Raw genomic sequence first — 122978 nt, 5'->3', positions numbered from 1 at the left:
CATCAGTGCCAAATTGCCTCTCTCCACATGAAACAAGAGGTTCTGTCATGATTCTGCCACTAGATCGAGAAAAGCAAGACAAGATGGGGTAGAACCATGACAATATTCTCTTTTTTAATGGTCTTCCTTGAATGGCATGATGCGAAATCAGCACAAAATACACTCTTAAAATAGAAAGACATTACAATAACGATTTGGGGCCCATTGGAACCATTTTCCTTCTCGTGAACCGTTTTCATGAATTCATGAATCATTTTATATTTTTTTATTCTGTAGAAAAGTTTGTGGATGTCAAATGTTCCTTACGGAACCATACAGCACAACAGAGAACCTTTTAGGAACCTTTAATTTAAAGAGTGTATGCTGAGCATACCTGTAACAGAAGAAAATAGTTTTCCTTTTTACCAGATGTTGCCAAATCCCCCTGAATCCTCCTACCCTTCAACCACCTGTCAAGTAAATAATATAAAGTCCTGCCCTACATTTTTTTAAATCATCTCATTCCCCATCCACTCGTTTGTGTGAAGGCTGTGCTTTCATAAAATAAAGCGCCTGGGGAACACAAGAGCATTTTAGCTGGATTATCATATTGAACGTGACACGGCTCGTAATAACAGTGGCGGTGCCGATTGGTAAAATGAGGTTTTATTACACAGATGTTTTGCTTCAGTGCGGAAAGAATAGCAAGCACTTATTGACCAATTTTAGAGTCATTCAGTAAAAACTGCTCCCATGGACATCAAAAGTGTTTTCACATATAAACAAACTGAGTGTGTGCCAGTTCAAGATGAGGACCCTTATCAGCCTGAATGAAGAAGTTAATTATATATCTACGGGTCGTACGTTGAATTATTGAGCTTAAATATACTGCATATCCACGTGTCATGCATTGAATCATTTGTGTAGATTGTTGATGCATGTTTGTTCAAATTGGTTGTCATTTGTATTACTATAGTTTAACTACAAATGCTATGGTTATTGTGGTAACCATTGTTAAAACTATAGTTCATTTTAGTAAGGCTTGAAAACCACCATGAACTTGGCATCTTAGCATCATGGCAGCAACATTTGCATCTAGAAAACAAAATGCTTCTGTTATTTTATCTAACAGACATTATGAAAAGGTTGTAACGTGTTAAAAACAAATGTTTTTTTAATATTAACATACAATTATCTTAATACAATAACCCTTATAACATTCATCCTCCATAAATATTCTGTTATATTTGGAAAATACATTTTGTCAGCCTGTATAAAACTATTAGTTTGCTTATCTGTATTAGGACTTCAGACACTGTTTCCATTTACACTATTAATTATACCTTAAAAAATAAATTGCAGTATTCCTGGCAGCAGTTTGCCAGTTCATTTTCATTTCTGTAAATTACTGGCAACCGTTTGTTCAAAGATAAATGAACACTAAACATCAACAAGCCTTTATCTTTACAGGAAAACAAAAATAACAGCCTCGTGCAAAGCATTCTGGGAACCAAAATTAGGAGAAATCGGTTGTCTCAAAAAGGCTTGTTTTTTCTGTAAAGATGAAGTTAATATTTAATGTTCATTTATCTTTGAACAAACTTTTGGCCAATAAATTTGATAAATACTGTATACATCTACAGTACGTTTCTGCCAACTAGCTGCAGAGTCCAGCATGTCAGCTGACTGTCAGAAAAGAAAGAAGTCTGCTTAAAGATGAAGAAACTATAGTTTGCATGTTAGCTGCTTCAAAGTGTTGAACACAATAGGGATCATTTATTAGTCAACAGAAAAGATTTGTTCTCTCCCAACAGGTAGCCTACACCAACACTAATTGGAAAATCAATGCATGAACGGGGCAAAGAGAATGAGAGTGAGAGGTGTTAAATACCCAGATTGATGGAGTCGTTTCTCAAACAGCTGTTTGCCAAATTAAAAGAGGACTCGAGGGAGCTGGCAAAAAACCATCCAGCACCTGATCACCAATTTAAGACATTTAAATGAGTACATGTGCTACGGTACATTTTTCTTTATTAGCAAGAACCGGAGGTAAACTAAGAAGCATCTTGCAAAACAAACACACAGACGAAAAAGAAACGAATAACTAAAAGCTTACAATATAATCAAAAGTGCATTTCAGTGAGGGGTCTTCCACATTTTCCTTGGGTTATGGAGTATAGTGTATATTATTATATGAAGTGTAAATGATTTGTAGTCTATGCTATACAGTATATATGTAGATGAAATAAAATATTTGCACAGCAAAATAAAATGGCACAAGCTTTATTTATTTTAGAGTTTCAGAAAAAACTTCAACAACTGAATTCAGATTGACCAAGTTAATAGTTAGCTTTCACACAGCAGCAATTTAACTCCCGGAGAGTCGACCGCATTGCTGGCCGAAATTGAACATGTCAACCAGAGATTCTGATGTCACTCACAAGAGGACATGAACAGCTGTAAAATCTCACATTTCTAAATGTCTGCGGTGGATTGTAGACTGTGTGTTTTAACTAGGGCTGTCAAACGATTAATCGTGATTAATCACATCTAGAATAAAAGTTTGTGTTTACCTAAATTATGTCTGTGAATTGTGCATATTTATTTAATATTTATGAACACAATAACATACATGAGCTTTCCTGTAGCTCAGTGGTAAGAGCATTGCGTTAACGACGTGGGTTCGATCCCAGGGGATTGCAATACCTATGTATAAATGTATAGGATAATACAATGTAAGTCGCTTTGGATAAAAGCGTCTGCTAAATGCATAAATGTAAATACATATATGTGTATATATATATTTAGGAAATATTTAAATTATTTATTTATGTTTACTAATAATTGAAATTCTATATCAAATTTATTAATTGTTATATTTTTCTATAAAACATATGCATTAATGTGTTTGTGTTCATAAGTACAAAATAAATATGCACAGGACACCGACATATATTACGTAAACTTTTATTCTGGATGCGATTAATCACGATTAATTGTTTGAGAGCCCTAGTTTTAACAAAATCTAAGATATGCTCAAAGTAAACAAAACAAGCATTAACAGCATCTGTGACATGCTGTCAATCACAACAGAAAATCATTTACCGTCAATCATTCTGCAGAAATTTCCACAGTCATGAGTTTACAGTGCAAGGTGTACAGCAGGTTCTGAACTTTTGAAAATATCGCTTGTATTTGTTGTTAAAAACCTTTTTGTGCTTTCAAACTAAAGCCATGTAGAGTGTGAACGCCGTGAGAATGAATAAATGATGACAGAACTTTTATTTCTGGGTGAGCTGTTCCTTTAAGCTATTGGCAAATCCACATGTTTCCATCACTTAAATACAACATTTCTCATCCGGCATCACAACATTGCCTGTTTTTTTTACTGAAGGGAGCATAACGTTTCTCAGTGGGATGTCTTGCTTGTGTTTGATGGATGCTCTGTGTTTTAGTAAAGCGATCTTCACAGCCTTGGGTGCACACATTAGGAGAGAGAGAGAGAGAGAGAGAGAGAGAGTTGATGAACTGAACATGAATATGCATGCATGGCCAGGATTCTTCTGCAGATAAATAACATTCTCCAGTATGTGACAACAGTTATATCTCTTGATGTCATCTACTCTGTGAGATCAGGTGAGTTAAAACACATTCAGTGTGAAATTATTAACAGGCCTATACAGTAAAAATAATTCAATTTTCAATTCAATTTATTTATATAGCGCTTTTCCACAATGTGGATTGATCCAAAGCAGCTTGCAGGAGAAAATGAGAAAAACAGAAAACTCAGAAAGGTAAAACACAGCACAGTTCATGATGTTTATAGACCAAGCAAGATCTTTCTAATTAATAATATCTAATAAATAAATAAATCTGTCTCCCGGTGAGCAAGCCAACACTGCCCTGCTGTTTAAATACAGTAATACGGCAACATTTGTTTCAGAAACATAGTAGAGTATCAAAGTGTTTCGTCCTGCACATTTTTATTTTAACATTTTTATGTATTCTATTTAATTTTGAAAAGACACTGGGTTAAACATTGAGGTCTTGTGACAACACTGCATGCTTCAGAAAATGTATTGCATAATTCATTATGTGTATATATTCTATTTTTTAATAAAATATACAGGCTTCAAAAGATTCTTCGATGCCATTTGCAGAAAACTGGACAAACAGGTAAAAATAATAAAATATATGAACATATTTTAATGGTTGTGAATGAGGACGTTCGAGCTAACGTTTAAACAATGTTTTACCCATACGATGTCTCATTTCGTGTATTAGCTAACATTATTTAAGTGACAATAAACAATAAGTTTTGACACTTTTCATCACTTATTAACCTGTTTAAATCTTCATATCTCACTTCTTTGTACATTATACAAGATATAAATTACATTTTGAAAATTACAATTAACTGAGCTTTTATTTACTAAAATAAATGCTGAAGTTTCATTATTCACTGTTAGTTCATTATTTATGTTATTCGCTATAATGTTAATAAATACAATCTCATTGTAAAGCGTTACCTTAACATTTCTTTTGCGTTCGAGACTACAGGGTGAAATCTTTTGTATCATGTTATCTTGATAAGAAGTCGTGGGGACAAACAAAGCACACAAATGACTCTTTGAGAATATTAATGGGAATGAATCAGAATGATTGTTCAGTTGTTCTTGGTAAGTGGGATGATTGTCTCAGCTGATTGGCTGATTCTGCTAATTCTGAAAGATGTGACAGGATGTGATGCATGTAATGATGTTGTGTATGTCAGCTCTGGACTGATTGGCTTCCTACTGTCAGCACACATGCTGGACCACTGTTCTCACTGTTCTCAAATTAGTTTCTGCAGGAAGATGAATAATATAAAATGACTTGCGGCTCACAACATTTTGCTTCAAGACACATGTAATCATTCTAACAACCTGTACCAAACCACACAGTTAGCATGGTACGAGTTCTCCAGCCTTCGTTCTTGTGATAACCATTCGTGCACCACAGAAAAAGTAAGCCTGTGTTAACTACTAGAATGAGGTGTTTGTGTCTCAGCTTATTATTTTATTTGTATATTATGATATCTAACGTACTGTATATCTAATGCAATGACATTGACACATGAAGTATCTAAATATTTAAGCGGCCGCTGTATGTAAAGATGTACAGTATAAATGTTTTTAAAATTAGTGTAGCGTTAAATGAACTGAATCCTGATGATCTGTGTGTTTACAGACATTCTTCTTCTCTCTGGAGCACTTTTCCTCTTTAATCTCTAAAGGTTTATGTCTGATGGCATATAAGATGACTTTTAATTTCCATACACGTTGACACGGATCTTTCTCTTAGTGGAAATTCATTTGTAACTGCAGTAGTCTACAGATTCACACAGCCGGGGCTAAAGAGATGGCTGCTGTCAAAGCCTCCACGCATTAGTGAGATTTATTTCCTCATCTTGTATTTTGCTTCTCTTGTGAGTTTTTCAATTATTCCAAAGTACAATAAAAATTCCTTTTGGGGCCTCGGGAACCATCTATTGGTTTTTAAGCAATAAACATGCGTGCACACACATTTTCCTCCTCGCAGCTGAAAAACTATTAAAAACGAGCAGGATGTGTAGTTTGGTCAGATTTGCGTCCTACATCTCTGAAGCATCACTGACTGAGTGTGACAGAGAATGATGGAGACCTTCGGATTTTTATTAACCTGACCTTTGAAACAAAAAAGTGTTAAAGGAAACACTAGAGAGATGCTATACTTAATACTGGCTGTTGTTTTTAAGAACACCATGTAAAAACAGAATAGGCTACAGTATGAAACATTTTTAAATCTGTAGTTTGCTGCTGTGTTTTCGCATGACCTCATTACATCTCATATTTAATTCAAAAGTGCCTAGTTGTCATCTCAGAAATAAATCACACCACAGATTCAGTGTTTACAAATGTTTTTCTTAAGCACATGAAACTGGGATGCGTCCGGGATATCTAGACTGCATTAGACGCAGAATATAGTTTTGCATCTTCACACATATACATTTATTTTTACAGTATGATCAATATGTATGGGATAATGTACAGGCAGCCGGTTGTTATCGCAGAAATAAGCCCGACAGTGTGATCAGGACCCCAAGTGAAGCGGACACTTAAGGGGCTTATTTTGCGATAACAGCCAGATGCTTGTACATTATCCTGCTTAAACACGGCTACTTGCCATATGAGAAAAAACTGGACATGAAATTGTAAGAAACAACGTTCAAATGTCACGAACAGGCGGTTTGGTCTAATCATTTGTATATTATGTCATATATATTATCAAAAGACATATTTATATTTAATTTTTAAAAGAAACTGTCAAAATGATTTGCTGTATCCAGGTTACCATGTATTATTAGCTTTGAGAGGTTGTTATCCTGGAATAATGAACCTCCAAGCATCGGACCAACCAATCAGAATCAAGCATTCCAACGAACCGTGTAATAAAAAAAGTGCAAAGTAAGCCTATCAGAATTGATTGATTAGATTGTATAATGGTTTTCTTCAATAGTTCCATTTGGTTTAAGATATTTAGTTGATTAATGCTAAAAGTTATTCCATAAAGAAAGAAAGAGAGCTTGTACATCAGAGACTAAATCAGTTCTGGAAGAAATAATTAAGCTACTGTAGATAACTCTTATAATCTAATGATACCTCTGCAGAGACGCTTTTTAAAGGTCTCATAACAATGGCTTTTGGAAGAGTGCGTGGTTGAGTTTTTACTCCTCTATTGCAAATAGCATTTGAAACAATTCACATGTCCTCCCCCGGTCTGTTCTTCCTGAAAACTTTATTATGCATGAGAGTTTGCCATGGGTCAGCACTGAGAGGCTTTTTATTATGATAATGCTTGTTGTGTATGTGTCTATACGTACGTGCGTGCGTGTGTGTGCGTGTGTGTGTGTAGGACAGGGTGAAGTAGGGCGACGTTGAATTTAGCGTGTGATTTGAACACGGCAGCGGTCAGCTCGTGACCCCTCATGCATCTCTCAGAGGAAAATGTTTGATACAGAGCAGTTTATTTATGGTGTAGATGTAGTGTTGCCATGCAACTCATCTGAATTCAGATAAAGGGCATTAACTGCTGAGCTGCTGTGACCAAAAAAAATGCAAACTTAAAAAAATTGGTTTATACTTTTAATTTTGCTATTTTATTTTACATTTACATTTAGTCATTTGGCAGACGCTTTTATCCAAAGCGACTTACAGTGCATTTATTTTATAATTGTAAAGGAACTTTACCTTTCGAGGAATGCAAGTTAATTTCAATAAACCCAAATACTGTTTAACAGATATTAATGTACATCTCTGGCACACGAAAATACTGTGGTCATACTACAAAAAAAAAAAATAAGGAAGGAAATGAATAAATAAATAATGGGTTTTGCAGCTACTATAATCATGTTTTTTGCAAAAGTGTAGGTTTACACACCACAGTTCTCATAAAATTTAAACCATGGTATGTTTAGAATGACATATAATATACATACAGTTAGTGTTGGGCAATTTACTCAATTTACTAGTTACTAATTACAGATTGTGATTATATTGCTGTACGAGTTACTCTCTTCAAAAAATATTTTATTACTTATTACTAATTACTTTTGGTCACACTTAAGTTTAGGGACCAATTATCACTGTTAACTAGCTGCTTATTAGATGCCCATTTTTAGCATATTGGCTGTTTATTAGTACTTATAAAGCACATATTCAACATGACCATATTCTACTTCCATAATCCTACCTAATACCAACTACCTTACTAACTATTAATAAGCCACAGATGAGTAGTTTACTGAGGCAAAAGTCATAGTTAATGGTCCATGAATACAGAGAATCGGACCTTAAAATAAAGTCTGAACTTTGATTATTAAAGTGATTTAAGGATAGACATGAAACGACTCTTTTAATTCATTCAAAAAATTATTAAAATCTACATAAAGTAGTATTATTAATGACCGAAGTTTTACAAAAACGAGAATTATACATTAAAGCATGGATTTTAAAGTTAGACTTTGAGTTTTGATGTCAATTCCACTTTTGCACACAGATTTTTTTGCATATTGCATATTTAATACAGTATCCTGCAGTTAACATTTTTATCCAAAGCGACTTACAAGTATAGTAGGAGCATATATACATTTTGTCAACACGCTAAACAGTACTGTTAGTTTACAAGGCCATGCTACTAGGAGGATTCAAGCTGGAGTAAGCAAAGGAGAGACTGAACAACAAGATTTTTCTTTTTTTTAGACAAACAGACAGACAGTTATTGGTTAGTCAAATAAATGTGAAACATGTATGTTTTGAGCTGTTTTTCAAAGTTGTGAAGGATGCTGAAGTTCGGGTGGAGGCTGGCAGTTCATTCCACCAAAGGGGAACCCAATGAGTAAAGGCTTTTGCAAGCGAATTGGTGCCTCGCTGTGATGGAACAACCAGGCGTCGCTCATTTTCAGACCGAAGATGACAGGAGGGGAGACCTGGAGCAGTGAGTAAAGGTAAATGTGACCAAATTTAGGAAGTCAACTGAATATTGTAAATTCTCGACAATTCTTACGCTGTGCACACTACATAAAAGTTCACCACATACTCCGTCTTATTGTAATCGATGTGATATTTTGACTGTGAATGTTGTAGATTTATTTTAATCGTCAAGCCCAGTGCTGAAATCCCAGACAAACATATGTTCAAATGCAAACAGCTTTGCAGACGTACAGGTCAAGTTTTTTTCAACACGTCTCACTGAATTCGGTGAGAGCAGGACGAGCTTCTGAAGACTGAACTTCATGGTGCATCTGTTTCTCCAGCTGCACACCATTGCTCATAGATTTCATTTCTCTAGAGTCCCTCCGTAGAGCCTCACATCTCAGACTCAATGGAGGAAAAATGCTAATGTTAGATACGAGATTGCGCTCAAGGGCTGAAGAGTGTGTGTGTAGGTGTTTAAAGACATTTTGTGTAAATTTGGAGGTTGAGAAGTCACCTGGCTTTCAGTTTCAGTTAACAATTTCACGTCACTCGTTTAGGTCCATCTATTCAACATCATGCAAGGAAATATTCTCTCAGTTATGGTTTCGATTTACTAAAGCAACGGGCTGCTGTGTGTTCCGGTAATTTTAAGTGATTTCTATGTCCACAATGCAAAGCAGATTGAGCTTTTTAGGCTTTTATGAATATGATATGTCCCAAAACATTGTTTTGGAGATAAAAGCATTCTCTCACTTAGCGATCAACGATTTTTATGATATTATTCTGCACTTCAGCTAAAAAAAGGGAAAAGAAAGGTAGAGCATAAACACATCAAACTTGAAGGACTGTATTTATCTGGCGGATTGCTTTTACCAAGACAAGAAAATTCTTCAAAGTCCAAAGGATCCATTAACGCTTACCAAGGAAGCTAAAATAATTTATACGAAACAACTTGCAACTATCTTGTGATTCTTACATCTAAGTCTTGTTTCTTCTTCTCAAAAGAAATTGGGCACCCCGTGCAAAACTCACAACCGCAACGCTATCGCTGTACAGGTGGTTGCCAGGGTATTCTTTTCTGGCACGGTTCTACAGTTTTCTGTGTGTCACCGTGAGGTTTAACCGTAAATCTTTTAGAACAAACTAAACATGAGCTATAACAACAGTGATGGTTACGTCAGCCAGTGGCACTAATGATAAAAAAAGCAGAGCGCTGCTGAGGTTCACCACGGGAACATCCGCCTGACAGAGACACAATCAATCCCATTCAGAGATCTTCTCTTCTGAAGCTGACACTTACTATTGGATGAATATTTCATAGGTACATAGGACAAGGTGATGAAAACAATAAATAACTGTTTTTATTCTGTAATGATACATGCGAATGGAGGTTTGCTATAAGCTAAATAAAGACTAAGGCTGTGTCCCATAAGAGCAACTGTCTCACTGCTCGGTGAGTCAATGGTTTCACAAGCAGTGTTTCGTGTAGGTGCCTTTTAAGCTAACTGAAATCAGACCAGATTTTAGAGGCACCAAAGTGTGGTTTCTTAATTGGCATCATATGAACCAGATTTCACATTGGACTTCTTTCAACCAGTCAACCCAGAACATAAACAATATCAAAGACTGAAATGTGAATTTTCATTGTGTACATGCTTAACCATTAACATGCTTTTAGTACTAACATTCTGCAAAATGAATGACATTTACTGAAAAGGATAATTGGCCATTGTGTAAGTTCAGCAGATATATTTTATTAGTGTGCAAGTCTGACAATTTTCTGTTAAACCTTATGGTTTTGGAAGGACCAGTTACATAACTGTGCTATCTTAAAGAAGCTCAAGAAGGTTTTTTAGAGCAAACAAGTTCACATTATTTAGACAGCAGTGATGAGTGCAAATGACCCGGGGTCACGTTAGCATTGAACTTATTTGACATGACGATTTTTCTTTATTTAAACAGACGAGATTCTAAAAGAAGTTGACGTGTTGATGAAGCACAGTTTGGATTTTAAGCTAAACTATTGCTCATGCGTATGACACATAGGCTGCTGTGCCACTGGAGACGCAGGATTGAGGCTGAAATGTGTCATTCCCATTTCATCTCTCTCTCCCTTCAGGTTCTTGTGTGATAAAAGGAAAAAGTCCATGTGAGAGTCCTTCGGATTTGTTTTAAACATTGTTGGCTTCTAATTTTAATTAATCCTACAATGCATTCTACTATTCCAATGTAATTTTCAATTGCAAACAGTCTCTTTTTATGCTTAATTTATACTTCTGGTGTATTTTGAGAAGGCGGCACATAAGTTAAATTTAATAGAAGATGATGGTGAAGATTCATCTCTGTTTTTATTAGCCATGCTGAATTTATGATGTCATGAATAAAAAGAGGATGTTAATGGGGTTATATGACACGGCTAAAACTAATATTATCATTTATTTTAGATGTAATGCAATGTGAATAAACGATTTAAAGTTCAAATTCATTTTCCACATACCGTGCAAGTTTGTATCTCCTCTTTAACCCGCCTCTCTGAAATGCACAGATTTTTTTAAAAGCTGATGTCTCTGAAAAGCGAGGTGTGCTATGATTGGCCAGTTAACCATTGCTAAGTGATTGGTGGAATACTGCAAGCGTGTGACAGAAATGTAACGCCTCTTACCATATTTGGAACATCAGGTTCCTCTTCCTCTCCGCTTGCTATCATAAAATGAAGATAGAACCTCATAATTCTGAGGCGATTAAATGAAAAGACAATGCAATGAAATTATGGGTAAGGGTCAAAGGTTTGAAGAGGACATTATACCCTGAATGTGTTTTTATATTTTTTGCTATAGATAAAATTCAGCACTGTTGCTGGCAGGAACAGAAGGATCAGACCAAACTGAAGAGAATCTTATGCAATCCTCATGTAAACCTTACTGCAATGTCCAAACGCTTCAATACTTCAAATAAAATGTTCTGTGAAAACTGCTATTGAGAGTTTGACACAAATTGCACTTTCTCCTTATTAGACTCAATTTTTTGTCTACACTTCTTTGCGAAATGAAAACATGACACTTTCCTAAACAGGTACAGGATATAGGATTTCCACATTTGTATTGTTGTTGAGACACAGCAGGCTGAACATGGTGCCATCACCGTGACTGATGGTTTCCCAGCATCCAGGCAGTCGTGAAATTAGAGCAATGAGGGATGGACGCAGACCTGAGACCTGGCAGCAAGCGGCTGCTTTTCATTGATCGCTCATGAAATTAGTGGAGATCTCCACACTGGCTGTTTGTGTTAACATAAGAATTACTTATTTTTCCTAAAGCGGAGAAGAGATTATAGTCACATTTGCATTAATATCACATTGCATGATACTGTAAAAATTATACAAACACATAGCAAGACAAAAAAGTTGATATGAAAAGTTTGAACTATTATCATGTTTAATGCATCAGTGTGAGTTTTAATGAGATGTAATGTTTTTGTGTTCCCATAGACTGAAACTGACACTTGCAGAGAGGGTTGAAGCAAATATTATCAAGTTAATATTAGCGCCCCCTGGAGCTGAGCAAGAGTACAAATTTCATTAAGTTAAGTAGTGATGACCTCTGCAATCCTTACAAATATCCTACTGAAGACTTTATCGACTGTAACAAAATAACAAATGCAATATACTTAATTTATCTATTGAAAGATAAAAAAGCCACTTTGAAAGAGACAGATCTCTGGGATTGTACCTTTGGTGCCTTATACTAGATAGAAAGGTTTATTAGGAACCACATAAAAGTTTAATATATTTGAGTTACACAGGCACAAACTTTGGTAAATGTACACGAAAAAATTTTGTTTTATTTTTACCGTCACTGTTATTATATATTCTAACAAAAATTAAGTCAGCAGATTCTTCAAAAAGACCATGTTTAAATAAATATGATAAATAACATAACATATTACGACGGATTTTTTTAGCAAATTTAACTTTGTGTTCATCATGACTACATACGTTTGTATTCATTCGGGGAAAATATGAAGAAATTACAAAACGTAAGTTTGCTAAATTTGCTTGATTTCACACACATTTGAACTGACTTTTTTCTTTGTAAATATAGCTGAAAAACATCTTTGTGAATATAGATCCTTAAATAAAAAATAAAAAATGAAACCAAACTTCTCCTGAAAAGATTATTCGAACTTTACTTTCGTTCCCTCTGTAGATCATCATTTTCTTGATGAACGCGATTCTAGAACGTGTTGTGTGTTTTGAGCCTCTCGCCGACCCGTAACGCCTCAGTTTTTCTCCACGTCGGCTACATCTGCGCACTGCACTCTCTCTCTCTCTCTCACATACACATCAAGTTTCATACTTTTAAGACATTAAAATCTCCGTGTGAGGTGACATTTACCGTATGGCATCATGTTTAAGAAGCTGAAGCAAAAGGTGATAGATGAGCAGTTGTCGCCGAGGAACATCTCGCAGGTATGTTTGTACTTTATCATGTAGCATAAATGCTAACAAAACAATACTGCAGGTGTATTCTTCATTTCTGCTTCTGACACTCTGTATTAAACTCTTAGAGATTTAACATAAGAATAAAGTTAGCTAAATGGGTTGTGGTGATTTTATATTTGTTTGCAATAGTTGTACTATAACACAGTGCTGGTGTCATTGTAATACAATGATAGTTTTATATCTAAGTTACATTGCACTGTCATAGTATCGTGTCTAGGGGATCGAAATGTTTAAATCTTAACTATTGTGTTAATTAACCATGGTGTGATTTTGCTACAGAAGACTTGTGATTGAACCATAATGCTATTTTGTGAGAAATATGATCATGATGATGTTATTGCTTGCCTCCCTCAGTGACTGGTTTTATTTATTCCTTACAATTGTAAATGGCTTTGTGTAAATGTACACAAATGTAAATATAGACAGAATGTGTAATATGTTTAGGAACTTTAACATCGGCACATACATAATATAACAAACCACAAACCAGCTTGACCAGTTTATCAGACCTTAAACATGTTTCCCTAAACGGGCAGAACAGACACCGAAAGCTCCAAATAATGGGACTACATGTGGTAGTACAACGCATTCGGTTACTTTACTGGAAATAAATATAGAAGTTTATTTTTTCTCAGACTGAGTCAAGCTGAATACGAATTAGGCTCAGTTAAAGGCTTTGATGTATGTATTATTATTATCTGAGATGTGCCTTCTTTGATGTATAATGCAAATATCTGCCTTCGGCAGGGGAGCTCTGCAGAGAGGCGCAGTAACTCGTCATTCATGCATCAAGATGCCCCGTACTCTCCTACCGACAGAGAGGTAAGAAAACATCACAAATGTCAATTTACTAGGTTGTGTTATAGTAATTTACAGAAGAATTCACTCAGGGACTCCTGATGTGTTCTACATGACATCTTTTGGGATTTTGTGTTTATTAAACTGGAACATGTGATTGTTATAGTATACATAATAGCACAGAGGAGGAGGATTTACATGAGTGTTGTTTGAAAGGGACAGTTCATCCAAAATTGAAAAATCTGTCATCATTTACTCATGCTCATGTATAAATTATTTGGTTCCGATGAACACAAAGAAAGATATTTGGAAGGATGTTAATCATTTTCAGTTCCGGGGCATCATTGACTACCATAATAGTAAGAATTAAATGGTAGTCAAAGGTGCTTAAGAACTCTTTGTTTTACTAAATTCTTCAAAATATCTCAATATGTGTTCAACAGAACAAGAAATACAATGTTTTTTTCCTACTATGGTAGTGCATGATGTCCCAGAACTAAAAATTGCTAAAATTCTTCCAAATATCTTTCTCTGTTTCATTTGGAACTAAGTGATTTATACAGGGTTGAAACAACCCGAGAGTGAGTAAATAATAACAGATTTTTCACTTTTGGATGAACTGTCCCTTTAATCTAGACATCTTAGATAGTCAGTGCTGAATTTCCTATATCATTGTGGTCTTGAGCACATACTAAATAAAAAATGCTGCTTATGCTGCGTGTTTGTTTTTGCATGCAACACTTCATAAAAATGTTGTTTATTGTTTTTGTAATATTCAGTTGTCGTGTCATTTTGTTCAATTTGGGCATAAACTGCATTGCCACAACTTGGGTGAAAGGGGTTGTTTCAGAAGTGTCTCAGTTACTTCTGTGGTACATAAATTAGTCTTGATAAATTCCAGCTGGTACATGCTGGTGTAATGTGGGCTAATAATAGTGAAGATGTTACAGTTGAACTATTTCTTGACTGTGACGTTAAAGCCCTTTGAATTGAAGTTTGAACCTTGAACCTGAACAAATAATGAAGTGTGAATTCATGGACGTCTTTTATAAATCTAGTTTTTTTTTATCATTTTGATCTTGTTGGTTTATGTTAGAACTTTAACGTCACACCATTACCAGCCAAAAATGTATTTTGAGACTGTTTGCTTTATCATGATCTTTGAATTCAATTTTATATCATTCCCCACAATTGTGATGAATACATGTTAATAAAAATTGATAAACATCTTGACCTCAGAAGTGCATTATGGTCATTGTCTGTATGAGTTCTATTTGTAATATGTTTTGTAATAAATGAATTGATCCAGGCCCTTTCATTAAAGGAAAATGAGGTTTGTACCTTTGCCTTTCTCACATCCTCAGTTTTTCTTTTTGAAGTTTCCATCTTGAATCAACATCATCTTAGCGTTTTTCTTCTGTGCCAGCTTTACCTCTTTGATGTCTTTACTCAAACCTACTCTAATGGCTTATTATCATTATGTGATGATGTAAATAAACACATTAAAGAGAGAAAGCAGATCAGTATGGTTTGTTAGAGACATCAACGTGTGTAACATCAGTCTCAGTATCTTTCAGGTCTGAATTCTCTTTCTGTCTCATTCACTGCTTCTGTTTCTCTCGTCTCATTCACTGTGTTGTTTTCTCATTGCTCTCCGTCTTCACCTCCTGCTCCCCGTCATTATCACGTTGACTTGTGTGGGGGGGTCGGTCAGCTGCTGGCCGAGATGATAGCAGAACCTGCTTTACTGTCTGAGTATACTATCTTTGCTCTGGACAGCTCAAATCGACCCAGAGCGGCCCAGGTGCCCAGTGTGGTGAGTCTGTCCTCACACGTCGCCTTTTCCTCCTCACCCCTCGAGTAAAACAAACCCGACAAACCTGCCGCCCCATCCTCCCGTCCTGATGCCTTTGTGGGTTATGGGCTAGAAGAGGTCTGCTTGCAGCTTTTGATTCTCACATGTTCACTAGCCGCTCTCTTTCATGCATAACTCAAAGGCATCGAGCTCCTAACCCCTGCATCTAATCTCTTGCGTATCTTGATTGTGGGATGGTAGTTGCTTTTTTCCTCCTCTGCAGTTTTACCCTTGGATGCCCTCTTTCTTATTTGACATCTCCAGGAGTGAATGTCATTAGTTTAGATGAACCCCTTCCCTTTTGTATCCTCATAGATTTCCCTGTTATAAAATGTTGAATGTTCCCTGAGAGTTCTTGTAATTTTCCTTTGAGATTTGTTTGGCAAAAACGTGAAAACCATAATGAGTTTTCTGTTCCTAAATGCCACAATATAGTTGATTAGCTGTCGGCTGTTAATACACACCAATGTTGACAATTATTGAAATTATATACAGATTTAGCACTCGCTGATTAGTGCACATCATAAACTGTAGACTGCCTTGTATTTCATAAGATATTATTTATTAAGAAAAATATCTTAATATAATATGTACTTGTAATATGGTCCATTTACATCCCATGACTTCATCACATGATCCAAATGTTTAATTTGGCCAGTAGCATACATGTATACTATCAGTCAAAAGTTTCTTTATTATTATTTAGAATAATAGAAAATCCATCAAAACTTTAGAGTTGCCCAATTGTAACTCAATCATAAGCATCTAAAAGAAATCAACACTTTTATATAAAGTTGCCACCGATCGTTTTCTTGTTATTTTCTCATTTAGCTTCTTGAGGTCTCACCCTGAGGCACATTTTAAAGAGTATTAAAGGAGTTCCCAATCTATTCAATACTCTTATTGGCTGCTTTTTCTTCATTATTTGTTCTAAAGGGGCAATTTAAATTTTGCGTTTAAAACGGAGCGGAAAACGTCCCTCTAGTCAAATGACCCGCGTTGCGCATGCCACACTGTGAAAAGTCGCGTCGCTCCTTATTTGCGCTCGCCTGCTGTGTGTCTACATTTAAAATAACGGACGTGAGCACGCAAAAGACACAAAATGTGAAGTCATCCATTTCAACAAGATTTTATTTCATTTTCTAATAAAAGAAATTAATTTGTTGGCACAGTATATTTTTGTCTACAAAAGTAATTGTGTCTCCAAGTGTATCTTGGAAATAAACACATCTTAAAGCCCAGAACAAGACGTTTAAAATTGTGGTTTAATTATGAGTTATACATGCTTTATTTGGTGACACTCTTGAATCTGTTATAAGGTTTTAAAGTGATGCATAATATCCAGCCATTTTATTAAATATTCCAAACTGGTTATTCATTAAATTATTTTAATTATGTGTGTTTGTAATGACATGAGAGTGAATGACATAGTTTTAATTTTAGGGCGAACTGTAGCTTTAAAATTGTAGCTCATTCATCACATTGGTAATGAAGGCTCCGGTTAAACACATTGCCTTGAGGGAAACAGTATAACATGTGCTATTCATTTAGACAAATCTAGCAGGTCAGCTGGGTATTCAATGCAAATGTACATAATGTGCACAATGTAGAAGCTTTTTACAGAAATAGTATGATACATTTGTTTATTGTTAGGTATTTCAGGAAAGCTTTAAATTTGTTTTTTTATTATTTTTGTAGAATATTAACCGTTGAGCAATGATGCATCATCAGGTTTTGATTTTGTGTGTTAGGTGTTTCTTTGTCGTCTGTTTGCTTACGAACACAGTTTTACATTAAGGACTGTATGTGTGGACACAGTCGCTTTACTCAGACAGAATAATCGGCATACTATTTATTAAACAAATTAGAAAAATGCTGTTTAATATATATGAATGTCAGCCCACAGGACACTGCTGGGACATCATACGGTATAGGGCTGCACGATTAATCATATTTTATGCTTCCCACGATTTATGCTTCCCGCAATTAACTGAGCATAATCATTGTGATGATAATGTTTTAAATGCAAGCACAACACCCGCTAAGGTCAGAAAATCATTGCAAAGCTTTTAATAAAAATAAATCAAAAACAAAAAAAAGTTTTACTCCATTTCTACTATTTTAATATTTTTTTGCGAAACCCACAGACAAACATGAAGGGTGACCAATAGTTATGATTTATGAAAAATAAAAGGACTTGTAAGGTTTTATTCCAAAGGTCACAAAATGTTTAGATGATTGATTGCGTGCTTTGAAATACGGCGTTGAAGAAGTTCAATGTCAGCAGATTATAACATATTCATCGGCTGTAAAATATAGGCCCTTATACACATGGTGAAGTAAACTTAAAAACGACAGTTCAGAACCGATTTACTAATCGTGATTAAAATTTTGAGCAAAATAATCATAACGATCATTTTACCTATGATCGTGCAGCCCTTACAGTATGTCAACTGTCCTTATGTACTCTATAGTTAACACACAACAAACTTTTTTTATTAAAGTTAATTTAAGTCTTTCTCTGGGACCATGCCATGTTAAGGCTCAAATCAAGTGGGATATTTTTATATAAACCAGGCGTCTTGAACTATACAGTAACAGTATGAGTAAGATTATCATCTACACTTGTTTGTGTGGTTTACAAGTTTATATTTATAGGTTTTTTCCTTCAGTAAACACTAAGTCATAAGTGTGCGGTTATACAGACTATTTTTTACATGTGGTACGGAGCAGGTGTACATTTCCTTCATACCAACTAACATTTTCATGAATCCTAAAATTTATGTTAGAGTGACTTTACGAACGATTTACACAAACATTTGTTCTGCTGGTGTTTCATGAATGAATGAATAACAACACAAAACACCCACACATGTTAAATGTAATGTTCACTTCACTCTTTGACCTGAAATGTCATTTCATGTTTGTAATAAAAAGTAAATTGTATATGATTAATAAGTAAACACTCTAATAGAAAGAGATTACGTGTTAACAGTGGTAATTGCAACTTGTGTTAGTTATGTTTTCTTGTGCCGTGTCAAAAATGTTATTCAGACAATAAATTTGCATCCAAAAACAAAACTGCCATTTGACCATCTTCAGACACGGACTTTTATCCTTTCCACTGTTTCAGGTCTATAAAGTCATGGATCCATTTTTATTGCTGATCCTATCTCGTATTCACTTTTAATTTGTAAAGGTGTAATGAGATTGCTGTCAATGTACAATTTCAAGGCTGTGAATAAAAACTGAATACCCTTGACTTCTTACATTTACCAGCTTACGAATAGCTTTGGATAAAAGCGTTTGCCAAATGCATAAATGTTGAGAATGTCGACCGCACATGCTCTCAACGCCTCAAGTGGGTTTGGACTGTTTGTTTTGTCCACATGTCCAACTGACATAACCGCTAAGCGTATCGCTGCTGTGTTTAACTCCCGTTTGTGAACCGCAGTAGATCAGCTGTCTATGTTGTACTTAACCACTGTGTTTATCTCTGAGTGGCATGAGGATGAGTTTAACCAGAAGCCCCTGCATTTCTCCCAGAATAATCGGGGTGCAGCACAATGGGCTGGAGGATAACTAACCAGGCCGACGGTCGAACCCTAAAGTACTGTTTTAACACTTCTCATTGGTTGTGTTCTCATGCAGAGCATTTCTCGGGCAGCGGGCAGTTCTCCTAGAGGAAGCGTTAATGGGGATGGAATCACATCTCCTCAGGTAACTTAACGCGTCATGGTTCCTAATGTGTAATGGTGTCATTTTCAAATTTGTAACCTGAGGTTGTTACGTAATGAAATTGCAAACAAAAATTTCAAAGCATTTTTTGCACCAAAGCACTCCCAACACACCTGAGATACTTCTGATGCATTGCAACATAAACTAAGTGGAAAACAAAAACAAATTCCAGTTGTTGTTCTCTTAAGATAACTCAAAAGTCTTGAGTTATCTTAATCTGATCATTATTTGATGTGATGTGAAATGATCGTTGTCCTTGTTATTTTCCAGAAAGAAGAAGGTCAATCTCTTGCTCAGAAGCTTCAGCAGAAGGTGTCATCAGTGGAGTCTTTGCTCCGGGGGTCCGGCCGCGGTGATGGCCTCTTCCGCTCCGCCTCGCGGGACAATCTGGTCAGAAGCTCCTCTCGGGAATCCCTGACTCTCATCGGGGAGAATGAAGCCCAGCCCCCGGCTTTCGACCCTCCTTCAGACATCGAGAGCGAAGCCGAAGAGATGCCCGGCAGTGTGGAGACTCTGTCCAAAGAGCAGCTGTTAAACCGTCTGCACAGGGTGGAGAGGAGCCTGGGCAACTATAGAGGAAAATACTCTGAGGTGAGCTTCCCTTGTCCTGTTACACCTGGAATCAACATCTAGTGATCCCTTAGACAGATTCAAAGCCAAACCTAGTTAGGATTGGAAGATGTGGATCAATCGTTGAGCACTAGAGCAATAGAAAGAAAAACGGTGAGACCACATTTAGTGTCTGGCGTTGTGTTTTCCGAACAGTCGTCTTTTATCTTTGCAGTCGTATGATCTATAATGGCAATTACATACTTCAACACTACATCAGTCCATTACTCAACGTCTTGGCACACAAAACTAAAAACAAAAGGCTGAGGTGCTAATTTGACAGATTAGGTACTTGATTACTTAAATTCAGACGCTTTTATCCAAAGTGATTTACATTCCATTATCCTATGCATTTCTAAATATGTGCAATGCCCTGGGATCGAACCCAAGACCTTGGCAATGTTAGCACTTAGTTACCACTAAGCTACAGGAAAGCTAATAGAATGAAGGAGGAGATCATTTGAACAAATCGGTTTTGTAAAAGAAGAGATCTTGCGCCACTTTGGAGAATGAGATTCAATGATTCAATCTGATGTGATCTTTCCAAACACCAAAAAACAAGAAATGATTGCATGACAGTCTTCACAGTTATAGATCTATAACTGGCTTTCTTGTTTTTCTTTCTCAGTTAGTCACAGCATACAGGACAGTACAGCGTGATAAAGAGAAAACTCAGGTAATTTGACTTTCTGTGACTGAGTAAATGACTTCAGTTTCCCTGCATCTCCAAGGCAGTTTTCCAAATGTTAACTTAATGAGTTGCTGTATTTCTGTTACAAGTATGAAAATGATAATAGTGGGTCATGCATCTCTGTCTGTCTTGTTGATTTGCATCTTTCAGGCCATCCTGAGTCAAAGTCAAGATAAAGCTCTGAGAAGAATAGGAGAACTCCGGGAGGTATCGAGTCTTCTTGCACATTCTTGTTAATTCTTAATCATACACTGAACTGAAATGTCTCTATTATAGTTTACTTTACCCAGTGTTGATGACAACATAAAAACAGCATTGGCTATAAGTGTGACTTTGAGTTTAAATGAATATACAGGAGTATTTTCAGCAAACGTGATTATTTAGTGGTTCTTACGAAGGCAAGCATCACTATTATTATTACTGATGTGTAAGGTTATGAATTTCAACTAAAGTATAAAACAAATACATTTTTGTAACAGATTATATAATCCTGTTCACTACATTTTATAGAAGATTATAAGGGGTGTAACAAGATGGTTATGTGACATTGCAATACAAAAAAATCACAATATTTATTGTAGAGCTTATCTTATTAGTTGGGCCGCATCAACATTGTTGGTTTTTTTTTTTTTTTTTATGCTTTTAGAAGTTCTCTCCTAGGGTTTAGCTTTATCAATTCCTTTCTTAATTTAATTTATGTAAAGTTTTATTTCTCGGTGACAGACCCATTCAAGCTTCAAACAGAAGGATCAATTAAACCTTGGGACAGTCCATTTAGTTGCATTTTTTTGTTTTATTTGAATTTCAGTTAAAAAAAACCTTTCGACACACAACGGTGTCGTATTGTGAACCAGGTGTCGTGTATTCTATCAAATTGTGAGCTGAGCGTATCGTTACACCCCTAAAACTTATGAAGCCAAACGATTTTTTTTAAAATAAAAAAAGCACAACGAAATCAAGTGTCTTAAAGTTAAGTTACTGTCATGTCTGATTATGAGTGTGTATCTGATCAGGAGCTTCAGATGGACCAGCAGGCTAAGAAACACCTCCAGGAGGAGTTTGACGCTACTCTAGAGGAGAAAGATCAGATGATCACTGTGCTTCAGACACAAGTATGTGTGCCGTGATTGTTTGTGTGGATTGTGTTTGTCCGTGTTGTCTTGCGGTGATATTTGAGCTTTTCTGTTTTAGGTGTCTCTTCTGAAAAAACGTCTCCAGGCATCTGGAGGTGTGGTCTCAGAGGTTGACACCTCCTCATCCCCTGATGCGGTTGACGCGTCCGCTGACCTTCAGAGCCCCAGGAAAGATGACAGCTCGACACTTAACGACGGTTTGTGCCCTGGTACCCAGTCGAACAGTCAGTCATTCAAAGAGTTTTTATCATATTTATGTGTTTGTTTACACATGTGTTTGCATGTGCTTGTGTGTCCAGCAGAGGGCAGCAGTGAGGTGGATGTTGAGGTTCTTCAGAAGCGAGTGAAGAGACAGGAGAGTCTCCTGCAGAGATGCAAAGAGATGATTCGCTCCAGTAAAGAGCGCACGGCGCAGCTTGGCAGCGAGAACGAAGTTTTACAACGGCAGCTGCAGGAGAGACTGCAGGAACTTGAAAAAATAAAGGTGCACAAACACCGAACACATGACACGAAACCAAAAGATCTGTGTGCCAATGTTTGGATTGGACTGTCATGAATTGAGATATACCCATTTTGGCCATTTGTGGTGATGCTTTGCACATTGGTGTGTGATAAATCACAACACAGATTCTGTGAAATGTGATCAGTCTTGAAACAGCGATTTGTTTATGTGTGTTTTGGTCTGGTGTTTATTATTTGGTCTAGCCTGATAATGGAAAGGATTTAGATTTGATTTGTGAGTCACCTGGGTCAACATATACAGTGTTTTATTTTAGTTTAAGAGATTTAAGAAGTTCTCTTTATCGTTCTTGACTACTTAAATACCTTGAAACCTTGAATGTTGTGTGATCCACAAAAATGTTACAGAAATTGTTTTTGGAAGCAAATCTGTTATTTGAGCCCAGAATCGTTTATTGTATCGAATCATAAGCCAAGTATACCGTTACACCCCTGCTATTTATATCTGGTGGTGTTTCCTTATTTTTATATCCTGAAAGCACACCAACTCATGGGAAGAGTGTCATCCTGGGGACCAAAACTGAGGTCCCCACGGGTAAACAAGCTTATAAAGTCATTATGTGTGTGAGTGCGCGCGTGCGGTACTAAGGATGGAGATGTGTTGGGTTGTGTTGAATGGGTTCAGGGTTGAACGGTGTGACCGTATTTCCTGTGGATATGATGCACGTGTGCTGTGTGTGGGAACGGCTCACAGCAGGGAGAGAAAGAGCAGAGGTTAACAGCTCACCCCTCCCTGTCTCACACGGACATATTACGGCCCTTCCGTAACTACCGTCACACTCACTCGTGCTAAAAAAGACCATCTGAGACTCCTCTGTGATTGACCCTTGTAGTAGTTTTCGTTCTGCAGGACCATTAAATCATTTCAGATTTATGTTCAACTCTCTGCATCAGAGAAAAAAACATCTTTCTCTTCTTTGCGGCCAATAGAAAAAAAGCAACCTTTCCGCTAGCGTGTTGCCAAGGTGTCTGTACGTTACTATTCGGTTGCACGGAATGTTTTGATTTGTTTACCATTTTGCCACATTGTATGTTGGAAATCATGTTGATCATCGTGTAGAAAAGTAAACACACCTCTCCTCATTCATGTCTGCAGCTCAGGGAAAACTTCAGATTCAAGGGTAGGGTTAAAATGGGTTCAACTGTTTGATAGTTATTGCGATGCTTGCCTAAGCAAAACATGAATTTCATACTCTATACTGTTGCAGTTCTATTCAGTTTTTTGCTTGTGGTTTTGAGTGTCAGACTGAGAAACTGGAAGTGGAGTAACCGCTGTACCCTGTGGCATGGACCCGTGTGGCTGATGTCGATGGGCTGTAATTGAGGGATAAATGTTGGTTCTCTTGGTTTTGGTGTGAAGACTCCACTGGCTTCTGTGATGTGGATGTGGCTTGGTTTGTACGTCTGTGTTTATCAGCGACAGAAGTTCTGTGGATATGTTTTGGTTCACACATCCCTGTGGTTTAAAGAAATCGCCTGTTATTGAATTTTTTGTTATATATCGTATACAACCATGTTGTTGATGTGGGAGAACTGTTCAGAATAATGACACTTTAAAGTGCCATTCTATTCAAATGAGTTATTATAGAGCTTTTCACCATATTGTATTTTGCAGTTTTACAGTCAGTACCTGTGTAGTTGACAAATAAACTGTCAATGTGTCTTATTGTGAAATCCAAAAATTTGGAAAAAACTGAATAATAAATTATTTATATTAATAATATTTATATTTTGAATATAACATAGCATAGCATAATTTAAAAAAAAAAGTATTTTAGCTATACTAAGTGTACAACAATTCTGACTTAAAGATTGTCATACTCATTGTCGATTATCAAATTATCTGTTATTCATAGCAATTATAATATTGTAATTATAATATAATAATAATCATAAAAATTATAATATTGCAATATAAATATCGCATACTTCGAAATTATAAAATTGACTTAATATATAGTCAAATAGCGAATAAGGAAATTGGCATATCCATACATACCAAAACAGTTTGAAGAAATGGCCAACCATCATATACTGTATATCTGTCATTTCATTTTAGGGCTTTTGCTATGTAAAATAATGTTTTAGTTAACATTTATTTTAAAAAAGCCATTCTATATAGGAAACGCGTGTAATATTGTTTTGGGATGTAGGTAGAAAGCAATGTTTAGAAAATTAATTAATTTACCACAGTATATGATGGTAATAATATCAAAAAGTTATAATAAAATAATACAAATTAATTGAATGGAATTGTTTTTATAGGCTCTTACAATTGCCAGAGGTTTGTTGCAACGTTAAATAGTATTGAATCAACGTGTCGCAGATCTGTGTTTAAAAGCTTGTTGATTGTAAAAACTTTGTGACTGTCCAATTGGAGGACATAAGGGGGGCTTGGCAGTTCAGTGTTTCATTACTGGTTCATTCAGTCAAATTGGCTGATAAAATGTGTTGTGACAGCCTCAGAAAAAGCTTTTCTCTTGATACTCAGTTTGACCTTTTTTTCCACATTCTGGATGTCATAATTTCAGGTTGGTTTCCAGCTGCTCTGGACATTTCTAAGATGCTGAGATGCTTATAAACAGGTTGTCTAGACCTGTGGGATAGATTGTTGCAAAGTGTTGATCCTGATGTACTAAAACGTTCATCATCTGTATTTAGGAACTTTACACTACAGAGAAGACCAAGCTGATCAGACAGCTGGGAGACGCCAAGAACCTCATCGAGCAGTTGGAGCAGGACAAGGTGAGAGACTGTAACAGGACACATTTGACTCCCCGTAAGGGTTCATCTATGCTGAGCGTCTGCCACCGGTCTTATGTTTATAGGCCAGCATGAATGGAAGAATTCTTATTCCACTGGTGGACGTATTATCCCGGAAAGCTTTTTTAAAATAGAATTGAAGTGTGCATTTCCTTTTGGCCGCTCACTTTGACACGTCTAAACTAAAATGTCAGAAAGCATTGCTTTGTTTTGTTATTATTTGGGGAGGTAATATAGAAGGGTTGGAATTTAGTTTTTCTGGGCCAGAGAATAAGGAGAAAATTGATGTTATTTGATGTAAAATTGAATGTTACATTATACAAACATATTCAGACAACTTGGATAAATATCGATTGATAAATTTTTCATTGTCTCAGTAAAAAATATTTTACAGAAGCAATATATTAAGCCTAAAAGTTAGGCCGACCTGTGATTGAGCCCCACAAATTTCATATTTTCAGTTGTGCTCAGTCAAATGTTTATGTTGGATGAGGTAATTAAGTCATGCTTTTCAGGTCTTTAAGGTCTCATTTAGGAAGGTTTCATGTGAAATATAAAGAGCTTACTCACTGCTAGTGAATTCTGAACAAATCGTGCATTAGCATTTGACATTTATTTTGCTGGATAGAGCTGAACGCCTGTATGGAATGTGAAAGGAGCGCAAACATACATCAGATATGATTTGAGCAGCTTCCTAACATGTGTCCTTACCAACTGATGTGACCCCGCGACGCGCGATAAAAGGTGTCTCTTCCATGTTAACCAAAGGTTTTGTCCAAACCAGCCCCGACAGCGCTGCGTGATGGGCAACGGCCGTTTCTATTTTAGAAACGTTTTTTATTTACGCGACGTCGCGGCTGACAGCTCCGCCCACACAGCGATCTCATTCGATGTAAATTCTGTACCTCATGAATATTAATCGGCAAACATGGATTAGGACTGGCTATAAATTGATGACATGCGTTTTGATTCTAAGATTATAGCAAAGCGTCCGGTGAGGCATCGCTGAAATCATGAGAACAGGACGCATCTCTGTTTGTGCACTCTTTTGTTGCAGCGTGTGAGGCTGCGTGGACAGAGACCAACTTGTTTTGTGATTGATTGTCTCGTCTCGCCCCTTTTTCGCGTTCAGTATGGACAAACAAATTGCTTATTGCAGGAATCTCATCATGTCGCGTTTGGTTAGGTTTAGACTATTGGAGGACAGAAAAAACTTTGGAGAGCTAAGCAACCGGCATATAATAGATGCACAAGCATTAGGTTATTTTAATGTTTATCATCAGTGTTAGTAGAAGATATTGATCCCAATATTTTTTTTGTTGACTTTCAAAATTGTGAAGTCTGTTTAAGGCTCAGAGAGCCAAGTGGGAATGCGCAGAAGCATTTCGGGCAACACTGAGTCTGTGTCCCAATTTAGGGTTAGGGTTAGGCTTGTTTTCCTATCTTTTTCACCCGTCTAATAAAGCTCTAAAGAGCAAAGAAAAAAATGTAAAAAAAATACTGAAGTGGTGAATTTTGAAGGGCATGGTCATCGCTGAAACAAAGCATCAGATGCATGAGACCCTGGAGATGAAGGAAGAGGAAATCGCTCAGCTGCGGTCCAGACTCCAGCAGACTCTCACACAGAAAGACGAACTACAGGAACAGAAGGAGAAATCAGAGAAAGCCGGTGAGTGAGATTCTGTCTCTTGTGATCTCTGTTTACGGGATCCGGATGTGCTAACTGTGCTGTTTGTCCAGCGTTTGAGGAGCTGGAGCGAGCTCTGGGTGTGGCTCATCGGGCCGAGGAGGCCCGTCGTAAACTACAGGTCAGCATGGAAGAGCAGATGAAGCAGGTGGAGAAAACCAGTGAGGAGGAGAGAAAGAATCTTCAGCAGGAGCTCACCCGAGTCAAGCAAGAAGTGGTCACCATCATGAAGGTGTGCTTGCCACTATTTTATCAGAAACTAAAATACACTTTTAAACATTATGTAAACACATATAATTTTGTGAAAATGATTTACAAGTTTTGGTCTTTTTTTATTTAAGGCATTTTTATGCTTGAATATTTGCATGACAAAACTTCAACGAAAAGCTATTAATGCATTCATTTAACCACAACAATGCGTTTTATGGGCCTGAAAATGGCGACTTTTGAAAACGAGGCCATTGTTCTCACCGTGTAAACTATAAATTAAATGTACATTCCACGAACCGAATAATAGTCTAATAATAAACGTCGGTATCTTCGCGTTGATTCGTCTGTTCAAACGTTTTAGGATGGATTGTTTTGTGAATCCGTCACAAGCAGACTTTGCAAAGAGACTGTTATTAAAATCTTGCAGGCAAGCAAAGCTCAATTTCTTATTTCACATGCAATGGGTGTGTGTGTAAGTCATCACGAAAAAGTGTTGTTTACTTCCGAAGGACAGGGAGAGGGTGGAAAATGGTCATGGATAAAAAATTATAATTTTGAAACAAACAGCTTTACTAACATTTTCCTTTCAAATTGTAAGATGTTTTGGAGGACACTTGTTACTGATAAAAACTGACATTTGTCAGCTGTGTTCACAGATGTGCCTTCTCAACGGCTTTGAGGAGATTCAATGATTTAAGACGCTTGGATCAGGAATGGAGTTGTGGAGAGTTTACGCCATTTGTCTTCGCTTTTTGATATGTTGCCTATGCTCGGTCTCCATTTGCTTGGAGTGTTTAGCTTAAAAATGTTGTGCCTGGAAAAGCCATCATCCACTTACAGTGTCACATTCATCCAGAGAAGTGAGCGCATGAGAGTTTGAACCTCTGTGACCTCACAGTTCTCATGAAGGTTGTGTGCTTTTATAGATCGACATACGTATGAGTTCTACCTCTGTGCATTGCTGTATGATACATTAACTGAATTGCAATTGTAAATCAAAATTGACCAAATTGATGCCACATTTATAACCGCATTCGGTCCACATGTGTCTGAGGCAGATATTCGGTAAGACAAAGAAAATTGGTTCTGTTTCCTTCATCAGACCCGTAATGTGTTCCATGAGAAAGATGCTTATGTCTTAGTTTGCATAAGCTAGGTGTTCACAAGCCAGTATTTTATGGAAGAGCAACATTTTGAGTCTGTTGATGTTTTTAACAAGTCAAGCTGCAGTACTGGTCAACTGAGATATTTCAAGTTGCTACTATCAACTTATTATTTTATATGTAGTTGGAATGTGAATCATCAAGTGGCAATTCTTTCTACATGATTTCTTATAAAAATTAATTTTTTCGATTGGTTAAGACATGGAGGTAAACACAAACGTTTCATGTATCAGGCCCTCTTTTGTAAACTGTTAATAAAACAGAAAAAGTTCACTTGGATTTTTGATTAAATTAAAACGTACATATTTACCAAAATTAGACAATAGACAAGAATGAGTCATAAAAATGTATTCAAATGTTAATTTGGCTTTTAGTACACTATACATTTTTTAAACACACAAAATGTTTGAACAACTGGGAAGAGAGTTTTGCATTTCAAATGCTTGACTAGTTATGATCTTTGGGATGTTATGATAAATCAAATGTTATAATGTCTGTTTCAGAAGTCTTCCGAGGATAGGATAGCAGAAATGGAGCGGTTACACTCGGAGGCTCTCGCAAACAAAGAACAGGAACTGAGCACCCAGATCAAACAAGCAGTGGCATGTCCTTCATTTTCTTGGCTAACCAGTGACATCATTTTGAATTCGCCTTGCTAGCTGTGCAAATATGATCTATTTGAATAAATAGGCGTTTATTGCTAATGCTCTTTTTATTTACCGTAGGAGCAGTGTCAAGAAGAGCTGCTGCTCTTGGCACAAGAGAGAGAGCAGCAGGCATCTCTCGCACTGGAGGACGCTGAGCTGCAGAAAGCTGCAATACAGGCCGAGGGCGACAACAAGGTCAAGGTACTACAGCTGGAGCTTGAATCTGCCAAAACGGTGAGTTTATCCGCTGACTTATCTGAGAGTAGATCAACAGGATATCCATACTCTCTTTACAGTGCCAAATTAAGCCGTAGATTTGAAAAACTGCCAGCGCCTTTGCTTTGTAGGATCTATGGCAATACAGTATATCAGCAAATCTCAATTCTTGAAGTAATGGTCATTTTTATGTTTTATACAGAGAATTCAAGAGCTTGAAAGTTGCATGGGTGACTCGGAAAAGGACGTTGCTGAGTCGGTTGATGTCTCAGCACAGGTCGAAGAACTGAGAGAGAAACATGATGCTGAAATAGCAGCTCTAAAGGAAAATCACCAGGAAGAGCTTGTAAAGATAAGGACAGAGCAGATAACAAACCTTGACCAGCAGCATAATGTCGCTATGGAAGAGCTCGTGCAAAAACACAAATCGGGCGTAGAAACGGTTTTGAAAGACAAAGACGAAGAGTTTCATTCTCATGTAGAAGATATGAACCAAAAGATGCTGGATAAGTTAAGTGACAAGCAAACAGAGCTGGACACACTTTCCTCTGAGTTTTCTGATGTACTGAAGAGTAAAAAACAGCTGGAAGAAAGGCTTTCTTCGATGGAAACGGACAGTCAATCCATGCGACAAGAGTTTGAAAAGAAACTCAAGGAAGAACAAGTGAAGTTTCAGGCTGTGTTCGAGGCTACACAACATCAGAATGAAGAAACGTTTGCAGGGGTGGAGAAAACGCTTAAAGAAGAGCTGAATCAGCTGAAGATGCTGTTGGAGGAGAAGGAGAAAGCTCTGAAGGAACATGTGATCAAAGAACAGTCTTTACAGGACAATGTCAAGCAGGCAGTGGAGGATGAAAGTGTCCAGTTAGAGGAGCTCAGACGGAGGTCACAGTCCGACAAAGAAGCGCTCGATGAAGCCACTTCTCAGATTAGTACGCTTGCAGAAGATCTCCAACAAACCAGGAACCAAGTGGAAGGTCTTGAAAAGGCTCTTGAGACTATGCGTAATGATTGTCTAGAGAAACAGGTGTGCCTCGAACAAAAGACGAAGGAACTTCAAGAACTAGATCAAAAGTTTGAGCAGGTCCAAAAGGACCTATTCGAAAGAGAGAACTTGCATGCGGAGACATGTAAATCGATGAAGGAGGAGCAGAACAGGTTGAGGAAACAGCTGGAAGACCAAAAGAATTCCCACGAGAAGAAACTTGAGAACATTAGGAAAGATTTGGATTGCAAGCTTAAATCCCAGGAAAACAAGATGGAAAAATTCAAGCAGAAAGCCATGGAAGCTCAAGAAAAGTTAAAGAAAAAGCTACTCGAACATGAGGAGAATGCCAAGACGGAGTTATCCAAGAAAGATCAAGAGTTGGAACAAAAAGAGCAGCAACTGAAGGAGAAGATCTTTGAGATAGCGCAAGCAAGCACTGAAGGCCTCAGCACCGCCGTCTTGGATTTAGAGGTAAACCACAAAGAACAGCTGGAGAAGCTTCACTTAACCCAAAAGCGAGAGAAAGAAGATCTTGTTCATCATTGGCAAGAGAAACTCAACCAGCATGAGGAGGAAATGCAGGAAAAACACACGCTTTCATTACAAGAGAAAGCTCAGGAGTTGGAGGAGATATCTCGCCAGCTTTCATCCATCAAGGAAGAGAAGGAACAGGTGATTAAAGATGCACAGAATCTCAAAGAAGAGCTTGCCATGAGAGAAACCACTGTGCAGAAACTACAAACAGAGCTCAGGGAGACAGCAAGCAAGCTGGAGAGTGTATCCACAGGAGAGGATTTACTTAAAGGACAAGTGGAAACCATGGAGAAGAATCTGAACCAGGCCTTGAATGAAAGAAACATCTTGCAGGACGAGCTCAGAAAAGCAGAGGATGCCAACAAAGAGAGAATACAGAGCTTATCCGAAGAGTTGAACAACACCCAACAAAAGTTAAGCGTGCTAGACGCTTCCAAATGTAAAGAGGGTAAGGATCTCCAGAAGATGCTTGCAGAGAAAACCGCTGAACTGCAAAATAAAGAAAAAGACTTTCATGAACACCTATGTGCCGTCACAAAGGAGCTGGAGAAGTGTTGTCAAGACGCTCATGTTAAGTTGGATGGTTTCTCCGAAGAGCTGCTTAAGAAAGTTGGGGGAAGGGTTGGAGAGTTACAACATAGAATTATGCATCATCAGAAGAAAGTCGCATATCTTGGTAATGCTTCCTTGACAAAGGACAACAGAATTCATACTTTAGAGAAAGAACTTCAACAGACAGTTGAAGAGAACCAGAATCTAAAGAGCGCTTTTGATGAGTTGACTCTTCAGTTTAATGCGAATTCTGAAAATCTCAAAGCCTTACAAGACGAAAGGGAGACTCTGCAAACTGTTGCGCAAAGTAGCTCTCTTGGACTTTCCGAGAAGGACCTTCGCATCGAGCAGCTTTGTGAAGAAAACAAAAGCATATCAGAAAATCTCAATTCTCACGTTATGCAAATAAGTAACCTAGAATCGGTCATAAATGACCTGAAGACCCAGTTATCAAGTAGCATAACTGCGAAAGAAGAAGCCATATCTCTGCTGAATCAGCAGCACGGTGAGGAAAAGGAAAGGCTTGCACACCAACTGAATGAGACCGTGAAAGGATTGGAAAAAGAGAAGAGCTCTCTTCAAGAGCAGGCAGACTCACTCAGGAACAAACTCTCTGAACTCAAACCCAAGTTCAAACAGAGCCACAGCACTGTTAAATCCCTTCAGGAAAAAATCTCGGACCTAGAGAAGCAGATGTCTGAAAAGGATCTGCACCTTCAGACGCTCACTGCCAGCATTGACAATCACTCCATGAGTAAGTCCGAGATGGACCAGGCACTTAGTGAAAAAGAGCAGAGGGTTCAGTCCCTGACATCAGAGCTTGAAAGCTGCTCGAAGAAAATCTGCGAGCTTGAAGAGCAAATAGATCTTCGAACGAAAGAACTGGAGCAGCTCGCGGCAGATTTGAAGCAACACCAAACTATTCGTGAAAATGAAAAGATGGAGCTGGTGAAACGACTGCAGGAAGCTCAGGACCTTAGCTCTCACAGTGACGCCCTAGTCCAGAAAACCGAGGAAAGTCTGCAGTCCTCGCAGACAGATCTCCAAGCTGCCAGATTGGAACTGGAATCCCAGCGGAAGGAGTTTGAGACTGAGAAGGCGGAGATTCTCAGAGCAAAAGAGGAGGCTGTGAGAGCAGCATCCTCTGAGACTACTGGTAAATTTGCAGAGTTGAAGAAGAAAGCCGAGCAAAAAATTGGTATGATTCGTAAACAGTTGACATCACAAATCGAGGAGAAGGAGCAGGCCATCAGAGATCTGCAAAGACAACTAGAAGAAGTCCAGCAGACTCGGCTTGAAAAGGAGGAACGTGTAAAGACTCTGGAGGAGAATGAGAAGTTGATAGAGGAGACCGTTGCTAAATTAAAAGAAGAACATGAACGATATCTACGAGAAGTGGGTAAGGAAAAAGAGACCTCGCTTCAGAGCCTCAAAGGCATGTATGAAGAGAAACTTTCAGATCTTCGTAAAGAAGTGTCTGCGAAAGAGGAGGATCGTGCTGTTGCTGCCAGAGAAAAAGTTGAGACGCTTTTAAAAGTTGGAGAGCTTGAGACTAAACTCTCAGATTCTGTTGAACAGATTACAAACTATCAATTTGAGATAAGTCGTCTTACAGCGGCCCTGCTCGAGCACACAGCACTTGTCCAAGAGCTTCAGTTCCAGATCGAAGAGAAACAGCATGTGGTAGTTGAGAAAGTTATAGAAGCTCATACTACCAGCAGTGCTTTAGGAATGGAGCCGGACATGGTTAAGGAGCAAGAGGACTGGAGAAGTCAGAAGGACTTGCTGGTGAAGGAGTATGAGGAGAAGCTTCAAGAGTTGCAGCAAAAACTTGAAGAGAAAGAAAACCAACTAAGAGAACAACAGAGTTTACCTAAAGGCAACGGGGAGATGAACAGCGAGTGCCTGATCGAGGATTCCAACACCTCAGAGAAGGATCTTCAGCAAAAGCTGACGGAGGCTGAGAGCGAAAAACAGAAGCTTCACAAAGATTACACCCGGCTTCAGAAAGATCTCCGCTCTCTGAGGAAAGAGCACGAGAAGGAGCTGGATTACCTGAAAAAGGAGATGGCTGAGGAAAATGAGAAGATGCTGAAGTAAGATTTATGTTTTAATCGTAGAAGCAGGTGCGGGTGTCATTCATGTCGCTCCTTGACTTATGGATGCTTTCTTCTGGTGAAACATTTTCTTCCGTGGGTTCATACTAATGGTGATCTTTTTTAACAGGCTCGAACTGGAAGATATGGAGATAAAACAGAATTCTGCTATCAAGCAGTTAATGAGGGAGTTTAACACTCAGATGGCCTTGAAGGAGAAGGAACTAGATGGCTCAATAAAGGAGACCATCGGTGAGAAGCAACACGTTTTATCGCGATAATTGTGTGTTTAATCACGGTAATCGGTGTTTGTCGCGGTTATCGATTTGTACTATATTGAAACTATGGGCAGCATTGTTAACACTTCCGTGAAATCACAGTAGAAACAGTTTTTCTATATCTGCCACTCAAATGCTATGCAACACCACTATACAAAACATACTGTGATAAAAGTCCCGGGCTATTACCGTGGTATGAAAAATGAATGCCTAGTAGGTAGTACCATGGTTGTTTTGGAATATACCTGGAATAAATGTTCTTTAGAATGCTATTGTTTAAATACTAAAAGATTGTAGTAAAATTAACTACCATGGTGTGCATAAATATGAATGTCATATTGTGATACCGCTCCAGTAATTTCTTTAGGAGAGTTTTTACATTTTGTCTTGAATAAAACAAAACATTTGATTGAAAACAATCAAAAATAACCATGGAAGACACATTTTTCCTGTTTCATAGTTGGTCACATTTGCTGATTTACTGGTCTTAGTGAATGTAAGATATGAAATGCATTATTGATATACCATGTGTTTTCAATCCTGCCGTGTAATTCATCCAGGATGGAAGTGATGTAGACCCTATGCTGACCCTCTTGTCTTCTTATTGTATTTTCGTGTCCATGTCCACACAGAGAAAGCTCAGGGTGTTGAAACCGAACTCATAAACAGCAATCGAGAAGAAGTGAACCAGCTTCAAAAAATAATCGCTCAGAAGGACGAGGACCTGAACAGAACGGTTCAGCGCTACGAGCTGGTCCTTCAGGTACAGCAACTTCAGACACAGTCACTTGAAGTAATTTTGTCTATTATAGAATTAATGTCACGTTTGTTGCACTGGTCAACAAATGAATAGCAGATAAAACGGGTCCATTGAAAGACTCTTGTTTTGTTTCATCGCTTGGAAACACCATCTTTTCATTTGTAAAACATTGGCGCAGGAGGAATCTCGTGAAGAGTTTATCGCTAAATTCCAGCATATGAAGTCACAACATTCAGGTTTCAGTTAATAGTTTGTGTATCATCAGGAAACGATTACCTCAGACTACCACCTCACTGGACGTGTAGAGAATGATGGAGACCTTATGTTGCCTAATTTTAGTTTCACTATCCTGACGGTGAAGTGTGTTAAATATTTGTTAAAGGATTATTTTCACAGCTAATAGATGTAATTGTTTGTATTTTAAGACCTCCGTGTATTAGAAGAAAATGAATACAGTCTGGCTCTATTGTCAGAAATGGCTCAAGGGTTTTGTTTTTTTCCTGTAGAACCGTGAGGAGGAGATGGGCGGCCGCGTGTGGGAGGTGCAGAAGGAGTTAGAAGAGTTACAGCAGAGAAGTCTCAGTGGCCCTCAGGTACGACCAGAGTTTATACATCCTTTCCTACATGCAGATTTTTATTTATGTCTTCAGGCAATAACACAATGGGCCCATTTGAGAAAGTTTTGGTCTTATGGAACTCGTTTTATTTGTGAATAATGTTTATTTTGTAAGTTAAAAGGCATATTTCCTTAAAATAAAAACAATCTGCCATTTTCTCACCCTCACGTTGTTCCAAACTAACAGAAACTCTTCGAGGCTAATTCAAATTAATACGAAAGTTCTTTTTAGTACGTTTTAATTAGGGCTGTCAAACGATTAATCGTGATTAAAAGTTTGGGTTAACTTAATGTATGTATGTGTACAGTGCATTTTAATTTTGTAGTTCTAAAAACATACGCATTTATTTAAGAAAAATATATAATTTTAATATTAATAAAACTTTACATATAATTTAATTTATTGGCAAATATAAATAAATACATGTAAACATTTTCTAAATATATACATACACTAAATATATATGCGTAATACTAAATTAATACTAAATTAATATTCACGGTAAACAGACTTGCACTATGCAAAGACAGACTTTTATTCTGGATGCGATTAATCGCGATTAATCGTTTGACAGCCCTAGTTTGAATACAATTTGCTTTTACAACAGTGAGTGCGTAAACATGCACCGTTTCTACATCAACTGCATGATTCAGGAGCGGACTTTTAGACATTATTTGACCGTTGTGAGACTTTTTCTATTGCGCATTATCACAACTGGGAGAAAGTTTTATCGACCTTTCCTCGATAAAATGAAACCATTTTACACGTTAACATGATCTTACTTCTTATCAGCATAATCGCAGTAAGAATGTGAACGTAAACGCATTCAGTGACGTTAGGTTTAGGGGTGGGGTTAAAGGAGGAGCTTCATTATTGCCTTTCTTAACAATTGTACATTTTTGTACAATTCATATTACGCAAATTCAAACGAATTAGCCACCTCGTCGTTACAAATTCTTGTAAGATCAGGTTGTCCGAACCCACTTTTCACAATATTGCATTGTTGCATTTGGTTGATGTCTATATATTTACTGGTATTGACAATAATTGTGTTTTTAACTTTTGTTATTACCTCACATGATAATATTGGAAAAAGTTCAGTGGTGGTTTTCCGCCTATTTTTTCACACAACACAAAGAGTAAAAGATAAAATAAAGAAAATAAGATACATTTTACATAAAGCATTTTTTTTATTTCAGTATATATTGCAATATTATTATTATTATTATGAAAATCTGATGTATAGAAATGAAATTAATTGGAAAAAAACTGGCAACTTAGTAAATATGTATTGGAAATGTACCAGAAGATGTACATGAGCTACATTAACCATTAAAGTAATTGCCCATAGGCTCATTTCAATTCATAGGCACAATTCTAAAATTATGCCTTAAAATCTTGGAATCAAGCATATCCATACATGCCAAGTGTAAAAAAAGCAGGATCCCAGGTCTCATTTCACTCACTTCCTCCCAAAGCAGCCCTAGATTTTATTTGAGCTGCAGTATTTCCTTCTAGTCACTGAAAAGATTTTAAAGAAATGTAATGAGCACATTTTCAGTTGGCGTATAATACTCCAGACTTCAGAATAGTCTGTCAGAATGAATCTCCTGAAAAGTTTGGAATGTCCCCCCTGAGAAAGAGGCAGTCTGACTTTTCTGAATGAGCCCCTCTGAGAGCGTCCCGAGCCGCTGGATTTACCGTGTGCTGTCGTGCGGCTCTCAGGCGAGCACCGCAGGATTGGGACGCAAAAAGTTGAGCGTTGTTCGCAATGAAAGTGTGCCGTTACAAACGTTTCTCTCACAGACGTGAACTTCTGCATCTCGAGCTGCATGTTAACTGCCTGATGTCACACCGAGTTTTTTCCATTGTTAAACTGACACGTTGAGATCGAAACCGACATCAGATGGGAAACGCAACTCATTTTCTACAATCGTCACATTTCTAGTTAAAATTAGATTTCTATTTTTGTCTCTCATGTCGCCTTTAGCTTTTTTCATTTATGATCATGATGCGCCCTTTCAATGTAAACGCCACACTCTAAAATAAATCAAATCTAGTTGTTATAAAGTTTTATGTTTATGCATAATGATGCAGTTGTCTAATTGGTTTAATCTGTTGTTTTTCAGGGAATCGATGAGCTAAATGTGAGTTTTGAACCTTTGATATCAATAAAAAAAATTCTTTAGACTTAAACACTGTGTTAGTCCACGTGTGTTGTGCTCATTGTCTGTTTGTTGGTTTTCTCTTTGACCAATCAGCTTCAGCTTGCAGAAAAGACGACCCTGCTGAGCGAAGCCAGGCTGAAGGAGCAGGAATACCATGACAGGGTAAATGAAGAGGCTCTTCTCATAAGTTTGCATTCATCAGACCAGGCCAATTCTTAAAATAATGTCAGATGAATGACCCAGACACTTGAAAGTAACAGTACCGTGGTACTCTCATATGAAGTGTTTTATCAAGACAACTGAAGTTGTGATTCTCAGAGCTCTTATACCGCTGGAGGTGATCCGTTCATTACACCACACATCTGTTTACTCTTACTTAAACCTCACAAATAGTTACAGGAGCGCTCACGCTGGTTCTCTCACCCCACACGAATGTGAACTCACACGGGGACGTGCACACAGTGGACATGAACCATGTTTTTGTTGTTAAAACTGAGAATCAGCATTCTGGAAATTACTTTTACAGTCATTTATCAATAACCTCTCTCTAAACTCTTAACCAGATTTCTTTTTAATGACAACGCCTGATACAAATCCAAGTCCATATGATTTAATTTCCATTATTAATATCAACTTGAGGATATCAGTGCATTGACCTTAAAATTTTGAGACGTTATATTTCTCAAAATGCAAAAAGAAATGTCATGAAGCTTCTTATTGTTTGTCGTTTTAATTGATTAGAAATAATGTCACAACATCCTAAAGCGTTCTTAAAAAACATATTTTTCCAGATTTGATCAGGTGGTGAAATGCAACGTGTACGTCAAATTCTCCTTCACACAAATGTATATGATTAAATTAATGATGTGATTTTCAGATTCACGCACTGGAGGACAAGATAAGACGTTCCCAGAAACACACAGTGGTGACTCACCTGGGAAGCACTTATAAAGGTAAATAATAAACGTGTTGTGTAATGATTGATTGAGAATCGTATATCATGTGGGGGGGGTGTGGTGTTTGCCCATCTGTTTTCCACATGCCGTTTAGTGTCTTTATTTGCTCAATTGTAATATAAAGTTGGGCACTTCGGAGTCCTAGTGAGTGCAAAATATGTATCAGATACCTCTTTGCCTGTTCTTTACATCTGTAAGTTAAACAAATGATGGGAGGCAAACCTCATCTTTATTCTCTCAGAGCGATCTGTCACGCAGGCTGTTTTATAGAGTGCTCCGGACCCCTCCACAGGTTTCCCTGATGCTGTAATAAAGAGCTCATCCATAAATCTAATGCTTCTCACCGGCTGTGTCTCCTCCTTTCCCACCGATGACACGAGATTCAGAAATCTCAAAGCTGTATTGTACTGTCTGACTGAGCGTTCACATCAGACGCGATGATTTTGTCCTCCATTGGTGTTATGGATTTCTGCCTCTGCTCACTACGTCATAATCACTTTACTGCAAGAGCAAGCTCCTGATTGGTTTATATTGCGTGAATCGCATTATTCGCGCCGCCTCATTCGCGCAAATCGTGCCGCAGGATGTCTATCGCGTCTTTGCATTGACTTAACATGTAAATCTCTCGCGCTTAACGCTTCATTCGCATCTGGTGGGAACGCACCATTAGAATGTAGCTTTATATCTTCTAAAGAAATGCAGTATTTGCTTAACATTACTTATTTACAATACCTCAGAAAAAAGCAAACCCATTCGAAACAATTTCCTGAGCTTGTGCTACCGAACATATGCTAGAGAGTGAAATTAATGTTCCTTGAGCTACAAAAATCCATACTGAACACAACATAAGATAAAGAGTCTAATATCCTAGAAATTTGAATGGGTTTTGATTGGCTTTCAATGTTTTAGTATTCATCAGCTGGGAAAAAGTTGCTCTGAGAGTGACCCCAAAGATATCCCCGTCAACGTCTCGTAAAGGCACAGTTCACCCCAAATTCTGTCATCATTTACTCACCCTCAGATTGTTCTAAACCGATATAAATGTCTTTGTTCTGTTAAACACAGAGGAAGATATTTGGAAGAATGTCAGTAACCAAACAGATCTCATCTCAGTATTTATTTTTCCTACTATGGCAGTATGGGGAATGAGATCTGTTGCTCACATTCTTTCAAATATCTTCCTTTGTGTTCAGCAGAACACAGAAATTTATACCGGTTTGAAACAACCATATGGTGAGTAAATTTTTACAGAATTTTCATTTTTTGGGGTTGGGGGAAAACTGTATAGTTATTATCTTTGTTGTGAACCCACCTTTATGCTTTTTGGTCAGCCAGCGGTCACAAACATGTGCTTTAACATGTTTTACCATGAGTATTCATACACCAGATTTCTGTGTGGATGAAATATAGTTGTTTTGAAGACGAGATCCTTACTGCTCGTCTTACGTCCCCGTTGGACCATTTGGGGTGACCTGGGGTCAGTCCGACAGGTCGGGTTATTTATTAGATCCTCATTTCTCCATGCTTCCTGATCAAAGGCTTGTTTGGGTGTCAGCGGCACCTTCAGTTCTGTCTCTCTCTATCAGGCCGTCTGTTTCTGGACTTTCACACACCCTGATCTCATCAGAAGACGTTAAATAGACTTTCCAGAGGGACACACTCCTGTTAACTGCCATTCATTTACAGCTCTAATGAGACTGAAAGACCACCGTAATACAAACAGATCTCGTTCATCCCTCATGTGCTGTCTGTTCAAGCCAGACAAATATGTCTTGGTCCTAAATCTACCAACACAGCATTTTAAAACATCTTCTGATGCCATAGCCTTTACAAAACGTAGACAAAAACATTATGCTGTGTTTTGCGCAATAGTTTTGTTTTGAATTTCTAAAGATGCATTGCATCAAACGTTATGGGGGAAAAGAATCCCAGAATGCATCAGGATTTATTTAAGGAGAACTGTAGGGAACAGATTTTCTCATGCCATCCAGATGTTATGTGTATGACTTTTTCAGCTGACCGTTTTTATCGGCTTTTATCTTGTCTTGGTTCTTGACAACGAGTCACAAGACACGCAAGAACCAATATGATTTGAAGTTTAGATGAATATAAATGTAAGAGTGATCCAGCAGATTTCAAAATCGTTACTCTGTTGTCTAGGAATTACAAATATATAAATAAAATAGACATTGTATACAATACAATAAAATAAAAAGTAAATCTGATCGAAATAGAATCATTTCCTCCAAATGAATACATAAACAGAAGTTTGTAACTCAAAATGGAATGAGGTGTACAGGCTGAATGTTCTGATGTTCTTCTCACAGGAATTTTACATCATGTTTTCCCTACCCACCCTTCGATGACTTCATGACACGGCGTTTTAAAATAACTCAAGCTAGTTTTTGTTCGTGCAGTCGCAGTGCCTGTGACGTTTCTCCTCACACCCGCTTATCCGTTTAATAAAGGGTGGAGAGCGGAAAAGCACCCACCTAGATTGAGCTAAAGCGTCTTGTATTTGGTCACAATGCCGTCATTATGTCCCGTGTTACTGAGAGCCGGCACCCGTTACTGCTCGACTGGAAGCGTGACTGATTTACGGACTGATTATTGCCACGTGCTGCTTATGGGTGTGTGTTGAAGTGAATGAACGAGTGTTTGAATGTGTTCTTATCTTTTAACTAGTGCACTTATCCCAGCAGTTAAACACGTCTCAAAGCCCACGTCCCACTACAGACATGACATTATTTCCTTATGGATGATAATAAGTATTTAAGAACATGAATAGATTCACATTAAAGACAGGCCCCAGTGTACTATAATATATTTTAAAACGATCTTTTCTGCACAAGAGTTGTTCTTCTTTTTGTTTAATTTTCACAATCTTGTTATGTGCCGTTTTATTTATTTTTTAAAAGCGAACATTTTGTTTTAAATGATTTAATTTATTGTTAGGCCTACATTTTTTACTCGATTTAAATGAACAGAATGTTCTAATTGTTTTGGTTTTAGTAATCTATTATAACCTTGCTGCAATATTGTTCCGTTTTTGTATTACAGATGCTTCGCACAACAGCACCGACCCTTTCTCCGAGCCCACCGAGTTTGAGTACCTCCGGAAGGTTATGTTTGAATATATGATGGGACGAGAGACTAAGGTATATTTTAGGGGGTTTATTGCTACTTTATAACATTGTCTGTTTTAATACTGTTTTCCGATTGGCTGGAAGGTGTGCATTAAAAGCCTTTAAAGCACGGGTAGCTCCAGTCAGTTTTATTACATTTAAAATTAACTGTCAAAATAACCATCATTTTCACCTGTCTGATCTAAATTGACACTGTAAACATTAATAAAAGCTTTAATTTGGCAAACAACCATGGTATTCGCAGGATAATCCATGGCTAGCCGTGTATTAAAGGATTTTAATGCACTTCGCAGAGGTTGTTCTTTGCCTCCATGTTGTGCATTAAAATCCATTAATGCACGGCTAGCCGTGGATTATCCCTTACCTGTACCATGACATCATCAGAAAAAAAATCAAAAAAATAATTGAGTAAATTCATTTTTCAAATCACTACATCTATGTGAACTAGCGCTGTCACAATATACCGGTTGTGACAATAATTGTGATTTTAATCATTGTAAATATTGGTATTGTGTTGATATTACACATTTCATGTTGGGCCGATAGACGATTCCATCCTCCATCATCGATGGCTGACACATGACGATGTCGAGCCAGCATTTTAATTCCAACGAATGTTTTACTTTCGTCACGTGACTCTCGCTGCTCTGTGCTGCGGGCTGCAAGTCACATCGTAAACAAATCTGAACAAAAGTAATAGGCATAAAACCTTGCACTATACAGTTAAGACTGACCTGACTTTATAACTGTGGAGCTCGCGCTGTAGAAAGAGGATACGCAGTTTCCGTGTGGAGCGCGCGTTGTATAAGCAAATGAAGAGTATGGTTCCTAAATGAGAACTCATGATTAATTGTGTAAGTAAGCTGTATTTTTTGAGTTATTATGGTCTAAATCAAAACAAACCAACTGCAGTTTGAATTGCTAAATAAAAAAACATGATATTTTTTATCTTAAAAACGGAGTAATCTCATTTTGCAACCAAACTCTTCAAGTATTGTTATTGTGGATCAATTTTACCACAACAATTTTGAAGAAAAAAAATCTTGCTTTTGTGACTGCAGTCACAGCACTAATGTAAACCATTTGAATAGATGTTATGAATTGCCCACCAGTTTCTTTCCCCGCAACGCTTGTTTGTTTTTCCACAACATAACCGTGACTTTTTTAAGAGGAAGGATGCAGTGTGATGGGGAGTCCGGGTGGAAACGTATAAAAATATTTACTCCCATGCTAACTCCCAACAGGACTGTAATGAACAATTCTGGTCCGTTTAGCAGAGGTTAATTAACAGCCCGCCGGACACCGCCCTAAAACCAGCAGGAATCCCCCTGGTTTCTAATAAACAGTCAGGACCTCATGACATCACAGCAGGCTTCCCTGTGAGAGAGGAAGTCTTAGCGCCTGTCACTTTAAGAGAGCTCCTCGAGGTACGACCCAGCCGAGCTGGTTCTGATTAAGCCCGGGGATTTATATGTGCTCACGAACACTGGAAGATCTATCCAGGCCTGAATACACAGCAGAAGGCCTGTTTTGTCTTGGCGAGTTGGGCGGGTCTATATTCTGTGAAATTATTTTTCACTTTGACATGGCGTACAATACACAATTGGAGCGTAAAAGCATCTCTGTGCACGAATGAGTTTTAGTCCTGTGGTTGCTTGGCTTTGTGGCTGACTTAATTTATTCCCCACCCAACAATATGAGACCCAATTAGTTGCATGAAGACATCATTGGAAAAAATGTGTAACATCCTGAGACTGATGAGAATATCTAATGATTTCATGGTGTCTAGTGTGTTTCTGGAATAAATGAGGTAAATGATGTTCAGCAAAACGAAATGATTTTCGGAAGATTTACTTGAATAGCAAAGATTTGATTAGAAAAATATATATTTTAAAGGATCGGGGCCGCATTCATGAAAATGTTCTTAAAGAGTACATAGCATATGGTTTTCTAAGGCCCTAATATGGTTTATGGAGTGTCTAACAACAAGTTTATGTAACTCCAATGTTTTTAAACACTATAATGTCTTAATAATAGGCAGTTATTCGTACCTTACTTCTTGACTGACTCTCAAATGATTCGTTCCGCGATTCATCCGTCTAGGCTCCGCCTACCCGCTAACCTTGTGTCATGTGATTTGTCAGATAGTGTAGTCTTTTGTTTTTGGTTAAACGCGTTCACCATTTGTCGCAAATGGAACCCCACAACCATCATTACAGGATCATGGTTTACATGTGGTTGGATGTCATGTATATGATATGTGTAGCTAGAGATGGCAGCGATTTTACCGTACCAATTTGAGCCCGAGTCTGACCAGGAAGAAGACGCTAATCCACACAAACTCCACCGCGACTGGATCAGGATGTTTGTCAGTGGCAAGGGACAACTCTTGTCATAAAAACTCCCAGTGTTACAACATGCATGTTGTGCTTTTGCTCATCAATGAAATATTTTTATTTCTTAAAATACTGTTAATACGTTAGTAATACTATTATTTTGTCTTAACTGTTCGTTGTCATGGTACATACAGCATTTCAGAAAGTCGACGTTATGAAAACTATTGTAGTATCACCCAAATATATCTATAGGTGCACGTGCGGCAAATGTGTCAAAATGCAAAGTTTATAGCCAGATAAACAAACTGTAACACCCCAGAAATAACGGTACTTGCTAATGTTAGCGTTATATGCATAAGCTAAACAGACATAGGGTACGAAAATATTTCTTGAAGTTAAGACAAAAATCAAAAGTCACACTTACAGGTTTGGATTCGGTGGAGCTAACAGGTCCAAATAGAGTTTGTATTTCCCCTCTTTCAAGGATCGTCGTTTGACATATCCTGCAGTGAACGCGCCAAAATTAGTAAAGCAATCTTCGGGGAAATGACGCGCGCACAGTTAAACTCTGGGGTTATACTCCTTTGGTATCGTTTGAAAAATGAATTGTAACCATTTTTCCCTCAGACGGTCTTCCTTTGGTAGTTGAAAAAGACGGACTTAATTTCACACTGTAGAACACAGGTTCTAGACATGATACACACGCATCACGAACAAGCGACAGTGTTTGGGGGAGGAGAGATACGTTTTCGATTCAGTCTCAGCAAAACGTAGGCGGGGACTATGTATAGTGACATAGATATGCGGGTGAACTATTCCACGTCTCGTTTGTGTGATTCAGAGTCGACTCCCATTTTTACAAGCAAATAACTTTGGTTATTTCTTCACATTCGGACTTACAACTTGGCAGACAGCTTACTTTCAAACACGGCAACATAACAGACTGCATGAAATGTCATTTTCATGATCTCATGCTACCTACTCTTTAAGACAAAATATAAGAACTTTCGTAAGATAAATGATAGGAAGTTCGCAAGAATGTTCGTAAGTGCAATTCTCAAACATTTCTTAAAACTTTCACAAATATTTTATTAAGAACATATTATTTTATTCTTACGACAAAAATTAAGATGATTTAACTCTATTCCCAGTGTGGTATCTGTACAATAAACTTAATGTGTGCAACAAGCACGTCGCATTCTTATGTAGCCTATATATGTTAGCATGTGTATGTCACTACGACATAAGACTTGTGAGCCTCTCCGTTTCGAGTCACTTTGTATCCGAATAATTTAAAAAGCACTATAACAATGAAAGCTAAAGTGAGCTAGAACTTATTATTATATCAAAATAAACATTCCTTTTCTAGAAACCTTTTCTAAGGCAATCATCTCTCTTGCTTAATCGAACAGTTGAGCTTTGTACTTTCATGTATTAGCTACCAGGCCAAAACCATTTTGCCAAGCGAACCAAATTAAATCCTGCCACCTTCAAAGCTCTGAGAAACCCAAGCATCAGGATAAAGCTACCAGAACACCTTAACAACTGCATCGTGGCAACAGGTTTTGCTTAGTAAGCATGAGTTTGATCAGTTTGATCTTTTTTCCCCACAGACGATGGCGAAAGTTATAACATCCGTGCTGAAGTTTCCCCCTGACCAGGCACAGACGGTTATGGAGCGGGAGGATTCCCGTGCGATGGTGAGCAGGGTTTGATCTCCAGATCGCTTACTCTGGGACTGTTGTAGTTTAGTATGCGATAGCAGTTTGTCTGCAAGCGTTTTCAAGGGTGAATCTTCAAAGACTTGTAATCTCCCTGTGTCAACAAACTGCTTTAAACAGAGTATCCCAGATGTGTTGATGTTCTGTCTCTCATGAATTGAAGTACAGAGACGAGTCAGATTTCAGGAATTTAATTTCAAATATTTGTTTACTTGTTGCTTTAGTCTTCTTGATGTTGGATAGGAAAAAATATATTGCAACACATTATGAATATATTTATTAATGTTGCTCATGATGTAAGGGATTTAAACAAACCCTTAAAGTCCCAGTAAAACGAAAAATGACAATGCCTATTCTTTCATGAAAACGTTTTTTGTAAATAGTTTATGGATGTGGCTCGTTCTTTTTAAAAATAGTATGCCCTCATAATCTTTAGATAAAGTCTGAAAATGCACTTCCGTCCTGTAATGACGTATGTTAGGCGGATTGAGCGGAGCATCTATTAACCCCTCCCCTTTTTATACATCCAATCAAATCGAATAGAAAGACGAAAGCCACGCCCATTAATTTTCTCATTCAGAATTCCATTTAACTCGGAAATGCGTCAAAATACGGAAGTAAGGTGATCGCATCTTCCGGTTCACGGGGACTTTAACTGTAGAGTTAAACTTAAACTCATCCTGGACCATTTGTTTCAAATCACACGACTTGTTCAGGACAGATTTACTGCTAAAATCAGGCAATTAACTACTTAGCAATTCTCTGGCAACCGTCACAATATTTCAACAGAACAGCATACCTCCCATACTCTCCTAAAATGTAGTTTTTCACATTGCGATGTGAAATGTTCTTGCTCCGGGTTGTGTTTGGCTTGGAATTTTAATACATGTGTCCGCAAGAAAGTGAGCTCCTGTTCTCCATCTGTGTTTTATAGCCTTGGCTCCGGTGAGGTGGATGAACCGTGCCCGAACCTGCTTGACAGAAGAACAGATGCATCTGCTGCTGAGAGACCATTGTCATGAAAGCACCCGATCTTCTTATCCGTGTGTGTGTGTGAGAGAGAGAGAGAGAGAGAGAGAGAGAGAGACAGACAAAGAGAGAGTGTGTATGTGTGATTTTACGGTACTGGTACAAGGGAATTAGGTTAAATTAAGAAATGGAGAGAAAAAAATATTCCTGCATTAAATAGCTTGCCAGGAAATAATTTATTATATGGACTTTTTTTGCTTAGATGGTTCTTTTATAAAGCTGTTTTGTATGATTTGTGCAATATGTTTGATTGTTTGATTTCTTTTCGTGAAATATTTTCTCTGTATTTCCTTTTTCTTTGTTTTATGGTAAAATGAAATTACCCTTTAACTGTCTGTCCAGCACACGTACGACAAAGACACAGGCTCTTAGTTCTGTAAGCTGATTGTATACTGATTTATATTCTACGTCTTATTTAATACGGTATTTTCTAGGGAAACTGACAGAATAGAATCATGCTTCATATTGTAAATTGTAAATAATCATATATGCAAAAAAAAACGATATCAATCTCTGTAGGGCACATTGCGGTGGTTATTACGTTTTAAGACAACTAATAAAGTTTTATTTACACTACATACAAAGCTTTTTTGAGTAAATATTTTTGAAGAGAAATGCACTAATGTAATTGTTTTGCACATGATTGTAATGTCATTACTACATGCTGACTTATAATAGATGTAATGTGGACTTATCATGGTAGGATCAGATGGCCATGATTGTTTTGATCCTTAAAATTTCATGGCAAAGAAAACCATGTTAATGGTACTGTACATGTCATCCTAAACTCTTTATTCCATCTGTAAATATGAATATATCTGTCAAATGTTTGTCAGTTTTCATAAATCTTTACAAAAACTTCTGCACATGCGGAAAATGTTCAATTCGAGCAGCCGGCAGTACCGAGCGCCGACGACAGGGGTCGCCAATGGGCGCTGCCGTAACGTGATACGTGATGCTCGCACTCAACGCGCGCTCACGAGTGCGCGGATCGTTTTAATGCCAAAAGAAACTCAACAGACGCAACAGATTCACAAGCAGACGAGAGGAGCGAGCAATGAGACCGCAGCTCTGACGCAAAACTTTCTTTTACAACGATACAGCTCACGTGCATGCGTTTCATTCGCGCTTAAAGAAAACAAAGCTGTTTAAATGACGTTTGTCGCATTTATCTCAAGTTTCTAGAGATTGAATCGCTTTGATAAAGTTCTCATTTGATTGACTGGAGCTCTGAAGATGCGCAGCAGAATGACTTTGGATGCTTTTGTGTGTTTGGCTTTTGTTTCTTTGGCTTATTCTTTTAACATCGACTTGGAACATCCCGTGGTTTTCCGCGGGCCGGAATCGACGTTTTTTGGATATTCGGTTCTGGAGCACGTCCATGACAACACACGCTGGTGAGCATCACATTTGGTTTTTAGTTGACGTTGCATTTATATTTATATAATCTTTAAAATATTATATAGAAGTTAACACTTAGACATCAAATAAAAAAGTATAAAGGACGTCAACGTTGTAAAAAAAATGCTTTTTGTATTTTTGAGACCGGAATTGTTTGCGACTTGTTTCTTGCGCCTCTAGCACAGTCTAAGCTATATTAAACCCCTTAAAACAACAACAACAAACACACTTTTCCATACAAATCTATGCTTTCGTTTTGTCGACACGGATGCTAAAGCTCTCTGGCGGACTTCTGTTGCTATGGTTACCTCCTCACGAGCGCATGTGCGAAAAAACTCGCTGACTGAACTTTTTAAACATGATATGATAACAGTTGTGACATTTTAATTCTCTGTTGGTCGGTTCTCCGCATGTGAGCTTTAGTTTGTTTATTCTGCGTTATTTGTTTACCCGCTTTATTTACTTTGGATGTTGGTGTTCTCGTTACGGGGAAAACACGCTTTCTCGGACAAAATAGGTTAAATGGTCATCGAGATGTTGTTTATGTTACATGATTTAAACATATTTAGAGGTTGAGCATAAACACTGTGAAGTATTTTGCTTGTTTGACTGTGACGGGACTCTTGGCATCACAACAACTTCTTACGAACAATGTGTTTTCATATTTTATCATTGTAATCTAAACCCTGTTTAAAATGTTAAAGGGAAACCTTGGGCGAGTGATTAGTTTAGTGGAAAACAATCCTGCTTAAAAAAACACTATAATAACCATTACAAAATCTAGTTATAATGGGAATTGTATTGGTTTTAATGGAAACAATGCGATCTGTGGGTCTGTACTGGTTATGTGTTGGGTTCTATTGGTGGGATGTTAACTGTTGGATGGACCAACAAAACATCATTCAATTCACTGGAATAAAACCCAGAAACGGAGAACACAAAGAAATTGTGTAATGGTTTTAATGGTGTCCATCCAATGGTTTACAATTGTATTTGTAGAAACCATTAGTATAAGACTATAAAGATGATGATACAACTCACATTGCGAGCTAGACAGTCAATCCATGTCAACATGAGATAAATCAACTCCAGTCCTGACTGAAATCCTTAGCTGGATCCCAAAACCGTTCCGTCTCCGAATCAAAAATTGAACCAGTCCTGAAATCACCCTTCCACCCTATCAGCTGTCCACTTTGAAATGAACCTGAATCACAAGAATTAATACTAACTACCTTGGATTGTTTTGAATTGGATCAAGTTTGTGTGTTTATCTGCGTTGTCATGCATGGTGACCATGTGTTCTGATGCGTGTAGGATTGTGGTTGGGGCACCCATAGCAAACTCATCCTACAGCAGTTCGGTTCGTTCACCCGGTGCCGTGTACAAGTGCAGAATCCGCAACAACCCGGAGCAGCGCTGCACTGAGATGGACCTGGGCCGAGGTCTGTATCATCACACCGCATCCCTCTCTAAGTACTTATGACTAACTCATCTGTTCACACTTGATTCAGCTTGTCGTGATGTTTTTAATACTGTTTCTTTGGATATATGCGTTTGAAAAGAACTAGGTACTTAGGTGCCCGTCAAGGTGAAATCAAACATGGAATTTGGACCTGTCAATATTTAAAACCTGCTTTCTGGTTGAATGTTTTACCAGCTCTGTTTGTCTTGTTTTGGTAATGTTCTTCACTTTAGTTATTATAATTGTAAAAACATGAGCGTTGTTTCCTGTTAATGTGTTATTTTAACATTCGTTTCGGCACTGATAGAGGTTAGATCGACCTGTTTCCTAATCCAAACACGTGATGGGAATCATAGGCGTCAACTCGCAAAATAAGCTTGTTATGATGAACAGCAGAACAGTATCTGAACATAAACAAATTCATCAAGAAAAAAATGCTTCAAGCGTCATATTACACCATCCTTGTGCTAGCCAATTTCGAGTTAGATTTTTAATTGGGAAATTGTATTAAAGGAGTAGTTCACCTTTTACCTTTACTGACACTCTTGTCATTTCAAACCTGTACGACTTCCTTTGCTCCGCAGATAACAAAAGAAGATATTTTGAAGAATGTTGTTAACGTCCCCCCCATGTCGTGCTGTTCCGTTACAAACATTTTTCAAAATATCTTCTTTTTCTGTTCTGCGGGAGAAAGAATTTCTTAAAGGCTTGAAATGAGAAGAGGTCTTGTAATTGATGACAGAATTTTCATTTTGAAGGTGAACTCCTTTAATCGAGTTCATATAAAAGTCGCCAATTCTAGAAATGTTTATCGGATCTGTCTAAATAGCTGTATCATTCTGTAAAAAATCAGTCTGGCTCCTGAAGTATTTTGATAGATATGATGAATGGTTCGGCTAATATTTTCCGAGCAGCTGGGCCAAATATCCGACGTGTAGAAATCTCTTGAAGCTGTATGAGTTTTCACTTGTGGTGAGGAGAAGAGAGCGGTTTATGTGGCTTTAATACAGCACCCCGTCTACTGACAGAACACACATGAGTAAATGAAGCATGTCAGTAGGTCTGGGGCCCGGCTCACAGTTCACATGAATCATGGAGGATAAGAGCCCTCAGGGGCCTCTCTTGAGAAACACTGCTACTGATATCACAGAACCAGTTGCATTATAACGACAGTTCACCCAAAAATGAAAACACTGTTGTTATTGTTGACTGACTTCATTTCTTTCAGTTGTGAAGAATTCAGAGTAGATCATTTGCATGCAACAGATGCAAACGGGGACTGTAAAAACACCACAAACATTCTTCTGAAGTCATACATCAGTGGCTTTAGACTTGGAATATCACACAAACACGAGATCTGCTTTAACGCTGCTGTTTGGATGCTGTTTTGCTCTCTTTGGAGCTCGACAGCCTATGGTCGCCGAGTGCTAATGTTGTATGAAAAAGAGCTGTGTAAACATTCTTGAGAATTTCTTCTTTCGTTTTGAGCGGCTCGTTCGGGGCTGGAACGACACGAGGGATGACAGAATTTTCATTTACGAGTGTTTAGAACTTGTTAAAGGTTCGTTACAAAGGTCTGTTGTCAATTTATGAAGAATGTCTTCTGGCTCAGGGGTATCACAGCACCGTGACAAGACGTTTACTCATCCGCTTGGAGACGCACAACAGTTTACTGGAAACAAAATGGTCTCGCTCATCACAATTGCAAGCATATTGAGAGCAATTCTTTAGTTGTAGACTAATTTTCTTCTTTAAAGTGATAGTTCGCCTGAAAATGAAACTTCTGTCATCGTTTACTCACCCTCTTTTCGTTTCAAACATGACTGACTTCCTTTCCACCGCAGAACACAAAAGAAGATCATTAGAAGTTGGTAACCGGCACCCATTCACTTCTAATGTATGGACACAAAACCAATGGAAGTGAATGGGGGCCAGTTAACAACATTCTTCAAAATATCTTCTTTTGTGTTCTGCAGAGAAAAGAAAGTCATACTGGTTTGAAATGACATGAGGGTGAATAAACGATGAGAGAATCATTTCTTTTTTGAGAAAGCTCTTTCTTCATCGTCTTCAGTGTCTCATCATTAAATCGAGTAATTATGTTATTTCCTTCTAAGTAACACAGAGCTCATTCAGAATTATGATCTTTTTATAGAGTAATTGCTTCATTTGATTGTCTGTGCGATGAGAGTTTATTTCTGCACGGAATGGTTTACGGTATATTGTTCTGGTCTATGAAATAGCTCATTTTTGGATGTGGGATACCATTTGATATCCGGCTTCTAACCAGCGCTTTATAAAATTCTTTATCAAACGAACGGGTCATTTACGTTGCTGTTGCACCTGTTGTTTTAGACTATAGTAATTTATGCGAGTGCATGGTTTCATCCAGGTGTTTTTTCCAGAAACTCTTCTCGACCTGACGAATATGTCACTCAGGAATCACGCAGATTCGAAAAACACACGTTTGTTACAGAGATGTGCGAGGAGACCCGTGTTGTAGATTTGATGAGATGTTTTAGTCTGAGGAACGTTCACCGTGCTCTCATTTGAAGTGGCCGCCAACGTTTTTCAGAGGGGATTCTTCTCGAGGTTTGACCTCTGTGTGCGATGAGTTGTGTGTTTTGGACGGTGCGTCGCTGCTAATAGTTGAAAATAATGTTTTTCCCCTTATCCCAAGAAAATATTTTTTTTTGTCAGTTTGTGTTTTCCCACCTCCTCTAGATCTGACGCTCCTATTTGTATGCTTTGGATGTTTTGCAGCTCTAGGGTTGACTTCAAACAACTCATACAAGACACACGGGAGGACCTTTTCCCACCTTTGACAAGTTACTGGAAGTTACTTTTTAGAGATAAAACGTACCTGCTAAAAAAAACAGCTTAAAGGAACAGGTCACCTGAAAATTAAAATTCTAACATCGTTTATTCACCTTTAAGTTGTTTCAAATCTGCATTAATGTCTTTGTTCTGATGAAAACAGTTTTTGATCACCATAGTAGGAAACATGACAATGATCAAAAATAGTCAAAAGTGCCCCACAACTGTTTGTTTTTCTACATTCTTCAAAATATCTTTTGTTTTGAACAAAACAAAGAAAGGTATAAAGCTTTTTTCTACTTTGGTAGTCAATGATGGCCAAGAAGCGTTTAATTACAGGCATTCTTCAAAAACTTATTTTGTTTTGAACAGAACAAGGAAATTTATAAAGTTTTTTTTCTTCTATGGTAGTCAATAGTGGCCAAGAACTGTTTGGTTTGAAGCATTCTTCAAAATATCTTTCTCTGTGTTCACCAGAACAAAGAAATGTAAACAGATTTGAAACAACTCGAGGATAAGCAAATGATGAAAGAATTTTTTTTGGGGTGTAGTGTTCCTTTAAACCAGAAGGGAAATCTGGTTAGTTGATTTATTGCTTCGCCAGTAAACCAAAACATCCTTTTATTTTTTCAAAACAAATTAAATAGTTACATTTATTGAACAACAGGCTACTTGCTGTATCTAAGTGTGCTTATTTTTATTCTTAGATAATCATGTCCTTAGTTCAGAAACATGCTAACATCAAATGATATTGTGAGTTGACAAGCGCTTCTTGTGTGGCGGTCTTTGTGTAGCGTCCTGTATCAGTTACTCTCTCGGCCCTCTGATGGTTAGACTGTTGGCGGCCCACATGGTTTTGGAAGAAAGCTGTACTATAGTACTTTCTGACTGGTGTGAAGTTTTGTGGTAATGTGTTGTCAGAGTAAATCAGGTGGGAGTTAAACTGACTTCAGTTCAATCGGGAATTTTATAGTCTGACTCGAGTCGTGAGTAAAACGAGGACGAGAAAATAACCAGAGCCAAGGAATACTGCCACTGTCTCGGGATTCATCACTCTCTGTCTCTATGTCTCCTGTGTGCAATCGCAGAGAGAGAGAGACGCCGGAGTTCAATGCTCGAACATAAACATTTAAGATGACCCTTATGCACTGATAAACTCCCTTCTGGGATAGATCACACCTTGCTTATTTATTCTTGCTCTGTAATGGAATTAAAGGTCCCGTGTGTCATTTTTTTCGAGGATCTACAATCAGAAATGCAATGTAATATACATAATTATGTCTTCATAGGTGTATAAAGACCTTATATAATGGAGCGTTTTTTTTTTATTCTCTTAGAATGAACTAGTTTTTCTTTGCATTTATTTAACAATACAGTAACACAATAACGACATTGGTACTGGTATCACACATCAGAAATGCTCACAATCATACATGCATGTTCAGATCCATGCACATGAAATATAAAAAAAAGGAAAATAAAAACAACTCAAGTGGTTTCAATTATTTTGATAGAAAGTGAAAGCATCATGTCCTCTAAGATTTTCCAAATTTTCCCGTCTAGACTTGATTCTCTCAATAGATTCTGTTGTCTACAACTGTTGCAGTCACACAATTTCATGTCAACATTTGCTACACCAGAGTTTTGCATATCAAAGATGTTGTGTTGAACTCACAAACTCATCTGTGTTTTGTCTTCAACAAGTGACGCACACTGGTGTCTTCGTTCGGTTTATATCTCAAATATCAACCTTTTTTATCAGTCAGACAACGTTGGAGGGCTTTCGACTTTTTGTCTGTCCGCTGGCAAAACTAATATTCTGATTCTGTGCTGTAGGGAATAATCAGAGAGAGTCTTGCGGGAAGACGTGTCAAGGCGACAGGAACGACGAGTGGATGGGGGTCAGTCTGGCACGACAGGACAAACCCAACGGCAAGATTCTGGTACGTATTCTGATTGAGTGAGCCGGTTTCCTGAACTGTTGTACAATGCAGAGTGACACTTTCACTTCACTTTTTCACTTCACTTTTTATAGCTTTCTTATTTCTTTCATACAAATAGCCTGTAGAACAGGTTTCTTTTGGAAATGCAGACCGCACAGGAAACATGTTCAAAAAGTTTATGTTCACGTGCAGATGAAAGACTGTTGAGCAGGTAATTACGGTCGACATTGTGCAGATGTTTGTGTAGTGATTCACATTGAGGGAAGGAGAACGAGTATCCCTTTAGAGCAGCGGTTCTCAATCCTGGTCCTCGCGACCCCCTGCTCTGCATATTTTGTATGCTTCTCCTACCGCTTCGGAGGTTTGTTTAATACGCCCATAAGAGCCCTGCGAAGTAAACATCACTAGATATTCTGCCATAAATCCCGTTCGAAATGTGGATAATGTTGCGCAAATCTCAAAATTACGGTTAAATTACCCTTCAATCTTCCGTAGTAAGTTTTGTTCTTCGTGTTCTTAAGTTAACGTCAGCCGATTTCATGTGTGCAGGGAGTAGAGAGCAATGAACACAGTTCAGGGAACACGTCAATCGGAACGCGGTTCATTCATTAAGCTCTCTTCTAATGAGCTAGAGATTTAAATCAGGTGTGTTAAACAAGAGAGATACACAAAATATGCAGAGCGGTGGGTCGCGAGGACCAGGATTGAGAACCGCTGCTTTAGAGAACCATAGACTCATGAAGCACTAAACAATCTCAAGGCTTCCTCATATCAACCCTTAATAGTCCTTGTTCCTCAATTTTTGTTTCCGACAATTGAGATTTTAATCATCCTGCAGTTGTCCTACGCAAACCACATTCACTTGTAAAACATAGAGAGACACCGAAGCCATCATTGTTACAAATATCTTTCAAGACAGCCGCATCGTGAAACTCCAGCTGTTCGTCACATCATGAGAACACAAAGGCGTTCCCACCGGTGCTCAAGCGTGGGTCTCGAGCGTTTGAAGTGGGGCTGTTTTATCTTGATGACAGATCCGAGCTCTGGAGTTAAAGGGCTTCGACTGGACAAACAAGACATTAGCACCGATCACAGATGCAGTCTTTCTTACGTTGGATGAGAGGATGCTGGGGTTTGTTTTGGCGTGTGGTGGTCCAACTCAAGGGCAGACCTCTTGTTATGGGACAATAGGGAGCTGTGGGGAGGGAGCTGTGGGGGTCCGGCAGTAAGGTTGATGCGGGCAAGGACACTTGCTGCAGCCTTTGATGTTTAGAGACAAATACACACAAGTATGATGATGAGAGAGACGAGATGGGTGATTGTGTATTTTCGATAGCATATCATTTTGGCAGCAATGAAGGTTGAATTAGTAGCTTAAGCTGCACAGGGAGTTTCCTGCCGTTGAACCGTTCTGCAGTTTTGTTTCATAAAATTGCAGTTGCATCAAAATGTTTTGTATACATTTTCCATTTATTAATGGATTTCTCAGTTGTGTTTCATTAACGTAACTTAGTTCGTGATGTTTCTCCTAAAATTTCTCGGAGAAATTAAATAGCAACAAATGAGACAATAGTTAAACACGTGTAAACTGAAAAAAAATTACGCTGAACTTAAAAATATAGTGCAGCATTTAAGCAGCATTATTATTTAGTAGGCATTGCTTACATTTTTGAGTAACCCTAACCCTATTCTCAGCGAGGGATTTTGCTTAATTTTTTAGGTTGGTGTGACTTAGAATTTTAAGTTGTTTTTCCTTACACATTTGTGTTATTTCTACCAAAAAAGTCTTAGTTTTAATATGTAAGCTCATTTAGATTAATATTTTATGTTCTTAACACCTAAAATACAGAAACACTGGACAGCTGTGAAATGTTAAAAGCTTTATTTTGCCACTGAATTAATTAAAAGATGAAACATATAGCAATTAAGAAATTAAAATTTCATTGATCAACAAAAACAAATAAACAACAGACGTAATAACTACATTATAGCAACAGTAACCAAAAACATGCATAAGGGTAGAGCCTTTTAATGTTTTTTAATATTTGTGGTGTTTTATGCATGAGTGTATATGTGCGTTTTATTACAGTGAAGAGTTATGTAATATTATATAATGTTTGTGTGTGGTCTTGTAAACTTGCATGTTAAGTGTGGTGTTGAGCTGAATATTGAGATCTGGTGTATCTGGAGATCCCCCTCTGGTGATTTAGATAACTGTGTGCTCTGCAATGTTGATTAACTTCACCATTATTGTCCTGAAACAAAACAACATGATGTTAATTTATTATTTAAATTAAGAATAGTTTAAAATATATAAATATACATACCGATAATTAAAATAATCAATATGTACTGTAATGTTACACACATAGGTCTGCTGCATCATGTGCATTCTGCATAAGTTCTTTCCTAGTTCTGTATAAGTTTGTGACTATGAAGATCAGGTCTCCCAGGATGTTTTAAACATTCATTCCGGAATTGGCTTAACTAAAATATAAAACAAATATATAAAGTCACAAAATGGAACTTTACCAGAACTTCACAACATTGCCATAGTGTTATGTCACACTAACACTAAGTTGACTGTACATAACACTTCTGTGTTTTGTTCATTTACACTGCTCATTATGCAAAATATGTGATTATGATGCACACTTACAATTATATAAGTAAGTAGTACAAAGAAAAATCACTACTCTAACAATTAGACGACACAATTCTCCTCTATCTTATCTGCAAAGTGACAGTGTGGCTTTCTTACCAACACAATGCATTGAGATTTTGAGCCCGCTGTTCTAGCCTCCACCTGCACTTCAAGCTCACTGTAAACGGTCACACCCTGTTCACGCCTCAAGATGTGACATGACAAAAGATAACAGAAACCATTAACAACAAGACGTTTGTAGCGTTACATCTCAACGCTCGCACGCGGTATAAATTAACAGATGAAATGTAGCAGATGAATGGTTAGAAATAAAGCAATGACTGCTTCACGGTCTTTTTAACTCACTTAAAAACATTGTCTGTTAATGTGCCGCATTTTGTCAAATTGAAGCAGCTGGACGGCGAATACAACTCTCAACCTGTTTTCATGCCTTCATAAAAGTAGGCAATCGTGATTGTTTACCATACATCTCATTTAAGAAACGTAAATAAAATGTATTCTCACAAAAGTTGAAGCGCACTGTGCACGCATGTTTCTGTACATTTGATATCTAGGAGCTTATTTAAAACTATACGTGCACCCCTACAATTAAACTTATTTAAAATGAAATCACTAAGAAACGTCTATCTTCACACTATTGTTGGGATTTATTTTATAAAACATTTTAGTATAAAATAAGTAAAATTCACTCACCTAATCGTCTGAGGAGAAAATGAAAGCCAGTCAAGAGCAGTGTCACTTGATCTAACCAAATCTTACAATGTTTAGTCAAATTGACTAATAACCAGATTCATGCGACTTTACTAAAAATTACTTGCTGTGTTTACTCATTATTTTAAGCAAACCGCAGTCTCAATAAACGTTGTAACATTCTTAGCAAGAAATTAATTATTTTTTTAGGGAAAATCAGCCTGTTTATTGAGCCATGAATCATTTTTTACAGTGTAGAGTGTGGAGGTGTAAAATGAATGTAGATTGTAGAGGTAAAATGATCTGGATTTGGGTCAATGTGATGAGAAACGTTTGAGTTCATATTGACATCTTCAATAAAATTAACTTTTAATCGCAGACTTGACAAATCCGAGCTCAGTTTGAGACATTGTTGACGTTTCTTCTGAAACTCTCATGACATTTTGTTCCTCTTTTTCTCAGGAGAATTTTGCTGATTATTTTTTAAGCGAATCCAACACCTTTTATCCATCATAGATAAGTCAAATCAAGCATAAGATTTTATAGGTGACGGTGTATGTGCACGTATATAAAGCACATACAGTAGATGTACAGTACCTCTCGTGTGCCTCACCGCAGCTAATTCGTTCATCTGAATAGAATCACGTTTACATGGAAAGTGCGATGGAGGGCTGTTGGACAGATGTGTGGCCGACGTCTCTCAGCCAATCAGATCTCAGCTCGCACAGGAACATGATTAGGTACCCGGACTCTCCGTTGACTCACATCCTCTGGAGAAAAATGCCTCAAAATTCGTTCCTTATTTAGCCAAGCACTACGTATTTCATAACGTCTGTCCCGTGTGTTTCCCAATGCCTTGCGCCAGAAAACAGGGCGGAGATTCATATGACAGATATTTCTTTGGCTTTTATTAGAAAGGCTTTAGTTTGAGGTTTTATCTACGCTGAGATGGTTATCAAATAGAGATCATTTTGCATTCGTACGATAGCGGAAACTCCACCAAGACAGTAGAGCCGGTTGTTTTAGTCTCCTACAGACAAAAAACAGACAAGCAGTGTGTTGCTCAACGTCATCTGACTTCATCTGAGGCTTTGTCTCCGTAAGGTCTCCAATTCACATTCATCCTGAATGATTTCCAACATGCACTGCAGATACAGAATACACATGAGCAACATCAGGAACATTCATATTTGTGCTCAGAAGTATTTTATTAACATTTAATTTTGTGTTATTATAGAAATACACATGAACTTCTGTGTGTGATGTATGAAAGAGAGCTCAAGTTAGTCTTGGCTCAAAAAAGACGTTCTGTATATGATTTGGGCATGAAATGTGAGTGAGGAATGACCCAGTTTTGGTTCTGAGCTCATTTTCCTGCTGTTTACAAAGACCAACATCTGATGTAAGAGGGAGGGGAGGTTATTGTTGATGATCACAGGACAGTTTTAATCAGAAAAACAGAGGTGATTTGGATCACTGTTGTGAAGTCACCGTTTGATTTTTGCTTGGGTTTAATGCTTTAGTAAAATGAGAAGCGTGTTTCCTTTTGTTACTGTTGCTCATTTTTCAGATTGTTCATACAGAGCTTTATTCTAAAGTATACCATTTTGTTGTGTATTTGTTTCTTTATATGAATATGAACGATCCTCATATCACGTTTAGCTACTTTAAACCAGGGGTTCCCAAAGTAGGGGTCTCCCCGAGGGGTCGCAAGATGATTTCCAGAAATGTTTTTTTATAAGAAATAGCCTATTTAATCAATAAGTGTAACACGATATAAAAATATGAGTCACGTTAAAAATAAAACCATGAAAATAAAAAGTCATAAACCTCCCCTTCGATCGAGACCCCTGAGGTGGTCACACAACATTAGTTTTTTACCGCATTAGGTTAGGTGCAGAAAGCAGAACGTTAAACATTCCTGATGTGTAGATTATTTTCAGGCTTTAAGTTAAGAATATTTTTATTTGTCGAAATAAAACGTATGCACCAAAGAAAACAAAGGGAGGAAGGCGGAGAAGCGCCGCAGTCAGAAAGATATCGTCCTCGGGTACCAAAAGAGGCCGCCGTTTATAAAGAGGAAATCCATCAGCACTCGAATCTGTGTGATGAAATTCTAGTAATAGTTTATTGTCTATGTACAACAATAAGTAAAGTAATGAGTAAATAAATATAAAATAGAATTATGTTAGACTGTGTTATTTTGTGTCGTCATAATGCCCATGTTTGGATAGAGCTTATTAGTGCATCGTTTGTATACTTAAACCACCTCCCAGGATAGTGGGGGTCTAAAGTCACCAACACTGTTATTTTGGGGATCGCGGGCTGAAAAGTTTGGGAACACCTCCTTTAACCATTGTTTTGTGACTGGCTAGAAAAACTCATAGACTTGCATTAAATAAGGTTGTCCACAAACCAACGTGCGAGTCTTGTGACTCTTTTGAATAACCATTTAGAAACCACTCGTTGACCCCCCCGAAACCACCTGACCTCACCACAATACGTCGGAAAGTTCTGACTTCTGAAATGTTTGAATGAGGATGCTCAGCGCTGTATGAGTGCTATCCTCTTCATCACAAACATGACATTCACAACAGTGTTTGACTTGGCTCTGGGTTCTGTTTTCGTCCTGAAGAAAAGACAATAAGGCTCTTTGTTTGTTGTGAGAGATTATTGCAATGTGAGCGTTATACAGTTTCTGTGTGAATAAGCCACGTGACTCTTGCCTTTAATGCTCTTCATGTGTGTCTGTCTGCAGGCCTGCGCTCACCGCTGGAAGAATGTGTACTATGAATCTGAGAATATACTCCCCCACGGCTACTGCTCCGTCATACCGACAACACTTCAGGGAACAGCACAGGCCCTCATACCGTGTTATGACGGTACGAGTTATTCTTTTTGACTTTGTTTGCGTATAATGCACCAGTAGAGTTCATCTAGGTTTTTGAATCCTGACATGTCTATGATATATTGAGCTAACTTGAACTGTGATCACAAAAGGGCTGCTAAGATTTATACTGTTTATTATGGCACACATTCTTAAGCAGCTTCAATTTGAGTTGGGGTGTATAAGCATCTTTCAAAACCTCAGAGTGATGTTGTCTGGCATCACAAGACTGGCACGTCAGAGTCTGACGGAAGGCGTGCTGCCACACCTACAATATTGAATAACACGATGAATATGGAGCCAAAATAGGGTCAAATATATTTGCAACAGAAAAAAAATATTTGCAAACAAAACATAAGTTTTGCAAATAAAATTGGGTATTAAGCAAAAATTGCATCTTCGAAAGTAAAACTTAAGAATCTGCAAAAGAAAAGTAAAGCATAGAGAGAAAAATTCAAGTTTAGCAAAGTAAAAATTCAGCAGCAATATTTTTGCAACACATCTTTTCCTTTGCATCGCTCCTTTAAATCCGCGTTTCAGCCAATCGCTCCCTTGCGACTCTGTTTTCTCTTTGCTCTTCACTTTTCTTTGCGTCTCGCTTTGTGTCCCTGATTTGACGTGGGGGAGGAGAAAGAGATTGGGGCGTGTACAAGCGACCTGAACCTGCCTCCCATTATGTTCAAGTAGTCCCCACTGCATACTGTAGCGCTGTGAAGTCATGCATTTCCACGTCATGCATGTATTATTATATGCGCAACATGACGTACTGCATGCCTTTTTGTTTTCTTCTGTATCCGCGAACATGTTCAAACAACACGGGGATGGATTCAATTTCAATGTCACTAAGCATTTGAGCATATTTATTTTTATAACAGTGCTGTCTTCGTCATAGTCACAGAGGATGTCATTAAACGTTAGTTTGTGATACGGGTTCACATTTGAAATGGCATGGTTTCTTTTTAATATTTTTATAATATTTTATAAAAATATTTTTATAAAAAATCTCTGATATTTTCAAGTTTTTATAATTAGTATTGTTTAGCTGTGCATTCACAACCTGAGTAATGCTGGTTTACATCAACTATACTTCTATTTGTAATACATTTTTCTATTGTTCTTCTCTTTTTCTTATTCTTATTCTTTCTTTAAATCTAATTTGTGATCTTAAAGTATTTGCATTTTAAAGATACGTCTTATTTCTCTTTGTCAATCATTTTATGTAAAGCACTTTGAATTGCCCTTGAGTATCAAATGTGCTACATAAAGAAACTTGCCACTTACTCTTTTAACGAATTGTTCAAGACAACTTGGATTTTCAGAATTCCCGACCTCAAACCCAGAAGTAAATGTTTTACATTTACATTAACGGATTTAAAGGAAAAGATGTGTTGTAAAATTATTGCCTCTGAATTTTTACTTTGCTAAACTTGAATTTTTCTCTCCGTGCTTAACTTTTCTTTTGCAGATTCTTAAGTTTTACTTGCGAAGATGCAATTTTTTGCTTAATACCCTATTTTTATTTGCAAAGCTCATTTTTCGTTTGCAAATATCTTATTTCTGTTGCAAATATATATGACCCTATTTTGGCTCCATAGATGAAATATTTGACGTAAATGTGAATGATTCAGCCTTTATTCAATTGAACTGTGTTTGAAGAGACCGCAAATGAATGAATGTTTCAACATTGGTTAAATTAAACACTACTTACTATATCTCATCAATACATTGCTGATGTGAATTGTATGTTATTCTTATTCGTGGTAATCAACAATGCCAAAAATAAACATTCTGTCATCATTTGTTCAACGTCATGTCATTCAAAAGCTTCATGTGACTCGTTCTTTTGTGGAACACAATTGAAGATATTTTTAGAAATGTCTGGTTTTGTGTTCATACAATGGAAGTCAATGTGGTTCTTTTGTGTTCTGCAGAAGAATGACGGTCATACAAGTTTGGACTGACATGTGGGTGAATAAACGACTTTATATTTTTGTGTGAACTGTCCCTTTAAGGGTCAATTTCTATTACATACATCTGTCATTACCATATGTGGGTTACGCTCAGTCTTTATCACCACGCCCATCACATCAACTCTTATTGTTGTACTGTATATAAAGTGTTGTGGTTTCATCCTTGTTGGTTTTCTCTGAAGTTTTGAGTTCGTGTGGAAGGTGTCGAGGGAAGCTGCGAGAATTCGTTTCTCTCTTTAGCTCCCAAGCCGTCGTATATTTCCTTCCCTTTGTTTATCCGACCCCAATCACGTTCAGCCGGGCAGCGCTGCATTGGGGGTCTTCATGTGCGTGCCGCATTCTGAGGGGATCCAAGCCTAATATTTTCTGTAACCAGAGAGCACAGCAAACCCCCCCACCTCAAACCCTCATGTGTGTGAGATTTTGTTGAATGTAGCGCTGCTTTGTCCTCCTCAGTCTCTCGGCCCCCAGATTCCTCTTGGATGGAGTTGGGACTTTGACTAACTCCATATGGAATGTCGGAAGAACTCCAGTAAATGCTGGCCCATGCTCACAGCGAAATCATTTGTGGTCTGTTGTTTTTTTCCTTCCTTCCTCTCTCTCTCTCTCTCTCTCTCTCTCTCTCTTTTCACTCTTACAGACCATAAGAAAACCTATGGGGAAGATCATGGCTCGTGCCAAGCCGGAATCGCAGGCGTTTTTACTGAGGTCAGTAGTAGTACAAGCGTGTTTCAGTATATGTGCTTCTCATTGATGTAGAGTCTGTGCTTTCAACACATTTCCATTTTTATAGATACACTTCTATCTAGTGTCTTAAAGGGATAGTTCCTCTAATATGGATCCAATTTTGTGTGAACTGTTCCTTTAAGTGGAAGGGTTTATTCCATGTCGCCTTTGGCTTGACAGACCCATCGGTCTATGTTCCCAGCCATAGTTAAACAATTTGAACAGAATCAGTAAGCCCCTCCCCTCGAACGCAGACAAGCCAATGGCAGTTGTATATGAGTTGCACGGGCACTGGAACTCGGTCCACTTTAGGTTCAGCACCATAGAGAAACATGGTAAGATCCGAAGCTCTTTTCGCTTTTATTGTGTCTATGCTACAAAAATGATAAAACAATGTGCCTAGGGTACTTGTGACACTTATTCCAGGTGTCCTGAGAGAATGAGGGATGGAATTTATTTTATTCAATTTCCTAAACCCAAAAGAACAAAATGTGGGCGGTGTAACCCAATTCAACTCCAATCCCAGTGAAGACAAAGACGTCTTCATACTTTCGCTAAATTATAGTTTTCATCTGCTGGCAAAAAAAAAGTTAATGATAAAGTTGGTGAGTCCATGCTAACGTACAAACCTAAATAGCTAATTGTTCGCACAGGATGTACATTGAAGGTCATATACGAAGGTCTACATCTTAGGTCTTGATCCTAGATGTTGTCATCTATGGATGTGGTGTTATCTACCGTATTTATTTTAAAATCGTTTATATATCCCTCCATGGCATATTTAAGTCCAACTTGAATTCTCCACGACAACACGCTTAAAAATAAGGTGCTTCACAGCGATGCCGTTGAAGAACACTTTTTGGTTCCACAAAGAACAATTTCATCTCTTTCTTACTTTTTTGTAATCTGAAGAACCTTTTATCGCAACAACGGACCTATTGTGAAATTTGTTTTTCAGATGTTAGAGGTTCTTTATGAAACCAGAAGGTTATTCTATGACATCGAAGAACCTTTTGAAGCAGCTGTTTTTTAAGATTGCAAAATGTGTCCAAAATGTTCCTAATACAACTCGGACAAGGTTTTCACACTGACGGCTTCGATTGAAAGACTAGGTACTGTGGTCGCGTGTCCGAGCAACAGTATCTGAGGGGTCAATTCAGAGTCTTTGTGTGTAATACGTACATTTGCGTTGCTTGTTATTTGTCCACTTGCAGTTTGTTTTGCTCTTTGACCATTTTAGCTTTCGTCTGTAGTGCAGCCAACCACCGAGTTTCACGAGTTGGACCTTGGCGAGAAACGTTTGGAACAGATACCAGAACACGGACTGACAGATGTGATGCCCAATAATAAATTCAACAATATCATTACTAGATTCATGTCTATGCTTTCTTGGTCTGTATATCTTTTATTTTGAGACTAACTCGATTAGCTTCTTTTTAAACAAATAAATGAATAAACGTAAATGGATTTTAAGAAATAGTGTCTCAAAATAAAAGATAAAAATGAATAAATGTAAATGAATAAACGTAAACAATGTGTGAGCCTATAACATTTGATCAAAGAGTTAAGCAACAATGTTACAATTGTCAAAAATGGATCAGACGGTGTGATTTAAAAAGTTTGTGAGATAATTGATATAAAAAACCAGCCGGAAATGTGTTCTGTGTAGATGCCTCAAGCATAGATAAGAGAAAGGTCCAAAATCTATTACCAGCAGCAAGTAAACAAAGTACACTTTAGGCTTTAGGATGCAGCTGACTTTGCAGACATCAATGCAGGTTTTTAAACATCGCTGATCTCAAATCAGTGTTGGAAGTTTACACAGAGGAATCTGGAAGGCTTCACCCATAGCACATTGGAATTTCTTGTATCTCCTCCACAGTTGGGCATCTGCTGTACGGCTGCTTTGTAGTTTGACTGGTAACAGTACCTTATCATTTGGCAGCACATCTTGAGTGACCATCAAGACCTTTAGTATCTAAAACAGATGTCTTAAAAATTACTGCTCGATGGAACGCTGACAGCTGGGCCGGAGGTGCTGTTTTACATGTTTGTATGGTTTTCGACAGTCTGGCCGTGCGAAATGGAAACAAGCGAAGAGAATTGTCCATTTGTGGCTTGATAGAACTCAAAACAGCTACTTGAGGACCTCTTGTCTCGAGATATATTCCATCCGACTAGACTTTATTTATATGATGTCAGAGATGATGTTTTTTCCACCAATAATTCAGGACTAAATATTTACAGCTGGCATTTTTTTAATAGTAATATTTAACAAGCCCTCGACATGAATGATTCCTTAAATTGTGTGGCTTCACAAAGTATAAGATGTTTTAATTGCTACGATTTGGTCTTATTTGGAGCATGATGTTGGGGAACAATTAAACCTGTTCAAGGGATCGTGTTCTTCTCTCTTTCTTAAGTCTCCATTGAGTGATCAAGGCACAGAACGGTAACTGAGATTTCACTTCATGGTCGGGTTACCAGCAGATAATACAACATAGTTTGTGGCTTTTGGTTGACCAGCGACTCACCAATCTCATGTGCATCTCCTATAATTGGAAGTGTCTTTTTTTCGCTCGTAGGGAAATGTGGTGAAATGTGTTGAAATATTGTTTGGTTTGGAATGGATTTTAATCTTTCTTACTTTGAATTCTAGGAGCTTGTAGTCATGGGTGCGCCAGGATCTCACTACTGGACCGGAACCGTCGTAGTCTTTAACATGACGTCTAATACACGCAATAAGCTAAATCAAGATGCTCTGATCCCACGGAGATACAGTTACCTCGGTAATACCTGCTTTAATGTTAAAAGAAACTACGTTTTGACTTTGGTGTCAATGTTTCGTAATGCATCACAGATGTCTGTCGTTTTAGGATATGCGGTGACTGCTGGTCACTTTTCAACACCGACTGCCATAGAGGTGGCGGCTGGAGCGCCTCAGGATAGCGGTGGTGGAAAAGTGCGTGATCATAACTTGGTTTATGATTCTTGTGTTGAAAAGTTGAGGTCCAGATTAGATTAACACACAGTTCCGTTGGTTTGTCGTAGGTGTACATTTTCAGACTTGAGGAAAAGGCTCTGGTGAAGATCTTCGAGGCCTCAGGGAAAATGGTAGGTATGAATTGTTAAAAGTCGACATGAAATAAAAATGAACCCAGTTTGGACATTCCTTGGGGCATGTGTATAAAACATTGTGTAGACTTCTAGAAATCTATTTAAATCTTAAATGTCTATGTTTTATGGACACAATGGAGTGTTGTGACCTGACCCGTTTGCTCTCGGCTCGGCTTGGTTTCAGATGGGCTCTTACTTTGGCTCCTCATTGTGTGCAGTTGACCTGAACGCGGATGGACTGTCGGACCTGCTGGTAGGAGCACCCATGCACAGCGAGATCAGGGACGAAGGCCAGGTTTCTGTTTACCTCAGCCGGGGCAATGTAAGCTCAACCTGTCTGATACCTGTTTTGCTTACGCAGGGTTTTGTGTACCACGCGTTATGTTTTATAGGCATGGCATGAAGCAGAGATAGCTTATATTTTATTTATAATAATCTGAATTCACAGTATAAAAGTAGCATAAACTGACTTTTAATGACTTTTTGTTTGCTCAGGGAGTGATGGAAGAAACTGAGATTTTGAAGGGTGACAGTGCTTACAACAGCCACTTTGGCGAATGCATCGCATCTCTTGGGGACATTGATGATGATGGGTACCAAGGTCAGTTTCTTAAACCTGCACTTTACATTAATTATTCTCTCTGTAGTTGCTGCACTTCTGTTTTAATATGCCAGCGAAGAACTGGCTCTCCCGGCTGAGTCTGGCCTCTTCCTACTAGAATTGTCTTTTTTGGCTAAACTATCCCTTTCCGGGAAGCCGCCCCATAATGTTAACAAAAAAGAGCATTGAATGAGTTTATAATATTAAATTGCTTTAGCACTTAAAGAGATGTTTTATGTTAGATGTAAATTAAGCTCTACGTTAATGACTATACTGCAAAAAAACGCTGTATTCCTTCCCATTCAAATGAGCACTCGTACACATTAAAAATGCATTTCCACTGGAACTGAGACAGACAGACATTGTTCGTCAGGTCACTGGAAAAGAGATTTCGTCTTGAAGATCTCTCTCCTGTGTTCTCGCTCATTTTCCTGGCATCTCACGATCCAATCGGCGGCTTTTCTTGGCCTGTAGTTTAGCTCTCCAGTGAGGGTTCAACGCTGTTTCTGATTGTAATTCGGTTTTCCGCGTGTTGCATATTTGAAAGTATAGAACAGACTGTCTCCTGGCAGCATCAGATGCGTTTGGGGCGACTAGAAGTCACATAACTCAATTTACTCTAAACAAACAGGCCAAAACATTCCTTTAGTGTTGGATTGAGATGGAAAGATGTTAGAGGAGCGAAAGCAGCCAACACCTGGACGTCCTGGACATGAGAGCAGTTACAAACACACCTGATGAAGTTCATTAAGATATAACTTGAGGAATATCAAACTGTCAGTTCTACACATAAGCAGGGCCAGACTGCATTGCAGATTTTGGATTTTGGCCCTGGATTGTTCGGACCAGATCAGCCCTCCACCATTTCTGTCGTCGGGGGGAGGGGGGGTGTTTGATGGCATCGGCCCTCCACCATTTCTGCCGAGGGGGGTGTTATATTTAAGGTGTCATTGCGTTACATGCATATGTGTCCGACTGGTTAATGCCTTCGCGTTGTGTGCATTCGCGTTTATAATACTTCAGTCTGTCCAGCCCAAGTGTTCATTACGCCCCCCATACGGTAGCAGCCCACCGGGAAAAGTCCCGGTACTCCAGATGGCCAGTCTGCCCCTGGTCACAGCCGTTTTGGATTTTTACCGAATGTCCTACCACTCAGTCCGCCCCTGCACATAAGCCAGTACAATCTCTTATTGAAACGGTCTTATTTAAGAAATTACAGGTTGTACATATTTTGATCTTGATTTTAGATGGCACTGTAATAGTTTCCATAGAAATATTCGGAGATGTTGGAATGACACATTCATACGTGCTTTTGTTGTGGAGTATGTGGGGGTTTTACGGCTCGGTTTGAACCACCCCTGAAGTTTCACAGACCTGAAAACACATCAGGGTCCATTAAGTAACTTAACAGAGCTTCTCTCAAACAGGGCTGGCTTTAAAGCAAATGGTCATTTACTGGGGTCCTGACACTCACAAATCCACATACGACGGTTGAGTTCAAGTCAAAGCCAGAAGCACATTGTGCCGTTTCTTCCGTCCTTTAGTGCACAATAGTTGCTTGAGAAAAAGCAAATTTTAGGAAAAGTCAGTTGTTGTCAGATACTGTATATCCATTATCAAGACCTGCAGCATTGACCTCCAACCGGCTTTGAAAATATTGCCACGCAAAATAAAATGTTTCGCCCCCCCGTGAGCACATCACTTTAAGCCGCCCAAGACTTGACCTTTTTACCCCGAAATCCTTTACGATCTCCAAAATAGAAAGCTTGCAGGTTATCACAGACTTTACTAACTCCGTCTTTCTCATTGACTCTTTTTTTGTCTGTGATGTAGATGTGGCTATTGGAGCCCCTAAAGAAGACGACTATGGAGGAGCTGTTTATATCTATCATGGTGATGCTAAGGGGATAGTTAACAAATACTCAATGGTAAATCCTGAAGTAGGAAACCTTTTAAATGCTGACAGTCTTGAGATTTTGAGTTTGATAATTGTCATGCAAATAAAGGTTTGATGAGCATTATATCTCCATTCAACTTTGAGAAGCTTTATATCTTATGAGATTGAACATATGGATACAAAGACTGATTTTATGAATCATCTTTTTAAAATGTTCTCTCTCACTTTGATTGTATACAGAGATTGTCTGGGAGAAGCATCAACCCCACCCTTCAAATGTTTGGCCAATCAATTTCCGGCAACGTGGACATGGATGGGAATGGATATCCAGGTTTGGCCCAACGTTAGAAATTCGGCTAGTTACGCTCAGGCGAAGATTGAAAATGTTCTGAATGAACAACGTCACAGCCACCCACAGTCAGTGAGAAACCACGACGGGTGCCAGACCACTTTAACCTTTGCAATCTCTGCGTAGAGAATGGAAAAATGCAATATTTTTACTGAGCTTCAATGAGTTTAATCCGTTCTGATCATAACTAAATTAAAGCGGTTTTGCCAAGGTCAGGCAAGATGCTTTCCAGAACGAATAAAATTAGTTGCATGAAACAATCTCATTTATTTCAGTGCAATGTAGCTTTTTCAAAAGGACATTTTTAAGTGCCTGTTTTCGTTGTTTTTTTAAGACGTGACGATTGGGGCGTTCATGGCTGACAGTGTGGTGTTGTTAAGGTGAGTGCTAGGCTGTCACTCACATCACATGTTATGACATCTCTCGTTGTTCGTCGATCATTGACGGTCCCTCTGTGACAGATCCCGGCCTGTGATCACGGTGGACGTGTCCATCTTCCTGCCCGTCTCCATCAACATCACAGTACCGCAGTGTCACGAAGGCCCTCAGAATCTCAACTGCTTTAACGTCACAGTCTGCATGAGCTTTCACGGGAAACAAGTACCTGGACACGTAGGTGAGACTGAGCTTTCAATTGCTTACAATAAAAAGAAATCAAAGAGAATTGCACATCCAACGGGCAATTTTCTTTCAGAGTGTTCTCTTAAAGTTATCAAGAACAGGGCTTGGAGTAATGTTCAAAGAGTATTTTTTCAACATGTTATGTCTTATGTATATTTTTAAAATTGGTATGAAACTGTCTTGTAAACATTCAGAAATATTGTTTTCATGACTTATTAGGAATGTTAGCAGAACATTTTGGTATCTGGGAGAACCAAAATAGCTACACCCAGTCTATAAACTTTATCAGCTGGGTGCAAGAAGCGAAGAGTTCATTTGCAGAAACAGATAACTCCATTTAAAAAAAAAATCAGGTTGGTTGTTTGATTTAGTAATAATAACTAAAGAAAAACAACAGTAGCTAACTAAAACACAATAAAAAAATGATAACAATTAAAACCTTGTTTTTGAGACTTTTTGAAAAGGTTGTCTGTTTTTGCAAATAAACTCTTCAAGCATTTATGGGGATTATTAATAATCCTTCTTATTATTTATGTAAAATTTGAATTTCACTGTATTGTTATTAATGCTGTTGTGTCTAAAACATTTTATAATCCCAAATCCTGCCAAGTAAAGTGTGCATACCTTTCATACAATTGCTTTGGAACCAGTTGTTCCATATATGGTAAGAGGCGTCACATATCCGTCACACGCTTGCATTATTCGACCAATCACTACGCACTGGTAAACAGGTCAATCAAAGCACACCTCATTTTCAGAGCCATTAGCTTTGTTAAAAATCTCAGAGTTTCAGAGAGGCTTGGCAAATCAGAGATGCCAACAAGTACGGTATTTGGAATATAAATCATGTATACACATTGCATTAAATCTGAAACAAACGATAATTTTCGTGTCATAAGACCCCTTTAATACCTTGATCAGCAGTTGGATTATGAAATGCACCAATGTTATTTTTGTTCTGTTGAAGTCTTGTCGTGAAAATCTCTTCTGTTACTTGTTTTTGTGAGTCTGACATCATGAACGCTCAGACACCGCACAGTTTTGATGACAATGACCTTTTACTGAACCGCTAGGTGTGGCCACTGTTTGCTGCGTGGGTGTGGCCATATGAGAAATGGACTCTATAAAGGGGTCGTTACATAATGTGGGGTTTCTGGGAAACATTGAATAAGAGCACTAGTGTTTCCCCCGCTTGGCATCTGCTTTGGAAAGTGGTGCAGCACCTTGTGTGCGGGTGACGCCCTGCTTTCTTTATAGCGCTCTGAGCTCACGGTTCAGTCACAGCTGGATTTATTAAAGGACCATCCCCTGCATTGCTCCAGGAGAGCTTTCAGACAATCACGCCCCATAAGAGTAACGGAGTAATAAAAGATGGTCGTCGAAATCAGGATAACAGTGCAGTCCAACAATGAAATGATCCTGCGATTGAACGTCTGACCTCTCTTGTCTGAATAAAGCGCGGGAAAGCTGTCAAGAAATTGTGTTTCTTTACATTTCCAGAGCGCGCAGAACTGGATGGACGCCCAGAAATACTCGCGGCCTGTTTTCTTTCTGTGACGATGTCGGTGGAAACGAGATGTTTTAAACAGACACTTTCCCGAGCATTCCACACCACACGAGTGCTCATTAAAGAGATGTTTATACATTGTAGTTTAACCAAAATGTGCGTGTGTATCTTTCTCCCCAGAGTTGTTGTACAACCTGACAGCAGATTCGGATAAGAGGCACAAAGGAACGCCGACACGGGTGTATTTCGCAAACGGCGGAGAGCAGACAGGTGTCGTCAGTCAGCGTTTCAGTCTGGAAATCAACCGACAGCAATGTCATCAGTACACATCATACGTGAGGGTGAGTCCTGAGAGACCCAGCTATACCACCTGTCACATTACACACTCCTTATGCGGCTACATTACATTACATTTACATTTATTCATTTGGGAGACGCTTTTATCCAAAGCAACTTACATTCCATCATACTATACATCTGTTTCCAAGCATGCAATACTGTTATGTGTGGCTATTTGGTCTCCTTCCAGTTACATTATTCTTAACTAAGGACTCTCTCCGGCTCATCATACTATAGCAGTGCTGTAGTTTTGGTGTTGACTGTAGTGTCATGTGGCCCGTTTCACGGTGGTCCGCTTAGGATGTCTCAGCATCACAGAATTCAGTCGGGTCCACGTGATGTTGTTTGTGCTGTTCACTCGATTGGCCGGTGTCGTTTCTCTCCCATGACCCATGGTGCATTCTGCCCGTGCTGGAGGTCAGAGCGTGTTGTGTTGAACTTCTCTTCTGTTTCGCACACAGCACAAAAATCTCTGTGTGCCTTTTCTCATAATGGCTTGAAAATTGTTTTTGTGAATAAATGATCGGACATTCTTTATTTACTCCAGCGGGGAATGTTTAAATCTTGCCCTCTAGGTCAAAAACTACGGTGGCCGCTAGGTCTCACTGCGCTGCAACAGAAGAAAACACATGCAAACACAAAAAAACAGAAAGCATCTTCATTAGTTTGGCGACACATGCCCTGCAAATACTCGCAACACAAACAAACACAGAAGCGCAAAATGTCTTTCTTCGCGTTCCGCTGACGAAAGGGTCACAATGCCATGGTGAATCAATGGCAGATTTTTTTATTACTTTCTCTTTAAATTGTGTGATTATCATTATCAAAGAGAATCCGGAGTATTCGTGCATGAGGTGACGAACCGTTTGGTTCTTTTGAAATGTGTTGTTCTTAATCTGGAACATTGTTTTGTGACGCTTCTTGCTGAGAAACGGTCATCATTGCGATCACACATTCTCTTTTTGTCTCTGTTGGTATCGTAACATTCGGCTGGTGTGTTCAATGTCTTCAGGGCGATGCTGCTGTGGAGCTCCAGCTCTAATAAGGAGCCCCACACAAAGCCTGTAGATTTCACTGCTTCTGTTTTACGAGACCCTGCGGGCCACTGCTCCACAGGGGATCCTCTTACGGGAAGGACTTACCCCATGCCATGATACTATTTTTCCTTTTTACCAAACAAATATGCATCAGCCAGCAACAAACAGCCAGCTGACAGCGCTATTAGCTGGTTTGCTGACCTAGTCTACTTACTTTTGCTCAAGAACATTCAAACAGTGGCTTCCTGGTGTTGGCCTTTTGTGTCCCTTAACATAATATACAGAGTATAAAAATTATTTTTTTACAGGTTTTCATAGAAATCTCCATTATAGAGTTTTTCATCCAGAGGGTCTTGTATCACACTGAAGGGGATTATTTCACGATAACAGCCAGCTGCTTGTACATTATTCCCGCTTAGGCGGCTACTTGCCACATGAGAAAAAATCTGGACATAAAATGTGAATTCGAAATATTTTATCATTTTTACCTTCAGCGTGGAAAAGCCGTTTAGTTTCGGGTTTAAAGTAAGAAGCGACGCTCAACCATGATTTTGTATGTCAACAATATATTGATAACTTGGTGACTTTTTGTTTGTAGATTTTTCAGCACTAAATTCTTATATAAATAAGCACCGTGATGTTTCATGACTTTGAGGACAAAGCGGATACTGGCATAGAGTATTCAACCGTGTTACTAAAAGCGTGTTTATACTTCGGCATATCGTCGCCTTAATTCTAAGGTCTATCTGCCTTCTGAGAAGTTTTGAGATATTGAGCTTCAAAGTTTTTGCACTCCATTTCACTTTGTAGATAAAACCTTTTTGTTTATTGTCGCATATTGTTAATAAGTTGTCACAGAATATGTGAATAAGTCAATTTTGACAAAAATGTCAGCCTAAAATTAGCCTATAATGTATTAAATATATTGATTTGGGTTGACATGGCATGATCCAGTTCTTTTAAATCACTTAATTTTTTAATTGGATAAAGAACCTGTTTAATAAATTGAACCTCAATTGTTCTGCTTAGACATTTGTGTAAAAGACTTTACTTTGCTGCTGTCATGTATACAATACGAGGATGATGATAAGCCGTAAGTAAATGAAGGTGTAATGCTTTCTAATGTTTTATGTTGTTTGTCGAGACTGTAGATTTGCGGTCCGAGCTGTCATCGTGTGTGTACATTCGCCCCGAACCTTCTCACTCAAACCATAAACATCTACAGGCCGTTTGTTTGTTTATCGCAATGTTTTCCCAGGTGCCTGATGAATCAACCGAGTTTATTTGATGTTGAAGTGTGTTGAAATGATGGAGTTGGACCAGACAGTCGCAGTTATCTGTTTAACTGACTGCTGTACGACTGGGAGTTTAATGGAATTGAATCTGCGCTCTTGTGTTGCGGGTGGGCAGGCAGATCTGGTGTATGCCATAGAAGAATCTCGCTGGGTGATCCCTAATGGACCAAACCGTATAAACACCCTTCTGCTGGAGTTAAGAGTCCCATTTATCTTGAAGGCCACACTGGTCTCGCTACATCTGATCTGAATCCTGCTGTCAGTAGTGGAACCTCAGTTAAATGAAGGGTTTAATGTGTTGCCACGAAGGTTTATACGTGATTCATTCCATATGCAACCCCCCCCACAATATTACCAACTAAGTCATCTAAATGTTATTGCCTTTTTTGTGTAAGTTACTTGTATTATTGCTTATAGCAGTTTTAAACTAGAGACCAGTTATTTCCATAGAGCTGTTAATGCAGTCGTATGCGTTGAATGATGCAGCACGCCTGTTGTTAGTCTAAATTTAATCGACCTTGTTACTCAACATTTGTGATTTTACTGTCTACTACTTGAGTGAGATGTAACTCTCATGTGGCCTTTTACCCGTCTGTCTTTGAATTAGCCGGATGACTCTGTTCAATGTTTATAAATGGAAAGCATTTGTGACTGTGAGGTGTCTTTCAATAAGGTATAAGATATGGCTTTAGTTGGGTTACGTCAAGGATAATCATAGTGCTGCAAATCTGGCATCCCTGCACTGCATGACCATCAATAATACACATCATTGTTAAAGGTCTGATTGTTTTATTTCCGTATTCTGATGCATTTCAGAGTGAAAAGGAATTTCAAATGAGAAAATTAGTGGGCGTGGCTTGCGTTTTTCACTGCGAATTGATTGCATGTAAAAAAACAGCCGAACATTTTGAATTTAAACTGAGAGCAAACCAGCAGTTGAATGGGAGGAGTTAACGGATGCTCCGCCCAAGCCATCTAACTCATTCATATATATAACTAGATGCTGCATTCAAGTGCTCCATGCACATAGACGTGTCCGCCATCTTGGAACAGTCCGTTGACTACACTCACAGTTGACTATAATTCCCCGACACTTTGTGCGCAGACATGGCTGTGAAAACAACTGGGATTTAATTTAATTACTAAAAAATGGGATAACCTATCGTTGTTGTCCAATATGGCAGACGACCTACGTGTAGCGGCCCATAGAAACAGATGCTGAAGTGCAAAGTATGATCCGTGCGTTCACACACCATCCGCATGACGCAATTAACGTCATCAGAAGGGTCCACGTTCGTCCACACAGCACGTTGTCTTGCTGTTTGCTCGGTTTGTTTGCAATGCCGAAAACGCTTCCGCAATCTTGCAATGGGTCTGTGAATGACGTGACTCAGCACTGCCCTCTGATGGTCTGGTAGAGCACACATAGTTATTTGTATTGCGCATGTGTGATAAGCGCAGAAACCCACGCTTATCTGTGATGAGTATGCGCAAAAAGCTGTGCAGAACGAGTTGGTGCGCAAGACGGACACGGACGTGGAAAGTCAAGTATAACCGGGCCTTAATGCGACATCTAGTTTAATGTCTAGGAATCTAGGAAATGCATTTTCAGATTATAATTGAACTTTTACTACAAACACTGCAAGATTTCATCAAAAATGTGAATTTATTATTTCACTGGGACTTTAACATCCAAGAGAATGTACATGAATTCTAATACCAGTTAGCGTAAAGCTCAGATAGCTTTGTCAAAAAAACCTCCCATGTGCTTCAAAACACGAGCGTGTTTGGTTAGGCCAGTTCAGAAGAGCTCTGATCTCCGTCATCAGCGTGATTTGGCGGCAGTCTCGAGGGCCAGGTCCGCTCTCATTTTTCTGGATGTTAGCATCTACCCACATGAACCTCCTTTTGCATGCTAATGGAAACCAGCTGGCCCCCCGCTGGGATCTCCAGAGGAGACCTTCAGTAAAACACACTCCCCCCTGTTAAATCGCACAGTGAAAACCCTGTACCCACTGCAGTGAATAGCGTCTCACAACTCTGGGGAGTTATTGTTGTGTCAACTGGAGCTCTTGTGCGGCCGCCCCATTGACGTCGAGCTGCTTTCAGTATAGCGTTTCGACACGTGAAGCCTGTGTTTACTATATTAAGTCATGTAGACAGCAGAAGGTTTGGACACAGCTTCATCATCTTGATTTAGGAGATATTTGCGTTGCGTGTTTTACTTTGTGAACCTTGGTTTTAAGCAAAGTAAATACGTATTGATTTAGCATCCCAGGCCAACAGTTTTGTTATTTCAATTGGCTGATATAGCTTTGTTTTTGTACTCTCAAGTTTAAGTGTTTTTAAGTACTTCGTAAAATTGACCTTGAAAAGGAATTTGAAATTTGATTGAGTTTTTAAAATGAAATTAAATCCTTATATATCACCGAATGACCAGGTCGTTACGATTTTTCGCCCAAGAATGGAAATTCGTTCATCTTTTATTCGCCCTTGTGCCATTCCAAACCTGCATCACTTTCTGCAGATGACAGAAGAAGATATTTTGAAGAATGTGGATCAACAAACAACAACGGATCACATTGACTTCAATTGTAACCAATGAGACATTTCTCACAATATCTTCTTTCGGAACCGAAGCTTAAAACATAATGGGCAACTTTAAAAAAATGTCTGTGTCTAGCCAAAGGAGACAAGAAGTTAAACGATCTTCTCATTACGCAACTGTTTATGTTTGTGCTCATCATTTTAAACATGTTTTAATTGGCACAGGTTATGGAATAGCACACCAGACTGCCAGACGTTCTTTATTTGGTTATTTTTTGTGGTTTGGTGAAGCAACACCTGAGAGGAAGAAACGTGATAAATATTTTGCGGAAAACATTTCCGCGATTGGAAAGTTTGGCTTGGCTTGAGGTATCCAACATATTACCTAATGTTCACATCAAACATTTCAGGATTCGTGTGTTTTTGTCATGATTTATTATTCACAGCTCTTTTTTCTTGGCACTACAGACACAATGGGTAAAAATCTGCTTGCGTTGATTTTCCATAGTGGATTTACTGGGATGGGTGTTGGTTCAAATGGGCATGCTGAAGGATGAGGCATTACAGACATCAACGCTCGAATGAGCAGAACCAGATGCAGGGGACCATTCTTTTTCCTGTTGTGGCCACACACACTGTGTCCTCTCTGAGAAAGGAAATGATCGGGTGTTTTCTGAACTCTAGGTGTGTTTCCCTGAATCCTACTGCAGTTATGTTCTGTCTGACGAGAGTGGAAGATCTTCGTTAAATGTAGGAAGTTTGTATTTACTAAGTATAGTGGAATATGTGTTAATGGCTTCAGTGTGATGATGATATGGTTATGCAGGCAGAAAATGGAATGTCATGGATGTAAATCTCTAAAAACTTTTAATTAAGTTTAAAAAAGTTGTCGGAGGCTTGATGGTTTGTCGAGCGACCATCTGTTTATAGCCTCGTGTTAGCTTTTTACTTCTGCCGATTGTATTTAGGCTTCACAAGAAACCGAAGTTGTGTTCATTTGTAAAGATTATCTTGATAGCTGAAGCATGTAGACATCATTAAACTTGTTAATCCCTGATCTATCTTTTGTGATATTCCAAAAGTCAATGGGAAAAATGCAACGGCTTTCAGTCGAGGGACCCAGTAGGGTCACCCTAGAAAAATACGTCATCTCAGCTGTACTCTATATGGGATCACAGAACTAACTTGAACTATAAATAGCTTGTGTGTATTTCATCACAAAATTCCAACACCTCATGTCTTAATCGATGAATAGTTTGTGATGTGTGACACACTGGTCACACTCACACTGAGAAGATCTGGATTTGTAGTACACACGATATGGTGAGGTCACACCAGGCTGTCAAACTCTTTTGACCCTTTGCTGTATCTCTCCAGAGTTCTTATCATAGTTGTTTTGCTAACAAATACCTCATTTACTCCACAGCCTTGTCTGTTGTGTGTTGTCTGTTCCCACAGCCGGTGAGCAAGACTATCATGAGGTGCACTCAGGGGTCAAGTAAGAATTTTAAGACCAAAAGTAGCCTGTTAAGTGACGTGACGTGTGGTCATGGTGTCCTATACACAGAATTTGTGTTCGCCATTTCACCCATCCAAGTGCATACACATACATTAGTGAGTTAAAGGGGTAGTTCACCCCAAAATGAAATTTCTGTCATTATTTGCTCACCCTCATACCTGTGTAAATGACTTGGTTCTGATGGGGCTGCACAATAAATTGTTAATTAACCGCACACGAATAGGCGATTCACTACAATTGATTTTCCGCAGTTCTTCAGTGAAATGCTGTTAAATGCTCCTGCGACTGAAAGCCAGAGGGCGCTCTCGCGCAGATTCTCCAAGTTAGCTTATTCGGATATTATGACGTAAAATATCCGACGACCTATTTTTTCTATTTTAACGTTCATGTTTATACATATTACGTGTTGTAATTTTTTTTAATTAGTCCAGATCACATGAGCTTCCAAAGATCTGACCGCCATGTTGTCCGTGATGTCAAATGACGTGTTTCGCCGAGGTCAGGGTTGATCGATTTTTCCCCCCGAGTTCAGAGGTCAAATAACCCACTTCGTTTCGGCAATACCCGCAATCTGAGTTGTCTCAAACGCAGCAGTAGTTCCAGAAAATGCTTATGGGGATCTTACTATCATTGTTTTTAAAGGCTTCTCTGGTATTTTCTTGATTATAAAGTATATTTATAATTATGATGTTTAACAGGTGTTGCTTTTTCAAATGCATGTTTTAAGTGTCTTAGTAACTCATAGTGATTTTAGATGGGGCAGCACTTACCACAGATCAGCAACATCTAGCATCCATACACTCTGATTGAAACGGAGAAGATAGTTGGAAGAATGTTTGTAATGTTCAGTTCTGGGACATTTATGGTCGTCAGAGTGCCCCAGAATTGATGTTTTCCTAAATTCTTCCTGATATCTCATTTTGTGTTCAACGGAACCAAAAAAATACATTTGTTTTCTAATATGGTAGTGGATGATGTCCCAGAACTGCTAATTACCAACATTCTTCCAAATATAGAAATGTATACAGGTTTGAAACAACCTGAGGGTGATTAAACGAAGACAGAATTATCATTTCTGGGTGAACTATCTCTTTAAGAGGGTCTCTTACCTGCTGAATGCACAACTTTGTTAAGCTCTCTCTCTCTTACACAAACTTCTTCATGTACTAGTGAAAGGGCGTAAAAACGTAAAAGAAGAAAGATTTCATATTCTACCTGCACAGCTGTACATGAAACCTTTTAAGATGCCTTGTTTTCTATTCCTACACAGGCAGCTGTATTGTAATGTAGCGTGAATTCTCATAAGGGACCGCTTTGGAATGCTTTACACACTGTGTGAAACAACTTCACACGCTACACAAATAACGCCCATGTAAAGAACATGAAAGACTTGAGCATGCGCTCAAGGTTTGGCCAGTTAGCTTCGCCCCTACAGGTAGATGCCATATAACTGCACTATTATGAAACGGCATTTTTAAACACAGAAGGTGATCGAAAAGTAGCTTTGTTTCCTAACATATTGTTTTTCAAACTTTTATGATAATAAAGTTTCTTGTAGGTTTATGATAACTTAGTGTTTTCTACTTGAGCTTTACTGAGCCCTGGAAGTGTCACACAGAACTCACACACACAGGTACACACTGACACATTGACTCTCACACACTTACTGACATGCTTATGTACATTCACACACGCTCATACACTCACAAATACAGAAACACACATTTAAACTTACACTTTCCTACACTCTTAAACATAAAGCAACTTACACACTGACACATACAAATGCTTTCACAAACACACACACAAGCTGACACATACATACACACACATTTACACCTACACTTTCTCACATGCACGCACACACACACATTGACAAATACAGAAACTTGCACACTCACACTCTCTTACACACACACTCACATGTACACACACTTACACAGCTCTTTCTCATTCAGGACATACTCACTGACACATACAAACGCTTTCACACACACACACAAACACATATACACTCCGATACGTACATACTGTACACACACACTAACAGCCTACACTTTCTCACAAACACACACACACACTCACAAATACTGAAATTTGCACACTTACATTCTCTTACACATACACTCACATGTTCACGCACACTCATACAGAAACACACATTTAAACTTACACTCACGTGTTTACACACAGGTACACACACACACACACACACACAAAATGAAACATATACACACCCATACCTACATACACACACCTACATATTCTCACATACAAACATACTCAGACACACAAAGAAGTGTACACATACAGACACTCTCACACACATACTATACACAGACATAGACACACAAACAAATGCACACAGACACACTTTCACCAACACACACACTCACACATATACAGTGTCAGGTTGAACAGCACTGATTTGATGATATTCATAGTGTTGACCCAGTAAGAGGACCAGGCTGCCTGCCACACTGTCAGCTTTGTGTTGCCGTCTAAAACCGTACCGCACAACGCCACAATTCCCCCACCGCCATTCCACAGGCTTCATTTACTCCTGGCCAAGAAAGCTGATACAATGAATTCACATGGCCGGAAGATAATTATTACCAGCTGTCTCCTATTAAACACGCTTACCACTCCAGCTTCTATTTATAAGACATGGTGACGGAAAAATATTAAAGCGCAAAAAAACATAATCCCAACAATAAATGTCATGGAAAGGACTTGGAAACATTGAGCTCTGTCGAACTGCAACCAACACAGAAGTTAAGAGGGAAATTTCATAGCAAGAAGCCACTTGCCTGTTTAATTCCTGGCTGATTTTAGGGAAAGTCGACCGTGCTTTCGTTTTAAATCTGAATGATTTTTAATAGTGGTTTTCTTTTTCCTAGTTGTGTTTTCCCATACGTGATCCAAACGTATCTGAGTGCTTCAGGGTTTTGGAGTCATAGTGTGAGGTCTAAAGACATGATGTAGTGTAACATCTGACTCTCTTCAGTGAATGTTAAATAATGTTCACACCACTGAAGCACAGGCGATAAACTCTGTATGGGTGTCTCATACATGCAGTATACCTGTACATGTCACCAGGTTTATTTAACAGGCCATGCGCAGTAGATTTAGAGATTTTATCCAGGCTAAATCGCTGCATTAGCAGAACAATAGACCAAGAATAACTGCAGTCCTGATCTCATCAGACAGAGGAAACATCTGTCACTGCTGCCCTGAAATATCAGGATATACTGATGTTTACATAGCGGAGATAAAACTATCAGCATTTACAGATCATGCAGTTTCATGTTTGGACAGATGAGTTCATGTCTTTGTTCAAGATACTATAATAGAAATATTTCATACATACACGAACTCTGTTACTTGAAAATGTTTGATTGATTTCTCAGTTCAGTTTGCATTATCATGTATATGTGAACTAACATGTAAACAATCAAATATTTATAATCTGCCCTGTATAGGTTCATGTATATGTGTTTTGATCCTGTATACGATCGTGTATTTGTGATCGATCCTGTATATGATCATGTATATGTGATCTATCTTGTATACGATCAGGTATATGTGATCGATCCTGTATATGATCATGTATATGTGATTTATCCTGTATATGATCATGTATATGGAAATGATCATGTATATGTGTCCGATCCTATATACGATCCTGTATTTGTGATCGATCCTGTATATGATCATGTATATGGAAATTATCATGTATATGTGTCCGATCCTATATACGATCCTGTATTTGTGATCGATCCTGTATATGATCATGTATATGTGATCTATCCTGTATACGATCATGTATATGGAAATGAGCATGTATATGTGTCCGATCCTATATACGATCCTGTATTTGTGATCGATTCTGTATATGTGATCGATCATGTATTTGTGATCGATCCTGTATATGTGATCGATCATGTATTTGTGATCGATCCTGTATATGCTCATGTATATGTGATCAATCCTGTATATGATCATGTATTTGTGATCAATCCTGTATATGATCATGTATTTGTGATCGATCCTGTATATGTGATCGATCATGTATTTGTGATCGATCCTGTAAACGCTCATGTATATGTGATCGATCCTGTATATGATCATGTATATGTGATCGATCCTTTATACGATCGTAAATATCTGTCCCCATGTATAATCATATATAGAGTATATATACAATGACAATATATACATGATCATATACAGTACAGATCACATATTCACGATCATATACAGGACAGATTATATATATGAAGGGTTTGGTTCCAAAATGAGATTATTATTATTGTGCATTCCAATTAATATTAATCAAACTGTAGTTGTTTTGTTTTGAACTAAGCCCTAATAACTAAAACAATACAACTAACTAACACTATAAAATACAATAAGAACAGAATAACTTCCTAAAAATCAGGATTTAAAAAAAAAATTGGAACCAAACTCTTCATATATATAATCTGTCCTGTATATAATCGTGAATATGTGATCTGTCCTGTATATGATCATGTATATACTGTCATGAGAGACTTTCATGACAGCATTTTTAAATATAGGTAAGTGTTAATTTATAAGGTCTGATCCCATTTATGATGACATATTATTTTCTCAAAATACTTCATTTCTAGTTCACACAAGATTGTAGATTGTTAAGTGTTTTTGGATTAAAGGGAGTCAGCGTGATTAAAGCCATATATCCCCCGACTCGTGTTACATTACAAGAGCCAAACCGAAGCCAATACCATAAAAGGATCTGATCGTAATCCACTCTTTATGGGGATTGTTTCCTGGGTCTGCAGCGGGAGCGCCCCACGTTTGAGCAAATAAAGTAAATGTATGAGTCGGAGCAGAGATCATGGAAGGGGTGGATTGAGGGGGATGGCTTGGAATTCTGGGAATGAGGAGCAGGAGTCAAGGATTTTGTTCTCTCGCCCCACACTTACTGAGCGTTAGACATGACCCACCTGCTCAGTGAGTAAAGCTTCAGAGCATATCAGTTAATGCAGGTCTTAATGTAGACCGAAAACAGCATGTTAAGTAATGGAAATATTACTGTACTGTTCAAGGGCCCCTACAAAAGAAAAACACGGCTGGATGTCCTGCTAAATACCAGTGTATTTTTGACCAGTGGAAGGATATTTTTGGTGTGTCAAGAGCTGTGCGTGTGTCTATCTTGGTCCAGTTGCTCCTTAAGCAATTAATCATACGTTTATCACTATAATAACATTTTTTTCCATGGAATCAGTTAAAACCGTTTAAAACAAGTCAAAGGTCACATTTCATCCAAAATAAACAAAGCCTATTCAGACAATTGTGGCAAAGTAAAATGACTTACTGTCTGATTCATTTTATGACAACTAAGCAGTTTTCATCTTATTCCTCTTATTAGCTTTGAAGTTTTTATTTTGTAGAATTGTCGTTCTCATTGATGAATGATAACAATAAATGGTTTAAAAACAGGAAAACTATTCAGTATAAATTATTGAATCTGTAGTCGTTAGGTTTTTATCACTGTAAGAGCACAAAGTTTTTTTTTTTAACCAGCTTTAATTCATGTCCAAAAAAAACTTCCTGTTTCAGTTACACAAACCTTTTAACCAAAATACAGCAAAATATTATTTATAAGCGATTTAAAATGTTTATCAAATATCTCTAAGATTTAATGATATGTGTGATATTATGTGCAGGCAGCAGGTGTTTATCGCAGAAATTAGCGCTCACAGGGCTTATTGAACGACGTTCAAATGTCACAAACAGGCAAATTGGTTTAATCATTTGTAAATATAATATCATGTATGTTATTAAAAGACATATCATATTTAAATGTCAAAAAAACCTGTCAAAGTGATTGGCTGCATCCGGGTTACCGTGTGTTATTAGTTTTGAGAGGTTGTTGTCTGGGACTAACGAAGCTGCAAATGTCGCGACTGGCCAATCAGAATCAAGCATTGGAATTAAGCATTATTGCATCGAGCCGTGTAATAAATAAATAAAACTGAAACCTGAAGTGCTTATGGACCAGTGCGCTTGTATGTTGTAAAGACAGCTATGAACAATGCGTGCGTGTTAGAGCGGAGAAAAACTCTTTCCATGAGCATGTTGACGTCAGGCGTGTATGGCACCTTCATTCCAGCTTTATAAAGCCCAGCTGTGCTTTCAACTGAGGGTCACATACTAAATACCTTTTACGTGATGTACACGAGCCTGTTAAATATATTTTCAGATAGTAATATACTGTAAATTATGTTTCCAAGGACAGGAACCGTGTGATTTCTGTCTGTCTTACAGTAGACACCCATTCAGCAGAGATGACATTTCTGTTGTTGTATATAAGATATGAAACATTTGCAGAGCTTGAAATTCTACCGTGTACTACTTCTGTAGTATATACTCTAGTATGTATACTGTGCATATTGTCTTCACATGGTTTAGTCAGGTTAAGGTCCATTGTGAGTATTTTTTGTGCGTCCACAGATGGAAGACGTACCTTCAGCCTGCTGAAGTGATGGGTGTCCTTTCTGTTCTCACTCCAATACGTGTTTCTACCATCATTCTCATGAGAATGAGAATCTCATGAGCAGTTCAGACAAGGGTCTGATAGAAAACAATGAGGAACAAAAGTCAAAGCGTGGCGAAATTTGGCAATGCTGAGAGAGCAAAAACGTTAGACGGTCAAGTGTCTTTTGGCAGATTTCATGCTAACAAAAGCAAGAAACAAATAGTTTGGACTGTATTTTTCAAACTACAATAAAAGAAAGAACAAGCCCTTTGATATTCACACTTTTTTAACGCAGGAAAAAATGCATTTGTTAAAGCATTTCATTGGTTCTTTAAATGAGCTACAGACATCATTCCTCCTAAACACTAAACCACATCATGTCTTTCACCACACGGCACAATTATGTTCAGCTTTGGCACTGCAAGGTTCTTTCATGTTTTGGCACAGCTTTAGAAGTGCTGTAGAACCGCTGTTTTGATTTGTTTATGAAGTAAGGCATTGCTGTAAATGGACTAACAGCTCAGAAATGAGTGTCTGTAATTTAACATCACTTTCAGATGAACCCGTGGACTTTGGAGGATGATCTGAGAAATACCTCCATGCTGAGCGTTTAAACGGTTCAGGTTTAGTGATGAGAACCTTTTATTGTATCAAGGGCGGTTTTATCTGTTCAGAGACCGTTGTGTGATGTGCAGTTGTTTTATTTATTTCAGACCATAAATAGTGTTAACTTTATGTATATTATTATTAGTTCCATATGGGATGTTGTCTTAAATATTGCCTGTCTGAAACACAGCTAGAGAAGTCGACCTACTGTGATGTTTGGGGATGATCATGTTCTGTTGGGTCTGGTGAAGGAAATACGGGTCTCAATTTCTTGAAATGTCACTTGTTCATTCTAGGACCAGAGGCCGGACACATTCTTAACAAAAAAATCTTCTTAACTGCCATGTCTTTTTCTTCAATTATAATTTTAGAAAGAAGTTAGGAATGTTGTGTATTCCCGAAAAAAAAACGTCTCAAGACAGTTCTTAAAATGTTCTTGAGATTGATCAGGTAGAAACCAAATTCTGAAGAGAAAAAAAGCTGTCGTAAATGTCCGCTTAAAATTACGGTGGTCTTAAAGCAGGCGTAACACACAGGATTTCTGGCAATCTCATATTAATCTTGAGTACCTATAGAGTTGTATTGCATACTTCGTATCTTCGAAGAGTATTTAGTTTGATCACATGTATAAAAGATGGATACAGCTGTACGACTGTTTCCTAAAACGTACGAGCTGCGGGGGGAGGGGCAGGCTGAACAAAAGCATGTGCGCTCCCATTGTCAACAAAACACAGACATCAGTTTCACTCACTGCATGCGGTTCATGTCCGGCATCTTTTAGTGCTGGGACGGCTCCATATATCAGTTTCAAACGATTTCCAAATCCAGCGTTATATCCACCGTTTATATAACATTCATCACCCAAATAAAGTGAACAAACAAACACCTGAACTTCGCCAACGTATGCTCTCTCTCTCTCTCTCTCTCTCTCTCTCTCTCTCTCCTGCTTACAAGTGAAAGTGACGTCTGCGCATGCTCCTTCTCCTGCTCTCCTGTGGGCGTGCCGCATGCTTTTCCGGGAGAATTGTTCAATAAGGGACTAAGAAAAGTTGTTACAAAACAGTTTTATATCTTCGAAAAAAAAATTCCGAAACCTGTACGATCGCTGGGGGACTGTATTGAGCACAGAAATACCACGTAATACGCCCAACTCGTTTTTTGACAAGTTGACCATGTTAATCATGAGAAGACAGCACGTTTATCATTGTCGTTAACTTGCTATAAGGAATAATTTATATTGTTATTATAATGAAAGGTCTAGTTCACTTTCTTTAGCTTCCGTTATTAAAAACAAAGTGCTTTTTACACTATTCTTGGACAAACTGACTCGAAACGGAGAGGGTCACAAATATTATGGCGTAGTAAAACACAAAAGTATTGTAATATGTAATAACACTTGCTAACATTTTAGCTGACATGTGATCGTAAATGTCGTTTAACACATCCCATGCTAGTATATACAGGCTACATAATATTGCGAGGTGCTCGTTACACACATAAAGTTTATTGTATAGATACGAGCAAGACTGTAATCATTGACAAAGCATATCATTTTATTCTTACGAAAAAAATGAAGATGTTCTCAAAAAAATATTTGATGTACTTACATACATTCTTACGAACTTCTTATAATTTATCTTAAGAACGATCTTATATTTTGTCTCAAGAACCGTTTCGTGAATCAAGACACATGCTTCGTAGTATGTCATTTTGTTCCTTTAAGGTCCATCTATTCTGGCCCTGACAGTGGATTTTATTTTCCAAGAAGCATTAATAATGTGTTTTAGCTATATTTTGCAGGAGTCCTCGTGCTGCCAAAGTTCATTCTTTTACCGTAACTCCAAATCCATGTTATACATACGTCTTCCCTTAAAAGGAGATCTCACGGTACAAGCAGAAATTAATAGCAGGATGTGTGAGTTTTGCTTGAAGGGTCCTGATCTCAACAAAGGCCTAGTTTGTGCCGACTGCATGTGTGTATTTAATAACACTTGGAACAGACTGGTGAAAGTCACGTGACCATGGGCCAATCACAGTCTTGTGAAGATGACATCATCCCCTCTGCCGTCCCTAAAGAGCTGAAAGGAGTCGAGCTCAGCCGCCCTGCTTATCTTCAAGATAAACTGACAAGTTAGCTGTACCCGAGCACATAACATAAATTGAGAATGTTTTATCACCCGTTTGTTTCTGCTCACAGAGGACAAGAGTTTTATGAAAGAAAGGATTAAGAAAGGATTTTGTAGTTTGATGAGTTATGGCGTTGGAGAATTTATTCTTCATTTATTCTTCAGAAAGTCTTTTACCAGCTGCAGTAAATCTCATGAATCCTGTATGGGTCGGGTCACGTACGGTATCAGACGAAATTATATTTCATATTAGATGTATTAGATTGACACTATTGTGCGGACATTATAGACACTTAATGTGATTCGTCTTAAAGGAATAGTTCACCCAAAAATAAAGATTCAATCATCATATCAACCGTCATGTTGTTGTGAACTTGTATGTTACTCTTTTTTCTGTGGAATACAAAAGAAGATATTTTGAGAAATGTCTGGTTTTGTGTTTTGCAGAAGAAAGTCAAGTTTGAAATGGCATGAGAGCGTAATAACGATGAAATAATTTTTTATTTTGGATGAACCATCACATAAATATGCTGTTTTTCTTTTGATTTTGCGGTGGCATGTTCATTTGAGATATAAAGTTTGAGAGGTCTTTGCGTAAAACTCTGCACAAGGCGTTATCATCCAATCATCAGTGTTCGTCACTGCTGTCTCCATGTTCAGAAGCATGAGGTCAGACTCAGCGATCCTCATATGAGAGGTTACTTCTCTGGTGAATGTGGGAATGGATGTTCTCCAACCCTTCATGAGTTACACACTGAATCCACCGCTCTCGTGGCTATAGAGGTTTTTTTAATCCTGCTTCATGGGTGCTGAATGACAGTTTTGAATTACTTCTCAAACCATCAGTCCTCTGTGAAACACATTACTAATAACACAGTTTGCTGACAGCTTATCTCTTATGTGTTTGATAACGCAGTTCTCACAGAAACAGACGATGGATTTACTGTTTTGTTTATTATGTCATAGTAATGTTTACCGTATGGTTCATTCACGTCCATAGTGCAAACGGTGCCAGTTGTTTATGCTTTCAATGAGGGTTTTTTCAAAAACCCTTGACCAAAAATATGAGCAATAATAATTATGATGCTTTCCCTATAACAAGAACCATGTTTAGCTCCCCGAATAATTGCATGTTATGCACATGTTGTTTATTATGAAGGTGCTTGACTGAATGATGGAATGCACAGACGCAGACGATTTTTCAGAGTTGATCCTTTTTATGAGTGAACTCTCAATTGTGGATAAAATACTTAGTGATAAAGTGAAAGAGATTGTATTGTCTTTTATTCTCCCTCATGTCATTGCAAACATGACTTTCTTTCTTCTGCAGAACACAAAAGAAGATATTTGACATCTTGTACCAACAATATTGACCTCCATTGACTTCCTTTGCATGGATAAAGACCATCAAAGACATTTCTCAAAATATCTCCTTCTGTGTTCCACGGAAGAGCGTGTCACACATAGATTTTCAACAAAATTAGGTTCAGAATCACTTTATTTTAAAATGCTATCATTGCTTCTCACTCTATAGTTATTTTTTCATAAGGATGTCTTGCGGGTTCATGTATGGGAAGCAGTTGTGTCGCGTCCTTGTGAAAGCTTTTACTGTGCCTAACCTAAAACAATGTGAGGAAACAAGTCTTGCAGCTCCTACAATGAAGCCCTGTGGCGATCAACTGACCTGCTTGGCTCGACTCTGGTCATGTGTGTCCTTGACATGTAAGAAACAGTTGTCCGCTCGGATACCACCCAGCGATCAAAAGCGTGAGGCCATCAACACCAGTATATCCTGAGGCACGCTGTTCTATTAATACAGGAGTTTATAGTGGAGCAAAAGATGGAGGGCCGGGAGAAAGGAAAGGGGGTTGGAAAGAGCGATCATTAACATCGGGCTAATAAAAGCCCAGATATGACCTCGAGTACTTCCTCATGAGAAGGACTTTCTTGTTGTGTCTTCTCTGTGTGGGTCTCCGGTTTGCGGTGGAGATTTAACTGGAGTGGGAAGCCGGTCTGTTTCCAACTCCCAGACTTACAGGAGGAGTAACTCCAATAAGATCGACACTGACAAATCCACCGGATGTCATTTATTTTCAGTAGGAGTTAAACAAGATTATTGGCAGTGCAGGAAGTTAGTCTGCTTATTCTAATTTTATTTATTTATTTATTTTAGCCTACATATTTTGTTGCTTTCCGGTCGCCATCTTTTTACTCTTTTCATGTTTAGATTAATATAATGTTCAAACATGATTTTCTTGTTGGAATGTGTTTTTAAATCGTTTTTGATAATGTATTTAGTAACACTTTACAATATTTGTAAACTATAAGCAATATTTGTAAACCGTAAACTATTCATAAACTAATGTGAGCTAACAATGAGCTCTATAGTTGTCAGCATGCATGTTCATTTCAAACAATTATTCATACTAGTTCATGATGCATTCATTTATGTTAAGTATATCTACTTCACCATATTTTCAAGACAAAAATGTACCTAAAAACTCCCTTTGGGGATGTGCTCGTTTTTTTTACCATTGTTAAAATCTGTTTTTTTACAGTGTTACAGAGGTTGTAATGTTACCAGCTGTGAAACAAAAGACGTCTATGTAAAATCCTCATTTAGTTAAGTAATCATGCTTTTTCTTTATGACTTGCTTTATGATGGTTTGTTCTGTAGGTCTACTGATGAAATACATTTAATAAATAACAAATAGCTGTATAAATAATAACTCATATGTGTAAAGGTCTTAGCACATACCTTTTGAAATTTCCTATGCGTTTTCGTATTTGGCGCTCGTTTGTACGGTGTCTCTAGATTGTCAAAACGCCTCTCAAAATGCTTGCCACGGATGCGTAAAAGGTGGAAAATCAAACCCAGTCCGAATCTTTTTATAGTGGACGAAAATATCAGAGGCAGTATTAAGTGAGGTTGTATTTATTTTTTAACGTGCAGAAATTTCAGACCTAAATGTACAATGGCTTTAAAACATCACTGGATACAGTTGAATAAAAATAAAGTGTTTGTCAGTTTTAATAGGTCACTTGACATTGAAATGTGGGCTTGGCAGTTTGGGAAATTTCAATGTTTACTATATAAACTGGAGCTGTAGTTGCTTGAAAAAATTAAGTTTGTATATCTGTGCCGCTAGCAGCATCTAACAGAAAAGTAAGTGCTCATAACGTTGACAATATTCACATTTAAAAAGACGTATAGCTAAATGTTAAATGGCATTGTCCATTTAAAGTAACCCTAACTCTTCTAACGGCCTGTTTTAGTAGTAAATACATCAAACACGATGTGCATTTTAAGGCACTTCAATGAGTCTTTAAAGTGAAAAAGTGTCAAGAATTTGATCAGTCCTGATAACTCAGAAAACAGGGCTTGTCACTACACGGCTGTTTATTTGTCTGGAGATATTTCTGGAACGTTGATTATCATAAATGAAGTTGGTACACACTTAATTTTGTTTTATTGGGGGACAAGAGGTTGTTCATGCCCCTCCAATTCACATGTGGCTCGATGGAAATGGTACACAGTCTGTTCCTGCAGTCTGAATGTCCAGCTTCTAATCTTTAGGGCTCCCTTGGGTGAGGGTCACCGCTCGGACAGTTTGACACATACCACTATAATCACAGCTGAGACTTGAGAAGTGCACCAGCGCCGCACTCACACTGAACATTCAGCAGATTACAGGTCATTTCATCGTAAATTTCGTTTTTTTCAAAAAAGATTTGTGTTCATTTATGGTATACACCCAAGCAAAACCATGTCTAATGTTGTAGTACACAAATATAATCTTTCATCGTTTAACTGTGTGAATGGCTTGTTGACACATATCATGACTATACAACCGTTTTGTTATATTTTTTGTTTTGTTTTGTTTTGGATTCATACAGATAATAAAAACTATCACCAGTCCACACAGTAACGCAAAATCAAGATTTTTTTTAGCTTTTTTTAAGTGCGTGCGCCTTTTGTTGCTGTGGTGTGTTAATCTACAAAACAAAATGATTCGCTCTCACCGAGATACAAACATATTATGTTTTATTCCATCATTGGGGGACAGGGTCAGAGACACAGACGTTTCGAGTAATGCCTTCTTCAGTGTTTTCTTTGTGGTTTTTAGCTATTTTTAAGACTATTCATTTCATGACAGTTTATTACATTTATCATCTGCAAACGCTGTAATACTGTAAATATTATGTAGATTGTTGAAAGTTCATATATCAAAGTATTTGAATTTAAACAATGCTTATTTTTATATAATAAATCAGACAACGGGTCAGTTTTTTGTACTGCACTGTATAACCATTTTTAATAAAATAGTCGTCTTAGTATTTTTTTCTTTATTCTTAAGATCTCAAAGCTGTGTTTCCGTTGTTATAGACCGAACGTGCGCGCTGGGACTACAGTTAACTTCTCGTCTGTGTTTGGCTAGTGTCTAATAAAATATAAATATAAATTTTATTTAGTTTATATTAATAGTAATTTCTATTATTATTTTATTGTATAATGATTGTGTTAAATAAACAATTTATTGAAATCTGTTGTTTTTTCATTTAATTGAATAAACAATTTGTTAAATGATCCTGCAATTTGGTCGCATTTAAAGAAAGTGTGTGTTACATTGACATCTAGTGGTTGAGCTTGGTATTGCAATCTAAATTTAAAATATTGGAGAGACAAGTTTGGCCAAGTAACATTTCCCGTTTTTTTTTTTGTGCTAGTTATCTGAAATAATCGAATCTGTACGCGAACGTGTGCAGTAACGTTTGTTCATGTTTTCACTTTGAAACCGTCTACATTTTTGCTTTATCTTAAACTTATATGCTGATTTATTTATAGGCTGTAAATACACAGCTGTAATACCTTGATTACTTTTGCATAAAAGACATGTTTGTCCAGTTGAATGGTGTGTCATGGAAAGATAAAAGCTGTCCGGTGAGCCAGCACACTTCTGTTTCCAGTCATAACTCTATCAGCATATGATGCTGTGGGTCCGCCGGATGTACACTACACTATCTGCAGTATCATGTTGGTGCCGAGGAAGGGGATGGGCGGCTGGATAAACGGAAAGTGTGATAAAACTCAGAGAAACAGAGAAAGTGTTACAGTAGAACGAGTGAAGAGGTGCTCGGTGCTGACACAGAAGTGTGAGATGAAAGTCGTCGATAGTCTTCAAAGGGTTGAGTGATGTCTAATAGAAAAGAGAGGAGAGAGGGGATAAAAGATCTCCGCTGCTCCCACAATCCTCCCTTCCTAGTATCCACTAACGAGGATGTCGAGATTTGATCGCGCTCGCTCTGTTTCCATGTCGTGTGCCAAAGGAAACAGTCCTCGGGCTGTGATCCACGCTGCCAAAAGACTGGAAGATGAAGTGTGTTGAGGCAGGGCACTGCCAGCAGACTTTTTCCAGATGTTCCTCTGATAGCTTTTGGTGGCTCTTTAATGATTCACAGTTCGGTGGAGTCACGTGCGTCCAGAGCCAAGCGGAGGTTTGTGAAGCTTTGCAAAGATCCGCGGTTATGAAGCTTTTCAACGTTCGTATGACTTAAGTCCATGCACGGTTAGTTATACAGACAACGATTGGATGAGATACAAGTGATATGGGCCATTAATACAAGCATTCTTCAGTATGATTCTTTATTTTGAATCATTAGTGGATGGAATACAGTGTTAGTGTCTTTTAAGGAGTAGTTCAAAATAAATGTTCATTATAATTTACTCACCCTCATAACTAAAAGAAATGATGGTTTTGGATGAAAACATTCTGGGATTTTTCTCCTTATAGTGGACTTCTATGTGGAGAAAAATCCTGGAATTTTTTCATCAAAAAACGTCATTTCTTTTCGACTAAAGAAAAAAAACATAAACATCTTGGATGTTTGAATTAATCGCGATTAATCGCATCCAGAATAAAAGTTTGTGTTTACATAATATATACCTGTGTACTGTGCATATTCATTTTGTATTTATAAACACAAACCATACACATACTTTTATATATATTTGGGAAAAATGTACATGTATTATTTATATTTACCAATAATTAAAATTCAAAATAAACAATCATTGTTATATTTAATATTTTTCTCAAATATATGCATTCATGTATATGTGTTCAAAAATACAATATTAATATGCACCCTACACCGACATATATTACTTAAAAACAAACTTTTATTCTGGATGCGATTAATCACGATTAATCATTTGACAGCCCTACTTTAAAGTCAACATGAATCAAATTGAACCCTATTTGCTTGTTTGATCCATGTTCAAGTTCTTATTGTAATTTATCTGCACTCCATCCAACATTGGGTAAAAAATGGACCAACCCAACAGTTGGGTTATACATTGACATACACTGCATTGTTTTAACCTATTGTTGGGTCAACTATAACCATATTTTGGGTTACTTTAACACAACAATGTTTTCTTAAGTTACCTTCACAGTCTCCTTCAAAATACACTTCCTTTGAAAAAATGTTGTCTTGTTTTTCAGCCCCTGTCATATCAAGATCAGTGTTTAAAATCCAGTTAACCTTTTTTTTACAGAGATTATGAAACGGCTAGAATTTCAGATTGTCTGTAAACCGCATTTCGTCATTTTAATGTTTATCTGTGTTTCCGCAGAAAGAGGTGAAGGACGTGTTCGCTGCGATCGTGTTCGAGGCCGGCTACAGTTTAGGAAAACACATCCTGGATGGACAGCAGGACCGTGACCTTCCTTCTTTAACTCCTGTCCTGCGCTGGAAAAAAGGAGGAACGATCGCTGCACAGAATGAGGTTCGGATCATTTCATTATGCTAACAATTTTTTTACTTAACCTTCAATGATATCATATAGTTTAAAGTAGTGCCTTGATTTCCCTTCTTAGCTTCAGGACATGTGTGTTGGCATCTTTCAGCACGTCAGGAATCCATTACGATGCTATTAGCAGCACCAGGCGTAGTTTGTCTGTAGAGCGAACGTGTCAACGACCAAATGCATCCAACAAAAACACTGTCTTGTTCATTACACTTGAAACCAGTGGAAAAATGTCCAGTTTTGTGTGTCTAGCACAACAGCGCCCTCTAGTATTGCTTTTCTTCTCAAGTGATACTGACGGCACTGTTGTGTAAACATCCTGTGATGTGTTTGAATCTTCACAGACGTGGTTTGAGAAGAACTGCCTGTCGGACGATTGTGCCGCAGATCTGAGGCTTCATGGGAAAGTTCTTCTCTCAGGGTAAAACTTCTGTTCTTCTCCATCACTTGCTGGCGTAACCGGGTTTGGGTCTCGGTGGGTGCGGACACACGCTTGGCTCTCAGTGTGTCCTGACGTCATTTATGAGCTCCGTCCTGCCGTCTGAATGGGAAATGATCTGGACTCTTTGTTCGTAGTCATAAGAGTCCTGTGCGGATTTTGTTCATTTCCTTCAGCGTTTAAAGGGCAAGAGAGGGATTTCACTACATATGTACCATCAACTCTAATTGAAAGCATGTTTTACCGTAATGCCTACAAAAGCAAAGCCTTTGTGTTGGGTAAGAACGATCAACTCGAAGGTTGAGTCTGTTTACTCAGTAAATCTCACATTGTCTCGCCCTAACGTTGAAAAGAAATATTTTGTTAAAAGTTCATATCTTCCATTGTGTCATGTCATTTTTTGCTTGTCGTTTAAAACCTGTTAACTGTCGGAGCCCTGTTTGAGGCTACACATGAAACGCATGTTGGAACTAAAATGGCGGTAACTTATGAATTCTTTGGAAAACAGACTTACGCTTGGTCGCGTTTGAAAAAAGAAAAGTAGCTGATTATTACAACAGCAAAAAAATCACAAACATACTAAAAAAATTAAAGGTATGTTGTTAGGTTTCTTGTAAAACATAAATAAAAAAGTTTATGTTTTTCTTTGATTAAAAAATACATTAAAAAAATATGGGTTGCAAAGGATAACAAAAAATCTAAGCACACTCTTTATAAAAAAGAATCAATTACTCTCCCTACATAAATAAAAAAAAAACACCAAGAAATCTTTATTCTAGAGTCTTAGACCTTTCCAATGATATATAGTTTGTCATGATTCCATTAGAAATGACATGCACAATATTGACGCAAATGTAGGTGTCGCGTATACGGAACGGGTGACAGTTAACAGGCTACAATGTGTTGTTTTTTAGATTTTTTGTGATTCATGTATCTCTCATCTCTCCTCAGGCGTTATATCAGACCTCATCTCGCGCTGGGTGGAGTGAAAAATGTGTCGTTAAATTTAACCATCTCAAATGCTGGCGATGATGCCTACGATACCAACATCTACCTAAACTTCTCCAGAGAGGTCCACTACATCAACTACATACAAAAAGTAAGTCAGTGATGTGTCGGAGGTTTTATTATCAATGTAAACTCAAACTCGATTGTTCAATCTGACCAAGAAGTGACGATGGTTTAAGATGACGGGAAGGTAAAGGAGCGCAGAATATAGACGGAAATGCAGTCGGTCAGCAAAGGTCGCGGAAGTGAGAGGAAGTGCACTGATAGTGATGCAAGCGTTCAGATCTGGCCAGAGAATGTTATCTCAGACTGACTACAACATGATTCTGCATTTGTGGGTTGTTTCACATCCCGAAATGTCTGTTTCCCCTGCTGGAAAACATCTGGAGCTATCAGCAGGGCAAGAAAGAACATTTCCTCTGTTGATTTCAGGATATCTGCTTAGAACAAATCTCCTCAAGATTGTTAAAAAAACGCATTTAGCGAACAACAAAAAAAAACGTGCAAAAAAAAGTTTAATTGTGTCCTAAAACTGTGAGCAGTTTATTGATTTGGATTGTTTTCCATTGTACAGTTTATGTCCGGAAATTTATGGGACCGAAAAGGTTCTTCTATGGCATCGCTGTGAAAAAGCACCTTTTTTAAGAGTGTACAATGCAAAATGTTTTTTAAGTGTGACTCAAGCGTCAATATTCTTTTTAGGGCCGCTTTAGATGTGATTTCTTAAATGATTTTGGGTAAAATAAGTGATAGACTAATATCAAAGCCAGAAAATTGTGAATCTATTTATGTTGATCAAAATTATGCTGCTACAGAAGGAGCTTCACAGCGATGCCAATAGAAGAACCATTTTTGGATTCCCCATTGAACCATTCAGTTGAAGGTTCTTAAAATAACTTTTTTCAGACTTTTTTATAGTCTAAGGGGCGATTCATATTTTGCTCTTTTGCGCACGCAAGGTGGTTGTTTTAAATGTTGACACCCGGCATGTGGGCGCAAATAGGGAGCGATGAGGTCATGACAAGTATACATTTTTCTAGGCGCATCGAATCGGAAATATTTTAACATTACAGAGTACCGCGTGTGCACTCATGTCATTTGAAAAGAGAAAGCAGCACGTCCCATTTTTCCGAAAATGTGAATCGCACCTTACTACGAAGAATCTTTAATGCAACAAAAAGGTGCTTCGAACATAAAGAGGGTCTTTCTCAGACCATCCACCAAATAATTTATATTTAATGGCATCGTGAAGCACTTTTATTTTTAAGAGTGTATAGATTTTTTAGGAATTTGATCATATTTTTTCTTTTCACTGTTAGGAATCCGTTTGTTTTCTTACTGAATTCAGGAAGTTCAATCGTCTCCTCTATTATACATATAATCTATCTTGAATCTGTGTTTGAAGTGCTCCGGTTACATTCTCTATATGCTCGTGTTTATGTTTTGATTTAGATATAGCACTCTTAACATTATTTTACAGTCTTCAATTTCATTGGATAATTTCTGCTGGACGTCCTATGGTTGCCGGCCTCTAGTTCGAGTAAAATCCTTTATGAGTGTTGAATGGGCTTCATGCGGGGCGTCAGGTGGATGTTTGTTGTGACAGTACTACTGGGCACACGTTATTTGTTGTTATAAGACTGTCCGTGCAGTAAGACCGCTTTCATTACACAGTGAGAAGTTTGTCTGTGTTGATGGAACCGTCTGAGGTCACATCATGCCAAGTGTGAACTTGCGTTCGGATCTTGTTTTATCGCGGGTCCCGTCGATCATGTGTTTGTCTTGCAACCCAAACCATGTGCAGAAGTGAATTGCTTTCAGAAGCTCTACCACGCCATTCAGGTGGCCTCTCTGGTGATGAAATCTAAGTTTGATAAATACTGTTTTATTCTTTTATTAGATTTAAACAGGTAAAAGGAGACCATTCGTGGTGTGTTGATTTGTCTCAGGGTTAATGAAGCAGTAAATGAGCAGGCCGGGGATAATGTTTGTTTCTGAGATACGCTGCCAGTACACACATCATTTGAGATCTGATAATGTTTCAGTGAAATAACACACAGATCAAAGAGCAGCGATTAATGAAAATATATTTCTTCTGCGAGTCGCTATGGAATATAATCACCGATACATCAGGATTTGTATCGTGGACTACTAGAAGGTAGAGTGGACAGATTTGGAAAAGTGATGCAGAGAAAAAAAGAGAAGCCAAATAGTTTATTTAAAAACAGCTTTAATGCATAACAGAAATCTTGTCATGCTGTCTTTACAAGTTTGTTTTCATAAGTGTGTTTACAAAAAGACATTTAAAGTTTTATGGAAACTAAAGCATCTTTGTCGCTTGTTTACACAGAATGTGAATGCTTATATTAATAACTTAAGTTATTTGTGTTAAGTATACTCAATACATTAAGTACACTTGATGTAGTAAGAATGCCAATATCAACATAGTTTCAAAACATAGTTTTAGTTTATTAAAGTGCACTTTTAAGAATACTTTAATTGTAAAAGTAGTCAACTTTGAGTAAACAACTAGATCACAGCAAAATCCTTTGTTTTACTTAAAATGTACTACAAGTGAAATTATAGGGTTTACTGATAGATTAAGTACACTTTAAAGTACTCTTAGTAGTATACTCGCCGTAAACTCATGTTGTAGATTATATCCTGCTAGTACTTGTGCTCTTTCTTTACTTGAACTTACTTAAATAATATGTTTATAAATAGGAAGAATATGTATGCCACTAGGTTTCTATTAAAGAAATATGTTTTAACAATAAACTGTACTTAAAGAGATTTTAAGTACATCTAGATCCAGTTCAAGTGTGAGCCAAATATGCCTTCCTCTTAGTAAATTCAAGTACACTTAGGTGTAATTTTAAGGATATTTATAAGAATACATAAAAAGTACTCAAAGTATACTTTTTAGTTTAAACGTACACTAAACTTTTTCGTAAGTGTATATGTATTTAGGTCTAAAACATTGTTGTGACCACTGTTTTAGTCATTTTTGGTAGCCTTTTTGTTAGCCATAGTGAGATTTGAGTGCTCTTAGATTGAGTGCCGAGATCTTGAAGTTGTGGTTTTGCCCATGACTGATAAATGAAATCACAATCCTCAACCTCAACCTCACACACAGAATAGTAGAGAGAATCTGAATGAATGACGTATGATGATGTCACATGGTCCCGGGGGAAAGGGTCCACATGTTCCTGCTCTTTCACAACATACCAGGTGGCTGATGGGTAAACACACACATCCTAGCCCTCCTCCACAGGAACACCAACTGTTTGCACAGCCACCATTCTCAGTTTAGGAAACTCCTGATGATGTTGTCCTGTGGCGCTTCAGAATACGTCGTGTGAAAGTTTTGCTTGTTTAAGTTGACTTGATGAAGTCACACCTCCGGGGTAGAAAGTGCTGAGCAAGAGGGAAACGAATATGTAAATCACGTTTAAAGATTTATGACAGATACTTTGTCAGGATTTTTCAGCTGCGTTCTTTCAGAGCATTCGAATAGAAATGCAAATCAGATTGATCACATTTAAATGTTCGGGAAACTTTTGTGTTATCAGCCAGAAAATGTAAAAATGCTTATTTTAGTGATTTCATTTAAATCAATTCTAATATAAGAAAACGTTCAGGTTTGTCGCTGTTAGAGCTGAGGAATCCAGGGTCTTTGTAAACCCTTCAAACCACACGATACATGTGGCTCAAACCTCAAAGCCGTCCCCAGAGAGCCGCCAAGTGAATGAAAAATGACTTTTACAAACAATCCCAAACTTTTCCACTCCTCCATCTGTTTATTGATATTTTCTCCAGCAGCAGTTCTTGTTGTTGCTGCTACACTTCTCCTAAAAATAGTTCACAATATAAACTTTAGGATGAGGAACACGTGCTGCACTATCGCAGTGATACACTAGCGGGATGTTGTCTGGTTTGATGAATTTTCTGTTTCACTCTCAGAAAGAAGAGTTTTATGAAGTCTCGCTGTAGGAATGTGTAGGAATGCTCACTCCTCACGGGTCAAAGCTTCATTGTTTACACTAACCAGCCGGTGCGGTTCAGAGATGTTTAGGGAAAGATTGAGGTTCTGCCTCTTGCTGTTCTTCTGGAGTACAACGTGTGTGTGTGTAGTATGTGAAATATTATTTGATAGCTAGAACATATTATATTTTTCCATTGCGAATTTTTTATATATAACAACGTTAGAGTCTACACTACTGTTCAAGGGTTTGAGGTCACTTACTCATTCTCTATTTATATATCGTCACTGTCCTTCTGGAACCTCGTATGTCCAAATTCAGTTTTTCAGGAAATGTTGACGAGGAGTTTTAATAATTTTATTGGTTAGGTATTTGCAAAACCCAGTGACACACATAAAGAGGGACTAATAATCTTTAATGACAAAAATCATGTATTTTTATAATTTTTTCATTTTTTATTTTTGTTTATTGTGTTAGTTGCTGTATTTTTTTAGTTATTATGTCTTCAATCAAAACAAACCAATAGCAGTTTATTGATCTCATGATGTTTCATTGAATGAAATGCTCAAAATCTGTGGCCCCCCTTAAACCATCTTGGGGCCCCCAGTTTTGACCACTGTATTAGACTGTGTTATATTTTTGCATCTTTAGAGTAGTCACCCTTTACCTAGAAATTGTTAACAATGCTGTCTTGACATTTTATCGTTAAAAAATGTTTTGGCTTTCTTATAAAGAAATTATTATGTTGGTACAATTATATTAATGTCTGTGAAAATAATGGGCTGGTTTCTCGGACAGGGTTTGGCTTAAACCAGGAATAGGCCTTAGTAAAAGTAGGAAGAGAAGAATTGTATTAAAGTATATGGTAGTGGATGTTTGGTGGATGTCTAATTTGTTTTGAAACAAGCGTTTTTTCTATACTATTGTTCAGGTTTTCCTCTCTGGTTCTCTGTAAATCAATAAAGCGATTGACAGGTGTATTCTCTGTGTGTTGTGTGTGCAGGAAGAGAAGGGCATCTCCTGTGTTCTGGTGGAACTGGACTTCCTGAAGTGCAGTGTGGGATTTCCTTTCATGAGAGCTCAGACGAAGGTAACGCCACCCTCACAATCCATCGTTTTCTTAAGCCGCATATATTGTCCATCATTCATATCAGACTTTAAACCCTGTACGCCTTTTCTTTTTTCAGTATCATCTGTCAGTGCTTTTCGACACGAGTCATCTGTCTGGTGAAAATGAGACGCTGGTATTTTTAGTACACGCCAGAAGGTGAGCTTTCAACAGCCTTGATTCAATCAAACTTAGATATACAAGATTTCTTGATTTTAAAAGACGTGCTTCACATCATTGGCCAGCATTAGCACATACCATAATGTTTACGTTTGAATCTAACAAGATATTTGAGACATTACAACTTCTCCCTATTAGGGGAAATGATGTGGTTTTGCTTGATGTTCATCTAATTCGGGTCAGATGTGTTTTCTTTGCTCAGTGACGTGTATTAAACGATAGATTATAAAAAAGCACCCACAATGCACATTTGGCCGTTTTACAGTAGGAACTGTAATCAAATACTGTAGGTACTGTACAATCCATCCTGAAAACATGCCACATAAAAGTGTTCCTTGTGAAATGTCTCCATAGTGATGATGTGACCACAGATATCTTCATTTTATGTTTATATGATCAGGAAAGGGTTTACTAAACTAATAGCTAATAAATTCAAATGTTTCATAAGCATTTTTTTTCCCCCAGTGCTAATCCAGAACATAATAGCAAACTCCATGACAACACCTTGGAGTTGTCCATACCACTGATCCATGAGGTGGACACCACGATCACAGGGTAAGATTGTCACTCCGTAATGAAATAAAACCCCTATTACTATTTACCTTTGTTTACATCTAAAGAAAGAAAGAGAGAGAGAGAGAGAGAGAGAGAGAGAGAAATAGAAATAGAAATAGAAAGAAAGAAAGAAAGAAAGAAAGAAAGAAAGAAACAGACAGACAAATAGAAAGAAAGAAAGAAAGAAAGAAAAAAAGAAAGAGACAGAAAGAAAGAAAGACAAACAAACAGACAGAGAGAAAGAAAGACAAAAAAAGAAAGAATGATAAAAAGGAGTCAGTAGATGACACTAAACTATTGGCTAAACTTTCCTTTTAACAGCTTTAAGAGCGTAACGTTGATAGACTTGTGCTGATAAAAGCAGACACATTTGTCACACATGTTGATTTTCTGGAGTATTTCAGGGTAACAGGCTTATCTAAAACACTTGTTTTAAACTCAAAAATGAGGCTTATATACACAACATGTTCGGTATGGAGATATACGGGCAGATAATGACACACTCCTCACTGTAATGTTTTTAAACCAGAGCCAGAAACTGAACTTACACATAAACATCCAAACCAGAGCAAGGTCTGTTTTATATTCAACACGCTGGCTTTGTGTATCAGAATGATTCACTCATTAATACAAAAACAGAAAGATTTTATCAAGTACAAACTCATGCACTATAGAGGATAAATGTGGACCGTTTTGCAACTATAAATGAAGAAATTGTTTACTAAAGTAATGAAATGTGGCGAATATACACTGACACACGAATCACAGTTGAGAGAGAAACATCAAGTAATACAATGAAGGACTTTCACAGTAATCGTGTGGTTGGTTTTGCAGCGTGGTGAACCCAACGTCTTTCGTGTATGGAAACTCAATCGACTCGTCACGCTTCGTTCGTCTGGACGACCTGGACTGCAGCTTTCAGCCTCTTAACTTCACCTTTCAGGTACCAACAAGTCGATTGGATGTGTGTTATATGCATTTCACATGTGCAGAATAAGACAGAAGGAACAGGCCATGAGAATTTATGTGTTGGTCATTTTATGAGAATGTGAACACATTAAATCACATCAAACACGATTGCACAACATGCATATAAAATCTTCAATACGCCTCAAACAAAATATTTGAATAAAGGTGAAGATGTCACTTTTGGCTATACATGTATAACATCTACATATATAATATTATAATGATGTAGTAAACAAAGCACTGTTGTTATATTCTAGTTGTGTGTGTGCATGACAGACAGATCCCAGCATTTATCCGTTTCCTTGTGTTGTTTGTGTAGGTGATAAACAACGGGCCGAGCAGACTTCCAGGCTCCAAAGTAGACATCAGGATACCCAACCGCCTGGTTGCCAACGGAGCTGATATGTTTCATATCATCGACACACACGTGAGCTCCTCCTGCACTGTCACTTCACTGTTCGTTCAGATAGATTCATGTCTCAACACCTTCATTTACAACAGGACAAAGCCCTGGTTTCTTTGAAAACGCCCTGAAATGATATAATATAGCACTTTATTGACATCTTTGGTCACTTAATAATTCTAGATACGTTTTAGAGGTTGATTTTTATTTATTTAGGGTCATACTGTAATCCTGAAAAATGTGTAAACACGTGTACAGTATCTCACAGAAGTGAGTACACCCCTCACATTTTAGTGAATATTTTATTATATCTTTTCATTTGACAACATTGAAGAAATGACACTTTGCTACAATGTAAAGTTGTGAGTGTACAGTTTGTATAACAGTGTCCAACACACAGCCGTACATGTCTAAACTGCTAGTCTAGCTTTCACCCCTAAGTGAAAATGTCCAAATTGGGCTTGATTAGGAAAGATGATGAAAATGGATGCCCATCACATAAACAGATTGATTTAGTAAAGTTTTTTCCTTCTCACAGACATTTGAATATTAAAATAGCACAAAACGGCTAAAAACTGATACAGATAGCTAGGTTAGCGGATTATCTTAAAAATCGAGATATTCCTGATAGTTAATACGGTTGATACACTTTTTCCAACAAGCCGATATAACGAGAACTGTGTGGTTTAGTCACGTGACATTACACATATACCCTAGGTACACAATAAAAAAGAATATTGACATTTTTGGGTAGAAACCGTGTTTGAAATATTTTAAATAATGAAATACTTTGTTGTTAACGTTGACTAGCTCATTTGAACACTTTTCATTGGTGAAACATTTGCAAACCCATACAAACATAAATGGTGAACAATAGTAAAGATTTAAGAATGAAATGAAAAAACACCAAAATTTGGAGATGTTAGAGGTTATATTTATAACATTGTTTTACCAAAGTGTTCCTGTACGTCAACTGAGCATTGTTTTAGCAACACAAAGGTCATGGGTTTGAACCCAGGAAAGACACATGGAAATAAAAGAAATGCGTAGTTAAAATGCACTTTAAGTCACTTTGGAAGTCACGAAGTTCATGACGAGAGTTCAGTGATGTCAATGCCCTCAGGTTTATAGTTAATAGAGACCGCAGGGTTTATAAGACAACAGAAGATAGTGTCACAATGAGCTTCATTCCAACAAGCAGAAATGCAACACCAGCCTCACATATGATGTTGGTTTAACCCTTAAGTTTGCCACATAGCTGGATCAAGTCCGGGATCTGTCTGTTTACTGTGGTGGACGGGTGAGACTTTTGACCCACCCTGAATGTCCCATATGGAATCACTTATCGTGGGATTTGATGACTTGCACGGAAGGCTGGAATGAGACACCTGGGGAAAAGCTTCCGAACGCCCCGCCTAACCTGCCGTGGCAGTTTTCCGTACCCTGAGTAACACAAATAAAGAGAAGCAAAGGTTCACGCTGACAAAACAAACACACAGCGTTAATAAAATCACACACTGCTCTAAATGAGAAAGAATAACCACGGATGAGAACTTAATCATTTCGCCTAGACATCAGTGAGATTAAATGGAGAGCAAATGGAAACTTGGAAGTCTCCAGAGATTTCTCCTGAGAAAAGCCGATGAATGACGCACTGTTCACCAGGCTGGTAAAATCACGTGTGAGATCGTCTGCAGCTTCATGACAATGTGAAGGCTTCAGATGGTTCCTCCGTGGAGGTCTGAGCCGAGAGAATGCTGGTAAGAGGTAAAGTGTTCCCCGGGGCAGGAACAGCATAACATTAAATAACGCCAGATGGAGCGCGCTGTCAGAGAAAAGCTTCTCACATCCCGCTGGGACTTAACTTCCTTTTGTGATTTGAATAGCTCAGCAGGTCTCAGATCAGTGGATGACTTATAACGTCCGTGAACGTCCTGGAACATCACCTTCCAATATTCCCGCCAAACCATCACACGTTTCCATGAAGCCAGATCCCACATCCCATACTGTCAGCTAAAGCGACAGAAATATGACGTAAAATAATATTTTTTCCTGTAAAATTACAGGATACAAGGATATATACGTATATAATGAATGGTATATAATACAATAGCTGTCTTCTACTGTAATTGTGCAGTTTTGACTGTATTTCTTATATAAATAACAGGAAAAAATCTTGTTGAAAAATTAAATTTTCTGGCAGCTAGAGTGCCGTAAATTAACTGTATAATGATATAAATTAATGCATGTGAAAGTAAACTTAGTTTATTATCGTCCTGTGTGCCTGCAGGTATCCGAAGGTCGAGGGAACTGCACGTGGCACAAGAACCCGACGCCCTGCACCATCCCACAGGATAAAGAGAGCATCTTCCACACCATCTTTGCCTTCTTCACCAAATCCGGCAGAAAAGTTTTGGTATGACCGGAGGTTTTGTTGAATGTTAGGCTTCGCTCAGGGTGAAAATAAAACATTCATGTTTTATTAACATGTTTACACATTCACTGCACTTGAAGCTGTCGGAGCAGATCTCTAACAGTGATGCTGTGTGTACAGGACTGTGACCGGCCGGGACGAGCCTGTTCAACAATCTCCTGCAGTCTGACGTCTCAGGCTAAAGAAGACACCACAAGTATAGATGTGCAAATGCTACTGAACACTGAAATACTACAGAGGGTACGTCATGTTTACATTTCAGTTTACTCCATCTGATTTTAAATGACCCAGAAGCACCTGTAAAACACAATTAAATATGTTGCTTTTAAAACTACGAACCACATCATTTCTTAAAAGTGTTTGGATTTAACATGAAGAGATATACAGTCCCTGAAATGATGAAGAGACCATTTCAATTATTTCTGAATCAATTTTTCTGAATTTACTATTATTAGGTGTGTGTTCATGTTACATTTTTATTTATTAAAACTAACATCTCTGTATACAACATACAGCTCTGTATTTTTTCAGACCTCAAATACTGTAGAGAAAACAAGCTCATATTCATATTCAAGCAACACAGTCATATTTCTACACGTATTAAGGAAAAGTTAAAAAATGATTTATAAATTGTTTTTATCACAGTTTTCATGTGTTTTATTTCATGCGGTCAGTTTTTCACATGCTGTTGGATGACTTTGTCACTCCTGAGGTTTGATTTTTCTGAGATTTAACAGACACTGGACTGAACAATACATGTAGAGATGCTGATTAAGTGAACATTTGGAATGGTCGCTTCATTTTTCCCACAACTGTGACTTAGATATAAATAAGTGATAACTCTGTAGTCTCTACAGAGAGAAACCATGGTCTCTACAGAGGCTTTATATAAAGAGTAGCTGTGTATTTGATGGTGTGTGGTTTACAGGACAGCTCCTCTATGATCCAGTTTGTGACACGAGGTCACGTTCAGCTGGACGACAGAGCTGTGGAGGTGTCCAACGGACTGCCTGATGAAATTTCGGTAAGACTTCAAATGAATCCTTCAATCCAATTAAAAAATACAGTAGAACCATTCGTGACAACGCTTCTGTTTGGATTTTGTTTCAAATTTAATACAAATATGATGTTCAAATGAAAGTAACATGGTCAAGATCACAAGCGCTTTTTTTTACATTACTTACCTAGAATACATCATAGAAATCTTTCATTATAATATTTTTTATTTCTCAAACTCCATTTTAAAATTAAAGAAATAAGTTTTATATATTTGTATAATATTTTAATAATTTGCAAAAATATACTTGTAAAGTTTTTTGTTATTACCAACTGCAGTTTGATTGACAGTATTTGGAAGGTACAAAGACCATAAAAATTATCTGTTTTTCCAGATTATCTCTCGGTACTATTTACTCAAAATTTGTAAATATTCCTGATTTTTAGCATGGTCTCGCACACTTTTAACCTAACTGTATCTTTCCACATTACTGTACATAGGGCGGCAGAAATATACCGTAAACGTTTTTCCTGTAAAATGACATTTTCTAGGTGTTTCTAGTAAATTTCCTGTAATTTAACAGTTTTTAATACTGTATATCAAAATTTGACAAAAATGCTGTATATTCTAAAAATCCTGTGAAAACTCATTTTTGGCAGCAGGGGAATCAAAAATATACCGTAAAAGTTACTGTTTTCGCTGTAAAATTACATGTTTTTCCATGTTTTTAAAATGTGTAAAATTCTGTAAAATAATAATTTTTCACATAATAAGAAAATTACATGAAAATTCTGTTCAATTACAGTAATTTACCTTTCGATTAAAACTGAACATGACTTTTGTTTTAAAAAGTAATCTGTTAAATGATCTGAGAAGATCAGAACGCTTCTTTCACATCAATATCAGGATCAGAAGAGCTTTATTGCCAAGGAATTTTCTTTGGTGTTGGAAGCTTCTAGTACAGATTTTCAACACAATGACGATACAATATAAAAAGATTTACAGTCTAAAATATGCATATATAAAATAAAAGGCTATTGTACAGAAAATGGGGGATAATAACATATAAGAGACATTGTACAGGGTAGAATATCATAGAATATCCATATGAACAGATTGTATGTACACTTGTGCAAATGGATATTGTTGTAAGTAGAGGTATTATAATAAGACACTAAAGTGCACACTATAGGAGTAGTGAAAGTGTGTCATATGAGGTCAGGATGAAAGGTGCATGTTTTACCCTTCAGTTGCGTTCGGTCACCCTGAGCGTGCTGATTTATCAGCAGAATGTGGGACTTTGTTTCGGCCAAATTGGTTGTGTCTGGTGCCAAGACATCTCCCTCAAAACTGCTCTCAGCTGATTGGGTTTGTGACCCGGTTCCAGCCAGCTGACCCCCTCCTGCAAAAGGGGGTTAATTCCTAAATAAGTCTGCGGCCCCTCTTGCCCCCCAGCACTTAGGAAATGCATCAGTTCCGCACTGTCCCACTGCAATTCATTATTGAGTTTATTAAGACGCTCCCGGGGGTAAACCGTCTCATTTAGAAATGCCTCGCTGCCAGACGCATGGAAATGACAGACGGATCGTGGCTGCTAAACTTTTAATGCCATTGCAAATGTTTGGTCGTCAACACTTCTGTCGTAACAAATGCTTGAGATGATATGCAGTCATGTGTTTTGATGACCGACTGACTCTAATGTACGTTATTCTTCTTATTACAAAACAAAGCAATAAATAGGCATGACGTAATGAGATGGTAATATTTGAGAAAGCTAGAGACTGAAGAGAAATAAAACCAGTAACATCTGAATCAAGTCATTTAAAAAAAATGTCAAAAATACACCTGAATGTGTTAGTTAATATTCTCTCTCGTCCAGTTGTCAATGTATGAATAGATCTGATACTAAAAATAGGTCCTCGCAGACAACAGCTTTACTAAATGTTCATGTGGGAATGTCTCCAGAAGCGAGAATTGGTATCTGGACTGGTTTCCACGCATCATTTGGATTTAAATCCACTCGAGGAGATGAAACCCGCGCTGTGTATTTGAGGCTTTCAGAGGTTAAATTCTTCCAGATTTTAAGGTTAAAAGATCTTGTGCCTCATAACACGTTGACCTGAAATGTGTGTGTACACGTATTTTTTTAATTTAGTACTCTCCGCCTATTCACCAAACATCTGTGCTTTTTTATGTGGAGCGCAAGCGTAGTTGTTTTACATTAAGTTTTATGTTTTTCTACAGTAATACTCAATGAAGACCAGTGCTTTTTATGCAATGAACAAGGGAAGACCAATTTGTTTATATTAGAGATGTCATTACTCATCAGGACATGAGGTCCATAAACAAATACAAACAAAGACCTGAAAGAAAAATGTTCACAGACGCGCAACACAAATAGATAGACTTGTTGCTTATTAAAGAATAAAACCTCATTACCTTTTGTGGGTGTCAAGTCTTAGATGTTATGAGATACAGGATATGACATCATGAGTGGATAGCAGGGCTTATAATACGTTTATTGGACTGTGTGAGGCTATGACAGGCTCTGGTCAGTGTTGTGTTGTGTTATATATGTGTGTGTTAACTGGGGCTGTGTTGTGTTCCAGCTGGTGTTTGAGGCTCTTCACAGTCAGGAGCCCAGGGGTTATGTGGTGGGATGGATCATCGCCATCAGCCTGCTCATCGGGATCCTCATCTTCCTTCTGCTGGCTGTGCTGCTCTGGAAGGTACCACATCACCACCAATTTCTTCAAGACATTTTAATACTTGAACAGTTTTTGTCTCTTTTTCCAACATAAATATCTTAAAATTCTTTCAATTATATGCCAGTTGTCTTGTTTTCATTGACAACTGTTAAAATTAAGTGAGATCATGCTGAAAACATGACAAAGATATCTGCCAACTGGTTAAAAAAATCTTGTTTTCTCTTTTAACCAAGTTTATTTTTCTTACCCCATTGGTGGATTTTTTATTTGTTTAAGCATAAAGTAAATTTTGTGTTGAGTAAATATTTTTATGTCATAGTCAGACCATGCGTTCATGTGTGCCGGGGGTTTTGGTACCCAACCCTTGAAATTTCTTTACATCATTGATAATCTGTTTGGTGGGCAGTGCGTCCCCCTCTGCTACACCACTGCCCTTAAACCCAAAATGGCACGATCCCCATTGCATAACACCCCTACGAAGATTAACCTCTGAGATTGACAACCGAATCAGGCTCCTCCTATAAAAGCATCGGATCACGGACTATTCGGTGTCACCCCTATTATCGACAAGACTTAGAGATTGTTTTGATGTGTCATATACTCTATCCACACACTACTGTTGCTTTTGTTGGACAGACAGCCTGAGGGCTCAATAAAGATCTTGTAGCTCCGCCCACTCCGGCCATAAAGAGAACAATACAGAGCCGACAGTCATTTACACCTGACGCTAACACATGAAAGCGAATCGAAGTGATTTCAGGGCCTCTGAAACAAGGGCCGCTTTTCTTTCACACTCCGATTCTTTCCAGTGGGAATACTACAGCAAACTCAGGAATGTTGATGTAAGGATACTTTTCACTCATTCCGCCAAAGTAAACCTCCTGAACAAGGCCTGCACATGTGTCGCTCCCTCAGCGTCAGGAAATGCCTGAAGAGAATTGAGGTCTGAATCAATAAACAGCATTGGGACAAAGACAAACGTGAGGAGTCACAGGAAGTTGAACGCTGTATTTCCTGTACTGACAGAATTTACAGTAGCGCTTTCTGTCTGTGTTTATCTACTCGCCCGTCCCTCCGTTTATGAATTCTGAAGACTTTTCACATGACCCGCGTCAACTTGAGCATCAAAATGTTTGAATTAGTTATTTAAAAAGACCAAAGTCTTCTTTGTGCATAAGTTGCATTGATTTGTATGAAATATTGTTCCAGTTTGTTGACATTTGCATCCGTCACTTAATTTGTAAAAAAATATGTTTTCCTTTTTCTAGATGGGGTTCTTCCGAAGGCATTACAGAGAGATCATAGAAGCGGAAAAGAACAGGAAGGACAGCGACGAAAGCTGGGATTGGGTCCAGAAGAGCCAATGAGAGCTGGGATTGGGTCCAGAAGAGCCAATGAGAGCTTGAATTGGGTTGAGAAAATCCAGTAAACTGCTTCCTTCATCACGGCTATCTCCAAAGACCCGACCCTCCAGCCTTCCATATGTGGAAGAAAAAATATTCTCCAGATTTTTCGGAGGTTTGACACTTTTCTCGTGGACTGTGATCTAGCTAACGCTTGAGGTGACGGTGTAATCTGCCCCAAAAAAAAGACTCGCAGTGGAATTCCATTGATCCCGTTGGGAAAAGACTCTTGATGGAGCAATGGAGCGAGAGGAATAAAGAGACTTCCTGGAGACCATGTGGATATTGTGTCAATACTAGCAGACAATTCAAACTCTCAGGACGCTGTTGAAAAGCAAAAGTTTATTTTTTATAAGATGTATTCCATACTGTATTGAAGAGCTTTGAGAGGTTTTTAACGCACTGATGACTGACACACGCCAAAGTCGATGTTATTGCTTCACAGTTCTCTTGGGCACATGGGTATAATGAAGTTGGATGTCTTGATGAAGGATCGTTCCCCTCAATTCTCTCAAGTTCTTACTATTATTTCCAGAAAACACACAGCAAATGTTTTCTCACTTCATTGAAACAGTTCTGAATTTGCCGTCATGAGAAGCATATTCTCCTTTAAACACGTTTTCTTTAATACCTTTTAAATTCACTGGATGTTTTCCCCACTTAAAGTTTCACGTTATTCTAGTTTTTTTGTCTTTGTATTTCTTTCAATATAATCGCTCCACCTCTGAAACAACTTTCACATTGACCATCCATCTTAGTTTTTGGCCCCTCCTCCTGACTGCCTGTTAGGATGACATCACCTTTTACCATTAAACCAGTTCCTGATGGATTCTATTGAGTCCTACCCTACTGGAAATATAACATAGGTCCGTTTTGAATTCAATGAAAATACCACATTTCATTGTTTCTACCACACACATTCCATTATTTACAGATTTAATTTGAATGTTCTTTTTCCTCAATGAATGTTATGAAACATTTAAAGGGATTTTTAGCATCATCTTACACCAGTAAAGTGAAAGTAAATATTTCTGTATGCCTTAATAGTAATGGATTTTGGATACTCTTGATCTCTGGAAGATTTGCCAAAGACTATGATCAATTATTACCCCTGGCATGGCAAACACATCCACACGTTTCGTGTCCCTGTTTTCTGCATTGATGTGTTTCAGAGAGACACATACTTGACATTGTAAATGTAACAACTGTGAGTGTCAACTGTTTCAATTATCACCTATTTTAGAATAAACTACTGTCACTGAATTTCAGTTTTATAAATGTATAAATATGTTTGTTGTACAAGCTCAAGCTGTATATTTATCTACTGAAACTGCCATTTAAAAAATAAAAAAAAATCACAAAATGATGTTAGACTTCTTTTTATTCTTCAGCGCCACACTAATCGAATGCGGAGCAGTGCGACGGCGCCATCTAGTGGATTTTTATTTAAAACAGCTGTAAAGATTTTTGCTTTATCACGTCACATGATGTTCACATGATAAATACGGTAATAATACTTCATGAAGTGTAATATGTGCTCTGGAAGTGTATACCAGGGACACAATATGTTTAAAAAGATTCAGTGGACCTCCATACAGCATGTTTTTTAATGTCAAATATTGTGTTAAGTTCATTTGACGCAGTATTTCACCCATTTTACAGTATTTCTTCATATATATAATATATATATGTATTTGTATAGTTTAAATACTGTAATATATATATATATAATGTTGGAAAATGTTAGCAATTTCTTGGGTAGTCAAAAAATGGTTATCTAAGGTGTCTCAGAACTGTTTGCTTTTCTAAATTCTTCAAAAAATCTACCTTTACGTCCATTGGGTGCAATCATACAAGCAAACATGGTTAGGTTTAATGGTGTTATACTTAAATGAACAGCCTTCATTGGTGAAGTTTCATCCGTGTGTTTGGGAAATCATTTTTTTTTTATCACAATTAATATAAATCAAACTACTGTTGGTTTGTTTTGATTAAAGCCATAATAACAAAAAACAGATAACTAACACAATTAAAATATAAAAAAACGTTCAAATGTCATTATAAGTAGCTTATCAAATTTTGGGGTGGCACCCAGGGTGGCCAATTGGATGTCAGGGGTGTTCAGTGCCACCTTGGACCCCCTCTGGCTCCCCCCTCTTGCTCCACCACTGATACCAATATCACAAGCCGTCATCACTGCTGTGTCTCACTGGTTGCACCTCTCCTGACTCTTGGGTTACTGTTAAATTATAAATTAAAGTAACTTTGCATACAAGCATTAGAAAAATGACTACCTAAAATGCACATCTAATGGTCACAGGATATATATACTTCACTTTTAAAATGATTAAATACTGTGTTGGAAAAGTTGACAAGCAATTTTTGCTACTTTTTCTAAGTTATTCGTAGTTACAAATACATGATATATTTATATTTATGTTAATAAGACAATAATATGTGTAGAAATCTAATTTCATTCAGACATTAGACAACATGACATGACTGCCACCTGTCGGTGAGATGCATTAAAACATGAAGCGGCTCTGGATTGCACGCCACGGACAAAGTTGGCATACGTCGTTCAAGAGGCGCACATGTATGACATATGCAGTCAAAATGCTTGAAATGTTAAGAAGCCTATTGAATTTAATTAAAAAAAAATAGTAGAATATCTGCATTTTGTATATACACAATGTTTAACTATTAAAGTAGATCGTTTATTTTGTTAAACATTATGAACATGTATGGGTATGTTTGAACGGACCCTAAACATGTAAATGTTTACATCATTAGCACTTCTATTTTACCCCCGTGCTAAATGATTCGTGTAAAGAGTTTTGTGCGTTGAATACTACGTTACCCAGAATGCCCTGCAAAGCGTCATTAAACGGCGCAGGAAGACTTTGGTGGCCTGCGCGTGTGCCGGAGTTCAATTAGGATTGTATTATATGGAAAACGACACTTTTATAACGAACACACGGTCTTGAAGATGCGTTTTTAAAACACGTTGTTTTTCAGTTGCAGAAGTTTGAAGATGCGCAATAATTATGACACACGAGAGAGTTCATAGTCTATGAGTTCGGTGAGATTTACAGCATCAAAAGTCACGAACAGCTGGAGAAATAAAGCAGTTTACTGTTGTCATTTATCTATTGGTGAACGCACGTGTCCAGTTAAATATACTTTAGCAGAGAGATGAGTAAACGAGAAGGTAAAAGCACATCATTGTTTCTGTGCTATTGTCTTTCTAAACATATTTCGACGCTGATGTCTCTGTTGTTGACGTAATTTGCTTGAGATGTGATCTTGTTTATTTGTGAAAATTATGATTTTTCAGATGAGGGATGTGTCCGAAATCGAAGGACAGATGCTGGACAGAAAGCAGAGGATTGTGTTAACTCAGATTCACCTGTCATAGGTGCTTTTAAAGGTGAAATTATTTTGGAAGTAACGTTATTTGAACGTATGTTAATGGTTATAATATATATTGTGTTATTTTGAGTGGAAACTGTAATGGCCTGTGTGGGTCCCTCCCTATTTGCAATGTGGCATATGGGAACCAATAGAACATCATTCAAAACACTACACAAAGGATTTTTGTGATGGTTTTGATAGTACACAGCTCATGGTTCATAATGGCATTTGTAATAAATACTATTAGAAATGTTTGTTTTATTAAGGAAATAAAATAGACAAACATGGTGAACTGTTTCACCTGTTAGTGTGGATTATTGAAGGACACTCATTTGTTTTTCTGCAGTGTTCCAGCGAGAATTGGACACCAAACATGATAAGCATGAGCGTTTGGTGAAAATCAGTCGTGATGTTACCATTGAAAGCAAACGGACCATATTCCTCCTGCACAGGGTGACCAGGTGAGATGCACTCAAGAGCTTTATCATGTTTACTACATGTTCAACTAAGTGATATTTAAATAGAATGAACATCAGTATGATGGAGGGATGGATGTTGTTTAATAAATAATAAACTGGAATGTGCATTTACACAGTATATAGTATCTACAATACATAATGTATTGTATTTATACTGTCTACATACACAACAAGAACACTGTGGGAGATGAGTTTCAAAAACCAGTTGCACAGATGAAAAGATCAATGAACCTGATGTGGTCTTGTGTATGGGATTGTTTGACAGCGTTCCAGACTTTGAGAACATACTGAACGACGCAGATGTGAAACTGGACGGTGTGAGGCAGAAGATCGGACAGATAGCTGAAGAACTGAGAGGAGAAGATCTGCATCAGTTCCATCGAGCCTTCACGCCAGGTTCTCTATCCACAAATGCTTCAAATGTGTAGATAGCTACCCGATATTTGACATGCATGATATATCTGAAACTTATACAGCGTTTTTAATTCTACTATTGTGCATTATTTTCACGGTTCATGTAAGCAGACGAATGTGATCGACAGGAGTCTTAACAGATCACTTTGTGCATCATTGTATTTGGATTGGATTCTCGGAAACCAGCCTTGACTGCCTCTCTACGTCTTATCTGTTTTGTTTTCTCCCTTTCATTGAAGCAGCACTAAACGCCACTAAAAATATCCAGTGTTGCTGAACATTTCTAGGAAATTCAAAAATTTTTCTTATTCCATCTTTGGATGGAATCCAGGCTATAGATTCCACTCATACATGCTTTGTTTCACTGTTTGTGTCACTAAAATATAAAGTAGAAAAATGAAGTAAATGTTTCCGTGTCTGGTAAAGGATGAACACACCGGTTTCATCAGCTTATGATTTACATATGAAGCAGAGAGGTGATGAATGTATGTGAATCTCTTCATAAGGATGTGTTCAGAATGTTTGCATCTGGTGAAGTGTCTGTTCTGACATATGAACCACCAAAGAGCCGAAATTCAAACGAAGTCTGCGTCCAAATAAACCCACTTGCGATCTTTGCACTGACTAAATTCATGACGCATCTCATGTTTGTGCAACACTTTACGTTTTCCTTCAAAATAATATGTCTCCGTAATATAAATATATAGTCAAGTCCGATTTATTTTTATAGTGCATTATTTGTATTTGATCAACTGTAGCCCAAAACAAACAAACAAAGAAACACATGTTAGTCAAGCTTAGAATAAATAAAGATCTAACCTTAAAAAGTTGTAGGATAACTTACACTGGAAAGCTTTCTGTAACATCTTGCGACTCTTAAAAAGGGTTCTTGTGTTTTGGGCCAATGTGATTGTTTGATATTTCCACACTTTGTGTTGAACTGTGAGTGGATGTTACAGACAAGAATCCCTTTAATGTTAAATCACGATGTCTTCCAGCCTGTGATTATTTTCCTGATGTTTACGCACGACGCTGCAGAGATGATGTAAAAGCTCACGTTAAAATATCCAACATCATCTTTCAACAGCACAAAACTAATCTGATGAATTTATTTCATGCCATATTTTCCTGGAATTTACAAAATCACTGAACTGTTTACCATTCGTTAACGTTATGGATGAAATTTAAAAGCCTAAGATCTAAGCGATTGGACTTCGGAAAACGTGAAATCTAGTTAGACAAAGCTATCTGTTTGAATCGCCACAAAAAAGGGCACCTTTCTGAACATTACGGATTAAATTTATAAACAAAATTGCTTTAAAGGCAAAATGCTAGGTCAGTGTTTTCACTCTTTACTCGTTTTATAAGGTTATGACGGTCAATATTTGGTGTACAAATGAGGTTTTAATGTAAGACAATTTTTTATGCTTACGATAATATCCGTAGTTGATGTACTTCATGAGTTGTCTCATCTCTCTACGTGTTTGTGTCTCTCTTAGGGATTCAGGAGTATGTGGAGGCCGTTTCATTCCATCACTTCATCAGACATCGCAGGCTGATCAGTCTGGAGGAGATTAACGCCCGTCTGGTCTTCATGAAAGAGGACCAAACCACAAAGGTATGACAAACCTTTCAGTTAGCTGAAGCTCTTATGAAAATGTCAATTGTTCATCTACGAATTAATGTTTTCTCATTGTGTGAAAATAAAACAACCAACAACTTCAGCTGTCACAGAGCCATGTTGAGTTATGATCAAGATCGTGCTTGGTCGATAAAAATCAACTTTTAATTTTTTTTGCTGTGATTTGGTAAATGCTGTGTTTGACAGCACAGATTGTATCCTCATCTTTGTGTTGAAGGTTGGTTGTGAGGACGTTTGTCCCGGCTCGTGTGTGCTGACCTTCCAGGTGACGCCAACCGATTACCTGCTAGGTGTGGCTGACCTGACGGGCGAGCTGATGCGAATGTGCATAAGCAGCGTGGGCAATGGCGATATGGATACGCCTTTTGAGCTCAGCGGTTTCCTGCGGGAAATCCACGACGGCTTTTCTTACATCGGCAACACTGGACCATACGAGGTCTCCAAGAAACTGCACACTCTGCGTCAGAGCCTGGGGAAGGTGGAAGATGCGTGCTACACCCTGCGTGTGCGTGGCTCTGAGATACCCAAACACATGCTCGCCGACGTGTTCACCAGCAGGGCGGCGCACTTGGAGACCGATGACGGGATCGCTTAGGATATCGCAAAGGATCTCCCTTGCTGCGCATGTTTTCGGTTTATCTTTAGTATTTTTGGTTTTGAAGAACTCAAAACTTTGTGTTTATGATGTGTTTTATTATTTGCATGCTGTTGCAATGCCTTGTTCCTCAGTTTTGTGCTGTACTGCATGTAAATGGAAACAATGAAAGGCTGAACTTCATTCAGTTCTACCCAAAGGTTTCGTGTTTACAAAATAAAACGGTCCTGGATATGTCAATAAAACTTGTTTTGGTACTAAGTTGTCTCCTGTCCATCCTTACTTATCCAATTCAACACCGTGACAGAGAACTGATTGACACATTTGACAAATTTATTAGTAAAATAAATGAATATTTTTTTCTACATTTTTAAATGTTAAACTTTTATGTAAATTATTCATTTGTTGATTTAAAACATTAAGGTTTGTTTTTAATTTAGTACTACGTAAGAAAGCAACACTATGCATTAAGATAAAAGTGGAACCTTAAAAAATATTGTAAAAAACCTTGATAAACTTGTAAATGTTTTTACTGATATTTAAATACATATACTGGTTATTTATGAGTAATTTATGACTCTTGAAACATTCAAAGGCTCTGTAAAATAAAAGTCATCCTGTAAACCTCAAATAAAAACAAAAATTCCAGCCAATCAGGTAAGAGTACTGAGCCAACGTATCTTTACGTAGTTCACGCGCCAAGATTAACAATTCAAACCCGGACGAGAAATACTTGTATTTAAAGCTTTACATGGCGTCACTGATGCATTTTAAATTAAATCACGAAGAAAATGTAATAAAGTTGTGTTTGCACGTTTTGGATTTCAGCCAATCAGAGGAGAGAGTGACGGCGAGGTTATAAATAAGAGGTTCGACCCGCGCGAGGAATACAACGTCGATGGTTGTGATAGACGTAATGCTCTTAACTACACGCTCCACTTTTTTATCACTTTAATCACAGTTTCAGAAGATCTCAAAACAACTTTAGCAGGTAAACTTGCAGTTCACACCCAGCAGACAACTTTTTACACAATGTCATCATCTTAATTGTCCGATTGAAGTCAATTGGCTGTTTTAAATCACGCGCGTGTACGTTAACGTCGCATTACAACAGACACTTGTGATGTAAACAACCACGACGAAGACTTTGAATTATGTTTTTCTTCAAGCATCCATATGATTTTGTCCGTTTCATCTCTGCCAAATAGCATAAACACCAGGTTTGTGTTGCAACTGTTTGGACTTGATGCGTGCTTAGTTTGGGCGGTTTATTTTGGACCAAATAAAGTCGATTTTAAACTTTAAGCAATTGTTTGCATTTAACGTTTACATGGTTCCCATTTGGACAAATTGATCAATAATACTGTTGACACCTTCACTCACTTTGACCAAATGATCTGGTGGATGAATTTGACATCCCCTGATAAAAAAGTACTATAGTACACTTAAGTGTTTTACTATAGTAAAAAATCCCAGAGATTTACCAAAGTAAATAATATCAACGTATGCTTCAGAGTTAACTACAGTTTATTAATTTACAAGAGTTGATAATACAGTAAAGTATGCTCCTGTTTGCTATAGTAAATATTAAAATTTAGTATTTTTTCATGGAGACACGTGCTTCTCAACAGCAATACCAAGCAGCAAATCTCACTATTTCTTGAATGGATTGACATGCACATGTCAGTTGAAATAAAGACATGACACTGTTTTTCTTCTCATGCACGTTGGCTGTGACGCTCATATTTGTCTTTCCAGGATACACCTGTAAAAAACACTTCCTTCCTCTGATATACTCGGGATGAGAATAATGTCAGTCGGCGATAAATATACCAGTTCAGGATTTCTGTGTTCTGGGAAGAAATCCTCATTTCAGCACTTAAAACCTCTATCTGTGTACTCGCACATTGTGTGCCGTGAGCAGTACGGTGCCAGCAGCCCCCTGCGCAATATACAGATACAGATTCCCAACAAAACTGCTGGTAAGAGACGACTGGACGATTCGTGTCTGGATGAGACGTGCGAGACCCCCCTCAAAAAGCCCCGCTTGTACGAATCGTGCTCTCCAGACCAGGGCTGTGTTGTAGACTCTTTGGACTTTCAGACAGGAGTTTATGGATCTACATCGACACAGACGAAGGATGTCACGCCGCCGTGTCCTCCCATGGCCCCCTTCATGTCCACCCCTGTGTCCCAATGCACAGGGAACAGATTTGTGCACATACGGGAGGGCCTCCCCTCGCCCATACCCGTTCTGAACTGGGACAGAGGTATACCGTCCATACCGCTCCGCGCACCCCTGAACGTAGATTCTTGCAATTCCATCAATGTTTCATTTACCGGCCGTCAGGGAGATGGGAAAGGCGAGGTGAGGGAGGTCTCACATGTTCGGATTCCATTTCGTGAATCAAAATGTTGCGACGTGAACCCAGAGAGGGTGGCCGCTGAACCTGCTGTTGAAGTGAATGAGGAAGGAGGGTCAGAGAGTCAGCTCACGGAGTCGAAGCTTGACGTCTCCTCTCAGAACGAAGAAAGCTTTGAAAGCTCACTACCCCTTCAGGTTCAGGTTTGAAATCTTTTTACTTCTTGAGTTTGAGCACAGAATGTGACTTTCTACTTACTTGGATAGGTTTTTTTTGTCCTTATAGGAGCTGTGAATGCTATAAACACTGCAGTAAAGCTGCAAAACGATTACTACTGTCTTTATGAATGGTACTGACATTTTCATCTGAGCAGGTGAAATCAAAAGTGGTGGTCCCACAGACAACAAAGACTGTCTGCCAGTCAGCAGCGACTCAGTCAGAGAGGAAACCCGAATGCGATATCTACCGAAGAGATCGCTACCCTGTACAGAGGTATACATCTGTCTCTCTCCCTCCATCCATTCATCCAGACAAAAAAATTCAGACTTAATTGATTATTAAACCTGAAACAGGGAATCTTGCAAATTCATCTACACGTTCATGTCAGCCTTCAATACAATACATTACACTGAGAATTTCACGAAATGTATACATTTAACAGAAATGAAACTATAATTCAACCGACAGAACATAAAAAATCCAACACATAGGCATTTTAATTACAGAATCAAAAACATTCCAGGTTTATCCAAATCTTCTGTATGTGAAGGAATACAAATCTTTCACAGAAATGTTAACTAAACGAATGAAGAGAGGACTTCTTAAAGCAGTAAAATTACCTTCGGCAGCTCAACCAATAGGATTTAACTGATGTCATGTCATATAAAGATAATTTGTAGCTCAGTTTGTCATGCAACAATATACAGCTCTTTCCTTGAAGTACGTCAAGGGTGTCCGATCATGCTCCTGGAGCTCCGCTGTCCCACAGAGTCTCAACTGAGATCAGACGCCCCTGATCCACCTCGTCAAGATCTTTCTAGGTTAAATTAAACTCTGCAGGACAGGGGAACTCCTGAGGTAAAGATGTATGCTAATAACTGAAATAATAAGAAAGAAATCTGTGTTGGGTCTAGGTCTGCGCCGTATTGTGGTGAAGACTGGAAGAGAGCTAAAAAAGCCTACGTGGAGTCTGTCATGAGACATATGGAAACAAACGGAGCAAGAGATGGTAGACTACATATGTGCATTCAAATGACTTTAAATCGCTTCCACATTGAACACATTCAGTCGGAGTCCTTGACGTGCAGGTCTCTGAATCGTTGTGTGTTGTTTTATCTTTGCAGGTGTGATGACAGAACTCCATCATCTGATGAATACAGTCGCCGGTCAGCGTCATGGTCAGCGGTCAGGACATGATGGAGGTCACTGGCAGCACCCATCAGATCTCACGCGGAGGTAAAATAAACTGAAGTGTTGAAAAAATGCTTTTGTTTGTATATGATGTTTGTTGTACTGATATAGATGATTTTGATAAGACATCAGAAACTTACAAAAGGACACAATGCGTTTTTTGATTTTACAAACTTTCTTCATTCCTTTGGTTGTTGGTAGGGCTGTGTGTTGATTCTGACTCAAATCGGGAGCCTGTGAATCAGAATCGAATTGAACATCACCATTAATACACAGCCCTACCAACAACCAAAGGAATGAAGAAAGTTTGTAAAATCAAAAATCGCATTGTGTCGTTTTGTAAATTTCTGATGTCTTATTTACGTATGAAAAGATATTCGTAAAAAAAGATCATTAAATATCAGATTACAATGGTGAATTAAAAAATGTAATGAAGAGCCACAAAACTGTATATTAAACGATAAACACACGTGGGTATATTATAAAAACAGTACAGTCGCATACCTTGATCGAACAGGATTAGGTTATTTTACATTTAAGATATAGTATATCAAACAAAATTAGATGTAAAGAGAGGCTGCAGTCAAATGAACCTGCTTTTTACCTGAAGGTGATGTTAAATTCCACAACACACCAGCATCTGCCATGGCAATTAATCAATAAATGAACTATATGCACCCTGTTGTAAAAAGAAATGTGACATCTAGTGGATAGTAGTAGAAATAACATTCACTTTAATGAAGGTTCAGTGCATATGGAAATATGAGAGAAAGAAAATTGATTCACGGCTTTTGAGAATTGATATCAAATCGACCGCATTAAAAAAAACGATGAATAAATATTTTTGCCCAGCTCTAGTTGTTTGTTTCTTCTCTTCGTGTTTGTAGAAACTATCGTGTCAGAGGTCCTTTGCTGTCTCTCAGTGAGTGGCAGAAGAGGAATCATCTCGGTTTCAGACGCTTCGCTAAAGTGCCCGACATTTTCCACAGGAGCCCGGTGCTATGATATAGATTTTATTTTCACTTTTGTATTAATATATCTGTTGTCTGTTTTTGAAACTTATATCTTAAACCTTTATAATCGTTGATAAAAATGTGTCCGTCTTACATACTGAACAGAATATACTGCTGGTTAGTGTTGTGCACTGAGATGTGTTTTTGTGTGTTTGTGTGTATGTGTTTGTAAGTTCACAGAGTGTGGTGTTTTGCTACTTATTTTAACATGCAAATAGATTTGATGTGTGGTTTTTGCATGATCTTTATTTTTGGTTTAGTCCCACAGCTAACCAGCACTGAATCCACCACAACTCCGCTCTTAATAGCTACACAACATGTTTAGTTTCAGTATCTATCCAAATGTTTAAAGTTTTTCCTTTTCATTAAGAATATTTGATAGGCTTCATTTTCTAATTCCTTAGTATTTTGGAATTAGGTTTGGGTCATTCGTTACATTTTTAAGCTAGTTTTATAACCTTACATTATTAACTGTAAAATAAACAATTTGACATTTGTTCTGCCTTTGATCTCATTATTTTTCACATACGAAGGCAACTGTTTGAATGAAGATGATATTATTCTAAATGTCTCTGGAAAAATAGTGTAATTTGTTCAATATTGTATTTATTTGTTGTATAATGCAGTTATTTCTTTATTAATCTTACAAGTGGCAATTGAACACAATACTACACACAACAGGTATTAAATATGAACAGTAACATATATTCAAACATTTCTTTAACATAAAATCGAGTGCTCATTAACAGACAGGTTTATTCAAATATCAATACACATAGTCTGTGTTAACGTTTGTAACCTTCACAGCCCATGCTGCCAAAAATGAGCTGTATCATCACCATAAACACAAGGGCATTGAGAATTGTTCTCATGTTCTGTACTCATAAATAAACAACAATTATCAAATAAACTTGAATTCAACGTAACCTCAATTCAGATCTATATAAACAACTGAGGAGTGTGTCAGGAATAAAGTTCCCCACTTCTTAAAGATCAGAAAAACTCCAACTCTGAGGTCAAGACACAAGATGCCCAACAATGCAGCCACCATGAGGACAACGTAATGCTCTACCAAACTGAGTTATACGTGAATCTGTATTTTCAGGAATCATATTTTTTAGCTTATTTAAAAATTTTCATTTTTAGCTCATAGTGAGGATTCAATGTCCATATGAGATTCAACACCATATAGAAAGAAAGTATTTTGAAGGCCATCAACGTTGTGTAAAAATAATTAAACATTCAGTGGTGTATTGATAAATGAAAAGATTTATGTTAGCAGGACACAAAAAGCTTATATTATTTGCAATAAACCATAAGAGAAGGCTTGCTATGGTGAAGATAAACAAATTCTAAAGCTATTGTGTGTGTGTGTGTGTGTGTGTGTGTATGTGTGTGCGTGTGTTTAGTAGTCGTCTTCTCCTAAAATGGAAATGATGATGAACATCTTGAGGGTGATGGTCTCGAGGAGTGGCTTGATAAGCTTCTCTGAACAATTTCAGATTCCAAGTTCTTCATTCAGAGCCTTCGGGTTGATTCGACCCTCGTTTTTGTTGCCGCTGTGTGTAAGTTCACTTCTTTATTCTGTTGGTTTTGAATATTAACAGTGTAGCTTTGAGTATGATTTATTTGTTAAGGCTATAACTCAGAAAGTCGTAAATAACAGTCCACTGTCATACAGTCACAGAAATATACCTAAAAGGAGGAATTTGTGGTTACATTTCAAATACACGCAATCCTCATATAAAACTAAGCAGTGTTAAATTTTATATGAAAGTCATACACTTACAAAATGTATTTTACTCATGCTTTTGTGGTCT

General features: G+C 37.9%; 4 protein-coding genes across 8 annotated transcripts; all 4 read left to right on the top strand.

The window, feature by feature from the left end:
- The first annotated feature begins 12777 nt into the window (after positions 1–12777).
- On the top strand, positions 12778–46824 carry golga4 (golgin A4). 3 transcript variants are annotated; one of them, XM_056760310.1, is made up of 25 exons: positions 12778–12942; positions 13723–13797; positions 15488–15589; positions 19280–19348; positions 19637–19957; positions 20604–20651; positions 20817–20873; positions 21680–21778; positions 21858–21996; positions 22102–22283; positions 24980–25063; positions 26603–26750; positions 26822–27000; positions 28645–28743; positions 28867–29022; positions 29207–33174; positions 33305–33426; positions 34085–34215; positions 34719–34805; positions 36959–36976; positions 37091–37159; positions 37875–37950; positions 41014–41111; positions 45049–45135; positions 46091–46824. In XM_056760310.1, the coding sequence occupies exons 1-25, from the start codon at positions 12880–12882 to the stop codon at positions 46103–46105; spliced, it is 6492 nt and encodes a 2163-aa protein (XP_056616288.1). In that variant the 5' UTR covers positions 12778–12879; the 3' UTR covers positions 46106–46824. The 3 variants fall into 3 exon arrangements, with proteins under 3 accessions (XP_056616288.1, XP_056616287.1, XP_056616289.1); XM_056760309.1 differs by having other exon boundaries at positions 22099–22283; XM_056760311.1 differs by lacking the exon at positions 15488–15589 and having other exon boundaries at positions 22099–22283; positions 46091–46823.
- A 370-nt stretch (positions 46825–47194) lies between these two features.
- On the top strand, positions 47195–111194 carry itga9 (integrin, alpha 9). Of its 2 annotated transcripts, none has more exons than XM_056760457.1 (28): positions 47195–47582; positions 48901–49028; positions 53702–53808; positions 59922–60045; positions 62661–62728; positions 65406–65535; positions 65623–65708; positions 65798–65860; positions 66048–66185; positions 66359–66464; positions 68298–68392; positions 68602–68692; positions 69045–69090; positions 69172–69326; positions 71019–71179; positions 93468–93620; positions 93986–94062; positions 95032–95179; positions 100075–100161; positions 100259–100338; positions 100825–100914; positions 101749–101857; positions 102203–102310; positions 104577–104702; positions 104841–104960; positions 105649–105744; positions 108327–108446; positions 109694–111194. In XM_056760457.1, exons 1-28 carry the CDS (start codon positions 47422–47424, stop codon positions 109790–109792), a joined length of 3072 nt encoding a protein of 1023 aa, XP_056616435.1. In that variant the 5' UTR covers positions 47195–47421; the 3' UTR covers positions 109793–111194. The 2 variants fall into 2 exon arrangements, with proteins under 2 accessions (XP_056616435.1, XP_056616436.1); XM_056760458.1 differs by lacking the exon at positions 47195–47582 and adding an exon at positions 47914–47998.
- A 1504-nt stretch (positions 111195–112698) lies between these two features.
- On the top strand, positions 112699–116633 carry tsnax (translin-associated factor X). The gene is made up of 6 exons (XM_056760888.1): positions 112699–113039; positions 113166–113258; positions 113589–113703; positions 113987–114117; positions 115635–115753; positions 115995–116633. Exons 1-6 carry the CDS (start codon positions 113024–113026, stop codon positions 116370–116372), a joined length of 852 nt encoding a protein of 283 aa, XP_056616866.1. The 5' UTR covers positions 112699–113023; the 3' UTR covers positions 116373–116633.
- Positions 116634–117077: 444 nt separating this feature from the next.
- Positions 117078–121654, top strand: LOC130431913 (S100P-binding protein-like). 2 transcript variants are annotated; one of them, XM_056761133.1, is made up of 6 exons: positions 117078–117363; positions 118131–118938; positions 119109–119227; positions 119869–119963; positions 120079–120190; positions 121033–121654. In XM_056761133.1, the coding sequence occupies exons 2-6, from the start codon at positions 118174–118176 to the stop codon at positions 121148–121150; spliced, it is 1209 nt and encodes a 402-aa protein (XP_056617111.1). In that variant the 5' UTR covers positions 117078–117363; positions 118131–118173; the 3' UTR covers positions 121151–121654. The 2 variants fall into 2 exon arrangements, with proteins under 2 accessions (XP_056617111.1, XP_056617112.1); XM_056761134.1 differs by lacking the exon at positions 117078–117363 and adding an exon at positions 117395–117592.
- Positions 121655–122978: the final 1324 nt, after the last annotated feature.

The sequence above is a fragment of the Triplophysa dalaica genome, chromosome 11, assembly GCF_015846415.1.
Source record: "Triplophysa dalaica isolate WHDGS20190420 chromosome 11, ASM1584641v1, whole genome shotgun sequence".
Lineage (NCBI taxonomy): Eukaryota > Metazoa > Chordata > Actinopteri > Cypriniformes > Nemacheilidae > Triplophysa > Triplophysa dalaica.
This window is presented reverse-complemented; position numbering and strand designations above follow the sequence as displayed.

Coding starts and splice junctions, on each gene's coding strand:
- golga4 (XM_056760309.1), top strand. CDS start 12,880: ATGTTTAAGAAGCTGAAGCAAAAGGTGATAGATGAGCAGTTGTCGCCG. Junction 15,590..19,279: donor CGGCCCAGGTGCCCAGTGTG/GTGAGTCTGTCC, acceptor GTTCTCATGCAG/AGCATTTCTCGGGCAGCGGG. Junction 19,958..20,603: donor ATAGAGGAAAATACTCTGAG/GTGAGCTTCCCT, acceptor TTTCTTTCTCAG/TTAGTCACAGCATACAGGAC.
- itga9 (XM_056760457.1), top strand. CDS start 47,422: ATGCGCAGCAGAATGACTTTGGATGCTTTTGTGTGTTTGGCTTTTGTT. Junction 94,063..95,031: donor GGGAAAGTTCTTCTCTCAGG/GTAAAACTTCTG, acceptor ATCTCTCCTCAG/GCGTTATATCAGACCTCATC. Junction 101,858..102,202: donor CTCTTAACTTCACCTTTCAG/GTACCAACAAGT, acceptor TTGTTTGTGTAG/GTGATAAACAACGGGCCGAG.
- tsnax (XM_056760888.1), top strand. Junction 113,259..113,588: donor TGTCATAGGTGCTTTTAAAG/GTGAAATTATTT, acceptor GTTTTTCTGCAG/TGTTCCAGCGAGAATTGGAC. Junction 113,704..113,986: donor CTCCTGCACAGGGTGACCAG/GTGAGATGCACT, acceptor ATTGTTTGACAG/CGTTCCAGACTTTGAGAACA.
- LOC130431913 (XM_056761133.1), top strand. CDS start 118,174: ATGAGAATAATGTCAGTCGGCGATAAATATACCAGTTCAGGATTTCTG. Junction 118,939..119,108: donor CACTACCCCTTCAGGTTCAG/GTTTGAAATCTT, acceptor TCATCTGAGCAG/GTGAAATCAAAAGTGGTGGT. Junction 119,964..120,078: donor AACAAACGGAGCAAGAGATG/GTAGACTACATA, acceptor TTATCTTTGCAG/GTGTGATGACAGAACTCCAT.